This window comes from Columba livia, chromosome 11 (assembly GCF_036013475.1).
Source record: "Columba livia isolate bColLiv1 breed racing homer chromosome 11, bColLiv1.pat.W.v2, whole genome shotgun sequence".
NCBI lineage: Eukaryota > Metazoa > Chordata > Aves > Columbiformes > Columbidae > Columba > Columba livia.
The window spans coordinates 5,159,676-5,278,047 of record NC_088612.1 but is presented as its reverse complement, the minus strand read 5'-3'; the positions used below and the strand labels follow the sequence as shown (position 1 = coordinate 5,278,047).

General features: G+C 52.8%; 2 protein-coding genes, 2 long non-coding RNA genes and 1 other non-coding gene across 10 annotated transcripts; 4 read left to right on the top strand and 1 right to left on the bottom strand.

The window, feature by feature from the left end:
• The first annotated feature begins 1,524 nt into the window (after positions 1-1,524).
• On the top strand, positions 1,525-25,662 carry FANCI (FA complementation group I). 4 transcript variants are annotated; one of them, XM_021289904.2, is made up of 37 exons: positions 1,525-1,711; positions 1,846-1,918; positions 2,871-3,001; positions 3,406-3,562; positions 3,644-3,701; positions 4,281-4,322; positions 4,809-4,932; positions 5,856-5,941; positions 6,108-6,240; positions 6,500-6,592; positions 7,065-7,201; positions 7,996-8,176; positions 8,772-8,859; positions 9,413-9,543; positions 10,204-10,274; positions 11,214-11,328; positions 11,718-11,840; positions 12,924-12,992; positions 14,235-14,336; positions 15,113-15,292; positions 15,386-15,507; positions 15,901-16,065; positions 16,609-16,788; positions 18,093-18,256; positions 18,670-18,746; positions 19,195-19,311; positions 20,069-20,120; positions 20,721-20,848; positions 20,977-21,045; positions 21,170-21,257; positions 21,563-21,744; positions 22,385-22,441; positions 22,522-22,581; positions 23,291-23,377; positions 23,907-24,002; positions 24,536-24,661; positions 25,483-25,662. In XM_021289904.2, the coding sequence occupies exons 1-37, from the start codon at positions 1,628-1,630 to the stop codon at positions 25,546-25,548; spliced, it is 4,014 nt and encodes a 1,337-aa protein (XP_021145579.2). In that variant the 5' UTR covers positions 1,525-1,627; the 3' UTR covers positions 25,549-25,662. The 4 variants fall into 4 exon arrangements, 2 of the variants coding, with proteins under 2 accessions (XP_021145579.2, XP_005504165.2); XR_010475345.1 differs by having other exon boundaries at positions 1,541-1,711; positions 23,198-23,377; XR_010475344.1 differs by having other exon boundaries at positions 1,541-1,711; positions 21,560-21,744; positions 23,198-23,377.
• Positions 25,160-36,102, bottom strand: POLG (DNA polymerase gamma, catalytic subunit). Of its 3 annotated transcripts, none has more exons than XM_065076551.1 (23): positions 35,971-36,102; positions 34,722-35,372; positions 34,217-34,412; positions 33,641-33,808; positions 33,225-33,371; positions 32,943-33,022; positions 32,274-32,456; positions 32,013-32,170; positions 31,686-31,809; positions 31,391-31,615; positions 31,130-31,250; positions 30,872-30,943; positions 30,636-30,758; positions 30,259-30,419; positions 30,086-30,139; positions 29,873-29,990; positions 29,320-29,455; positions 28,999-29,245; positions 28,800-28,922; positions 28,343-28,514; positions 27,649-27,857; positions 26,472-26,632; positions 25,160-25,942 (listed from the first exon to the last, which is right to left on the bottom strand). In XM_065076551.1, the coding sequence occupies exons 2-23, from the start codon at positions 35,312-35,314 to the stop codon at positions 25,881-25,883; spliced, it is 3,633 nt and encodes a 1,210-aa protein (XP_064932623.1). In that variant the 5' UTR covers positions 35,315-35,372; positions 35,971-36,102; the 3' UTR covers positions 25,160-25,880. The 3 variants fall into 3 exon arrangements, with proteins under 3 accessions (XP_064932623.1, XP_064932622.1, XP_064932624.1); XM_065076550.1 differs by lacking the exon at positions 35,971-36,102 and adding an exon at positions 35,812-35,959; XM_065076552.1 differs by lacking the exon at positions 35,971-36,102 and adding an exon at positions 35,644-35,693.
• Positions 36,103-36,147: 45 nt separating this feature from the next.
• On the top strand, positions 36,148-36,220 carry TRNAR-UCG (transfer RNA arginine (anticodon UCG)). The gene has a single exon. It is a non-coding gene; the product is annotated as a tRNA-Arg (tRNA).
• A 10,415-nt stretch (positions 36,221-46,635) lies between these two features.
• LOC110359906 (uncharacterized) lies at positions 46,636-81,035 on the top strand. The gene is made up of 3 exons (XR_010475346.1): positions 46,636-46,844; positions 56,590-56,659; positions 80,811-81,035. It is a non-coding gene; the product is annotated as an uncharacterized LOC110359906 (long non-coding RNA).
• Positions 81,036-82,707: 1,672 nt separating this feature from the next.
• LOC110359917 (uncharacterized) lies at positions 82,708-106,212 on the top strand. The gene is made up of 2 exons (XR_002415450.2): positions 82,708-83,422; positions 104,702-106,212. It is a non-coding gene; the product is annotated as an uncharacterized LOC110359917 (long non-coding RNA).
• The last annotated feature ends 12,160 nt before the right edge of the window (positions 106,213-118,372 follow it).

The following is a 118,372-nucleotide window of genomic DNA, read 5'->3' as shown; positions in this document are numbered from 1 at the left end:
CATGCTGAAGCCACATGGGGCAAGGGAACCCTTGCAGCCTTAAGTCTTTTTGGGTGCAGGGTTGTGGGAGCTGGATGAGGACGTGGTGAGGACAGATGTGCCTGTGCACAGCACTTTCCCCAAGACCAGGAGAAGAGCTCTGCTGGGCTGTTACCACAATGGGGATTTTGGGGAGATGGTGGGGGCAGGCTAAGCACCAGAGCACGACTGAAGGGGCTTACACAAGGCATGTTTTGTAATGCCACAGGGATTTAAGGATTTGGTTTCCACGGGGCTGCCCTGCAAACAGAGCTGAGACCCTGCTGCGACAGAGGGAGGAGGAGGAAGGCACGAGCCTCCAGGTGAAGGGCACACGGGTACAGGGAGGGAAAGCCCGGACCTGTGCCAAGACCCTGAGCAATGATGCTGTGAGCACAGCCACCATGTGCTGCTCTCCATGGGAGATCCTGACCTCCCCATCCCCTTCCCACGCCAGCCCTGGTGCAAGGCTCAGCTGCCTCCTAGAGCTCGTTGGACATTTGTCTGCAGCCCAGTGAGCAAGATGCTGCATGACAGGGGGACATCATCAGTGTGTTGGCTCCCAAACAGGCCCAACAGCCCTGCACGGGATGGCAGAGGGGACCTGCACTCCCCTGGTCACCTAGACATCCCGGCCATCATGCTCATTGCAGATTAAATAGTTTTGCAGAGTAATGCACAACCCCTGGCATCACTGAGCGGGTGTATTGTCCTGGGAAAAGGGGTCTTGGGAAGGGTGGCAGCCCCAAGGGGGACCCACCCCAAGGTGTTGTGGCCAGATCCCTTTGGGTCTCAGACGGGTCTCGTCATCCCCCTTCCCACGGTCCCTGACCCCAGGCAAACCTATTCCCCCTCTCTTGGCAGCATCAGCTCCTGCTCCCCGTGAGCAGAGTGTTTGCGAAAGCTCCCGCACCATGCTGGCACCGGATCCTCCAGCTAAATCCCACTGCTATAAGGCGGGCTAAACCTCGTGCACCCAAGGCCACCCCTTGTGCCCTCCGGAATTAAGGGGTTTAGTCCAAGGGATCCGTGCCCCACGTGGGTGATGCTCATGGGGACCAGACGCTGCTGCTATGGGGTGGCCCTGAATGGGCACTTTGTGCAGAGCATCCCCGTCACCTCCCCAGCTGCCCGCCCCACGTGCCTGCACCTCACACCACCCTGCACCCCACGTGCCTGCACCCCATGCTGCCTGCATCCCACAGCACCCTGCACCCAACGCTGCCCTGTGCTCCAAGCTGCCCTGCACCCCACACCACCCTGCACCCCACGTGTCTGCACCCCGCACTGCCTGCACCCACACCACTCTGCGTGCCGTGTGCCTGCATCCCAGGCTGCCCTGCATCCCACGTATCTGCACTGCACGCTGTCCTACATGCTGCACCCCACACTGTCCTGCACCCCACACGCTTCGATCCCAGGTGTCCGCGCATTGCGGGACTCGAACCGTTATCTCTGGGCGGCCGGGAGAGGCGGCAGCGGCCGGTTGCGGGGAAGTGAGGGCTTGGGGGCGGGCGCTGTTGCCCGGGTGACGGGCGGGCGCTTCCGGGCGGGAATTTCGGGGTGACGGAGCTGAGGGCAGCCGCGTTCCGGGCGGCTCTGCGGCACCATGGCCCAGCGCATCCTGGAGCTGGCGGCCGAGGAGGCCCCGGAGCGACTCCAGGAGGCCCTGCAGAGCCTGGGGGAGAGCGAGGTGAGCGGGAGCCCCGCGGGCTGGGCCCTGTGTGCGGAGGAGCGGGGGGTGTGCGCTGCCGGGCCCTGTCAGCCGGGCGGAGGCGACTTCTCCTTGGGCGAGGTGCAGCTCACAGCATCCCGTTCTCTTTGCAGCTGGGCGACATGGTGACAAGGCAGGCCCTGAAGGGGAGGGAGACGGCAGCTTTGCTAAGAGGCATCTTCAAAGGTGGGTGATGTCTGAGCTGCGCTTTGTGGGGCGGGTGGGGAGGAGACTGTGGCCCCGGCCGTGCTGGTGGCCCATGGGCTACAGGCTGTCAGGTGAAGTGAGTGGTCAGCAGCACAAAGCCGTGTCGTTTTTATAAGAACCAGCCAGTCAGAGCTGCCACAGGGAAATGGGACACCCAAAAAGAGTTAGGGGGAAATAGCAAACCAGATTAATGTATTTGTAATGAACCTGTTGTAAGTGGTCTTTACTTTCAGGAGCCCTTAGGTACCTTGGAGCAGCACTGAGCTGGCCAGTCGAAACATAATTACCAAGCTGATTCTTCTCAACATTTTGATACTTCCTGATCTGGGGCAGCAGGTTGAGTGAACCACAGGGTGTGATAACAGCGCTGAGTGCTCCAGCTGTTTTACCCAGGAGACTCTGGTTTCCTGTGCTCTGCTTTTTACCCTGTTTCCCAAAAAATATGATAGGGTCTTATATTAATTTTTGCTCCAAAAGATGCATTAGGACTTATTTTCAGAGGGTGTCTACAACAATCTACATTTATTCTTGAACAAAAAATGAACATTTATTCAAATATAGTCATATCATCACATGCTGTCACATCTGTCGTGCTGTATTCTATTGCCAATTAATTTTACTTCTTCGCATGTATAGCTGCCTGGACACTATTTAAACAGACTTTTTATGAACTGTAACTAGGGCTAATTTTTGGAGTAGGGCTTACATTTTGAGCTTCCTTAAAAATCCTGAAAAATTATGCTAGGGCTGATTTTTGGGGTAGGTCTTATTTTTTGGGAAACACAGTATCTGTTTTGTCAGATAAATAAAATGGGCACTTGCAGTCAGGTGACAGTTTAGCCCTGCTGATTTCCTGTTTAGCAACATGTTGTTACTTAAATAACTTCTTATTTTTCCCCATTCTTTGTTTTCTTTATTTCCTCATTAAAAGGCTCCCCTTGTGCCCAGAGAAGTGGTGTTCTCAGGAGGCTTCAGGTGTACAAGCACTGCATCCTGCTAGTGGAGTCAGGGGACCTGAATTTGGGCAAGGTGTCTGAGATCATAGGACTGCTGATGCTGGAGGTAGGAGCTCCTTTGGGCTGGCTTTCCTGGGGTCTGCTGGGTATAATTTCATATGTAGATTGAGATACTTCACTAGGGCACTGAGGAAAATGGGTTGTGTCCTGTCTATGGATCTGCGTTGGACTAGGTTGGCCGGTGTTGGAATTTCTGTGTGTGTAAATGTGGTTATCATTGCATATTTAGTCTTAGATTCAGAACTCAACATCTATAATTATATCAGCTTGATTATATCAGTTCTATAAAAGACCATATGAAACAGAGGTCTTGGGGCTGAATTCTTCTGTTAGGGGAATATATCGCTGTAAGAAATATTGTCCTTTGCTGGGTTTTGGTGACGGTTTGGACGTATGTGTGGAATTCTCCCATGCACTGCCCAGGCTCTTGCATGCTGCATCTTCTCCCAGGCTCGCCAGCTGCCAGGCCACGCATTGGCTGAACTTGCCACCCTGTTCGTTGATGTTGTTAAAGGCAGCAGCCTGTCTAATGGGAAATCCTTGGAGTTGTTTTCCACTGTTCTCACTGCACTGGCCAGTCTGAAGGAGAACCTGGCTTATGGAAAAGGTAACCCCTTTCAGTTCCTTCTCTCCAGCCTGTCCCTCGTTCCTCTGGAATCAGCTCCTAAAAGCCTTTTGCTTTTTTCAGGTGAACTGAATGGGGAAGAGTTTAAGAAACAACTGATAAACACCCTCTGCTCAAGCAAGTACGTACATCTCTGCCAGCTCCACCACGCTTTAGTCTGTTTAAAAATCAGTCAGTGCCTAGTTCTGTTTGGGCCTTTTTCAGAATTCCCTGTGACACCCTACAGATACAGTGGGAGGGAAATCTACAGTTGCTGAGTGTGTCTGTAGCCCCGACAGTTATGTGGCAAAACTGTTTCATGTTTTGCTTTGAGAAAGACCATGATAAGCTGGATGACACCGTCTTTCCTGTGCTGTCATCTTTGATTCTGTGCCCTCTGTGACAGCACATTCTCTGGCTGGGAGGGCGAGGGGACCGTGTGTTCCTAGATCTTGTAATAGTGTTCTGTGAACTGGTCTCAGGAAGCGCTTGTTTTTATTCCTTTCTTGGTTATTTGTTATTGTGGGGACAGGGGCAGTTTGGAGCCTACGTCTGAGTGGGTAGGGTGGTGGTGGTGACTTCTGGTGGAAAATTGGCTTCTAATTTTAATATCAGAATGTAACAGGGAAATGGTGACACTGAGTAATTGTATATGAGGAGGGAAGAGATAAGCAACAATTCTGCTTGCTTTCAATTTTCCAGTATGTTCTTGTTTTACCAGGTGGGATCCTCAGAGTGTAATACATCTTGCCAACATGTTCAGGTAATTCATTTTCTCTTTAACTTCAACATTTTCTTGTGCTGCAGTTATGACCACATCCTATTTCACATATAGTTTGAGGCAAGTATGATTAGTAGGTGTGAACATACCAGGCGAAGCCCCATGGATGTTTGAGTCCATGAACATCCACGTCAGATCTGTCTGGATGCAAACTACAGCTGGGCAAGCACGCCTCAGAGACTGGGCATGACATTGTGGGTTTTATTCCATGTGTGTGAGCCTTGGCAAATTAACAATACATTAATGAACAAGCATAATGTGAGGGAGATCTAAGCACTGAAGGTTGAAGAGTATCCTGGGACAGTGGTAGGGTATGGAGGGATCTGTCACAATTGCTGCTGGTGAGGGTTTGGGGAGCACTTGCTGCCTGTCTGTTCATTAGGATTCTGTTTAGTTGTAGTCTGGGTTTGCTGTGGGATTCTGAAGGAAATTAGTGAAAATGATTAGGCTATATCTTTGATTCGACAGGGATATTCCACTATCGGGAGAGGAGCTGCAGTTTGTGGTGGAAAAGGTCCTTAGGATGTTCTCCAAATTAGACCTGCAGGAAATTCCCCCTCTGGTCTATCAGCTGCTGCTGCTTTCTGCAAAGGTAAAAGCTCCTGGGAGCTGGCCTCCCCCTAAGCATGTGCCATGAGAAAAAATGTACGTACAGACTGAGCTATAGGCTGGATTTTGGAGAGAATTCTGATTGTTCCCAAACTGTGCTGTGGGGAGCAGAACACAGGAGGATATCAGTAGTTTGTTGGTTTTTTTTTCCTCTAACTCCCTCTAGCCTGAAGAACTGAATGCTCAGAGGAAGATACAATCTTGATCTTCCTTGTGGGAAAAGAAGGAAACCTTTGGGAAATAAAGGATGAGCACAGACCTAGCAGACAGCAGAGAGGATTGGTTTTTTTGGTGTTCTTAAGTGTGGTTTTGTTCACTCTCTGTGGTCTGCACACTGTAATAATAGCTCATGCAGTGTGACCGTCTTCTGGCTTGTAGCCTGACTTATACTGGAAATGTCTCAACTCTTGTGCTTCTCCTTCAAACAGAGGTTGCCAGTGACACCGCTACCCTTTGACGGGGCGATCTGGCTCTTTTGGTTGCTGCATTCATGACCAAGTCAATGCCAAAATCATTCAGTCAAGACAAATTACATGTGTGTTATAGGAGGTCGTTTGGGTGCACTGCCCAAAATGGAAAGTTAGGTTTAAGGTTAGGAGTTTGAACACCTCCCTAATTAATTATAACATACAGGATTCTTTCTAATTAATAATAACTTTTAAAAAAGAATAGATGGGAGCTTCAGCTTCTTCCAGCTCTTCAATAAGCGCAGTTAAAGGAAACATGTAAACTAAACCAGCATCACTTCATCTGGAAATGAACCACACAGGAGCCCTCCCACACCTCAGTGATTTATGAAGGGAAATGAAGAACACCATGACATTTATAATTGGTGTGGGAGTAGAGTGCAGTTCTCTGGGATACTGCAGTCCCTGCAGTGCCTTAATGTAATGTCCTCCCTTGTAGGGCAGTAAGAAGACTGTTTTAGAAGGAATAATCAGTTTTTTCAATGAGTTGGATAAGAGACAGAAGGAAGAACAGAGGGTTCCACAGTAAGTTATTTCTCTGTTGTTGCCTTTCATTACCAGCTGGGTATTTGTAGTCACCCTGGTCCTGCCCAGGGCTCCTTCAATTTAAACTGTGAAACCAAGTTTCTTAGTACATAAGAAATTATTTATGGTATTAGATGCCTTGTTTTTCCTCTGATAAATCTTACAGATCAGTGGACCTTAAGGTAGCCACAATGCCCCTAGACCAGCTCCGCCATGTGGAAGGTACCGTTATTCTCCATATCGTTTCTGTTATCAACCTGGATCAGGACCTAGGCAAGGAACTAATCAGACTTCTAAAGGTATGGCAAAGATGGGACAGGCACAGCTGTTGAAGGTGTTGAAGCAGAGTTTTGAAAATCAACTCAAGTGGTTACTTTTAGAAGGGATTTAATAATTTTTACAATCACAGTCACGTTCGATTTAGCAAGTGCTATGATATGTTTGAAGAGACATGTCCCTTTCTGCACCACAACAGCAGTGTGATATGGGCCTGACAGCTTTGTGGGACTCTGCAGTTGAAGACAAAGTGCTCTCTGACTGTTGCTTGCTCTCTCCTAGGCTGAGCAACAAAAGGACCCTGGCAGAGCCCTGTGTCCCTTCAGTGTGGCTCTTTTGCTGTCGGTTGCAGTAAAACACAGACTGCAAGAGCAGGTATGTGGCTGATAAGATTGTAAAGAACTTCCTTGTAAAGGAAATGAAGCATGGATACGTCACAGTCCCATCAGAATTAGGCTGAAAATGGTTTCAGGATGCTCCTGGGGAGGCAGTTAGATCATTAGTATGCTGTATTTTACTGAACACTATAAAAGACACCAGAGCAATGTCAGAATTTTCCAGAGTTGTGGTACCTGTGGATTGGTACTGTAGGATAAGAAGAAAAGCAATGTCTTAGTTTTTAAATGTTTTGGCTCTGTGATGGCCACCTGAAATGCCTCTGGCAGCAAATTACTCTCCTTGAGGCACTTAATGAGGTTGGTGTGTTTGTCCTGAGAAAGAAGTGAGTTAAGATTTTTGGCAGGCTGGATTGAAACTTGTGCTCTGGCTTTTACTGGAACATACCCAAAACTATAAAGGTCCCATTTGAAATATCATTTCCTCACACTCAATGATTTTCGTGTTCCAGATATTTGATTTATTGAAAACATCAATCACAAGAAGCTGCAAGGACCTGCAGTTCCTTCAGGCCTCCAAGTTCCTGCAAGATTTGTTTCCTCAACAGTATGATGTAACTGCTGTAATTCTGGAAGTGGTAAAAAATAGGTGAGTTGTTGCCACATGCTGCAGAACTCACAACGGGATTTGTGAGGGGGAGACTTTTAGCCTCACTAGAATGCTCTGGGGTGCTAAATACTGTTGTATAGGTGCTGGCAGGGAACAGTATCAAAATCCAAAGGTTTTATCACGGTTTTATACTTACGAATTAGAAACCAAAGCACAGCTATATAAATCTGCCCCCTTCACCCCAAATCTCAGCATCTGGTGGTACAGAGGACTAAACTGACCAGGGCCCTCTCTGTTTCTTACTGGTAAAGCAGCTGACGGTGTGAGTCATGCTGCCAACTGTAGTTTGTGTTCTGATCAAGGGATGAGTGACAGGTTCACTGTTTTCTTCCCCCACATGGTTAGTCCTTTAATCATCCCGTGGGACAGGTCTGTTATCTGTCACCTGTTGTCCTTTAATCTGAGGAGAGGCATTCATTCCTCTTCTGTCCTCTCTCTGACTTGAAGATCTCAGGGTCAGCAGGATTTTTGTCTACCCTGACTGTGGAGTACTGTCACATTTAGATCAGACCTCAGTGCACATCGTTCCCCATAGTGAGGAAACCTTTAGACTGCAGAACAAGGACTGCAAGATTTGTTGTGCTGAGCACCTGTCCCTCAGCCTAAAGACAGTCTTGGGGGGCTGTGAGGGGTGTCATCTTCCCTGGAGTGACCAAACATCGCTGCTTTGGACCCTGGAATGACTGTGCAAGATTTTGCTTTAGACTGCTCTAATCTAAACCTTTTCTGTGACTAAGTTGTTTCTTTCTGGGACCGTTTAATGTTTTCCTCAGTGCATTTGGCTGGGACCACGTTACTCAGGGCCTGGTGGATCTTGGCTTCAGCCTAATGGAATCATATGAACCAAAAAAGCCCTTTGGAGGAAAAACTGCTGATACCAGTTCTGGCCTTTCAAAAATGCCAGCCCAGCAGGCTTGCAGACTGGGAGCGAGTATCCTGCTGGAAACATTTAAGGTAGTATATGTTTTGGAGAAGGCTGGGGTTTTTTTTGGGTGGGGAGGACTCTGTTCTTATTCTCTCTTGGTAAATGGTGTCAAAGCCTTGCCTGCTGTATCCATCATGAGTGTTTTACAAACAATACTAGATTTAGTCTTCTGTTTGCCCCTCTACAGCTAGAAGAGGCTGTCCTAATAAAGACCTAACCCTAATCTGTTCTACCTGCTGTGATACCTGTGTAATCCCTAGTACAATTTCCAAGAAACTGCAGAGGAGGTAGAGAAATTCAGTGGTATGAAAAAAATCTGTCAGAGGTGAGACTGAAACTAGCATCTTCACTGAAGTGATAAATTTGCATCCCACAGAGGATCTGACCCATTATGTTCCAAGTATACTGTGTGTCTCTCTGATGTGCTGGTTCTGGTCGAACTGGAATGAAATCTGAATTGGTCTATGTGAATTTAGCTGAAAAGGGGATTTCTGGCAACCAGTCCCAGCTTACCTGTCAGATCTGCATTTGCTTTGCACTGCACAATGCATGTGCTCTGAGGTACAGGAATATCATAAATTTATGTAGGTTTTGATTTTTATTTATTGTTCTTTCTCATTTCAGGTTCACGACCCCATCAGAAGTGATATTCTTGAGCAGGTCCTGAATAGAGTCCTTACAAAAGCAGCGTCTCCTGTCAGCCACTTCATAGGTAATGTAAAAAGGAAGAAATGTGTCCTGCTCTGTGGACACTCAGAATGTAGTTTCTCAGAACAAGTTCCTGCTGAAGTGACCTGAAGCCAAGAAAAATCAGTTGTTCCTTCCCCTCTTACTGAGGTGCCAGCTGCATCAGATTACCTTGTATTCATTGCAGGTGAAAACAGGTTTGCAGGCAGTTGCCATGGAACAGCTGACGCACAGAGAGTTGGGATCCATCAGTCAGTACCTTGTTACGCGTTCCTGGCCTTGCCTTCCTCCTTGTCCTTGGGCAGGTGCTTAGGAGTTTCTGGGGCTGCGGAGATGCTGCTGCAGCCTCTTCTCTTACACCTCAGTGCCCTCTGGTGGGGTGAGGCCCTGCAGCCGGGTTGTGTTTTACACTTTGTGACTACAGCAGAGCTCAGATTTTTGCTGCTGAGCCTATCAAGACCTCTCCATGTAATGGAAGAGCTTTGATTATTCTGTAATTGTTATCTATAAAGACATCTTTTGCTATGACTTTTCTGGCCACTTGGCAGCAGCTGCTCTTTTGTCATTTTATTTTTCAGACTTGCTGTCCAATATTGTTGTGTCTGCTCCTCTTGTGCTTCAGACTTCATCCTCCAAAGTCACAGAGACCTTTGACAATTTATCCTTTCTGCCCATTGACACAGTGCAAGGGCTCCTCCGGGCAGTACAGGTAAAGCTTTGCATTTCTCCGTGAATATCCTTGCTAGTTTAGTTCCAGTGACAGCTCTAGGCCACAATTATATGCATGATCTAATAACCCTTCTCGTAAAATAAACCTTCGTACTCTGCTGTAGGTTGTTCGGTGTAGCATGGAACTGTTGTTCAAGCATGGATTTGCATGTGCCCTCTAGCAAAAAGCACATGGTGCGGTCTGGCATGGTATTGAAACTGCTCTGTGCTGACCTTTCATCTGGAAGATGCCCAGATTCTGTGCAGCATAGAAAATTAAATATACAGTGTTTAGCTGAACAGCTGTAGCTGTCATGTTGATTTTTCTCCTTCCAAGCTCCATGTCAATATTTCTTTTTTCTTGGACTGAGATATTGCCCTGGCCTTAAACTTTTACATGCTTTGTCCAATCTGAGCATAACAGTTCTTTCCCCAAATGCTTGCACTGTGTCCGCAGTAACATGCTAAGGTATCTCACTGCTACAGCTCTCTGGGTTTAATTTTATATTGTTTTGAAATGGTTTGGTTCTCCTACTGTACTGATGACAGTATTGGAAATGCAGGGCCAGATGGGCCTGAGGAAGATGAGCTCATGTGCCCCAAGGGCTTGGCATGTCTTAGTGCTTTTCTATCCAAAGTATTAATATATTTTCCTTTCCAGCCTCTGCTCAAAGTCAGCATGTCAGCGAGGGACTCCCTGATACTTGTTCTCCAAAAAGCTATATTTTCCAGGTAAGCTTGGAAAGGGATTCTTTGAAAAGATTTCTAGAAGTCATTTATGTTATTGTAGCAGAAGTATTTTTTGTTGGTTTTGGCTAAGTGTTTTCTTACTATGTTCTTCCTGTAACCAGGCGATGACATCTCCTACCTCTTTAGCACAGGGCTGTAATATAGTCACAGCTCTACCCACTGAGATATGAATCCCAACCCCAAGATTAATGGGCGCTGGAAATTCAGAAGGCAGTTGGGAACTTCAAACAAGTAGGCAAAATTAAAACCAATTTCAACATGTGCCTACACAGCTGAGTACATCCAGATGCTAGGGAGAGTCTGGAAGGAACCACTGATCGGAATGTTGAGCTGCCACCTTCCCTCTGATGCTTTACAAGGAGACAGAGAAGCAGGCCTGTTGTCTTGGTAATGCTTTGAGCAAACCATCCTGCTGCCTTCATAATGCAATCATAGACTGGATTTTGTTGGGCAGTGGCTGCCTGGTTATGAACACAGAATTAATAAGTCAGGATTATTATTCAAGGCAAGAGACTTGACTTTGGGAAAGACTTGGGGGTTCAGTGAGCAAAGCAAAACACCAGCTTTTTGTGAGGAATATACCAACTCTGAGAAGAGCTCTGTGAGATGCTCCCATTCCAGTTTTCAGGGGACATTTAATGCTTGCATCTCAGCCTGGGACTCTCCCTCAGTGCGAGCATTGTGAGGGCAGAAAGGAATTTAATGTTGTGAGAGTGCAGACCAAAGGAGTTCCCAGCAAACCACCGAGCTCCTCACTGCCTGGGACTGTGCTGCCCTCTCAGGGAATAAAGCCCTGCTGGGCCCAGTCACCCTGTGTTTGTCACCCTTTTTCACTACCAGGTTTGTAGTGTATAATATTTCCTTCTGGGCACCTTGCTTCCATTTTTTCTTATGCTTCTCTTTTCTCCCCCTGACTCACAGGCAGCTTGATGCTCGTAAAGCTGCAGTTGCTGGCTTCTTGCTTCTGTTAAGAAATTTTAAGATTCTGGGCAGCTTGTCCTCTTCCCAGTGCAGCCAGGCCATTGGTGCCACTCAGGTAAGTGCTGTTCTGCAGTCCCTGGTGTGGATATATGAGACAGTCTCATGTCTAATATGCGCTGTTTGAAATCAATCAAGAGTGGAGTGTTTCCCCAAAACAGAAATACATCTTCAGTAAGGATTAGTCCTGGAAGGAAAGCTTTGGGAAATGCAATTGGCAAAGAGAAGCTGGAGTAGGGATGTTACTTTCTAGAGTTGTTCTTTCTTACATCACCAGTGTTCTGGGGACCATTTACGCTGTTCCATGGTGATGATGATGAAGAACCTGGCAGCACACTAAGGACTATTTCAGTGATTGTTTAGGGGCCAGGTACCTTATCACCTTGCTTATGTGTTGTGATATTTGAGAACTGTAACCAGTATAATGTGACTAATATTCCCTCTCAGGTCCAGGCAGATGTTCATGCCTGCTATAATTCTGCAGCTAATGAGGCCTTCTGCCTGGAAATCCTGGGCAGCCTGAGGCGATGTTTGAGCCAGCAAGCGGATGTTCGACTCATGTTATATGAGGTAAACATGAATTCTTCAATCTGCTTTTAAACAGCTACTAGTCTGGTTCTACTGTAGCCCCAGGTAAATAATGATCACATTATCATGGAAAACAACCTATCGTCTCAGTTATATTCTACATGGGACACATGTACCAAGGACTACTTGAGTTTTTTCAGTCCTTCTGCTTCCTTTTATTTTGGACCATTATAAGCCCAAAGATATATTGATGTATCTTCCTCATCTCATGCATTGCTTAAGAACAAAAATGCATCAAAATTTCTCTTCGTGTGGTGCAACCTGGGAGACTGGAAGCATGTTTGATGCCCAGTGAGGAGGAGTATTGTTACAGGCACTGGATTTAAGCAGAGTTGCTGGGAGTTAAGGATGGGCTCCAAAGAAAACTCTGACTGGACAGTATGGGGAAGCATCTTAAAGGCTGCATCAGGGATCCATCTTTTCCTTTTGCAAGTTTCTATAAAGTCTTGTCTGTCCCTTAGATTTCTTGTGACAAATGGCCTAATATAAAGAGCCATTTTGGGGTACCTGTCTTAGCTCCCAGGGTAACCATGGGGTACCACCATGAGAAAACCAAAAGTTCAGGTCAGAGAGATTTGCTTCCTTCTTGACTTGGTTGGACTGACCTTTGGTGAGCTGCAAGTGTTCGTCACTGTAGCTGTAAGACTTGTGCTTTCTTTAACCATCCACTGAGTTTTCTCAGTATGAAAGATCTTTTTTTTTCCCCTCCTACAGTTTCCCCACTGTCTTGTTTTGCCTTTGAAGCAGGATTTCACAGTTTGAAGTTGGATCTAGTGCTAGTGTTAGATAGCAGCGAAAGTCACTCTGGGCTTGATGCCACCGCTGCTAGGGAGATACAGCTTGTCAGAGGGCCCTTGTGAGGAAATTCATACTCTTTCTGATTAATACCTTCTTTGTGTGGTGCCTTTGCTTTGCCAGGTATGGGGTTTTACACTGAGCACATTGTTACTTCCTTATGGTTCCTTGCAGTGCCAAAGGGTCGTTGCTGTTGTATGACGCCAACTTGTTATGCACGTGGTTAATTTTTGTTGTGTAAGCCAGCTTGTCCTTCCTTCCTGTCTTCAGGGTTTTTATGATGTCCTTCGCAGGAACTCCCAGCTGGCCAGCTCTATAATGGAAATGCTCTTGTCCCAGGTAAGTACTGCTCTGTGGCGTGGCTGCAGAGACCCTAAGAATTCTGCACTGCAACCAGTATAGCAGGCAATCCAGTTTAAATATTGGCAAAATAGTTCTCCCTTACACTGGAAACATGTTTAAGTGCTGTAGCACCTCTATAATGAGGTGTTCAAATCCTTGCCATATTGAGAGAGCGGACTGGGTAAACGTCTGGAGACTGCTTCATATCCTGTCACAGGGTGGAAGAGAAGGGAGCTCTTGGGGCCCTTTCCAGCCCTTCAGTTCTGAGATGCTGTGAGAAGCGTGATGCCCAGAGAAGTGCTTTGTGCACTCCCTGTTCCTCAGCAGTGTGCAGCAGTTACCCTCCCATGCTTCCCCAACGATGTGTGCTGACACAGTAATTATTATTGCTGTCCTCCCATTGGGACAATACCCAAGTCCATGTGGGATCGAGGAGGATTAACTCATCCCCCAACAGTGTTGCTCATGGCAACAAGACAATCACATTTCCTCAATCCATTGGACAGGCTGTGCTTTCTTTGAGACAAGTAATTTTCTTCCCTTTAATCATCCGTAGAGTTCATGCTGACTAATTCCAGCTTTCTCATGACAGTATAGGGTCTGAGAAGGGAAAATGAACAGAGCAAAGGCAGCTTTTGGGAAGGAGCAGAGGGCACTTAATGGGGACTCGGTGTAAATGTATAAAATTGCATTGCATCATTGTATGTATAACCTTCCCTATTTGGTTGTGATCCCATATCAGTACTCAGAGTTTATCTCCTTCCAGTGGTGTGCCAAACAGCCAGGATTTGGCACAAGCATAGTCTCATGGATTTGTTTTAGTGCCAAGTGCAGCCTCCATAACTGTCTGTGCCCTTAGGCCAAGAAGCTGGATGCCATAACAGGGTCAAGTGTTAAGGACAGATGACAGGCAACAGGAGCAGTTACCTCTGTGGTGAGCAGCACTGCAGATGAAGCACAAGTGATGCCGTGTGTTGAGGCAACACAACAGCAAGTGGTCAGATAAACTTGTTTTAGGGCAGTGATGTGCCCTCGCTGAGAGGTACATAGGCAACTCAAGAGATGATTTTAATTACTAATAGAGCAGATGGCATGGATCAGGTACATGTACCATTATTATAGGTTCAGTTTTCCCTCTGTAGAATGGAGTACAAAGATTATCATATTCTGTATTGAAACAACCTAAGAGGCTTAGTTACCAAGTAACTGGTTATTTTTATTTCTTGTTTTCTGTGACAGATAAAGCAATATTACTTGCCCCAGCCAGACCTCCTGCCTCCATTGAAACTTGAAGGATGTATTATGGCTCAAGGAGATCAAATCTTTCTGCAAGAACCATTGGTAAGAGCTATCCTGGCTGGCCACAGCTGCAAGCTCATCTGTTTCATAGCATTTCGGTTGTGCTGCTACGTTTTGTCTCTTCAGCCTCTTCTAGCCTGCAGCAAGTATTTTAATAACAGCAGAGCTGGGCATCCCACCCCTGCCTCAGGCTGTCTATTAGAGCTCCCTTAGCAAAGTGGTTTGGCGAACCTGTGTGAAAAACGCTCTAGAACAGCGTAGTTCTGTTACCCTCTGTTGAGCTCACTGTTTTTTCTTTTTCCTCCTTCAACTTAATTCCACATAAACCAGTTGTGCAGTGTGCATGTAGCAGGGGGAGGAATCCACCCTTTGATTTTGCTCCTTTTTTATTGTTGGAAATGAGACCTCAACGATTCATTGGATTTCCAAGGGAACAAACCAAAATTCATCATTTTGTTTTGCCCTAAGGAAGCTTCTGTGCTACTCTGCAGTAGCATAGCAGAAAGGGAGCAAACACTTCAGCTGGAGTGAGAGCCCTTTTGGAAATCCCCTGTCCATCTCCTTCAGCGGTTGAGGGAGCAGCAGGAGTTAAGCCTTGTATGGGCAAGCTCAGGCAGAAACACTGAAGTTAGAACTGAGTAGCTGTGTGTAGGACTACAGAGCTCCTCGTTCTGGGAAGGAGGAATGTTCTTGAGACTCACATGAACCTCTGAAGGCAGCTGTGGCTCTTTGCATCCATAATTGTCTGGCCTGTGTCCACTTCTGCCAGTGAGCTCCCGCTAGAAGGCTGACTGTGACTGTGTGGCTGCTTCCTTCAGGCCCATCTGCTCTGCTGTATCCAGCACTGTCTTGCCTGGTATAAGAGCACTGTGCGTCTGTGCCAACGAGCTGAAGATGACGATGAGGAGGAGGATGTGGGATTTGAGCAAAACTTTGAAGACATGCTAGAATCTGTCACACGGCGAATGATCAAGAGTGAGCTGGAAGACTTTGAACTGGTAAATCAGGTTTTCAGTGTGATGCAATGGAAGAATAACTGAGTTCTTGTCAGGTTTTGAAAAGGTTTTTCACTTGTTTTCTTTACCTCTTAGGATAAGTCAGCAGATTTTTCTCTGTCTTCTGGTGTTGGTGTAAAGAATAACATCTATGCCATCCAGGTGATGGGAATTTGTGAGGTCCTGATTGAGTACAATTTCAACATAGGGAATTTCAGGTAAAACATCAAGTCTTACCTTGTGCTATGCTGTGCCTAGCTCTTTGGAGTACAGGACACAAACTCATTGCAAGCACAGGGTAATAGTGCCAACACAGAGTCAGAATGTTGTTTTCTGAGTGTGCACCCCTTGTGGCACAGGCATTCAAAGACCCTTGGGAGTGTTTTCCTTTTGAATGTCATGTGTTGTGGGAGATGGGATGTGACATTTTGTAGAAGAGCAAGTCAAGGAGAAATGGATGAGTTATGCACTGCTAGGGAAGCAGGGAGATGTCTTGTGTCATGGTTTTATCATTTAGAAAGTGTCATTTTGTAATTTGGCAACTGAAGCTTCAAATGGGAAACTCTAAGGCTGGATTTTCTCCATTAATGCTTTCTACTACTTTATTGCAGTAAGAACAAGTTTGAGGATGTCCTAGGCTTGTTTACATGTTACAACAAACTCTCTGAAATCCTGAAGGAGAAAGCTGGAAAGAACAAATCTACCTTGGGCAACAAAACTGCACGGAGCTTCCTGTCCATGGGTTTTGTATCTACTCTGCTCACAGCTCTGTTCAGGTGAGAAACTCTCATTATCTGGAGAAGGTTTAAGGCCTATTCGCAAGCTGCTTTTGTGGTGCCTGTGTGCTGGCTGTCTTGTGCACCACGTACGCAGTGAAGGCATTTTCATTTCCATGCAAAGCATGTGTGGTAACAGCATTTGTCTGGATCATTGTAGTCCAGGCAGGAACTGTAGCTGTGCAGCCTCTGGTATTGACAAACCAGCTTTCCTGGACCTTGCTTATGACTTGTAAGACCTTGGAGAATATCTGTTCTTCCAGTCCATGACCATTCTCAGACAACAAACTCCAGTGTTAGAGCTCCAGTCCTCTATGAATCAGAGACAGATGTCAATCTGATCATGTCTGTTAGTATTCAGCGAGGCTGGTAGAGCTCTATCCTCTGAGTGTTCACTACAAGCTACCAAAACAAAGGGTCTTTCCACCATGAATTCAGCTAGTGATTTTTATTCATAAATGCATATTCAGGTTTAGAATCTAGGCCATCCCCACGCTTTTTCAGTGCATCCTCAGTTCTCTGACAGTGCTCTTGATTCTTCAGGGACAATGCCCAAAGCCACGAGGAGAGCCTGGCAGTTCTGCGCTCCAGCACAGAGTTCCTGCGCTATGCTGTCAGTGTAGCTCTGCAGAAAGTGCAGCAGCTGGAGGAGACAGGACAAACTGATGGACCAGATGGACAAAATCCTGAGAAGATGTTTCAGAACCTCTGCAAAATCACACGGTGAGTCACTGTGGCACATGAAGCCATCAGCCTTAAAAAACAGCAATGCATTTTGGGGATTTTTGATTCTTAGGTAGGGTTTTGGAAGAAGAATGCAGTCTATAACTGTTTCAAACTGTTATTTTTACTGGGTTGAGATCATTGCCTTTCTTTGCTCCTGAGAAATCAAGTGGAGGCACTGCAGTTTCTGTGCCAGAGTGAGTGATACAGCTCTAATAACAGTACTTGGCCTGGAAGAACCAAACGCCATTAAACTCTCATTTTCAGCCTCTTTCTGATTTTTGGTTCATCACTCATTGTCACAGAGGAGGTAGGATGGTTACAGGCTGGATTCTTGAGGCCTCTGGGATTCAATGAAGTTAAAATTCACTTTTAGCTCCAGTATAAAACAGATGTAAGAGGGACACAAACTTTAGAAAACATTCGTTTAGGACTTTTGTAAGTCCTTTGGAAAACCCAAGAATGTTAAGCATCTAAATGTCTTTAGGATCTAGGTCATATCTGCATGTGGTCTTTTCAGATCCCAGTCAGCAGAGAGCACAAAATGCAAATTACCGCTGCCATGAATAATGCCCGTTTTGTGTCTTGCCCCAAATAATAGAGACTGTTTTTGTTGCAGTCATTAGGACTACATGTGAGCTACACGTTTTGTGTGATTGGACGTTGAAATAGAATAAGATCATCTGTGCAGGCAACAGAACTAATGAGAAGAAAGGAGAGGGAACAAAAAAGGGAAGAAGTGGGCTTAGGGGAGAAGGAAAAAGATGTTTGCCTACAAACAGAAAAGCCTTCTTTGGGCCAAACAATTTTGCTTTCTTCAAAGCTTCTCACTTCACTTTGCCTGCCTTTACCTTTCTTATTTTATTTATATAGAGCCCTATGGAGATATCTGATATTTCACAGATTCAAACTGCCAAGAGACAAGCTCTTTTTGTCACTGACAGATCTGACACCAGTGGTCAGTGTTTGGGCAATCTGAGACAGAAGGAAAGCCAGGTGGAAGAAATGAGTGTATAAAGATGGACTTGAAATGTGATTGGAAGGTCCCTTGGCATCTGGAAAGAATTAAATTATTTAGCTGTGCAGGAAGAATGCAGTAGCTATTTTGCTGACACTGAAACAAAATCATCTTAAAAATGGATCTCTTCTCCCTCCACTTTTCTATAGGAAAAAGACCTTCCAATTTAGTTATATTAGAAACATAACGCTTAGAGTAGAATCTGTGATTAGCGCTGTTGTATTTCTTGCACTGTACAGCCAGCGTTACTGGAGTGTGTGGTGTTAACTCGTCTCCCATCCCCTAGGGTTCTGCTTTGGAGGTACACATCAGTTCCCACTGTTGTTGAAGAGTCGGGGAAGAAGAAGGGCAAAAGCATTTCGCTCCTGTGCTTGGAAGGTTTGCTGCGGATCTTCAACACGGTGCAGCAGCTCTATGCTGCCAGGATCCCCCAGTTTCTACAAGCCCTGGGTAGGCACACGGGACAATTCCGTGCTGGTTTCCAGCCGTCGTGTTCCAGCACATGTGTGGGCAGTCAATAAGCCAGTGCTCTTTGCCCATAACTAAGGAGAGGGGTCTGCTCCTCGTCCCTCGGTAACAAGGTGGGATTAGTAGTGTTGATTTGCACACCAGAGACAAGTTCCAAAGATATCTTTACCTGCTTTTATAGAACTTCTGGTCTGTCAGCAGAGGATAGTTGGGGTCTGATATAGCATTTGCCTATTCGAAGTTTGCCTTTAACACATTTTTGTTCTCACCATAGTTTTTCAGTCTGTATTCCTTCGCTAGCTGTGAGCAGTCTCAGTCTTTCCCACTTTTGGAAAGAAATCCTGTACTGTGCTCTTGGCATTTAGCTTTTTTCTGCACCTCTCTGTCTCTGCCAGATATTACTGATGGTGACGCAGAAGAAACGGATATTAATGTCACAGAGAAAGCTGCCTTCCAGATCCGACAGTTTCAGGTAAGTACCACTGTGTGCTGCAAGTGTTCCAAAGCGCTGGTAATTCTGGCAGACAAACACTGCCAGCTCTCTGTTACTTGACCACGGGATTGAGTATGCGATAGCAACTGTGACCCTGGCATTTTAGAAAAGTTTCTGATCCCTAAGGAAAGCTTTTTCAGGGTGCTGTGCAGAGATGGATTGAAGTGCACTTTATTTACAGAACTATAGGGTCCTTCAGTGCAGCATAAACTTAGCTGAGTATTGTAAAAGTCACACTGAATCACATGTGGGCCGCTATGTAAGCACTCATAACAAAAACCAGCACTTACTCTTTAGAAGAGTCCTCTTTTTATATTATTTGTCATTCTCCTTGCTGCTGATTCCTTTATCTGCTGCAGCTTCTTGTTATTTGCTTCTTCAAATGACCTTACAACAAGCATGCACGCTCTTTCCTTCCCATGATCAGAGGTCTCTGGTGAACCAGTTCAGCAGTGCTGAAGATGACTTCAACTCCAAGGAAACACAGTCACTCATCACAGTTCTCTCCACTTTGTCCAAACATCTCGATCCAGCCTCTCAGCAGGTACTTCACAACCTTCACGGACTGGCAGGGATGGGTGTTGTAGCCATGGGTGAGGGAAGAAGATTATCTGATTGGGTTGACATCTGAGGGCTCTGACACGTGTGCATGTTCTGCCTTCTCCTGCAGACCCCACTGTGTCAAAGTGACAGTTGTTACCTTGTCAAGCATTCTCCTGTCACACGCCTGCAAGGATAGTTGAGAACAAGTTGTCTTCCCACCCTACTCCTGCACATTCTGATCCTGCCTTTGGGCACCCAGAGTCTGAACGACTTGTTCTCCTGAGCAGGGACTCCTAACAGGGCCTAGATGTGGTGTGGCTTCTACATGGAACAGAGCCAAAGGCGGCCAGCAGACTTGTGACCAGTCCAGACTGGCCAAGTGCCCAATTCCTTCCATTTAAGGAGACATTTTCTAAAGTGGACTAGAGGTGCCCCATTTTTACAAGCTAGAGACTGCACTCAAGGTCTGCCAGAAGTCTGGAGTCATCATTTACTTTAAATTAAATGGAGCTTTTACTGTGTCCAAGGGAATGCATAGCCATTCCCCTGTCCTGGATCTCAGCTTTTCATTTTTCAGTAGGCTAAGTGTCCCTTATGGAACTTCACAGAGCGTGGCTGGGTGCCTTTCTGCCAGAACGGGACTCTGCTGGTCTCCCTTTTCTGTTTTTTGGGGGGGGTTGTTTTTGTTGTGTGTTTCTTTTATTATTATACTTTGAATTCTGTTTCAAAGCCATAACATCTTTTCTTCTGTTATGCAGTTCCTTCAATTCCTGACTTGGACAGTGAAAATTTGCAAAGAAAATGCTCTTGGTAAGTAAGCTTTGGGGAACATGTTTAGATGTGATGTGACAGGTCTGATATTAGACCCATAGATGCTCCGCTGTTGTCTGTCCTGGTTTTACCTCTTTGTTACAGGTACAGTCAGGTCCCATTCTGTGACAGATTTCCATCACGTTGTGGTTATTAACACAAGCATGAGGGAAGAAACTCCATCTCTATAAACATTAGCATCGCTGAAGAAAGAGAAGCCACACTTACTTGACTTTTCTCCCTAATTATTTAGCACTTACGTTGCTCAAATCTGGATTTATATTCTAGAAAGATATTACTCTTGCCAGAGTTTTTATTGCACTTCCTCAGTGCTTCTGGTCATCATTTTTCTGTGAGCTGAGGGCTCCAGTGTGCCATGCCTCCCTTTGGAGTATATGTGATGCTCGATGTCGTCAACTCTGCTTTTGTAACTGCAGTATTTTGATAGGATTTTCATCTACTGCCAATCATTTCTGGGAATGCAGACTATTCAATCCATACTGAATATGAGACTTTTCCTCACTGGATGTCTAACATTCCTAAGTAGCCAGGGGAGCTCCGCACCTGCTAATGCATTGTTTTCTTTTCCCTTCCCCACAGAGGATGTCTCTTGCTGCAAAGGTTTGCTGTCTCTGCTCTTCAGTCTCCATGTTCTGTACAAGAGCCCTGTCGGTCTGCTGCGTGAGCTCGCACAAGACATCCATGCTTGCCTGGGAGACATAGATCAGGTATGATGCAGAAGCAGCCTAACTCTTCACCACTTAATGGTGTCAGGGCAAAACTGAGCACATCTCTGGTGCAATTATGTGACAGCAGCTAAAGTTTTACAAGAATTTGCTTTCTCTTCTCCGACCAGGATATGGAGGTGGAGAGTCGATCCCATTTTGCCATAGTGAATGCCAAGACTGCAGCCCCTACTGTCTGTGTGAGTCAAAACAGCGTGTACGGAACAACCTGTAGTGTCCAGGGCTACTCTGCTGCAGTGGCTTGTAGATTCCTGTTGTGCCAAACTCCTCCAAACTCCTGTTTTGTTGGTGTTTCTGTCTTAGCTGCTGGTTCTGGCTCAGGCGGATAAGGTCCTTGAAGAAGTGGATTGGCTTATCAAGAAACTCACCAGTCTGGGATCAGACGCATCAGGTAATAAAAGTGGTCCACTTCTTACTGTTACACCTTTGTCAAAAACAGATGAAGACAGAGAACAAAAAGACATTTTGTGATTTTGAGGTAGCAGCATCTGAGGGCAGGTTAAACTCTCTATTGAGGTGGTTCCACATGAACAATGTAGGATAGTGTTGTCACACAATCCCTCCAGTTATTATTTTCCCTGTGCCACACTGGTGCTTTGTGCACCAGATGCAAAGGTGGTCTTGTGTCCCTCCCACCTGCCTAATTGGATTCATTAGAGACCCATTCACCAGGTATTCATCTCTTTCTTCTAGAAGACTCTTCTCAGGCATCAAACCAAAGCCAGGCTCTGGAGAAAGGTGTAATTCTGCAGCTGGGAACTCTGCTGACAGTTTATCATGAGCTGGTACAGACAGCACTCCCTGCGGGGAGCTGTGTGGACACGCTGCTGCGAAGCCTCAGCAAGACATACGCAATTCTCACCTCCCTCGTCAAACATGTGAGTGCTGCTCTGCTGACAGTGGGATGTCAAAACTTTTTCTCTATCTGCTACAGCAATCTCACAGTGACCCCTGGCAGCAGCTATGCTCAAGACTGGGCCGTTGATCTCTTGCAAGAGTCAAGTCCTTATTCTGTTGGCTTTTGTGCCCTCAATTTTGAGACCTTTCTGCAGCAGTGATAGTCTTATCAGTGGAGATAAAGGAAAGCTTCTCTCCAGCCGAATTTGGCTGTGTGTAGCTTGGAGTGGCTCTTCCCGGTGTATCATCTGGGTTCCTCTGTACGCAGCCGTGTGCCACAAGGAACAGCACCAGTGATGTTCTCACAGCAGTCAGCCATCCTGCCGTTGCCACTCATTCCCATCTAAGACTTGAAGCATCAGTTCTGAGGGTGCTGGACCCTGAAAACAGGCCCATGGAGCTAACTTGAGTCAAGGCAGTGAATACCCCAGAGCTTTCTCGCAGCTCTGGAATGCAGACACGGAATTTGGGATATAGCAAACCACTGGGGAGGATGGTTCTTGAAAATCCTGCCCTCCCCATTGTGCTGCTGGATGAGCTGCTTTGAACCGTGCCCGGAAGTACAGGTTCCAGGATGGGAACACCACACCTAGAATAAATTCTCTTATGTTTTCCTTGCAGTATATCCAAGCTTGCCGCAGCACATCGAATACAATTCCAGGAAGGCTAGAAAAGCTGGTGAGTGTGAGCAAATTGCTGGAGGAAATGGCTCATGGCCTTGAGTTGCAAGTAACACCAACCTCTCTGCTTCTTTGCAGGTGAAGCTCTCGGGTTCCCATTTGACTCCACAGTGTTACTCATTCATTACGTATGTACAGGTAAGGCCTAAATTAACTGTGGCAAAATCCTAATCTATCTGATGCCAAGTGGTGTATCAGCTATAGCACATGGGCACCTTTGGGGATTATCAATCTTCTTGACGTGACTTGAGTTTCTTATAGTTCAAGCTTTACTATGTCAAATAATAGTATAAGACATTTCAGCAGCACTGGGACTGAGCACGCTGATTTCTGCTTGAGCAGGGGAGGAAGAGTGCTTGGGGAGCTGGGTTTTAGTTGAGATTTTTTTCCTTCTGTTTACGTGGGGGTTTTTTTATGAGATTAATACTGCTGTTAACTGCAGTGGCAAATAAAGGTTAACAACGCCACAGGCATCCCAGTGTAAAGTAATGTGGGTGCCAAAGACTGCAGGGCTGAGGATGGGATTCAGCTGTTTAGAGAGGAACTGGGTGCTTGATTGAGAACCACAGGAACTGCAGAAGAGAGATGGCATATTGGGGAAAGCGTAGTGGTGTGCAGAACTACCACTCCTGGGGACTTCTCACACATACATATTTCTGAATGTATAAATTATGAAATGAATTTTTCTTTCCTTCTTTTTTTGAGATTACCCTCAATTTCATCCTTCTTGTATCGCTGCTTTCCTGTCATCTAGCTTGTAATGCTGTCAGCTGGCCAGAGCCTTACTTGGCTGGCCTTTCTTCCCTGCTGACCCTCTAATGCCACATGTTTTGGCATCCTCCTTCAGAACATCCACAGTGAGAGCTTAAGCTTTGCAGAAGAGAAGAAAAAGAAGAAGAAAGAGGGTGAAGCTGCTGCGGTCTCCACAGCCATGGTAAGATTGACTCACACCCTATTGGAACAGGGGCTGTATTTGAACTTGGGATCATATCTTAAGGCTTGTGTTACCTGATGGCTTCTTGTAGGTTACCAATGACAAATTGTCATTTGGGCCTTTAAGTAAAAATCAACTTTATTCTACCTTAACTTCAGTGAAAAGTCTAAAAAAAACCCAACAAAATAAACAAATGAAAAATCCAACCAAAAGCCACCTTCACTTAATGCAGCCTAAAAGCTCGCAGACATGAAACAAAGGTTAAGTCTGTCTTGTCTGGTATTTTGTCAAGGCTTGGTGGGGCAGGACTGGCATGGAACAAGGTTACTTGAAGAAACTTTGCTAAACTGGAGCGATTGTGGTTTTTCACGTCATGCTACAGCATCATGTTTTTTTGGGGGAACTAAGCTGCTGATACAGGGTCTACTTAGTGCCGTAGCTGGGATGCTTGTTAGTGATGACATTTCAAGGGAATTTTCAGGCTGTTCACTTCCAAATCTGATCTTTTGCCCTCCTTTCTGCATTTCAGGCTAAGGTGCTTCGGGAGACTAAGCCAATCCCAAATCTGATTTTTGCAATAGAGCAATATGAGAAGTTCCTTATCCATCTCTCCAAGAAATCAAAGGTAATGCACAGCAAAGCTCATCTGTGACCTGAATTCAGCAGACCAGTGGCAGGGTGAAGGGCTATTGCTGCTCCAGTTTTTAAAATCTCCATTGCTGCTCAAATTAGGAAAGTGTAAGGACATCACCACTCTCCCAGCCTTTGCCCGAGCTCCTGGTCCAACACGACAGGATTGCTGGCACACTGATACGCGTGGGACCAGCACTGAGGGGGTTCTGGTTGAGCAGAAACTTAACCACCTAATGCCAGCTTTCCTCACCCCACTTCCCCAGGCTGTTTCATAAACAGAAGTGTACCACAGCGAGGTCTTGACTACACAAGAGTGAGAATAACTTGGCTTTTAGGAAAACAGAAGTGGGCCACTGCTTTGCATGGGGTGGGTGCTTTTTCACATAACCTTTTTCTCCAGTCCTGCATAATTACTGTGATTGACTCAGTCTCAGTGCTGTGCAAGGGATTAGGCAGAGTAGAAAACTAAACTAAGATGCTAATGGTATATGTCCTCTCCTCCTGGTGTCACCTTGGCTGCTGCAGGTGAACTTGATGCAATACATGAAGCTAAGCACCTCCCGGGACTTCCGCATCAACGTGTCCATGCTAGACAGCACCTTGCAGGAGCACAACACAGAGGATGCTGAAAACGAGCCAGACAATGACCAGGTCAGAACTCATTTAGCTGCTTTTACCAACAGGTTCCCCCTCTTTTGAGGCCAACTGTATTTGTGAGCTGTGCAGGTATATGTGAAATTAGGACAGTTTGTCTTCCTTAGGTTAGCTCTCACTTTAAGCTGATAGGAAGGAGTGAACAGTTACTTAGGCTAACATCCCCTACACTCCACTCCCCTGCCTTAAGTGACCTTTATTTCCATCTGTACCTCTGGTCTTAGGAAGTGAGACTGCTCTTAAGGCCAGGTTGTTGGCCTTAGCAAGTAGAGAGGTCTATCTACGTTACCTCTGAGGTAACTGGCTGCCCGGGATCAGATCATACAATGTGGTTTGGCATCCTGGTTAACTTTTGTAAATAAACAGCTGGCAGGACAAACTCTCCAAGGAATCATTCTCTCTGAACCTATCTCCTCTATTAGACAGTGCTGGTGAATGTAGCACAATCTGTGCTGGATTCAAACAAACAGACAAAACAAAACTACACAACAACAATTTACTTTGCTGATTGTCCAGGTTTTTATTGGTGCTTCTGTCCATATTTTCCTGAGTGTTTCAACAAACCAAAACCCAGCACAAACAGCCCCTCTTCTGTGCCACTGTTAATCTGTGGGCTAAGTTACAGCGTGAATTGGGGAGGGACCACAGGGAAAGTCTCAGTGGGTGAGAGGAGTCCCATAGTCACGTCATTTTTTTAGGGAAAAAGAGCTAAATCCTGTTCTGCTCATCTGGTTTCTTGCTTTAGATAAACATTCCTTAAACTAGCCACACAAAAGCAATCACAGTCTGTACTGCTACTCTCTCCATCCCTTCTCCAGAGCTGCACAGCAGAGCAGACAGATGAGAACCAGGAACCCAAGAAGAAGAAACGGCGAAAAAAATAAAGCTGCTGCTCCCTCCTCCCAGTGCCTGTTCTGTGGCGGCCTCACCTTGACTTTGGAGATGGTTTGTTGTTTCTCTTGCCAAATAAACACTTATGACTTCTTCCTTTGTGCCCATGGGTGTGCAAGCAGTGATTCTGGCCTTTGTATCAGGTTTTACAGCTAGCTGCTGCCCTCAGACACACTACGGTTAAGACCTTCTTCCCCAGAAACACCCTTTCTTACAGAAGAAAGGAAAGAGGAGCAGGATCAGTCCCTGCCAAAAGATCTCCTGAAAGGACAGCCAGGCTCTGGCACACAATCTGGACAGTTGTCATTCTGGCACTCTAGCGTCATCATTTCTTCTCCAGTGAACCTTTGGTTATTTCAATTAGCTGATAGATATCCAGTGCTTCTCCTGGAAGACAAGAGGACAATCAGTTCCCTGCAGTACACTCACAGTGACGGTCATGATTTGCTTTAATTCAGAGCATGTAGCACAAAAAGTCCTGGGCAGTTCTGTGAACAGAAATGTACCAGGCTAAAGGGGAGCAGGGAAGGAGAGAATGCTCCGAAGGCTGGAAAAATTTGGGGCTTGAGGGCAAAATATACGAGGTTCCTTCTCCTTTCAGCAAAGGAAAACATCAATCTTCAGCTGTGTTAAAAGTGCACAGGAGGGCTCCTCTTGAGGGGCACAAAGCAAATGTGTGCAGGGGATAACGGAGCCAAGCCCAGCTCATGACTGTCAGAAATGTTTGGAAGCAGCAGCACAAACTACTCAGGGACTGAGAAAGGAAAGAGGGGCTGGCACTAGGGTGATGGTTGCCCTGCAGGGTGACCGGTAGGTCAGGAAACAAGGGACTGGGGAACAGCTGCTTAGGCCCAGTGCTCCGCCTAAGCTGGGGCGGCTCATGCAGAGGGGTTTGGCTCATGCAGCCACAGCTCACCTTGTGGGATGCCGTATTTCTTCTCCATCCCGGTTGGATTGGAGGGCGTTGTGCAGTTCATGGTCACCTCTTTCCTTAAGCACTGGTCAACATCCACCGCGCTGAAGAAAGCCACGGACTGGGGCAGATCCTGCAGGCCCAGTTTATAGGCAAACATGCACCTGGGAGAAGACGAGACTAGGTCAGGCAGTGCTAAACATCACCTGTAGCCTTGTCACACCTGGCTCCCATCAGCCACAGGGTCACAAACCACTGGGCAGCCATCGCTATAACGGGTCACTTTGCACCCATGTCACTCAGCAGCTAAACACAAGGTGCTGGGTAACAGGAGGGTCACGTATTGCTGAAATGGGTGTGGGAGGAACAGAGTAACCATATGTGGAGCCTCCTCAGAAGAAAGAAAGGACCTGGCCCATCACTGCTGGCTAATCCTCCCCTGCAGCAGATGCTGTATTTTCCCAGCAGGAAGCTCCTGTGCTTGCAGGAGCTCGCACAAAGGCACGAACGTCGGGGCTCCTGCACCTGCCGCACCGGCATAGAGAGGCTGTTTGCTGTATCCCAAAAAACAGCTCAGCTTCAGCCGGCTCCTGTGTCACCAAACACCTCACAGTGCCAGGAAGGAGATTTGACACAGCTGGCAGTGCCAAAGCTGAAGCAAAGGGCACCTTTTGAGCTCCAGAGCTTTCTAGGCTGAGCTTAACCTCACACAGGGTGAGGAGGCAGCAGGAACACCCCATGCTGTACAAATGGCAGTTTGCAACAGAGACAAGCAGCTGTGCCCCTTGCTGTCCCCTGACGGCAGTGGGGTGACAAGGGATGGGGACAGGTTCAGACTCCTGGCTGCTCCATCAAGACCAAGAGTTGCTGCCACACAATGTGTTTGCATCCCTGTAGGGTGGAACAATTGGCCCCATCTCTGCAAGAGCCAAAGGCTGACACTATCCCCCTCTTGCCAGCAGATTATCCCTGGAAATCAAAGCTGAGCTCCATTTATAGCCACCTGACTCATACAACCTCCAGTGTTGACAGCTTCCCCTGAGCAGAAGAAAACTGCTCTGCACCAGCTTGCTGCAGGCAAATCCAACCCCTTCACTGTCACCCCCGTCCCTTGGGCTGGCCCTGTCCCACCCAGAGGTGCTGGGGCTCGTCCCCAGGAGACACATCTGTCACATCTCACCGTGTGAGGAGGTTGGTGATCTGCAGGGCCAGGGCTGCCCGGTAGCGATCCTGGTGCTGGACCAGGTAGCGCACCTCATCGTGGATGCTGATGCAGAAGCGCCCCTTGATGTCAAATTCCTCGAAAAGCCACTTCATGGCCACCAGCATGAGGTGCAGGTAGTCGACGGCTGAGCTCTGTACCACCCAGTTCACTCTGCTGGTCAGAAACTGGTGGAGGAACACACAGATAGATGCTCTGGGAGTATCAGGTTCCAGTGTCTGGTCCTGATACAGGACAGGTCCTAAGAGAAGCCTGTTAAATCCAGTGTTGTTGGGCTTTCATGATAGCATGCAGATAAACCATACAATAGTTTGGGTTGGAAGGGACCTTCAAAATTCATCCAGTCCAACCCACTGCCACAGGCAGGGACATCTTCACCCAGATCAGGTTGCTCAGAGCCCTGTCCAGCCTGGCCTGGGATGTCTCCAGGGATGGTTCATCCCCCACCTCTCTGGGCAACCTGGGCCAGTGTTTCACCACCCTCAGCGTAAAAAATTTCTTCCTCACATCTAAATAAATAAATTAATTCATTAATAAAGAAGCTCCAACAACCTACTGGGTCTCCAACAACTGAGGAGGGCTGAACTTGGGGCTGTTGTTTTGGAGAAGACAAGCAAAGCCAAGAGCTCAGCAGCACAGAGCTGCACCTTACCTCGCCCTTGGCCACAGCAGGCTCCAGGGCCCTGCTGATGTGACAGCCCAGCACCGGGGTCTGTGGGGATGGGGATAAGGCGATGCTCTCCAGCTTGTTGAACATCTCGGACTCAGTGCCTCCAGCCCACACTCGGTGCTCCACCACATCCCACTTCTTCTTCCTCCGGGACCTGGTGAGGCAGAAGGAAAGTTTGCTGGAAGTGTGGGAGGAGGCTCCAGGTCCCATTGGAGAGCCTCAAACGTTCCCTCCCATTTTGTGAGTGTCTCCTGCTGCTAATTGCTCACTGGGAGGCACTGGGAGCCTCTAGATTAAACCTCCTCAGCCCTGGCGGAGCAGAGAGGGAGTATCAGGACTATCCAGCCTCATCTCCTGTCTGCCTGACAGCACTGGGCTGCAGCTCCCCCCATCTCGCACCTCGATGGCACCAGAGCCACGTGGGGTCAGAACATCTCACCTTTTCGTGGCTTCTCTCTGGAGCCGCTGGACATCCTGGAGTGACACGGATCCATCCTCTGCCCTGTCCACAGCCAGGTCCAGCTCCCTCACCAGCCACTCCCCTTCCTCAGAGAGAAGAAATCTGGAGAGAAGAGTGACCTGTGCCCAGGTCCCATGGGACGCCGCTGCTCTCCCTGTCCCCACTCAGCAGCACCCACCTCCGCACACCCTTGGTGACCGCGTACATCTGCTGAGCCTTCTCGCGTGCCTGCTGCTGGGTCAGCCGATGGTTGAACTGCATCAGCAGCCGCTCGGCAAAGGGCTGCCCGGCCCCATAGATGCGCCCGTAGTTGAAGATTTTGGCGTGTTCCCGGCTGATGCCCACCGTGGCGGCCGTCTTGCTGTGCAGGTCTGTGGCGTTGCTCTTCTTCCCCTGCAGAGTCATCCAGCCGAAAGCCGTGCAGCCTGTGGGGAGGGGAACAGGAGTTCGACTTCAAACGGGAACGGGTTTGAGGGGGAAACCCCACTACCCCGCTCACCATGCATGCCGGCAAAGTGTGCCTCGCCGAGGACAGCGGCGATCCAGAGCTCCTGGGAATCCACGTCTGCTCCCACCAGGGAGTAGCCGGGTGGCACCTGGACCATGGCTTTCAGCTCGCTGCCCACCCGGTCAGCCTGTGGAACACAATGCTCAGCTCAACGCCAGCCCTGCACCTCCCCAGCGGCACAGAAGCGACCGCTCCCCATCCCCTAAATTCCGTTCTGAAAGTCAGAGCTAGGTTTAACACACACGTGGGGCATCACTCATTTGGATACTCTCTCCACATTCTTCCAGCATGGAAGAAGGGGAGCTTGGGGAATGAAAGAAACAAGCATTTCAGTGTTTTCTTCTTTCACCAAATTTTGAAGCTCAGAAGCCTCTGCTGACCTCTCTCCCAAAGTCAAAACACATCATCAAAAGGGCTCCAGCACCAGCCCTGCCTGTGATTCTGTGATTCACACCCCAGCACCCAACCCAGGCTGCTCCCACCAGTCCAAAACACACAGAGGGTGCCCCAAGACACCACCACAAGGACTCAAACACAGGTGTACCCGGGCGTTGCTGGCCGTCAGCCAGGTGGGCTCCACTGCCCGGCGGGTGATGGTGCCTGCGGTCACCACCTGTGGCAGGATGGCTCCGTAATCGTCCTCCTCGTTATAGTCGGGGTGCCTGGGACAGAGGAGAGGCTGAGCAGCATCCTGCAAGAGCCCTCCCAGAGCAACAGAGGGGACCGTGGCCCCAGCTGGGGCTGTTCCTCCCCATACCTGGTCACCGTGCGAGGCAGCTCCCCTTTCTTCAGCCACACCACCATCTGTGAACTGGGGGGACACACAGCAGGTGAGATGCGGAGCCCCCCCACGTCCACACAACCTCCTCTAGGTGCGACGCAGCCTCTGCCCACAGGGACGTCACGATTCAGCTGAAGGCAAACACTCACCTGATCCGCTTGTGAGCGTTCCTCCAAAACGAGATCATTTTGTTAATCTCAAGGGCTCTGGTCCCGTGGGTACGGCCCACGGCAGCTCGCAGGGTGCCGTCCTCCATCTGGGGCAAGAAATCCTTGGCAAAAGGGCTTCCCACGTTGTTATCGTTCCCGTCCTTTAAGAGCAAAACAGATGTCAGGGCTCAACGTATCAGTAAAGCTCTACCCACCCTCCTGCCCCAGCTAGAGAGATGCATTTCCACCACCCTGTCCCATGGGGCAAGATCATGGGGTCCCAGGAGCTGTGCAGCATGGGGGTGACGGGCAAGGGGACACAGGACCACTGCAGAGCCCCAGAAGCACCCAGATGATGCTGTCCATCACTAACTTGCCTTGTGAGGCAGCTTGAAGAACCAGCACCCAGGGATGTTGACATCGTTGTAGGGCCCGTTGCCGTGGTGGTGGGATGGCCGGCTGCTCACCTCCGCCAGCTCGCACAGCTCATCCGCGTCCTCCTGCGACCAGTGATACGAGGCGATGCTGGGAACCCCCCCAAGCATGGCGGGAGGGGGAAATCGAGGAAAGAGGGATTGAACTGATAGCCCATCCCACAGTAAACCCGTTTCACCTGCACCAGGCTTTGGTTTGCTCTGCCCATTTTCTCCTCCACATCCACCTCCAGCCGGCTCAGCTCCTCCACCTGCAGCACAGAGGGACCACAGGGGGAGCCAGGTCAAACAACAGTTCTCCAGTGATTTAACACTTATTAAAGGAAATTTCTTATTTCCACGTTCTAGAGACATGGGACTGTTTTTTGCATGTGCATGGAAAGCAGTACAGCCCCACATCTCTCTCCCACCAAGGGACCCTCCACCCCTTCCTTCACCTTCTGCCACATGGTGCTGCCGTCCATCACCAGCATCTCATCCTCCACAGCAGCCTCTGGCCCCGGGAGCTGCTCTTTGCCTTTCTCCAGGCAGTGCTGCCTGTACAGGTACTCGATCACCCTGGCAGGGGACAGGACAGGGCTCACGCACCCACAACAGGGACCGAGGCTCCGGGGCAGTGCCTGAGCAGGGTCCTAGGGAACTCCTGAACCCCCAAAAACGGGCAGCCCCCAGCTCAGCACCCTGCTATATCCCCTCACCTGTGTGGGCAGACAGGGCCCTTCTCCTCCAAGGGGGCTGCTGGCAAATTGTCCTGCCGCCCTGGCACCAGGTAGCCCCAGCCGTGCTTCTCCGAATAATGGAGGGGGAAGCCGTCCCAAGCCAGGCGCATCAGCTTGGGGGTCACCCTCATCTGCAGGCTGATAAGGCTGGGTCCCGGTACCCACCCGGCATCCTCCAGGCGTGGGCACAGCTTGCGGTACCAGCTGGGGAGCAGCAGAGATGGGTCAGAGAGTGCAGGGCAACCCCTGGGGACACCCGGGGTTCCCAACTCACCCCGGGTGGCCTGGAAGGTGCTGGAGTCTCTTGGGTTGCAGCACAACCGTCTCCTTGAGACGCTCCAGGTGGACCTGGCTTGCAGGGGCTTCCAGCTCCTCATCCTCACCAGGGGGACCAGGGTCTGATAGGGTAAGGAGGACTAGCTGGAAAGAGCCCTCCGTGCCACCATGCCAGGGACAGGGACCTTGAGCCAGCCACCCACCACACACCCCAGAATGGGGACACAGGCCAGCCTGCTGCTGTCAAACTGTGTCCCTTCATCTGGGTGCTCACAGGAAGGCATCCCTCAAGCATCCCTCGTCCCTGAAGACCACCCGTGCTCACCCTCTTGCCACTCTTGCGTGGTCCCATCTGCACCCGCTGCTGCCACGGGGGCTTTGCTGTTTCTGTTCTGATCCTTCCTCTTTTTGCCCGGATTCTTCTTCTGCTTAAACTCCTGCGTGTCCCACTCAAGATCCCAGAGCCAGGGGTCATCTTTGTACCTGCCCAACAGACCGTTGTCACACCACAGCTTTGCTCCTGTCCCCAGCAGCCACCTGCAGCCTGCCAGGGACCACCAGAGCTGCACCCCCAGCCCACGGGTACCTGTCCTCGTGCAGCAGCTGGCAGGCATCATTGGCCAGGTTCATCAAGGACTTCTTCATCTCCTTCTGCAGCTCCTCATAGATGCTCTGAGCATCATCCAGGTACCTTTTCCAGTTCCCATTGACTGGCAGGTAGGACACCCCCATCTCCAGCATACCTGCAAACGTCACAGGGTGGGGGCACCTAGAACCCAAAGCAAGAAGGAATTAGACGCTTACTGGAGGAGATTTGCCTTCGAAGCACCAGACTACAACTGACATGAATGTGTCTTCACTTAGAGCTCCCCAGCCCCATCCAGCCCTTGATGCTCTTCCCCTAAGCCCATAACAATCCCTGTCTCTTCTGCCTGCCCTGCACATAAACCGCTGCCCAAAAAACAACCCTGTGCAAAAACCCCAAAGCTATATAATTCTGATCTTCCTCACCAAGTCTGCTCGCCTCCTCCAGCCACACTGTGCCGCTGCTTATTCTTTCTCACCTACACAGTGGGGGTCTGAAGTCCCTCCTTAAAAGGGGTCAGGGCCCTCCAACCTCACACCGCAACCCCAAGGAAAAGAGGAGCTGCATCCCATCCCCAGAGTGACTGCAATCCGGGCAAATTCCACAGACCACTGCCAGCCAAAGCCACAGCCCCTCAGCCAACACCAACCAGAGCTCGGTGGCTCCCACCTCTCCATGAAGAGCGGCAGCTGCTCCTGAAACACCTCATGGGTGGCCTGGACATCATGGGCGCAGTAAGACATCAGGTCCTGGGGACAAAGACAGGTGAGAGAAGGCAAAGCAGCAACCCCTCTGCTGGCACGGGACTGTGGGAGGACGTCACAGCCCCACACACACCCAAAGTCCTTGCAAGAAAGGGCAGCAAAATGGAAACTACCCCAACAGCTGCTGCCGCCCCATTGCGATCTCCAGCTCCTGCCGCCCATCAGGATGCTGGGATGGCGCCCGCACCTGGAAGTGACTCCTGATGTCAGCCATCGTCCCCTTCACAAAGAGCTCCCGCGCCTCCTTCTCCAGCGGCTCCCCACCAACGTACAGAGCGTGCACGTCTGCCAGGTTGTTGATGCTGCTGACATGCACCCAGTCCCACGACGTGATCTGTGAACAAAACAGAGGTGTCACACGGTGCAGGACAAGGCCACGGCCAACATCAGGAGAGGTAAAGGATGCTGCTGTTCCGTTTGCAACCACGGCAAATTCATCCGGAAGGCACAGGGAGAGCTTCATTCAGCAGAGCTGCTCCTACAGCTCCTACTCCGCCGGTACAGGAGCAGACGGTCCCAGTACAGACGCAAACAGTCCTATTACAGAATCAAACTGTCCCCTGTCACCCATGCTACCGCCAGCGGTTCAGCTCCTTTACTCACAGCTGGTCCCTCCGCTTTGCTCCGCGTTTTCTTCATGTGCTCCTTGACCTGCTGCAGCCCCTTCCTCTTGCCGTGCCTGGCTGCCATCCAAAGGCTGCGCTGGAAGCCCGTCAGCCCTGAGATGGCCATGTGCATGCTCATGGTGTCCAGGAAACGCACCTGGGAGCCCTGGGATGCACCGAGAGGGAGAAAATAACTGGTGTGGGACATGCTGGAGGAGAAACGTGCTGCCAAACGTCCTGCAGCTGCCAGCAAGTGCATCCTGATTATGGAGCTGCAAGTCCTCTGCTCAGGTTACTTTTCTCAAGGCAAAGTTTTGCCTTGCAGCACCCCTCTTGTGAGAGCTGAGAACATCCCCAGCACAGGCTGTAGGGTGCTCAAAGGCTCCTGTCACATCCCCAGATGCAGCCCTGCAGCCTCCACCCACTTCAGGGGTACAAGAATGAGGCAAGCACAACCCTGGGGAATCCATACAAAACAGCACCTGCTAAACTAACCCAGAAAAGCCAGGGCAAACAAATATCAGAGTAACGAACCACAGCTGCCAATGTGAAGCAGCAGCAGCACCGCAGTTACCTGGATGAGGTACTGCTCCTTGATGAACGCCCGGTCGAAAGCCACATTGTGTCCTACCACCACTCTCTCCGGCCAGTCCTGCTTGCCGGCACAGCTGGCGCCCGCTGGGCTCTCCAGGGGAATGAGGTCGGCCAGGGTGAGGTGGCTGGACCAGGAGTAGCGCTGCTCCAGCAGCCGCTTGCTGCACCACGAGTACCTGCGGAGGACAGGCAGCACCTCACAGCCCTGGAAAATGAAGTAGGGGCTCCCAGGACCAAAAGCACCCGCTGTGATGTGGGGTGCTGAGCAGGAAGGAGGTGGCTGACCCCAGGGAGTGCTGCACTCACTAACCAGGACACATATCCCAAAGCCATGCTTTGGGGCTTTGCTGCATTTTCCCTCCAAGCTGGTGTTGGTTTGCTGAAAGAGGCTCTACTCAGGAGCATCCCCATCCTTCCCAAAGCCACGTGTGCCCCCCCGCCACAACAGGCGTGACCCCAGAATCGCAGCCGGCACCGCATCTCACCAGGCATGTGGTGACACCGCCACAGCCAGCGTCGGGCAGTGGCCATCGGCCACGCACACCTCCACGTCCAACACCACCGCCCGCTCCTCGGGGAAGTCGACAGCTTCTGCTTGCCCGTCAGGGCCGTAGCGGGTCCAGCCCTGCTGCCATGCCCACTGCGCGGGCACGGGGGGCAGCTCGCACTGCAGCAGCTCGTTGGCCGCCTCCAAGTAGGGCAAGCTCTGCTTCTGCGCCAGGATGCGAAAATGCTCGTCGATGTTGTCCCCGTACATGCGAGGCAGCTGCAGGTCCACGTCGGGCAGCGTGGAGGTCTCCTTGCCCCACAGGTCGTGGCGCTGCAGGTGCTCCACGCTCCTCTGGATATCAGCTGCCGAGTAGCGCACCTGGGCACCCCGGAAGATCTGTTCGTGGAGGGTCCTGGACAGCATCTGGATGTTGAGGGGGTTCATGCGCCGCTGGCCCTGGGCAGGCTCCTGGCTCAGGTTCTCTGGCAGCGGGAAGCTGGCGGAGGAGCTGGAGGTGCATCGCTGGGGCTCAGCACCGCGGGCTGCAGTGCAGCTCCTCACTGGTCTCCTCCAGAGCAAGCGCCTCATCTCCCCCCACTCCGGGGATGCACCTGCGGCACAGGCTGCTTCCTCCGGGCGGCCGGAGCTGTAGGGAGAGAGCAACAACAAGGGATGCGCTCGGTACCGCTCGCTCAGCCCCGTCCCAGGACAGCCCCGACCGCCGCGTACAGCCGGAGCTGCCCGAGGAACCTCAGGGCCGGGAAGGCTGCCCGGCCGTGCTGCAACCCCCCAAGCCGTGCAACCCCCTTCCCCGCAGCTCTGCAACCCCTCCCCGCGGGAATGCACCCCCCCCGCAGCCGTGCACACACACACACCCCTTCCCTCCTCATGCATGCAACCCCTGCGGCCGCGCAGACCCTCCCGCAGCCGTGCGGACGCTCCTTGCAGGAACGGACCCCTCCCCGGGAGCGCACTCCCCCGCAGCCGCGCACGCCCCCCTCCCCGTACGCGAGCAGCCCCTGCCGCCGTGCGCACTCCCCCGCAGCCGTGCAGAGCCCCGAGCGGCGGCACACACCCCGCCGTACCCATGCACACCCTCTCCGGAGCCGTGCAAACTCCCTCGCCGGCGTGCACAGCCTCCATAAGTACGCACCCCGCGGCCGTGCACACCTCCCGCAGTCGTGCACCCCCCTATAGAACCGTGCACCCCCCTATACATCCCTGCACCGCAGAACCCCGCTCACCCGCCAGCACCCGCCGGGCCCGGGCCGGAGGGCGGATCCAAACCGAGGCACCCGGAGGAGCTTCCGGCCGTGCTGACGTCCCGTCCCGTGTCGTCCTCCTCCACAGCTCCCCCCCGATATGGTACAGTCCACCGGCAGCGAACTCAGTACAGGGCGCGGGAACACAGCAGCAGAGGTGGCCGCGTGGCCTAATGGATAAGGCGTCTGACTTCGGATCAGAAGATTGCAGGTTCGAGTCCTGCCGCGGTCGACCACGGAGCGCTGCGTAGCGCTACGCTTTTGATTTGCTTGCTTCGTTCCTGCGGTGGCCTCGGGGCGCCGAGCGGCGGCAGCCCGGGACTGCCGTTTCCAAGCTACCGGGCTGCTGTCGCCGGGCTCGCCCCACGCGTGGGCCACTTTTTGCTCGTCTGTTTAACCGGAGAGAAGGAAGGAGAGAGAGGCCGGCTGCGCGCGCGGAGCCTGAGACCGCCCGCGTTTGTGACGCGAGTGGGGTAGGGCCGTCCTGGAGCACGGCCCGTGGGGACCAGCCACGCAGCATGGCGGGGTCCAGCACGGTGTCACCCCGGTCCTGCGGGTGCTCAGGCTCCATCCCGATCCCCAGCTCTCCTCCTGGCTCCCAGGGGAGGCCAGACCCCGGGCGGGCAGGTCCAGCAGCCACCGCCCTGCTCCCCATCCCCGTCACCCTTCAGCCCCGCAGCCATTCCTGTTTCGTGTCAGGTGTTGATGTGGTTTCTTATAGCCCATCAGCAGAGTTCAACAAGAGCCGGGGCACCCACCCACACCCCAAAACCTTGTGCCTTAAAACTCCGGTCCTCAAGGGTTGTTTGGAACGAGCAGTGGGGTCCTGGGTCAGGGTGGGTGGTGTGTGGCCGCAGAGGTGAAAGTTGGGCATGGGGTGTGCGTGGGGACACCAGCAGCCCCCACTGCTGGGGTATGTGACAATGATGGGGAGGCTGGAGAGCCCAGGGCGGTTGTAGGGTGCAGGGAAGAAGCCATAGGGTGCAGGGAAGGGGCCGTAGGGTGCTGGGGAAGGGAATCGAGAGGGGTCAGGGTCAGGGCAGGTGGGTGCAGGCTCCCTGGCCCCCTCAGGGGCTCTGCTGGCCGGGAAGGTGGCTCATGACAGAGGCAAACCTGACCTTGACGTTGTAGGGTGCCGGGCCGTGCCAAACCGAGCCGTGCCGTGCCGTACCGAGACGCCAGGTGGCGCTGCGGCCCCACAGCTACCGGCCGTACCGGGCCGGTTCCCCCGGGACCGGGGCTGTCGGGGTGCAGGTACCGCTCAGAGCCCATCCCGCTCCGGGAACACCAGGTGGGGGACGTCGGGCACTGTGATCCCTTCGTCTCGTCGCTCCCGGACTCTGCGGAGCTCCAAACCTGGAGTGCGCCCCCCCGCCCAACCCTGCACACCCGAGGAAAGGGAGACGAGGGGCTGAAGGCCGCAGGATTGGGAGTGCAGGACTGGAGGCTTTGGGGTCAGTTATGCCCCCTCCCGTCCAAAAAGACTACACCAGCACGGGGGACGAAAGCGCCATCCCTCCCCTCTCCCCGATGCTGTTTTCTGCGTCTTTGAATGCATTTCACAGCTCTCCTGGTGCCCCAAAAATACCTGCTGCCCCCGCGCCAGCCTAGGAATCGATGCGGGGCGGAGACCTCCACCCTGTTTCTCCCAGCAGCGGAGGGCACTCTGTGCCTTCTCCTGGCAGGGGAGATGCCCGTGCTCAGCCGCGGGCTGGAGGTTTCCCGGTCCTTCCGCGGGCACAGGGGGGAGTTGGGGGTGTGCGGGGTGTGGAGGCAGCAAGGAGGGATTCTCCGGGGCTGCCGATGCTCTGGGTGAGAGGGGAGAGCCGTGAGCTACGCTGGGACGACGCAGGAAAGGATTTGGGCACCCCCTGCTACGGGTTGGCTCTGGGGAAGGAGCCGGTAGCGGGGGACTTGTTCTCCTCTTCGATGCATTACATTAACACCAGTCTCCTCTTATTCGAGGTCCTCGATTTGCTTATTTTTATCGTGCTCTCGAAAACGTAAATGAAAAAACATCCAAACCTCCCCCACCAAAACAAATCCCTCCCGCCTCAAGCGGAAAAAAAAAAAAAATCCAAACAATTCTCCCCGAAATTATCCTCCCTGCCTATTTCTGAAGCCGTCCCGGGCAGCAGTGCTATGGGGGGGGTCGATGACGAGCACCGGTGCCTTGCCCGCAGGGAGGACATCACCGGGGCTGCCTGCACCTCACCCGAGTGCGGGCAGGGCGGGTCGGCAGGGCGCGGCATCGCTGGAAGAAAAATCAACGCCATAAAAAACCCAAAACGAAATAAACCCCAAAATCCGCTGTTTCAGGAGGACTGGTTGCAATACATTACTCTGGATGGAGTGTGTAGGCTTTTGTTTGGTTTCGTTTTGTTTTTTTTTTTTTTTTTTTCCCTAGGCTCTTTGTCTGTCTGTCGGGTTAGCATCCCCATCCCGGTGCGCCCCGTCGGGGTAGAGTACCCTGGAAGATGCGACTTTCCCCCGCTTGGAGACCCCGCTCCCCCCGGGGTCTCGATACTGTCAGTCGGATAATGGGGCCGTGGGACTTTGTTTAACCCCGTTGCCCCCGGGGCCAGGGGTCAAGGGCTTCCTCTTCCCCCGGGGCACGGCAGAGAGGCTGCCGGTCACACCGGGAGGGCCGAGGCGGAGAGGACGGCGGCCGCCACATCCCCGCTCCCCGCCGCGGCCCTCTCGGTGCGACCAGCGTAGGACCCCGCAAACCCCTATCGCCCCCCCAGTATCAAGCGGCTGAGGAAGGCTCCGGGTGTGTGTTTTGGAGGATCAAGGGGCGGCCAAACATTTGCCCCAGGCCAAAGGGTGAGATACAAAGCAGCGGCCACTGCTTTCTACAATCTCCCGACTCTGCCCTCCCCTCCCAGCTGGAAGAAGAAGTCTGTTTTAACGGGGTGCCGCTCTTAACGGGGTTTTAACCCCCCGCTGCAGGCAGAGGTATCTCAGCCACCCCCCCGGGAGCCAAGAAACGGGAAAAACGGGCAATTTTTATAGGTGACGTGCGGGCTTACGTGGGAATTCGTGCCCAGCACTTCTCTTTCATCTTTTTTATCCTGAAATAACACTTCCCTGCAGGTGGTACACCCCTTTTCCAGCTTGCACCCTCTTTTCCAGACTGAGGGGGCGGGAGCCGGGAGTAGGGAATAAAAAGGGAAAATAAAAGCAGCCCCCCACACCCCTCTCTTTTCCTGCTCGGGAGACGAGCCCCGAAGCTCCGAAAGTGAGAGATGGAGAAGGCGAGGGGAGGCAGGCGGGAGACAGCTCCGAGGTGGAGGGGTCGGGGGTGGGATGAAGGTTGGAGGGAAGAGTCTCATTTTCGGGATTAAAGGAGAACCAGCGAGAGAGGGAGGCTGGCGGCACCGCGGGCACCCCAGGTGAGTCCTCTCCTGCCCGCAGCGGTGGTACCGGAGCCGGGGCGCTGCTGACACGGGTGGCGGCGGTGCTGGGGGGAGTGGAATGCTTTGAGGGTGCAAAGAGGCCCTAATCTGGGGGATACCCAGGCCCGGGGCTGCCCCATCGCCACTCCCGGGCCGGGCTCCTGCGGGGCCGTGGCTGCTTTAGCGGCTGCGGCTCCCGGGCAAATCGGTGTCGGTTATCCCGGCCCGGGGGCTGCGGAAAGCCCCTGCCCCGCGCCCTGCCCGCTCCCTCGGGGCTGGGCCGGGGTCCCCCCGGGCGGAGCAGCACACGGAGCCCGCTCCCAGCCCCCGGGACTCCTCCCGTGTGTGTCTCAATTCGCTCAGGCTTGACTTGGCAATAAGCTCTCTCAATAGGGTGACAATAGAGCCCCGGTGGGACCCGAACAAAGAATTTGAAAGTGGTTAAATTGCAGGACACGTCCATCGCCTGGGTGCTTGAATAAAATAAAAAAAAAAAAAAAAAAAAAAAAAAATCGGAGAAAAGAAAAAAGGAGAGAGACTTTTCTTTGCGCTGGTGAGAAAATGCTCAGGGTAAAAGTTGGTTTGGCGTCTTCATTTCAGCGACAATGGAGCAGAGCTAATTCAATAGGAAACGCGGGGATTTTTTAATGAAAAGACCGCCAGGGTTACACCGAAGTTAAGCTCTTGTGAATTAATTATTAGGGCAAATAAACTGGGGGGGGAGAAGCGCTCGGGAGGGAGTGTTGCAATTTCTTAATATTCTCCTTTTCGTGTTTAACGACAATGCCATTAGGTTTTCGACTCTGGGTGAGCAAAAGGATTTCTTACACTCCTGGAGAAGAGGAGAAGACACGCCTTTTCTTTTCTTTTTTTTTCTTTTTTTTTTTTTTTAAATGATGTTACTTAATTGCTTTTAAAATAAAATACTACGGAATTTGGCAACGAGCTCCGGTTTCTGCTGCTGGTGGCACTTGGGGTTATATTTCCTTTCGTGTCAACTCGCAAATGCAAAAAGGAAAATAACGGGGGAATTTAAAAACATGAATGTAAAGGCGAGGCGGCGTGTTCGGCTGTTGCAGATTTCTCGGGCTCGATCGGTTTATTTTTTTCTACATAGAAAACCTGTCTGGAGATCCCTGTGTATTCATCGGGGCGGCGAGAGACTCCCCAGAGCCGCTCCGGGGCATCGGTGGAGTGAATCGGAGATAAAAAATAGGAGCCAGGTTACACGCAGGAGGGAAGAGAAGGAGAGGTCGGAAGCGAAGTAAAGGTGTGCCAAGAGGGGATTGGGGGTGGCCGAGGAGGGGGGCTGGGGTGGCTTTTTTGCCTTACCGCAAAGGCTGCAGGCGAAGCAATATGTGTGTAATTCTGTAAAGAAGATAAGGCAGACGGAAATGGAGAGGGAACGGAGGAGGGAAGCGCAGGCGGTACCTGCCGTGCCCGCGCCCCGCTTTCCAGCTCGCTGCTGTCGCCGGGAGCTGCGCTGCGGCTGTCGGGGCGCAGAGTGCTCCGGGGCTCGGCCTGGACATCGGGGCGGGGATGACCCAGCCCAGCCCGGCTCCAGGAGGGACCCCCACCTCCAGAGCCCGGGCAGCAGCCCGGGGGCAGCCGGTGCCCCGCTCTGCCCGACGGCTGCAGGCGGGCCGGGCCGGGCCGGGTCGTGCCGGGAGCTGCGGGGACGTTCAGCATTTGGACAGCGGTGCGGGGCCGTGCCGGGCAGTGCCGGGCCGTGCCGGGGCGGGGGAGCTGGGGGCGGCGGCCGGGGGGCTGCGGGCAGCTGTCCGGGGCAGCGGAGGGCTGGCGACGGCTACAGCCCTTTCCCTGCTCCCCGTGCGGGGGGTCTTCCTCGAGGGAAACGGGACACTGCCGAGGGGGTTCCCGCACTGCAGTGGGGGGGCTTGGACTCGGCACTTCCCCTGGACAGCTGCTCCCGGGGCCGGGAGAGAGAGCGGGGTGCCCGGCGATGCGGCGAAGCACCCAGCTGAGCGGCGACAGCCCCGCGGGAGCGGGTGGCAGAGGGTCTCACTGCGGGGAGGGGGGAGGAGGTAGGGGGGACCTGGCTCCTCTCCCACGCGCAGCCCCATCCTCGGGGGGTAATTAAGGGATGAGGCAGAGGGGCTGCGCTTTCTGCTCGGCGGAGCCTGGCAGCCACCAACCCCCGCCGCCACCGCCGCCTTCCTCCCGTCCTCCTCCTCTCCCCCTCCTTTCCCCCGCCTCCTCCCCTCCCCCTCTCCCTCCTCCTCCTCCTCTCCGCCATGGTTGGAGTGAATAGGAGGCTGCCGGGCTGACGTCAGTGCGGGCAGAGCCTGCCGGCGGCGGCAGCTCCTGGCCAGCAAGCAGAGCCGGCACCGGCAGCAGCCGGGAAGACGCAAGGAACCCGGGCAGAGCCGCCCCCGCCGGCCCGCGCCCGGGGCTGGGGCCCGCGGAGGCCGCTGTTCGTCCGGGGACAGCCCTGCCCGCCCCTCTGCCCGCCCGGGTTTGGTGGCCCCCGCCGTCTGCTTCTCCCGGGGACCAACGTCTTGCCCTCGGCACGGCAGCAAGAGTGAGTGTCGCGGCCGGGCACCGCCGCCTCGGCGGGGCGGCCCCGGGAGGCGGGAGGGCGCGGGGGTACTTTTCCCCTGGGGGTGAACAGGCCCGCTGCCAGAGGCGGAGGGCGGAGGCAGGGAGGGGGGAGACGAAGTTGGGTCGGTCCCCGGGGGAAAGTTGGACACCTCTAGGTGCCGGCACCACACGGAACCGGGGCCGGGACCGCCCCGCGCCGCTCCCCGGCCCCAGCCCACCCATCGCGGGGGACGAGCGGGAGACACGAGGGACCTTTTCTTGCCGGGGACGCGTTTGCTCCGGCAGCCTCTCCCCGGCTGCCCGGAACGCAACAGCTCGGCTGCGGGACTTGGGGCGGGCTGAGGCCCGACGGAACGGGGGAGAGCCGGGGCCGAGCGCTGCCCCCAAACCTCCCCGATCGCCGGACGGAGAGGCGCACCGGACAAAACGCCTAGATAAGGCCGAGCATCCCGTGGTACCCAGGCTTTAGGCCGCGGGAGAAATCATGGGCTCCCGGGGAAGTTCTTCCTCCCGGTGCAGCGGGGGATGCTGCGGGGCCACGTTTCGCAGGGATGGGGGCACCAGGGTGCCCTGCTCCACCGCTCGGATATACCACCTAGGAGCATCAGCAGAGCCACTGCTGCCCCTGCCCTGATCCTCCACCGGCTTCTGGTGCTGGAGGATTTATTTTATTTTTCATTTGCTGTATCTTTTTTCTTTGACCTCCCACCTTTTTATTTTTGTTTTTTCCCCCCCCTTTTTTTTTAGTATTTGATTTAATCCTTTTTTTTTCCTATTTTTTCTCTCCCTTTCTTTTTTTTGCTTTCTTTGATTTTTTTTTTTGCGATCGCTTTCTGCCATTTTTTTCTCCCATCCATTCTTCCCTTTTGCTGCCTCCCTTCCTGAAAATGCTTATTTCCTCGGGATTCGGTGTTTTGTTTTGTTTTTCCCGTATCTCCCTGGAAGTGAAAAGCGTTTTAGGCCTCAGCCTTAAGGAAACCGAATCATAGCAGTGCAGGTCACCTCAGAGCCTGCATTTGGCCGGATCCCCTCGACGTTCCTCCAGCCCCGATCCCCGGCCGGGTAGAGCCTCGCTCCACCGAGCAAGGAGGGTCCGGGACCGTCCCCGCCTGGGTCCCGGCCCCCGACGGCCGGAGAGAAAAAAGAGCAGCCGGGGTCTGAGGGACGCTGCTCTGCCTTTTCAGCGCCGGGGCTTGCTCAGAGACGGCTTTTAATTGGTAAACAAAGCAACTCGTTTCCTTCACGCCCGTCGGGAGCTGCCGCTTGTATACGAAGCCGGCGAAGCCCCGATTTTGGGATGAAAAAAAAAAGGAAAGAAAGAAAGAAAAAACCCACAATTAATAGAAGATGCAGCTCGAGGCGGCGAGGCGCGGGGGGTTACTCCAGGTTGGCTAAAAATAACTTCTCCTAATTAAAGAAAGGTGACGTCAGACGTGCAGGACGTAGAAGAGGGGAAGGCAGCGGACTCATTACAAGGCGATCACGTTAAATAACTCAGGGGCGGCCCGGTGACCGGGCGGGCGCTGGGCAGCGGGGCTCTTCCGAGATACGGCCGGCGGGACCGCCCGTCCTGCCCGGCGCCGGGGTCACCCGAGGAAGGAGCGGGCAGCGGGGGCCGTGCCGCCCGCAGGTAGGCGCGAAAGGTCCGCGGGTGTGGCGGGGCCGCCGGGCGGTGCAGCACCATGGCCAGAGCCGCGCCGGAACCACCGCCCCACCCCGTCCCGTCGAGCCACCCGCAGCCGCGGGGTGTTTTCTCACGTGGGTTCATGCAGGGGAAGGACGGTCCCACGGTCCCCAGGGCTCCCGTGGGCTGCCCAGGTGAGGCAGGACGCGGGCGGCCTCTGGGCGCTGCCCACTGCGGCTGCCGGAGCTCGGGAGCCCGGGCAGCCCCCGCCGATCCCTCCCAGGCTGCTCGCTGGTGCTTTGCGCTGTGCCAAGGAGACATTTTGTAAGTATCCTGCTATAACTGCACAAAAAAAAAAAAAAAAAAAAAACCCAAACAAACCCAAAACAACCCCACCCCAAAAAAAGACAAAAAACACAGCTCGACGCCAAAAGGCCCCCAAACCAAACGAGAACAACAAAAATAATCAAACGCCTAAAAGACCCCAAAATACCCCAAGCGCAAAGTGCAATTTTCTGCCAGGTGCTTGGGCTTTGCTATCTCGGAGCAGATCGAGGCGGGGACTCCGCAAAGCATTGTCGAAAAGTAACAGAGGGAAAAAACGTATTATGTATATCCTTGTCAATAAAATCACCTCCTTTGCCCAGCGAAGAGAGGGGACCTCGTTCCCAGCTCCAAGCAGCCCGGCGGGATGCGGTATCTCACCCGCAACATCCTCGTCCGAGGGACACGGGGGCCCGGGGCCTCGGCCCGGCGGGCGGGCAGAGCCGCCAGAACGGCTCCGGGAGCGAGGGAGGCTGCCGGCGGCACCCCACACTGCTCCCCGCCGCTGGGGCCCCGCAGTGAGTAAAGGAGCCTCCTCTCGTGGGTGGTAAACTGGGGCCGGGCCGTGGCCCAGGTGAGCCGCCCGTGTCCCTGTGTCCGTCCGGCGACGCCGTTCCCGCACCCCCGGGCTGACCCTCGAAGGCATCGGGGCGGGCGGGCTTCTTTGCCGGTCCCAGCCGGGGAGCATACGGGCGGTGGTCACCCTAACAGCAACAGCGATAAATCGGGAGAAAGTCTACGGCCGGAAAATTAAGGAGATCCGATTCGTGGCAATTTATTTCCCCTCCTCTCTTCGGGGCAGGTTAAAATAAACCCCGGCCAAAGCCCTCCTGAGCGGCTACGGGACGCGGGGAAGGCACCGAGGGGCTGTGGACGGAGCAAAGATTTCCCCCTACCCTCCACAGACCCCTCGGTGCGGCCGGAGTACCCCTGGGCCCGTTTCTCGTTGGGCATGAGGCAAAAGGGAACCGGCGGTTACCGGGCGCCGGGCAGGGCGGTCGTGCTCGCCTGGGCGCCGGGAGCAGCGCCGGCTCCCAGCGGAGCTGGCAGCGCTGATCCTTTAGCTTTTAGCATAATTGAGCTGGTAGCTTTTTTAAAAAAATATTTTATTTATTTTTAAAAATTTATTTTAAAGGGGATGGTGGGGAGGGGAGAGACGAGGAGAGGAAGAAATAAATAACCCGAGCCGAGCTCGCCGAGAGCCGGAGCCAGGGGGACTGCAGGCTGCGCTCAGCCGCGGCTGCTCCCGCCGCGATCGCTTCGTTTCGTGGATTCCTCGTTTTGCAGCAGGTCACATTTTACCCTCGGCTCGGATTTAAAGGAAGGCGATGTTCGGAGCCGGCGAGGGATTACAATTTAAAAAATATTTTTTATTTTATTTTTCAAAATCAGAGTAGGTCAGATAAGCAGCCCGGATAATAATATTTACCTCCTGGTATTTTATTATTATTATTGTTGTTGTTATTATTTGTAAGTGCCTGATTCGTCCCTATAAGCATATCACGGGAAACAGCAGAATCTAGAGGGAAATAATTAACACGGGGGGGGGAAAGGGAGCAGAGAAGATCGGTGCGGGATCGCGGGTGCGTCCCCAAACCCCGGGTGCGTCTCGGGACGGGCGGGCCCCGCACCTGGCTGCGGAGAAAGGGACACTTCTAGCTGTCCCCAGGGGCAGAGGTCGGACGGGGCAGAGGTTGCTGGGGGAGGATAAGGTGTGAGAGGGGTGCGCTGGATGGGGGGGCATAGCGTGGGTGTGAATCGGGAAAATGCAGAAGGAAAGGGCTCGAGAAAAGAGAAGGAAAATGGACAGAAAGGGAAAAGGAGGGGAAAAAAGGAAAGGCCAGGGAAAGGGAGAGGGGAAAGGGAAAGGGAAAGGGAGAGAGGGGAGTGCAGAGAACAGGGAAGTTAGTTACAGGTGAGTCGTCCCGGGCCGCGCCGTGCCGGGGTGCAAACCCGCCTCTCCCTCCTCGCTGCCGACCCAGCGAAGCTGCCGCGGGGGCACGGCGGGGCGGGAGGAGGCGGAGGGGGCGCAGAGCGACCCGCGGCGCAGCCCCGCCGGCACAAGCTCGGCTGGCGGAGAGAGGCCGGTGTCGGGGCGCCGCGGGGGAGGCGGTCCCGCCCTGTGCCGAGCCGGTCCCGCCCTGTGCCGTGCAGGTCCGTGTCTGTCCCGATCCGCCCCGTCCAGCCGCGGGGGCGCGGCTCGACCGGCCGCTCTCTGCCGGTGGGACCGGGGCTGGAAAGCGCGGGAAAGGGGGCGCTGATTTAAATGCGGGGTCGGGGATTGGCTGTGCGCGGCGTGACGTCACTTCCCAAAGGGGGCGATTACCATGCGAGGGGAGTAGAAGTTGGGCAGCGGGGCGGGAGTGCGAGCGCCGCTCGCCTGGGCCGGTACCGCGGCAGGCTGGGCACGGCACGGCTCGGCGCAGCCCCTCACAGCCCTGCTCGGCTCGCTACAGCGCGGCTCGGCAAGGCCCAGCTCGGTACGGCTCGATTCGGCTTTTCACAGCCCGCCCCGAGCCACCGCGGCAGCCCCGCAGCTGGCGGTGCCGCCTGCCTGCCGTGCGCCCGCGGCTCAGCCCCGGCTCGCCCTCTCCGCCTCCTATTTATCTTTTTTCTCTGTTTTCTCTGTTTTCTTTTTTTTTTTCTTTTTTTTTTTTAATTTATTTTTTTATTATTATTTATGTGTGTGTGGTTCCCGGTGGCAGCTCCCGACTGCCCTGCCCCGGCCGTGCCCACACCCTGGAGCGGACGGACGGACGGATGGCCGGCATCCCCGACGGAGGGATGTTTCTGTCTTTGGTTATCTAGCTGTATGAGTGTTGTGGAGCCATCATAAAGCTAGATAACCGAAAGTAGAAATGACTTCCAGACCTGCTCGCCCGGGGGAAGCGGCCGCACCAGGACCGGCGGTACAGAGACGAGCCGACCGGCCGCCCTCGGGGCTCCAGGTAAGGGCTGCGGCTCCGCGCCCTCCCTGTCGGGCCGCTCCGGACAGCGGCAGCTCGGGGCTCCGCGACAGCAGGCGGGAGGGCCGGGGATAAGGAGGCGAGCCCTGCGGGAATGCTTTCATTGCCAAAGAAATTCGGGGTTTAATACTCGGTTAAACGCATCTCGAAATTCACTCCTAGGCTGTGGAGTGTTGCAGCTCTGGGAGGATGGAAGGAGCCGGCACTCTTTCCAAATAAATCCTCCCCCATCCCAGCCTGCGGGTCAGACCTCGAAAAAAAAAAACAAAACAACAAAACGGCTTTTGGACGTTTTCCCTTTTCTCCTCTCTCCCTTACCCTCTCTTTATTTTTTCGGCTTTGGGTTTGATCCTGGCCTCTCTTTGGAAGGTCAAGTTGGTGATAATGTGATCACTTTTCTTGTGCGGCGGCTGTTGCTTTTGTCCGTAGCTGGAGGGGGGTCTCCGGGGAAGGGGATGCCCAAGGAAGGGGTCCTGCTGCTGCTGGGAGCACCCCTCCGGCGTGCAGCCGCCTGGCCCTGGGGTTTCTTTGGGAGCCGAGGGCTTGGCGAGCACAAAGCCTCCCTCACCTCCGCGGCAAGCCTCAGAAGTTGAAACATAATATGTATTACAATGTCTGGCAAATAATTAAAAAAAAAAAAAAAAAAAAAAGAAAAGAAAAGAAGCAATTGGCAAATCTGCATTCCGTTCCCATGGCGACACAAAGCACCGCGCTCTCCACCGAGCCTCCCCAGCACGTTTTCCCAGTTTTCCCAGCTGGCGTGGGGCGAGCGTCCCTGGCCGGGGTCCCCCGGACCTCCCGGTCACCCTGGGCAGGGCCATCGCCCCCAGCCCCTTGTCCGGTGCTGGCAGTTTGCATCCCACAGGGATGGTTCGCGTGCTGCTGTGAACCCACGCCGGCTGTGACAGCTCCGGGGAGGCTGCCGAGAAAAAGCTTCCCGTGTCTGGGGTCGCGAGTGGGCTGTTTGCTGGCTCTGTGCCCCCCGGGAGATGCTGCGGGAGATGGGGTGGGAAAGATGCTGCTGCGCTCCCACGGCTCGGAGAGGTGGAGTGTGGGTACCTTGCTCCATTATTGCGGCTAGGCATCCCTTGCCGAGGGCAGAGGGGAGCACCGTGGGGCCGAGCCGCCCGTGTCCATCGGCATGCAGGGCTGGCAAGAGGTGGGAGCCCCGCACGCCTCGGAGGCAGGTTTTCCACCTTCCCTAGCACGGGGTAATGGCGTCAGATGCCACGTAGGCCCGCAAAGCTAAATATGCCTGTGCACCCTTCCAGGGCCAGCAAAGCACCGCCATAACCACAGTAAGGAAAAAGGATCTCAGCCTGAAATTGGCTATACCGGGAGAAAGAAAAGTTCTGAGGAGCTGTTGTTATTATGTATTCTAATGAGAAGTCATTGGAGAAATTAAAAAGGGCAGAGAAAGACGAAGACGCCAGCACTAATTCCGCAGGAAGCCTCCCAGGGAAAAGGCTGTGTGAGTGTGAACGCTGAAAAGCATGAAGGCCTGGAATTAGACTATCATTTAGAAAGCGTTACTAATCCGAAGTTACAGCAGTAATTCCATGATTTGCTGGGTCCCACACGCAGCGCCAGAATTAAAGATACGGATTTTCTAGAAATGTAACTCAACTGTGGCACCGAGTCTCGGCAAGATCCGAATGAATCATTCATTCCAAAGGCAGCGAAAGACGTGTCGTTAAGAACCAACCTCCTCTCCAGCCCATCTGGAATATGTATGCTTGATGCAACCCCAGAAATTGTGGAAGGGATCGGAGGTGTGGAGGAGGGAATGTAGTCCTTTCCCTCCTTTATTATGTTGGCTATTTTTAAGAAATAATTTTCCAATTATTTCCACAATATTGTGAGTGGCACTCAGTTCTTCTCCTATTTATTTTCCCCCCGCCTTCTGTACGCTAGCATCGAGTCAGGTACAAACGGTTTCAGTGGAGATGCTTTAAAACTAGACTGAACAAAGCAGGAGGGAACTGAGCAAGGTGCTTGATGAATGCATTTATTCCGGAGTAATGATTTGATGGGGGGATGGAGGAAAGAAACATTCAAATTCCTAATGAATATAATTCAGTAGGAATCATTCGACCAGTGTGTTAGAGAAAAATGTGTTTGGTGGGAGTGTTTCTGCACTGACAGAACCCAGGAGGTATTTCTGTCCCTGGCTTTTGTAACTGCAAAAGGTGAAAATATAAAAAGAGAACCTGAGGGGAAAAAAAATTATATATATATATATATACATATGTATATACACACACACATATAATAAATATCTTTGTGTGTGTGTGTGTATAAATGCATATATATATATATGTATATATATATATAATTTTGTGAAATAAAATGGAAGCGTGGAAATCTGTGTCTACATGTGAACTCTTACAAAGGATCGATGCAAGCTTTTTCACCTTGCTATTTGATCAGCTAGTCAGAAACCACCCTTGACTCTCAGATTTTTTTTCTCCCCAAGATCACCTTTTCTGAGATGATTTTTCAGGTAATTTTTCAGGGTATGGCCTGGGTTCACTTATCCCGGAGCAGCTTCCCCAAAGGGAATTGAGACAGGGGCTGAGCAATTTGGCCTTTAGTTTCCAGGAGATAGGAACCATGGTTGAATTTTTGCTGGCGCTTATATTCTTCATTTTCTTCCCGTTGTCAGTCTGAACCTGTGGGTATTTGGAGGAGGTGTGGAGGCAGCCCCCTCCGTTAACAAGGGAGGTGGCAGTGAGGGATGGGGGACGGTGGTATGAGCATCCCCAGCCTGTGTGTGGGTAGGGGGCGAGGAGGCGGATAAAACCCCCTGATAAATTGTTGCTTGTGAAATACCCACTGCATTTAGAGATACCCTGGCAGTCCTCCATCAGATCTTTGCTTTTTGTATTTTTTTATATATTTTTTAAACACCACAGTGGAAGGAGGGTCCCCAAGGGTCCATCTTTGGGCCAGAGATGGATTTTTGGTACACACAGGTCCCTTTGTGTCTTAACCCTCTGCCCTGTTTGTGTAGCTGTTGGCTTCCTCTGGATCTTTTCCCCTGCACAGCCCAAACCCAGAAGGGAAGGTGCCTTTTTTGGCTGTGCAGGGTGAAGAGCCCAAGTCCTGGTGTTCTTGGTCCTTGCTGGTGGGTTTCTTTTCTGGGTGGGACTCTCCCGACAGTGATGGCTTGAAGCACAGGCCAGACGTGGGTGAGGTTTCTTGAGCTGGGCCGCGATGTCTTTGTTCTTCAGGCAGAGCTGGGGATGGGCAGAGGGAGCCAGAAACGGAAGAATCGGCATGTGCAGTTGGGGGATAAATGGAAAATATCATTCGTGGGTTTCACCATAGGGAAATCATGCCCTGGGACATCGCATGCTCCAACTCATTATTTCCCATCTTTTCCTAAAACTTGGCTGCCGGGCAGCGGGTTTGGCTCGCGGCATGGGGTGAAAGCGTTTTGTACCAGATACCCGGGGAAGCCAAACCTGCGTGGGCTTGGGCGTAGGTAGAGAAGGGGCTGTTCAGTCCCTGCATTTGAAGGAGCTGCCTCAGGAGCCAGGCCATGCGAGCCCTCCCGCTCGGTTATGGGTGAAATCCCATCAATGGGCATTTTTGCGGAATTGCCTGGCAATGGCAGTTTCGACACTTAAGGCCACGATCGGCCATTTCTTTTGTCTCTCTTGGCTCCCATCCCCTTCCTGCACCCTTGATGCAGGCAGATGGTGCCTCCCTTTACCTGCTGCTCTGCCCTGGCTTTGTCCCTGCCTCCAGAGAAGGGGCAGAGCTCAGGGGCTTGGAGTGTCCATCCCGCCTGTGGCTGCAGGTGGGGGTTGCTTGTGCATTGTGCCAGAAACATGATATTTGGTGTGTTGGTGGAGGGAAGGTGCTAATGTGGCATCTGTGCAGGCAGTGGGAGTTTCTCCCAGCTGCGAGCACTGTGGTGCTGATGCCTGGCATGGCGATGCACACCCTTCATGGTGTGGGTGCTGCTGGCGCTGCCGCATTGTGGCCCCTCAGTCTCCCTGAGCCTCCAGAAGTCCTCAGGGACCATGAGCATAAGATGGCTGTGTGGCCGCCCAGCGCTGGCTTCCCCGCCATGTGATGCTGGGAGTGGCCCTTTCCAGGTTGGGAATTTCAGTGTTTCACTGGTCACCTGGGGAAGGCGTTTGCCAAGAGGTCAGCTGCAAAAACATCGTCTCGGGCTGCTCATCCTCCATCCCTCTGAGCACACGTTTTCAGGACCAGAGCTTGTGCTGGTACGAGGCTGAGCCATCACGCTGCCTGCAGCTGGGCTCCCGACATCCTCCAAGAGTCAGAATGGGGCTCTGGCTTTCACGTTTTCAGGTGCCATCTAATATTTATTCAGGGGCTCAGGTTTGGTTAGGAGCGTTTGCCTTGAAAGCTTAGGAGTGGGGGTACAAAAAAGAAAATGGGGGAGAGCAAAAGAACACAATCTCCGGCAGTTAGCTGTCTCTTGGAAACTCCGCTTGCTGTTCCTATAGAGGCTTTCTCTTTTCCTTCACCCTGGTCTGGCCTTAAGTACCACTTTAAGTGGGCTTTGCTCATTCACATCCAGGCTCCTTAGAGCAATTGAGCCCGCAGGGGTTTGAAAAGAAGGGACAGTCCTTCAATGGCAGGACCTTGGGCCAGGCTAATTGGTTTTGGTTCAAGGGGATACTGGATTTGTGAAAAGCCCAAAGACATCTTTCCCACGCCAAATCCTGGCTTTTCAGAGGGGGAAGTGAGGGGTGCTGGGTGGGGATGGGAGCTGAAAGAAAGATGGTTTTAGTCGAGGAACCTTCGTAACAACCTGGACGCCCACTGGTCTTGGCAGGGATGGGTGCAGCGGGGGCTGTGCCCAGAGTGGCGCGGCGACAGGGGGACAGGGTCCCTTCTCCTTGGGGCAGGTGGATGGCAGTGGCTGGCTCCCAGTGGCACGCTGGCAGTGGTGGCCTGGTTTCATTAAAACCAGGCTTTTTCTGTGCATGCCAGACTCCCGTGGAGATGCTGGGAGCTAAGGAGGGATGGGACCTGGGTCCAGAAACCAAATAGCTTCTGTGTGTTCACGTGTGCGGCCATGGGGGGAATTTTCTGAGGTCTCTTGCATCTCATTTTGATTTGGGAATTTATTTATTTTTAAACATTGACTCTCTCTGGCACAGTTCCAGCAGTCCCACGACCTTTACTCTCCCTAATCCATAAAAATCACTTAATTATTCGGCTGAAAATCAAGGCTTGGAAACAAAGCCAGCTTATGGGACCATCATTTCTTGATATATTTCCTGAGAGGACATATTTCTGGGCACCTTCAGAGCAGTGCGCGCAGCTTGTTGGATATGAGATATCAAGGCATTATTTATTGAGGAAGTCTTCACACTCCCTCATCTGTTATAATTAACTGATGACATTTTTTCTTAGGTTCAAAATATGGTGAAAAAGTATAATTAGCACGAAGCTGAGGCACTGCATTAAAATGTCTCCTATAGTTAATGTAGGATAGTCGTGCTATTTATTATAGGAGGAGCTGGCTCTGACCTCTGTGTTGCCTAACACTTTTTATTGTAAAGATTCTTGAACTTTTTTTTCTTTTTGGGCACCTCTGACACTCCTATTGTTTGCTGTGGGCCCTTGAAATTCGTCCGGGGGAAGCTCTTCGGCTTGAGAAATGCCTATTATTTGTCCCTTAAATTCCTTTCAGGTTTAGCTGAATTATGAATTGTTCAGGATCACAATTTCCCTTCGGTTGCCTCTTGGAGCGGGGTGGGGGGGGGAATAAAATTTATTGTTTCCCTGGCATAATAATAACAGACCACGAGCAGGGTGAAACCTTGGACTCCCACCACTGTATTGCAGAGCTCTGGACCAGCTGGAAAAGGCAGGAGGACAGTTACGGCCAATTCCATGACCCCCTACCACCTCTGCCTCATATTCTTCCAGCATGGCCCCATCTCCTGGGAGAAAACTCCTCCGGGTCTTGGCACCGTGAGGAAAAATTGTCAGGGGGTGTATGCGCGTTGGCCTGGGCACTGCCAGCCCCAGCGGTCCCCTTCCCCGCCGGCCCCGGGAGAGCAGCCTTCTGCCGCTGCCAGATAACATTAGTCCTGTATTTCATAGTGGCAGAAATCCGTGCCGAGGCTCGGGGCTGGAAACCGCTCTGCCCGCGCAGGACGAAGGCAGGGATGGGTGCGGGGTGGAAGGAGGGGAATTTGTTACACTTGCCTACAATTGTTTTTTCTTTTTGCTTATATAAACAATCTATTATTTATTAGCTATAAATAATGCATTTTTTCTGTATGTTTAGAATGCACGTGATTTCTGTATATTAAAAATGTACATGGTTGAAGGCACCAAAGCGAGTGCTGGCAAGTCGGAGGGTACCCGGTTTCAGTTTGACCATAAGACGTTAATTCAGCCTCTCTCTGCCCTTACGAGGCTGTAACGACACGGTCACAGCCTATTTTTATCTCACTCTTTCCCTGGACAGGGTGGCTGCACAGCGAGATGGAATTAAGGTTGCACGGACAGCCATAAATTGGACACTTCCTAACTTTGAAGTGCTTGACCACGCAATCTAAACGAGGGCTCTTCAGGGCAGTATTTCTGCATGTGGCATTAAGTGCGTTGGTCAGGGACAGCAAATACAGGGGTAGACAAGCTGTAGAGCAGAAAAGACCTATCGGACTATTGAAAGCACTCGTTTGAATAGATGGGAGAGTCAACAGAGCCTACACTTGATCTGAGCTAAATGGCCAAGAAGATGTCTCCAAGCTGAGAGGGGGAAGCCTTTGTTCTTTCAGCCCCAGCCTTGATGTTTTCTTTGCCTTTGGTTTTGCCTCATTCACTCCAAGGGAGGTTTGGGCTCCTGCTCTCGAGGAACCTTCAGCTTACATCATGAATTTGTGTGCTTGTGAAAGCGAGGGTGTCCCTAGGAATGCGCACACACACACACACATATTGCTGTCATTGTCCCAGCAGATCTGTGCTGCCAGGTCACAGATACCTGCTGCTTGGCATCCTTGCCTTGCCTTAGACACTCCTGCTTCCAGTGTCACCAGCGGGAGCTGTTGCATGTGTTGGAGGGAGAGACCTTTGTGTATTACATAGGAGATCTAATCTCTTTTTTTTAACTGCTGGAAAAATTACTTTGGGGTGATTATATGCAACGCAGATTTATCTTTGCTTTCTTTGCTTGATGTTTTTTTCTTTGTTTACTGCGGGGTTTCTCCATTATGCCTTGCAATAAGACATTCGGCTGTTTCTGCTTTCTAGCAGAGTGGACTCTGGTTGAGCAAATTTGGGGAAGCAAGCAGTCTTTTGTTTTACTTTCCTGGCTATAATGCAGTCATGGATGCTTGCATGTACCTTGTGCTGATACTAAAGCATTTTCTTCCAGCCAACAGTGTATTTGCCCTGGATTATAATTATTTTCCCTTGTGTTTTTGCTTTGTGGACTCCTGGAACCTGATACTTGCTTGGGGCTCTTACTGCTCAGCACAGGTGTCTAAGTGTCCTATGTTTGGGTTTCCATCATGTGGGGATGGGCTTGTGTTTCACCAGCATCTTTTTCATAACTTTCCCCCTCTCTCCTGCATCTCAGTTCAGCAAAGGGCCTGTCTATCTGGATGCAGGCAATAAACGTCTGTTCTCACCCTGACTTCTGTTAATGAGATAGAGACAGGTAAGCATCACACATACCAACTTCCCTGCTCTCAGCAACATCAAGGAAACGATGACAAGCTATTAATGGAAAGTGATGGTCTGGGCGCTAATTAGTGCTTCCTTTTCAACTTTTACCTACATGTCTGCCGAGATGCCCATCCCAGCTTCTCCCCTCTCCTTGCATCCCTTTGTTTCCAGCGTGTTCCTTGTTCTCCGCGCACATCCCATGTTGAAGAGGCGTCTCTCTCTTTTTCTTTTTTTTTTTAATTTTCTCCTACCAATCACTTTCTGCATCTCCTCATTCCCTTTTTGTGCCCTTTTCCCCTGGGTAATTGCCACCTGCACCCTCATTCTCCTGTGGTTGCCCCCACCAAAGAATAAGCACAATATTGTAGCGGGATCCGAAAGATTGTGGATGGAGCACATGAAGTCAGTCAGGAGTTTCTCATCTTCATCACTGGGTAGCAATATTCACTTGTGGCACCAGTGCATGGGGTCAGATTTCCCCAGGGATGTGGGGTCAAAGATCTGTCCCCTCTTCCCGCAGGTAACGCTGTAGAGAGGCTCCCAGCAGCTCACAGGTCTTGGTCATGGAGCAGTTAGTATTTAAAGCAGATCCTCTGGTGATGCCCAGAGACCAAGTAGGACGGGTCTCTGTGGTGTGAACCTGCAGGAGATGACATGTCCTGCCTCTGAGAGCTTGCGGTCTAAACCCTAAATTATTTTGCTCTCCACCAGACCCTATTAATGGATGTTTTTCCTGATCCACCCCAATTTCTGCTGCTGCAGCAACATGATGCCCAGCTTGGTGCCCGGTCTGTCCCATTTCTTCTACTTCTGGCCCCTGGTCTCTGCCTCTTCCCCAAGGACCCTAATTGTCCCCTCCTCACTTTTTTTGCACAGGCTGTGGGTTTCTTGCTGCCAGGCTTGTGTCCCAAGGAGCTTCCTAATCTGCCCCTGTCATTCCCAGTCACAGGCTCCACACACACACCGTAGCTTTATGGGAAATGCTTGCAGGGCAGTGGGAAAGAGGCAGCCATGGTTTGCACATTAGCTAATTAATTTTCATGACTGAACGATGCTGCCTGGTCTCTTGTTTATACTCCTCGCCGCTCCCCTTCTCCCCCCTCCTCGCTGACACACACACAAGACGACACATCTCGTACGAACGTCAGCATCCTTCCACAGCCTTGAGACGCGAGCGGTTATTCTGTTGGCTTGTCAAACGCGGGTTTCCCTGCTTCATGGTACACAGGGGCCCCCTGTTTCACATTTGCTGATTCTTATTAGACCCAGCGCGCCAGGGCCTTGTCTCTCCCCGCAAAGCAACACGCCGCATCCCATCCATAAATCCAAGCCTGGAACAAAGCCTCCTCTACCCTGCCCCATATTTCTACCCAGCCTGCCCGCTTTCCCCGCGCTCTCTCTCTCCCCCTCTCCTGTGCTGAAGGTTTCCTAGTGCCAGGGAGATATGATAATTCTTGTGAAGAGAGCATGAAATGCCTCTGCTCTTTGTGTCTGTTTAATTCAATGAGAATCCCAGCCCCAGATGTCATGAATGGTGGGCTTTGTGCTGGCCCTTCCTAAGCCCTAACCGCCAGCCCTGCTCTCTGTCTTTCTTGTTTCCCACCATTGGATACTGATTAACAAACTAAATTATTTTTCCTCCCTAATGATGTTTTCCCACTTTGCCCACCAGGCTGGAAGAAGCCACGGGGAGGAAAGAGTTTGTGCAAAGGATGAGATAGCCAGGGAGAAAATTAAAGAGACAGTGTTGCTCTCCCGGCTCTGGCAACTCAGGTCCGCTCGGCTTTATTTCCTTATTAGAGAACAGGGTCGTGTCTGGCTGTATTTTACGTGGCTGGGTGTATTTCAGTAGAGGGGACGGGCTTGAAAGCATCCGCACAAGGTATGCTCTGAAGCGTGCCAAGGTCCGTAACTCACTTTCAATTGTGTGTGTGAGTTTGCACAGTCCCAAATCTAAAGTCTTTTCCAGCCGTGAGTGACATTTGGTAATTACGTGACATCCGTCCATGCATATGGGAACCTCATTCTAATTGAGACAAATTCTCTTTTCCTTAATTAGACATGACTGGGAGTTCACGGAGTGGGATGCCTTGGGAAGGGCTGGGACGTCTTCACCTGAGCAAGGAGAGGTGAGTCCCTGGGAGTCTTGCTGAAGGATCGAGTCCAACTCGTGCATGGGAGACCAGCTCTTTTACCTGATCCCTCCCTCCTGTGGCCAAATTTCCCAGCCAGGCTTTTGAAACGGGGCCAGTCGTTAGCTGCTGCTAGCGAAGGCAAGCAGCGATAATCCAGGGAGCCTGGATGGAGCTGGAGGCAGGTAGCCAAGGCAGGACGGTGCAAAGCCACCTGCTTCCCGGAGCCCAGCAGTGTCTCATTGCTGGGCACCAATGAAGCTGTGGCCAGCAAAACCCTCCTGGAGCAGGGACAGAGGATGGGTGTCAACCTTGCAAGTAGAAAAGGCGGTAGGGAGAGAGAGAGCCTTTCAACAACAGCCTCAGGATCAGAGTCGTGCAGCTGGGAGCCATTGAGAGTGGGGTTGTTTTGGTGTTTTGGGATTTTTTTTTTGGTTTTAGTGGGGGCTCCTCTCAGCTGGGGCACAGGCAGGGGCAGGTCTGATGGAGAGGGCACAGCAGAGAGCAGGGTGTGTATGGGGAGGCTCGACAGCGGAGCAGTGCCCAGACCTGTACTCATCACGCATTGTGAGCACTCCGATCAGGGGGGCACAGAGCCCTGCATGTCCCTGGGCAGGGGGGGCTTGTGCAGGCTTGGCTTGTGCAGGCTCAGCCTGTGGAGCAGCTGCTCCCCTTGGAGCCACATCAGTGCTGCAGTACCCAGCCATGGTTCCTGTTTTCCTCAGTTTAGACTAGAAGAGGGAATAAACTGAGAAAAGGGTGTTGCTCGTCTGCACCCACAAAGCCTCTGTGAGCACATCCACTGCATCCAACAAAGTACCGCCTTGCGTACGGCCTTTGCTTCTCGCTGCAGTCACATCTGACCCTTATTACTTCTGCAAGGTAGAACAAGGCAGGAAAAATGGCTGTGCAGTGAGTTTCTTCATGCGCCAGGATTTATTAAGAACAATAGGGGAAATCAATCCATCTATGTAGAATACATCGCAGGCTGCAATGGGATAAAGCATTTATTCCGCTCTTGAAGGGTAGAGCTATAACTCACAGGAGGCAAAACCCTTAGTGCTCTGGAGTCCCTTCCCTTCATGTGTGCAAAGAAATGCTTTAGCCCATGGCAACCTACCAGCTATTGAATTTGTGTGGAGAATCTGCTGTCTTTCCCCTCCGCCGGCCCCTTTTTGGAAGGCGAGTCACTCATTAAAACACACCTCTGGAAAAATGAAGGGGCTGTCTGTTCGAAGGCATCCCTGCATCTCAGTTTTACGTGAAACAGAAAGAGAATAGAAATGTCTCAGTGATGTAAAAGCAACCCCCCACCAATTTTGAACAGGCAGATTGTGCTTAAACCGATGCAGGGTTTGTTGCAACTTTCTGCTGATGCCCAAGGACCAGGCGTTGCAATTAGAGCAGAGAGGGACGGGTTGGGGTGTCATGACAAGGCACGATGCTGTGCAGGAAGATCTGTGTTCTGTGGCTGAACATCTCCAACGCTGACTCGATATGTGTGTGTGCGTGTGTATATAAGTACTACCCTGTGCCTGGCTCTCTGCTTGCAGTAGAAGGCATGCAGGGCAAAGACTGGAGCAGTAGTTAGCAGGGGCAAAAGGTGACTGGGATTTGTTATAATCTTTCTGGGTGTGAGACTGTGTGAAAGCTGGGGGGGGCACTAATAGTGAAATGGCATTTTCACTAAGCCTATTTTCACTGGGTCTAATCTGTGTTGTGGGAAGAGGATCTCTTCGATAAGGCAGACCTGGTGAGGCTGGGGAGCTGTTTGGAGGGGGTCTGGAGAGCCAAGGAGCATGGGCAAGGGGAAGCGTAGCAATTGAGCAGACACGTCAGACGGCCTTCCTCAGCAGAGAAGACTTGGTAGGTAGCGTGCTGTTGGGCAGATGGGGTTAATTCTTACACCCAAATCAAAAGGCGACTGAGGGGGGGAATGTTTTATTAATGAAAGCAGCCCTTTGTGAGTATTCCTCCTGAGGCACGTTCCCTCCACCCGCTGCCTTCCCCCCTGGCTGCTGTCTGGCCCCACGTCTTGCTCGGTACCTGCTCAGCTGCCACTCACCCACTGATAGATTTCATCAAGAAACGTCTCTGTATGTCTGAGTCCCGGACCTGGGTGAGCGGGATGGGCGGAGGAAGAGGAGGAGGAGGGACGGGTGCTTGGCTGTGCTGGAGAGAGGGGCACACCTTAGGCAGGCAGAGCTCGAGCTGTCACAAGCAGCATCAATTGCTGCGGCGGTGCTGTGGGCTTCACCTCTTGCTGGCACCAAAGAGTCAGAGAAACTGTGGTTTGCAGAGCACAAGGTAAAATGCAAGTTGAAAGCGGGCTCCTCAGTGGGCTGGGGATGAAGGGGGCAGCTGGAGACTGGGTTGGGGAGGCTGGGAGTGCCTCACCCACCATGCAGCCCCCTTCCCATCCTACTGCCTCGCTGCCTGCCAAGGAACAGGCTCCCGAGAGGAGGAGCAGATTTCTGTGCACCAGAAAGCAGCCTCTCCCAATCTTTCTTACCTGCTGCCTTCCCGTGCCCGTGTGCTCGGGGAGCCCTGGGCAGCTCATTGTGCCAAAGGACGGGGCCATGGGAGTGGCAAGGGCTGCGCGTGGAGATTGTTTCTGTCGCTTTGTTAACAATAAAACAAAAGCTGGTTTATGACAATTGATTTAGAAGGAGGAGGAAGCGGCGCTCAATTCCCAGAGCGCCTTTTAGTGAGGCTCTGCGCGCGCATGTCGTACGCGTGTCAGAACAGAGCACCCAAGGAAGGCCGGGTCGGGAAACTTCGCGTGGAAGCGGGGAAAAGACCCCGGTGCATGGCTGCTTCCCTCAGGGAACCCCCGCAGGGCTAATGTTTGATCTGAAGCTTGGTTGTACTCCTCTGAAACCTTAGGATGTCAGGAGCTCTAAGGGAGCCTGGGACAGAAGAGGATGCTATTTGCATTTTCCTATGAATGCATCTGTTTGTATAAATATGGTGTCTCTGTGCATACACACACTTCCCTATGCATGCATTTGTTTGAAGAGCAACACGCTGTCCCCACGGTGTTCTCCACTCAGGGCCAGAACTGGTTAGTCTGGAATTCAGAATCTTTCAGGAGGAGCCGTAACTCTGCTCCCTGCTTCAAATCTAGTGATGGCTACGGACATAGGAGTCCCGAGATGTTTCACCGCGCGATAACGGGGTTTCATTGTGGAGGATAAAGGCTCCCCCTTTCAAATTTGCACAGACATCAAAAGAGTCTGGAAGGTTCAAACAGATCACAACGTAATCAAAATGCCAAGCCACCGTCTGCTTCTGCCTTTGGGTTGACAAGCAGGATTAGCACCCAAGGGAAGCAGGGTGTAATAGTGTTTCACGGGCACTGCGAACAGCCCTGAAGTGTGCAGAGTACAGAAAGGTTAGCCGAAGGGCAGGTCTGGCTACAGACGTGCAGTCGGGGGGCGGATTTTAAAGCAAGGAATTTTACGTGTACAACCTCAGTGGATATTTACTTTAGCAGAAGGCAGGACTCTCCTGTATACCGGTTATGTCATGCTGGAAGCAGTTTAAGCTAAACTGGAGAAAGCCAGATTAAGAGTGGAGATGTGCACTGGCGTGGTGAGGAGCAGTAGCAGTTGACCTATAGTGCTGTCATTATAATGGTGTGGTTTTCTGTGTAGACAACCCCAGAGCAGAGCAGCTAGCCTGCCATCCCTTATGTTTCACTGTCTAACTGAGATGTATAACACAGCCCTGTCTGCGTATGATTACAATCACCCTCGTCCTCTGGTTCTCCACAGAGTACTGGAGCAGATGCCGAATATTCTATGTGCATCGTCTGCCTATTGCATCATGTGAAATAGCCCTGTCGTGGCTAAAGACACCTGAAATGCTTCCCAAATATTGCTTTAATGACAGCAATTGCTGTAGCAACCCTATCGACAGCCCAGGACCAGAGATGGGGGTTCCTCAGTTGGTGTTTGGTACTGCTCATTTGAAGAACTAAACGATGCTGATGTTTCCACTGTAAAGTTCCTGTGCAGTGGGAAATACAGATGTAGCTTTGTCCATGTTGTCTGGATAACTCTGCCTTTTCCTTTTCTAACTGATCTTGTTTAAATTTGTGTTAAACTAAGATTTAAGAAGCTTGCATCTTCTTTACTGCTGTCTCTGCAGTTTTGCTTTGGGATTTATTTTGTTTCAGTCAGGGGAAAGGCAGAATTTGCCCATAGTTCGCTCTCTGACAGCCGGGCAGGTGACATTTTCCCTCATAGCTCTCGAACTGCCAACCTATATTGCTTCAGTCTGTGTCTTTCAGGGTCAGACCCCAGTCAGGATGCCAGCCTAGTGCCTGGCAGCTTACGGGACTCACTGGGGCACATTCAGGCAGCTATACCCCAAAAGTGGCCACCTGTGTGTGGCTAACCCTGTCTTTGCTCCTGCACCGCTCTCATCTGAGGGGGAAGCCATGGCGAGGGCGCAGCCGCCTCCATGGCCATGAGCAGGCCCCGGGCAATGTGCGCTGCCTCATGAAAGAGAAGCATATTGTGATTTTTCCAGTCAGGAAGGCTGGGGTAAAAACTGTGGGAACACTGCATGCCCAGCACCTTGGCACCGTGAGCAGGGCTCGCGCTAAGATGGCCGCTCGCCAGGCGTCGGGAGCACACTCCGGCCCACCATGGTGACTCCCAGAGCTCCCCTTGCCCCGCGGATCTGTGTGATGGCTGCTGCTGCTCCCAGCCGCCGGGTGCCAGCCGCCTCAAGAGCTTGCCAGGGCAGACCAGCCCTGGGCTTGAGGCAGCATGGGCCCCGGCGGCCATTTTGCAGGAGGCGAGTGCCGCCTGTAAGATGGCCGCATGGGCATGAGGTGGGGTGCAGCGCTGCCTCGTCCTCGCCATGCTGCCTCCCTCACGCCGTCCCCTCCTTATCTTGCTAATTACCGATGAAGGCAGAACAATAACGGGAGCTGGCATGTCCCAGTTCTTTCTCTGCCACCTCCTTCCTCGGGCGGAAAATCTGTGCGCACACCTCCCCCCCCGCCCGCCAGCCCCTCTGTGATATTAATTGAATTAACATACTTCCTAATTTGCCCTGTGTTTTCCCCGCACCGGCTCCCAGCCGCCTCGTCATGGCTTCTCCAACAGGTGGGGAAGGAACGAGCGCATTCGTCCCCTCTGCTCGTTTGGTTGTATGCGAAAAATCCTTAATGACATCTAAAAGGGATGGCGGGACAATAGCCCACGCAGGGTTTGGCAGGAGATGCGCGATATTTACCCCACCAGCCCATCCTCGCTGCTGCTTTGCCGGTGGATTGCAACGGCCACCGTCCCCATGTTCCTCCATTTATTTATTTTGCCAGTGGCGGGGGGGACGCGTTGGCACGCGGCTGCTTTGTGCGCCTTGCTTCACCTATGAAAAGGACACATTAAGGTGTTTCCATAAACCCCTGGATGACAAAGAAAGCGCTTTTTTCTTCGGCTCGTAGGCAACAATGACAGAAGCCTTTAAAACCATGATTTCCCGCGCCCCCCCCGCAACGATTGCAGAAGGCTTCCCCTAAAAGGAACTTAAATACATATCATTAAATCTAAAGCGCTGAGCTCCGCTCCTGCTAACTATGCCATGCTTTTTGTTTCTGATGGTATTTGTCCGTTGCAGAGAGCAAGTCGGGGATATGGAGCCTCCCCCGCCCTCCTCCCTTTGTTTAAGTGACAAAATGTTTCTATGTTCTTATTTAGAAAATAAACCTTTGTGGGTTTTTCAGCTTCTTTTTTTTTTTCATTTATTGTGGTGTGAAATCCAAACTCCCCTTCATCCTAGTTCTTGGGAATCCATGTTCCTCATGATCAATTTTCCCTCTTTTATCTAAAAACACAACGTTATTTTATAGCATTGCTCTGAAAATGCAGCAGTAATATTTTGAATTTGAGTATTTGGAGCTTCAGGATATTGCAATATTTTTTTTTATAAGCGATGAATGAAAAGCAATGATTTAAGTGTGTAATGCACAATACAGATGCCATGCATTGTAAATACATTTCAGGGGCATAAAATCCAACACAGAGAGCCGGTGTTCCACGAAAGCTGGGAGTCCAAAAATAACTGTAAAAATGAATTGTCTGTCGGGACAAATGTCTCAGATCCCAGTGAATATTCGCAGGGTTACAGTATACAACTGGGTTACTTATTGGCATAAATATCTCATTTTAAAATGCCGATGATAAACTGAAAAAGAGGTGAAGGAGATATTTGACTGATTACTGGATGCCATGGTTTCCCCACATTTAATTTCATACTTACATGCTATTTACTTATCCCATGTTTATGGGTATGTGCTTTAGCTTCGTATAAATCTCTCCTGTCTGTCTGTCTCGCTGCATTCTTTTCTCTTCTGCCATCCCATCTGCTTCTCATGGTCCTTCTCCTGAAACCACATCACAGGATCTGATGGGGATAATGGGAATCTGCCTCTGGTCTCTATCATAAACATGCCAACGTGGGCTATTGTGTCGGGAGCCGGCGGTCACCAGATGGTGCTTGGTTGCCCAGGGTCTGTGTCGCTGGCTTTGGTCTCTCAGTAAACCAACAGCTCCTTTAGCATTGTGTTTTCCCCCAAGATCTACCTGTGCTGGCTGAGGAAGATGCGAGGACCTTGGGTTCTGTACCCCAAGGGATGAAATGCTTTTGGGTGCTTTGCAGCCTCAGCCGTGCAGCAATGAGCTGCCCTTGCAAAGCTGAGGTTTGTTAATCCCTGTGCTCAGCCGCGCTCACCCCGTCCGTGTTCCTGGGTAGGAAAATCAGTGTGTTAGTTTGTGCAGGACTGGATGCTGCGTTCATGTGAAAGGCGATCCATGCCAGCTTCAGCAGACATCTCCTTGCTGCCTTTGTGTACTGGGCTTGGGAAGACAGGGCAGAGATATCTCTGTGTCTGTGGGTGCAGATGAAATCAAGGTATCTCCTCTTGCCTGAGCTCCCAAACAGCTCTTGAGCGTCTCCAAAAAGGACTTGTCTGTGCAGGTAGTGCTGTGAGACTGAGGTATGGGGCTTTCCCCATCAAAAAATATCCTCCAGCTAGGAGAGACCCAGGGGCGAATCCTACTCTTTATTCAGTGCCTGTAATGTGCTCAGGAGGTCCTGGACATTGTTGCACATGTGAGCTGCAGAGTGGGGATTAATGCAAAAATAAAGAAAATAAAAACACTGAGAGCAATGGCTCTTCCTGAACGCAGACAGATGGAGAGACCCTGGCATAATTACATTTAGTGAAGGGCTGCCATGAATGAAACCAATTAAAGGAGAAGCAACGCTTGTATGAGAGAGTGAGAGAGGAAGACAACCACCTCTCTGGGTCTTCTCGGGCATCCACCTTCTGTGGTGGGTGAGTCATGGACCGTCCCCAAGCCACGGGTGAGCTTGTGTCTGCACCTGCCTCCTGGCTTAGGGGGACTTTGTTTATCTGCCAGGGTGAAAAAAGAAGGAAACGGGAAACATAGGGCACTGGCGGGGCCAGCACGGAGCTGGCTTGCAGCCAGCCCCAGCCTCACCGTCTCCATTGTCTCATGGCTTTAATGCGTGCCTAGAAATCCAGTATTTAGGATTCAGGTTACCATTGTAAAGCAGAAAGGTCGTGCTCAGCGCCGCTTGGCGTAGATTCCTCCGGCAGCTCTTTTGCCTGCGTGCCCCACGTTGGGACAGTGTTGGCAGAAGGTCTGGGGCTGGGAGGCTGCAAGGAGCACGGCTTTGCTCTGGCATGGCATCCATCTCACGAACAGCAGCGCTGGCTTAGGATTTAGGGAGAGCAGCGGGAGGTGTCCAGAGAGCCATGGAGAGAAGAAGGTGTCAGGCCAGGTTTGCGTAAACTGAGCTGCCACGGCTGAGCACGCCTTGCTGACAGGCTTGGCAGAAAATCTTGCAAGGCAGGAGCAATGTGTCTTTTCTTCTGGCTCTCACGCAGACAAATTCGATGGGAGCTTCACAAGTAGCTGCGGCTGGTGACCAAGGCTGCGAGAGGCTTTTGGGGCTGTTCCTCCTGATTTAATACATAGTCCCAGAAATGGCCATTTTCCAGCTTTCTTCCCCTCTTCTACTATCCTGCTCTCAAGGGCTGGTGCCTTTTGGGTAGAAGAGCAGCTGGGAAGGCTGGGCCAAAAGGATTCACAGGGGTTTGAGTACAAAGCTTGGGATTTGGAGTGTCTGTTGCAAACCCACAGCAACTGTAATCAAGGGGTGTTTGAAAGTCTCAATCCTCACTTAAAAGTAATAAAATTATGCTAACAAGAAATGGATGTAGGGACGTCATCATTGCAGGGAAAACTCTGGAAACAAGACCTCACAGGGCTTAGGCATTTCCAGTCTGAAAAAAATCCCTCCAAATACTTGATTTTTGGAGCCAGGCTTAGCAATTTTGGAGATTCAAACTCCAAAACGAATGAAGGAGACTCTGACAACTCAAAGTATCATGGGTTACACTGGGTTGGATTTTGGTTGGCTTGGGTCTCGTTTAAGCCAGTGGACGTACTGATGATTCTTAGGAGTGGTCCCAGCCACTGTCATGTGGCCCTGGGCACAGAGAAACTTGGAAGAGAAGTTCTGTGGTGTGTGCTTTGGCCTCTGGAAGGTAATAATTGATGATGTTGGTCCCTGGCACCCGATTTGGTAAGAGACCAAGTGCCGGTGGACATGTACAGGTTTGTCTCACTCTGGGGACAGCTTTCGAAACAGCATTTGACTTCCCCGCTGCCAGGACTAAGGAAAACAATTACTTTTAAAATTTATTGGGTCTTTAACTGAAAGGTCGTGTACTGTTTGCAGCACTGTTGGACGCTTTGCCTAGGAGCCAGAGGAGGAGATGCTGACTCTGTGCTGTCTCATGGGACCAGGCAGCTTCTCCACGGGCTGCTACAGACATGTCCCAAGTTGCCACTCACACCAGTGTCTCAGAGGAGTGAGCTTCTTCAGTCCATTTGTGATACATTTCATAGGCATCGCTGTGGTCACTTGCCTGAATGTGCTGTAGCCAGTGTAAGTTTTAATATATCTTATGCAGAAGTGTACTGGAGCTCTCCAAAATTAAGGGCAAACTGCATGTATGAGTCTGGACTTGTATAAACATTTAAAGTAGTTGTGGTCCTGCACCATCTCCGGGCTGGGCTTCCTGATGGCGTGGCACTGAGGAGCAGAGTAGGAATACAGGGGGCTCTCGAGTGGTTGCTAGGCTGGGACCCATCAGACTCGTTTTGCTCGTGATCAGGTTGACGGGTGGTGTAGCAGAGCAAGCTGAGAGCTTGGGGAGGAAGCAAGTGGTTCAGGTAGATAAGTGCTGGCTGGGGAGCCCGTTAGGGGACTGTTTCCTTGCAAAGGGAAGATCTTTCCTGCAGCTTGCTGCAGTTCTGGAGGCTGTGGCTGACTTCTGCCTCCTTCCATCCCCAGATGCCGGAGGTTAGAGGAGTCCCTGCTATTGCTGCAAGAGCTCGAGGGTGCAGTAGGAAGTGGCTGGTCTCCAGTACTCAAGGGACAGCGGGTGACATGGCTGAATGCTGGGAAACAAAGGCTCAGCTTTCTGCACTGTCCTTATCTTTCTTCCTTCCTAGCCCCTAGAAGAAGCCGCCCTGCTGATACCACGGGTTGTTTCCGTAGATGCCTCTGTGGGTGCGTGGGTGTGGAGGGCACTGTCTTGCTGTGGGCACTTGAATGAGGATGGTCCTGATGTGCCTTATTCCAGCTTTGGGCCGTGCATGCTGGGAAAGACATGGCCGGAGGAACGGGGGTACATCCCCTCTGCTTGGGCAATTCCCAGCAGCCAGGAGCTCCATGGGCTCTGCCAAGGAGAAATTCAGAATTTTTAGGTGTGTGTACTCTGCTCAGAGCCACTCAGTGTTGCACTGGCAGGCAGAGGGATACCGAGGTGTTCAAATTGCACGCTGTGCTCCTGAGGGACTCACTTTATGGCTATGCAGAATTAGTCTGTGTTTTCTAGGCCATCTTTGGAAACAGCTGAAAATTTGCTTTTCTATAGCCTAAAAACTGAGCTCTCTGGCTCCTTAAGTGACAGGCAGGGACTAGAGATCTCCCGTGACCTGAGAGCCCACCCAACCTATGAACAGCTTAGTGAGGGTGGAAATGGATTTTGCTGTTCATTTTGAACATAATCAAGTTTGCTGCTGTTGTTCCCCCACTTTGGGCACAAATGCCACACTGGTGTCACCATCCCCGAGCATCCCAGCTCTCCTCTGCTGCCTGAAGTTGCTGAGGCAGCAACATATCGTTTGGCAAGCCTGTCTGCTTTGGGAAGGACTGGGTGGTGGCCATCAGGATTGGCACCTTTTTAGCATTGTCCCTTTGTGGCTGTGCTCAGAAAGGGTGGGTGGACACGAGGCCACCGAGCCCAGGGAGAAGGGACGTCTCCAGTGACGACCACTCATTTTGCCATGCGGCTCTGAGGAGTGGGAGGCTGTGTGACAGCCCGACGGACACTCTCTGCAGGTCCTGCTGCCCGAGGAGCTGGCGGTGACACATTTCTGACACGAACTGAGAGGAGATGCCAGTGTGAGATCCTGGTCATGTCATCTGGGATCAGGTACCAAACCCGGCTGTGGCTGCAAGCAGTGAAGGAAGCAGCTGCCCGGAGCGCTGGTGAACATGATCCAGAGCTAATCCCGGGGTGTCTGCTCCCCGTGCATGCCTGCGGCGAGGTGCTGTCCTCAAGGTCTCCCAGCCTCGCTGTAACTGCTCCCAGGGCTCTGTGTCTCTCTGGAAACACTGCCGGAGCAATACTGTGGATGCCGGAGGGGTGCCGGCTGAGGATGTGATGGGTTTGCACTGGGTTTGCAGTCAGAAAATGGGTGCCAGCTTCACAGGGTGCAGGCACAAACATCTCAGGGGGATTTGCTTCCCTGCAGAGCCTATTGCTCTCCCAGGAAGATGGAAAAATTCTGGTCCTAAAGGGATGAACACTGTCTGCACTAACGGCAGATTCCCAGGAACCGCAGGGAAAAAAAGACACCCACTGATTTTTTTTCTTTTTAATTTTTTTATTTCTCCCTGTTTCTGTCTGCCTATCAGCCTGTCAGCCAGCTAGATGCTAATCCGCAGCAGCAGCACAAATAAAGCTAGACTAGAGGGATGCTAATTTATGCCTGGATTTCATGCTTTGTTTTATTTCTCCACTTTATTGGACAGAGTAGGCTTTGTGAGTGACGTAAAATGTCGCGTGTGCTCTCCCCATGGCAGGTTCCTGCACATGCAGCGGGAGAAGTTCATTTCTCCGTAGCCCCTGCAGCCCTTGTACAAGCCCTTCTCTGCCTCCCCTGGGCCATTTCGGGGGGGTCGTTCCTGATAAAGCCCCATCTGACAAGGCCTTGCTCTAAGTTTTGTTGTGCTGCAAAAACCCAGGGATGTATTTCCAGTCTCATCGTGCCTTCTATGATGGTGCCAGCATTTCTGCATCTAAACTGTCATTTCTTTACGCTCTTGCTGGGTAACCAGACTACAGCCTCTGCAATTTGCATGAATAAATGTCATGTAAAATCATCCGTTCGTGGGTAGTGACCAGCCAAAAAGTTATGTAGTGAGGCAATCTGTTCTGAGTGATCTGCAGAGCTGTTTAATGAGATGTTGAGATTTACATCCCTCAATCCCTGGGGGAAAAAGCATGTGTAGATTTAAGGTCACAGCTCAGAAGTGACCTTACCTATGTGGTGCAAGTAGGTGAGGAGTTTTATCACTTGTTGCTTGTGAAATCCAGAGAGCTAAACTGTTCTGGAGAGCAGAAGAGCCTTTGAAATGCACTTAGAATAAGGTAAAATTTAAATAGTCAAATAAGTGTTAATAACAGAGGGTCTTACGTAGTTTCTTGCATGGGTCTTGCGTGGGGTACACACTGGGACCTTTTGGATATTAGAAAGGAAGGATCAGCTCCCAGAGGCAGTGAATGGATGTGTTGAAGGACTGCTGATGTCTTCAGCTGCTATTAGAGGTAAAGGGAAAGAGACGCCCAAATACCTTTGAGTCTCTGTGTGTATGAGACTGGTACTGACTGTCCCCTGCAGCCAAAGCTTTGTGAGCAGAGCAGCAAATCACTGGTGAAGGAAAGAGCAGCTGAGACGGAGCTGGAGGGGGCTGTGAAATGGCTGTGTTGGCTGGGAGCTACAAATCCCCCTGCTTTTTCACCCAACTTTTTCGCAACTCTTCCTGCCCTCCACAGAACAAGCCAGGGAGGAGAGCCCAGAGTTGGGTCTTGTACTGAGGTCTGCCCTCTGCTTCACCGAGTTAAATCCTAAGTGAGGATTTAATTGTGTTCCATAAAAGCTGCCCAAATTTACAGCATGGAAATGAGAGCAGACTCATGAGTGTCCTTGTTTCTCTTTACTGTCAAATAGCTTTCCTCAGCCTTGAGCTCTGGCAAGCTGATCTCTGTAGAGTTTTATTTCATTTAGTGTCTGCCTTGCCCTATTAAAACCACAGCTCTGTCCCTGAGTCCCTGTGTGCCACCGTATGTCGAGTGTTTATCCCTCTGTATTGGGCAGAGGAATGTGGCAACAAAACTGCTCACAACCACTTGTTTGGATAAAAAGCACAGATTTGCTTACTTGGCAGTAGCTTCCCTCTTTTAAGTAGAAATGTTTGCACAAGTGACTTTTCGTTTTGTTGCAGTGCTTGTGGGAAGGAAATGCTTCGCCATCACACGTGTTCTTGGGTTTCTGTGTGATGTTTTGCTCTGCCTTCTTTATAGTGATGTCCAGAAATCTCTCAGATTTCCTCTTATGGCAACCAAAGGTCCAGGTGGTGGATCTGGCTGCAGGAGCAATGTCAGGGGAGCTGGGCTGCCTCTGTCACACTTGAGGCAGAGCTCTTTTGGGTTTCCATCACAGCTTTTCTCTTCTCTGACTAAGCTGATGGGCAGGAATAGTTTCTGACTCCTAAGGTGCATCTGTTTGTGTAGGAGGATGTGGGATTGTGGCATTTGTGTTGGCAGCTTTTGCTGGGTTCCTCAACGAGGCTTTTTTGGGGCTGAGATCTGCTCAGATTGGGGGAACCTCTGGGCAGCATTGCATCCCGCGTTGCTCAGGTCTTCATGTGCAAACACATGCACAGAGCTATCTGGCTTTGTGCAGGTCTGGGAGCCAGCCTCTTTGAGGTCTCTTTGTTTTGTCTCCCTCTGGGTATCTTGTGCAGATGCATTTGCATATATGGAAAACGCTGTCATCATCTTCTCCCCCTCCCCAGCTCCTCTTCCCTTTGCTCTGCCGACTCGTGGGCATTTCCAGCTGAACGGCGTCTGCCGAGCCCAGCCAAGCGCAGTGGGGCTGGGGGCTGACACTCCCTATCTGCACCTTCACCATTTTCTTCCCCCAGTGTTGGTGGGGGGTGGTAAGGGCATCAGGAGCGATTTTTTTTTCTATATTTTTCTCCTGATATTTAATGTCTAGCAATAGGCAGACAGCCAGGTCCTGAAGGGCATCTGTTCTGTTCCCTGAGCCCCCAGCCTCGACACCCCACTGCCCCCTCCATTTCTTCTTGTGCTGTAGCGTATCTGGCAGCAGCACCAAAGAGAGTGGTGCAAACCTCACCACGAGTCTCCTCCACCAGACCAGGTTTAAACACCTCTTGTCCCTGCCTGGAAAGCCTTGAAGTGGTTGTACCTTGTCCCTGGCTCCTCCATGAGGATGTCCTTCCCTGGACATTTTAAGTCACTAACCCTCTCCATGGTTCCATCTTCCCAAATCCGCACCTGCCCCCCATGCTGCTGAAGACTCAAATGCCCTGAAGCTTCATCCCTCCAGTCTGCCATCTCTCTGTGCATCCCTGTGTAGCCCTGCTCCTGCTCCGCTGTCCCACTGTCCTGCTGTCCCGCTGTCCCGCTGCCTGCCTCGTGCTGGAGACAAGCTGGGCCCTTGGAGCGGCCGGGGACAGAAGAAGGGGGTGGAGGAGAAACGGGGCAGCTGCAGGGCTTGTGTTAGTAAACACTTCCTTGGGTTCACATTTTAATTCCTTACCCGCCTTCCACATCTTCTCCCCCATCCTTTCCCTTTTCTATATGCTCACACAATGAGACCATTGTCAAAGGGTGATTTGAATGAGGGGTCTCCGGGCATGTTCCCAGCATTGTCAAACAGAGTGGGAAAAAAACCCACAACTCCAGCCTAGCCAGGAGGACCAGACCAGACTGAGACAGATGCCTAAATTAGTGACAAAGCCTTTTGAATGTCCCCCCTAGACAAGGGTTGCCTTGTGCATGCGTGCGTGTGTGTGTGCATGCTCGTGGGTGTGTATTTGTGGCTGGGTGGCAGCTTGCATGTCTCCCCATGTTAATTAGTTTTGCATGCATGTCTGATAAGGTGCCAATGAATATATTTGTACTCCTTCCATTGGCGAAAGCTGTCTCAGTGGCGGGGGAGATGTGGGGTGGCGGGGGGGTGCTCCGTGCAGCCGGGGGTAATTGAGCTGTGCGGAGCTGGGAGAAAAGGAGTGAGGGTTTCTGCGACTTATGGTACATCAGCAGAGCTGGGCTTTCGTTGGTTTTCATTGCAAACTGAAGAGTTTAAAAGAGAACTGAAGCTTTTTTTGGTTCACTGGGTCTTTCTCTTCATCTTTGCTGATTGTCTGGCTGAGGGTCTGTAGGCTCTTTCTTCTCCCCTGCCCTGTGTCTGGCTCTCAAGTCCCTTAAAAGGTGTTTATTTCCAATGGATTTGTATCCATCTTTGTATATACACATACACATGTGATCAGTCACACAAAGCCCCAGCAACAAAACCTCCGCCTGCTTCTCCAGAAAGGGAGTCAGATCCGCTGCCAGTTACAAAATGTGGGAGGGAAGTGAAGCATGTGGGTGCCAGGGGTGGAGCAGTGGAACAGGCAAATGGAAACACCAAACGGGAGTCGGGGAGATGGAGATAGCGTGCACTATAAAGGATTTATCAACATTTGCTCAGGATAGAGTTATTAATTACCAATGCAGAGAAAAGTCTTTCTACATCCCCAGCGTATGGACCAGTACATAATGTGATTCCCAGAGTGCTGTTATTATCCATTCATCCATCCATCCATCTATCCATCCATCCATCCATCCATCCATCCCTCTGCATTCTCTAGGTTCATAGGAAAACATGTAGGGATGTAAACACCAGTTCACAACTAATTAATTTCTAATCTAAATTAATTTTGCATCCTTTCCCTTAAATCCGCAAGACTTAAGAACCCACAAACATTTCTTGAGCAGACTGAGAAATTCTCAAATGGGCCAAGATGTCTTTTCTCGCCATGTTCCTGTCTGTTTCTGAGCAGCTGCCAGGTGCCAGAAGAGCGGGCGCAAGGCTGCTCTGAAGTGGGGGTCATTATGGGCAGTTTTGCTGCAGCACAGCTTGTCTGCTGTGGAGTTTGGTTGGACCCAGCTTCATGATGACTGCCTTCTGCTTTGCCTTCTCTTCTATTATGAGGTCCTGGTGGTGGTGGTGAAGGGATGGAGAGCAGGAGCAGACACCATGGTGTGGGTACAGTCCTGCAAGGACCCTGGGTGGGAGATGGCTTGGTCAGAGCAGCAGAGTGTGGGGTTGTCTGTGGGTGGGCTGGCTGGAGTGGAAAGGGAAGGTCCTGAAGAACAAGGCGAGGTGGCCATCAGGTGCACCTCCCTATCAACCTGCACGGGGCATCTGTGAGGCTAATGGCCCCCCAAAATCCTTACTGCCCCTCCAGCAGTAGGTTCAGCGGACAACTCGTGAGTAACGTGCAGGAAAGAATGGACTCCTGTGAAATGCAGGTCATCCAGTTGGAGAACAAAGGCAATTTCATGTGACTTATCAGCAGTGTCTAATTGCACAGGGTGAATAATGAGCAGCCGGGGAGGCAGCGCTGCGGTCCCTCCTGGCAGGCTGCAGCCGGTGGCCGAGCCCCATGTCTGGAAACCCCAGGTTGGTGCCAGCAGATCGTGGGTGTCCTCAGAGAGGTCCAGCCCCAGCGCTTGGCATCTGTGCCCATTTTGGAGCTGTTTCAGCACCTCCATTGCAAAATAATTGTGTTAATCCCACATGGACATAAGAGGGGAACCTGTCGTTGGAGAAAGTCACTCTGCAGTTGCTCAGACCTTTTATTTGCTCACAGGGTGAATGAATCGTCCATGCCTGACCCAGATCCGAGGTGGCCTTTAATCACAAAGAACCAGGGACCTGCATCCTGCAAAGGGCTGGCACTTCCCTCCCTTACTGGTGCCTCATCCCTGAGCAGGGGCCTTGCTGGGGACCCTTTCCCACTGATCTCCCACCCCTCTGCCCTCCTCTCCTCTGCGCATCCCTGCCTCTCCTTAATTCTGCTCCCAAGCCCCAGGCAGGGCCATGGAAACGGCTTTGTCAGAGTTCCTCACCAGGTTGATCTGCAGAAGGGTTGTTTGTGTCTTTTTTTCTCCCCATTGGGATGACTATTCCCACACAAGCAAAGCCTCTTAATGAATCTGTAGCAGCAAAGTAGGTAACGTGCTGGCTCTGCCAAGGCTGCTTGGCACAGCTGGAGTCACGTAATCGGGCTGGGCTGCCAGCCGGGGACAGAGCGGGAAGAGTTAACCTGAGGACAGTGCTGGGACAACTAATCCCCAGCAGGAAGAGTAGCAGAGACTGCCCTGTCCTTCATCATCCTCCCCCCCATTTACACACTCTTCCTCCCTCTCCTCCACACACAATTTCTCTCTCCCACGTCCTCCCTTTACTTATTTTTTCTTCTGCCTTTCTCATCCTCCTCTTCTCCATTGCTTTCTCACTCCTCCCCCTGGTTTCCCTCCTGCCCCCGCTCTCTCCAGCGTTGTCCCTTCTCACATGCTCCGTCATGTCTCCAGAGCTGGTTTTCAAGTGGGACTGAGGGATGGTGTATTTTGGGCTGCGGTGGAGGTCACAGCTATATGGGGATTGTTTAAAAGAGATTTGCCCACATCCCAGCCCATGTGACCAGCCTCAGCTGCAGGTCTCTCTTTCTTAATCTGGAGATAAGCGTGATTATCCGAGGAAGGGCTGTTCGGAGCTTTGTAACTGTGACAGGGGAGCTTTCAAGTCGCACTTTGCTGGCAGAGCAGCGTTTAAAGCCGGGGAATCAGATTCCAAGCGTGGCTTTGCATCTCTTTTCTGCTGGGAGCATGGTGCAGGGCTGGTGGTGGGGATGGGAGCTTTATTAAGACTTTGCTTATGATGCGGAAAAGGAGTTAGGGGAGGGAAATGAGGGGGAGAGGGAGGTGAAAAAATCCCAATTTGCCATTTCCCCATCGGTGGTGGCAGAGGAGAGATGCACTGATTCAAGGGGACAGGCCAGACTGAGCCCTGGTGTAGAGAAATAAGGACCAACAAACCTGGAGTCCAGCTTGTTTTTAGCCTGGGGTCGTGACTCCTTGTTCTGTGCTCCCCCAGCTCGCTCCATTGAGCCCGTCACACAAGAGGTCTCCAGGGCCCTGTTTGGAAATGAAATGCTCTTCTAGCAGCTCCTGTGGCGCAGCTTCTCCGTGTGGGGTGGCAGAGCTGCCCGATAAGCCTGTTGTGCCCCAGTGCTCGAGGCAGCCGGCTGGCTGTCCCCATACAGAGAAAGGTTTACTAGAGCTGCTCCTTCACGGACAGGAATGCAGGGACATATAGCAATTGTATAGTCTAATATCCTATTGGCGTCTTGTATTGCTGGAGGCTAAATATTTAACATCTCAGACAAAGGGCATGGTCCCTGAAGGTTTCTTTCGCTGGGACAGGCATCAAAATAGGGTTTAGTGGAAATGTTCAGCTCTGGAGCAGGGGCTGCTTTGCTTCTATTTGTAGACTAGAAACTCAGAGCAGAGACTCATAACAGTGCTTCTTTTGATGGAGATGGGTCAAGGAGAAAGAAACCTGGATGCACGCCGGGGTGGGAATCTGGGGCGAGGTTGAATCAGGACGAAGTGCCAACTCTTTGGACCGTCACTTGGGCAGGACTCACTGTTCTTGTTGTATCCTCTTTGGAAACGGTTCAGCTTCCAGCGCGGCTGCTGAGGCCAGCCTGATCCAGAGGACACTGAATCCTTTGCGCTCGCCTCCACCCCATGCCACCCATTTTATAGCAGGGGGGAATTTGCAGTGAGAACACCAAGCAGCCCCTTTGCCTGGGTTTGGTTGTGGAGGGGTGGTTGCTCAACTGTGTCAGGATATCAAGGGATAGAGGAGATTCCTCTTCCTCCTCTCCTATGAAGGCACATCTCATTTTTGCATCATTCTGCTACAGTTGCTTGCAAGCCTTAAAGCAGCCCAGGACATGTACCTGTACCTGAAGGTACATGAATTGAAATGTGTGTCTGCAGGGCAGGTAACTCAGTTTATCTCCACCGGTTGAGAAGAGACAGTTGCAAATGCATCATCTTGAGAGCAAGCTCTGAAACATCTCCCACGTTGCCTGCCTTTCCCCAGAACCCCACACAGCTGCTCTGTGGGTGGAAGCTCTGTTTTCCTTGTGCCCCCGTGAACTTTATTTTTTGCTGTTTCTCTTTGTGTGCTGCTTAGATGAATCCTCTTCAGTGCCTACAGCTTATTCCAGGGCTTTACTGAGGATCTGGCCAACACATGTAGCCTTACTCCAGGGCACGGCTCTTGAAGAAACTATGAAATGGTCACAGCATCTTTTTCATTTAAGGACTGTAAGACCAAACAGCCCAAATCCCAGCCTGCAGCCGTGTTACACAGATAACACCCATGCCCTGGGGGAGAACAAGATCGCCCCTCCAGATCCCACATCCTCAGAGCCGGCAGCGGGAACGTGGGCAGGAACATGTAGGTGTTGGCATGTACAGGCAGGAACACGTGTACGCCGGGGCGAGCGTGCCCATCTCTGCAGGCACAGTCCCACGCCTGCCTGTGTACCAGCCCATCTCTGGGCACTCACCCTGTGTGACTCTGCCCCATACCTCCCCAAAATGTGGGTTTGAGGGTGTAGGGTGACCATGAGGGTTGACGGTAAATTTACCAATGTTAAATAGGTGGAAGAATGGTAGAAGGGATTAATGGAGCAATCTGTTTGGGATAGAGTGAGGGAATGTTTCCTGATGCAACACACAGGAGAAGGAGCTAAAAAAGGGAGTGTTGTAGTAGAGAGGGATGTGAGATCAAAGGCTGCTCTGGGCCAAGAGGGAAAGCAGGTGACAGCCAGGAGCAGTTTGTGTTCCTGGGTGTTGGGTTGTGCTGAGGACACTGAAGGAAAGGCACTGGCTGCTCTCAATGAAAGCCATCGAGAGGAGAGATGGGAACAGGATGGAGGGGACCAAGCAGGGAGCTGTCACAGTGCCAGGGCAGGCAGTTTCCCAAGGATGAGCTGAGCCCAGAGGCCAGGACGTGACTAAGGTTTCCAGGAGAGCAGGAAGGAGCTCCACAGTTGGGTTGGTAAGGGGCAAGTCATTTTTCCAAATGCACTGTGTTAGGCCAGATGCTGGAGTTTGAGCACAAGCTGGGCAATAACACACTGGAAATTTAATTTTCCCTCCTGTGCCTGCACAGCATCCCCAGCATCCCTGTGCCACACCGGGGCTGCAGCCTGCCCTGTGGCACTGGGACCGTCTGGGGGCCACAGGGAAAAGAAGAGCTCTGTCAGCTGCATTCGGATTCTCCTTAACTCACTCAAGTGTCCACCATCACCACGTGGGCGGCTGAGATCCAGAGGTGAATCAGGCCCTTGCTACTGTTGCTGTTGTTCAGGACCATTTCTTACAAGACTCCCGGCATCTCAGTACATGAGTTCGGTTTTTGTGATTGATTAAAAGCAAAAATCTTGACCAAAAAACCCCAGAACGTTTGCTTGCAACCTCATTGCCATAGTAACGGAGGTCCTGAGGACACCTCTGAAGTAGGTCACCGTGGGCCTTGTTTTGCTGCATCTCCAAGCATGGCACGGCTCTGGTTGGAGGGTGCACCCTCTGTGGTCCAGCTGGGCATCACCCTGGCACAGCTCAGAGCAGCTTGGGGATGGCCAGACTGGAGACCTGCCCTACGGTGACAGCACCCAAGGGTTCCAAGGGCTGTCCTGCGCCCTGTCATGGGGAAACTTCTGTCCCTCCTGTTGCCCCCGTGCCAGCTTGCTGGTGTCCCCCACATCAGGGCTCCCATCCCAGCCCACCCTGTCCCCATCCCCCACCACCTCACTGCCTCCCTCCTCCCTTTCCCCCGCGCCTCTTCTCCTGCTTTGCATAATTTTCCATTTTCAGTGTCCCCTTTTCTTTTTCTCCTCTCCATATGGTGCGTCCCCCTCTCTGCCTGGCGCAGGAGCCGTCCTTAACAAGCTCGGCAAAGCCCTCTCTCTCAGGGACTGCACATGAAAGATGCTCTGTAAAAACAGAGGCTGGGATGGAGCCCCCCTCTTTCTCCCCCTTGATTTATATGGGGCTGGGATGTGGGAACATTTCTGGGTCACACTTTGGAGCCGCCGGGTGCTTGTGACTGTTTTCTCCAGCCATTCAGTGCAGACCCCTAAGGCCAGCTTGTCCCTTGCCTTTGATCTGCAATGCAGAAAGAGAGGCTGGGGCAAGTTCGTGTCCAGCCTGAGCCCTCATTTTGGCTGGCAGAGAGGGATGCCCTGTCCCCACTGCACCGGTGGCCTTTTCCATACAGCTATTTTGGCTCCCTCCTACATCCCTGGCACCACCAGGACCTTCAGCCTCACCAGGTCCAAGGTGCTGGGTCCTGGTGAAGCAGCAGGTCATGGATGTGAGATACCCAGCAACTCAGCACGTCTGACCCTCTCCTGCTCCACCACCCATCCTTGCCAGCCAGCACCCAGCCAGCCGAGTCGGGGACCAAGCAAAGGGTGGCCGAGGCTGGTGACGCCTGCCCAGCATTTGATGGGTTAAGCCAGTCTCCAGCTAATTTCTCCCAGCCGCTCCCCTCCTCCTCCTCCACCTCCTCACACTTCTGTATGCAGCAGGCAGGGCCTCAGCGCAGGTTCCTGCACTGAGCTGTTGCCAGGGGAGTAGTTAGGCGAGTCTGAGCTATGCGGGGAAAAGGCCCGGGCTGTCAAAGTGTCTGAGATGAACCATAGCCCGGTCCCCCTGCAGCTGGGCCCAAGCATGCATCAGCCCTTGTTTGGAGCCTGGGAATGGCAAAGCCCAGGGAGGTTCAAGGGCAAACTTGCTATTCATTAGTCAGGGGTCCTTGACGTTCCCACTCTCTGTCTCCCTTCTTCTTCTTCTTCTCTTTTCTGTCCTTCTTTTGACAGATTCCTGGGTGCTTTTGGGGAAAACTCCCCTCCTCCTCCTCGCCCCGGCAAAAGCCCTCCACATAAACTTCCCCAGCAGACAAGGCGGGAGGACAATAACGGCAGGGCCGCGATGCAAACGAGAGCCGGCGGAGCAGCTTCATCCCTCGGGTGTCCTTTCTCCCTGGTCCTCCCCGTGCTGCTGTGGGAGAGCCAGCCGACGCATTCATTTTGCTCAGCTTGCCCATCGCTGATGTTTTATTATCTTGATGCTTGCAGGAAATTGTAACTTGAGATAAGAAAAATGTCAGCCGCCTTCTCCTCTCTCCCATAGCCCAAAGCGCCGAGAAGTTCCTCCGTAGGAAATGTAAATGCTTGCCCAGGTGCACAGGACGAGCACGAGACGGTGGGAACCTTAAGATGCCATGTGAGCATCTCCACCCGGAGATAAAACTCGCAGCGTAGGCATAACATGGAGCCTTCCCCCTGCCCTGCCAAACAGAATATTTCATAGTTCTTAGAAGATGAAGCTCCCTTGTAATTATCCAAAGCAAACAGCACGTGTTATTAACTAAAAATGATTTTTTTCTCACCCCCTCCCCGGGCCCCTAGAGCAGAATGGAGGTGTAATTGTGCTAAGGAGTTAGCAGGGGAGAGCACAGCTTTTGGTCACATTCAAGTTGGAGGGCTTGAGCCAGGGAGGTGGTATGAAAGGCTGGTATTTGCATAAGCAGCGTGCATCCCTACAAAAAAAGAAAGATATAAGGGGCTTGCAAAATTCAATCAAGGCTGGGAGTGAAGAAAAAAAAAAGGGGATGGGGGGGAGGGAAGGAAGGGAGGGGGGAAAAAAAATGGACAGTGAAAAAGGTTTTTCTAAGTAACACCCTGGCGAGATTAAATTGTCCAGAAAGTTTCTCCATGTGAGCTGGTGAAGCGGAGGCTGGGCTGAGGGCAGGGGAGGAGCGGGGTCCCTCCTTCCCAGCCTCAATAGGGGACAGGAATCTGATTAGGCAGTGTGTCCTGCATCCATTTGCCATCATTTGAGGGTTTTTTTTCCCCTTCTTGCTGCCCAGAATAGTTGTGGCGGGGCAGTCTGACAGTGTATAAACCTCAGCACTGGCTTTGAAAGGGCACAGAGAGGCACAGGAGCAAGTGCTGGGAAAGAATCGGAGCTGTAATTGCAATTGTTTATGCATAGTTTTTAAAAAAGAGAGGGATAATGAATCCACTTGCTACGTTGGAGGATGCTTTCCCTGCGCAGGGTGTTGGGCTGGGATCGGGACCTGGCGCAGCCCTATTTTTGCAGGCACCCGCAACACTAGACTGAACTCTGCCTACGGAGAAAGTGCGTGCTGGAGGCTTGGGCTTTCCTGAAGCTTATGTCAAGTCATCTGGGTCAATTCAGGCTCCCGTGCCCCCAGTAACCAAGTGCTGGAAGGTGCAAACCCACCAGGCAGGCAGGGCATCGTTTCCAGGGAGGACCGATGTCTCGTACCAACGAGCATCCTCTCTGTCTGCACCATAGATGAGTTTCTCTGTAGGTCACAAAAAGCTCACCTTGCCCAGGGCAGGGGTCTCTACCCTACAAGGGTCTTCCCTGGCAAAACAAGAGTTCAGCCTCCTCCTCTCCTGGGCTTGGGAAACCAGCCACCACCATTCAGATCCCATCTAACCTGACCTCAACATCCTTGGCAGCCTTGGAGGGACATTGGGGGTGACTTCTAATGGAGGATAAAGCAGTGCTGAGCCTTGGCTTCTTACAGCCTGGGTTTTCATACACATACACCAGTGTGGGGTCTGTCCTCTTGGCACGCTAATTCTCTAGAGACGTGTTGTGGTCCTTCCCAAAACCCATGCAGACGGGGTGAGTTTGGCTTCTGCCTCTCTTAAGTTTTAGGCTTGCTTCAAAGTTGCAAAAGGTAAGGGATTTTCCTCGGATTCCCATCAAGTGCTTCATGAATATTGCAATAAAGGGGTTACAGAAGATCTATTTTTAAGAGAGAGAAAAAATACCCATGAAAATTTCAGCCTGGACCCCAGAGTGTAGAGTATTTGCACAGTTCAAAGAGTTACAGTGGTTCATCCAGTTGCAGCCCAGGAACGTCGTGGTGCGACCTACAGCAGATCACATGCCGGCTGCTCCCAGGGCGGCTCATTAGAGAGCCACACAGAAGATTTATCTCTTAAAATGGGCTTGCAAATATTTTATAAAATTTGCAATATTTTATAAAATTACAATTTGGTGCAATAAAAAGAATAAATTAGCCAGCTGATGGTTCCTTTTGCTGTCTGGATCCTAGTGTATTCAAGAATTAGTTATATTAGTCTTTACTCCTTCCAGCATAACAGTTTATAAGCAGAGCAAAGGGATGATGGCAAAGGGATGGGACTGGGTTTGGAGGCTGTGCTGGGGGATCTGCACTCACTGTGGGAAAAGTGCAAAGGAAATTTTAAAAAAATCAGGGAAAAGGAAGGAGAACCTGCTGCAAGGTGCAGGATGTGTGGGGCAAACCCCAGGAGGTGCGGGGAAAGCCGAGAATGGGACTTTCACTGAACGTCACATCTTCAGCTGCATCTCGGTGGCTTGGTATCACTTTCTCCAGCCAGCCAAGGGTGCCGAGGGCAGGGAAAGTTAACAGGAAGATTAAAACATCAGAGGGCTGTGCCTTTAGTGGCTCTGACATGCAGAGTAATCCCATGCCCCAAAGCCTAGGAAGGAAGGACAAGCAGCAAGCCCTCCCTTGGCTGGCGGTGTGTGGGGCAGCCAGAGGTAGGGAATTGGGGCAGATGCAGGGGAAGCTCAGTGTTTTGTAGACTGGGACTTTGGCATGGGGAAGGGGGAAAGGTGTCTGGGAGCTGTGGGAAACGTGGTGAGAAGGGAAAGAAGTCTGGAGCTTTGCTCCATCAGTGAGCCAAGTTGGTCTGTTCTCAGCTGAGTCCTGCTGGACCGTTTCCCTGCTGGAGATTGTAACTGCTCCATTTTTTTGTTTTGTTTTCTTCCTAGATCCCAAGGAGTGGAGAAGGGACTTTTCAAGTCTGGGAGTTCCTTCTTGCAGTTGACTACCACCTGTCTGGACTTGCCGTCTGACATCTCCACATTTCTCCAGGAGGGTCCCGACCTGCTTCTCCGATCGTCCCAGGAATGAGGCGACTTTGGCTCATGGACACAGAGGGTTTCTGCGCCATGCTGGTTCAGCCATGGGGAGGGAGTCAGGGCAGCACAGGGAGCCAGGGGATCATCCCGCATCACTCCTGTACATTGTCTTCAGTGCCCTGAATACCCCAGAGCAGGACCACAGTGCTTAGGCAGAAAGACTTGAGCAAGCAACCGTCTCACTTGGCAAAATACTGGATGCACGAAGGTTGGAGGGAGCTTTTAGCGCTGGGCTTTGCTCATGGAGCAGAGCTCAGCCCTCGCCATTCTTCATCCCTGAGTGCGCAGAGGTGCAAGAGCACAGCCGTCCCAATGGTGCTGTGCTCTCCCAGAGGACTATGAGTCTGCCCAAGCCAGGCAGCGCTGCTGCTGTTTTATTGCACCCTCCCTGTTCCTGTAAGAGAAGCATACTGGCTGTAATTCTCTCCCATTAAAATCCACCCCCCACCCCATGCACTGTTGAAAATAAACTCTCCCTTTTGCAAAAGTGAGCTGTGTGATTTGGTGCACTCTCGGGATGGAGGAGGTAACGGGCACAAAATAAACTCAGGCAAATCAACAGGGAAGCAGGAGCAGCTGAAAGCCAAGCAACCGGGCTGCGCCATGCCTCACATCAGGCACATTTCCCTCAAAGCCCAAGCGAATCCCTTGCCCCTAAATGATCTTTATTTGGTCTGAACCCCGTCTGGGAAGTAACTGCTAAACCCAATGCAAACAGACCCCCGTGAAAGAATATAATGAATATGTCTCTCAAATGATTTGGAGCCCTTCTGCCTGCAGAGCAGGGTTCCCCATTGTGCCCGGCTCCCGGCGTGCTCGGGGCAGGCTGCGCGAGGTAGCCGCTTTCCCAGCTGAAATCCAAAAAAAAGCAAACAATGGGTCAAGGCCGGTATTGTGCGAGCCCAGGCAGGCAGAAGGAGCGCAGCTCGGCATGGCCAAGTTCAAGGCTGGGCAGGGGGCCGGGCGTGCAGGGATGCTAATGGGGGCTTGCGGGGGCTGCGGAGGCACGGAGCAGGGGGGCTAGGGGCTCTGCGTGCCGTTATCCTGTGCGGCTGCCAGCACCTGAAAAACACCTTATGGAGAGGCAATGGGACTTGACTGCCCGGTGCAGCAAGGGGTGCTGGGGGCACTGGTGGGACTGGGAGAGGTTGGGGTTGCTGGGGAAACTGAGACTGCTTGGTGGGCTGGTATTGCTGTGGGGGATCAGTGTTACTTGCATGGGGACTGATGTTACTGGGAACAGAGTGGTGCTATCGAGGTGTTACAGGCAAACAGGTGTTGCTAATGGATATTACTGGGGGACCTGGTGCTATGTGGGGGACGCAGAGAGAGATGATGGCACAGTGCAGGGCCCTGCTTGTGCAATGTGCATTCTACTTGGTGAGGATCTCTGGATTTGGGAGCCCCGCAGAGGACACAGCCTCTCTGGGTGTTACACACAGCTCTGCCCGGTGCTCCAGGCCCAAGCAGGGACCCCCCCAACATCCCCTCATCTCCCCGCCGATCCCCCCGGAGCGGCACATCTCCCCCCTCCCTGGATGAAGTGTGCGGAGACAGGCGGAGCGGCCCGTGGAAAAACACCATGGAGGGCCCTCACAAAGGGGGTTTTATTCAAATTTGTTTAGAGTTTAGCGGATTTGCATGAAAAATGTGTGAGAAAAGCCGGCTCCAATGACCTCATCCCCAGCTGCCATTAATGTTCAATTAAGTGCTGAATAGCAGCAAAGGGGGAACCGGCCGGGACGTGCAGAGAATCCAGGCTCGGGCGCAGACTGTGAGAACCGGGCGGCCCCCCCGGCCGTCTGGCCCCGGCCAGCCCCGACGGGGTCCCCCCGCCGCCGCCCCCCTCCTCATCGGGAGGTGCGCTGAATCCGTCGGGTCTCAGTCCGTCTGGGTTATCCCCAGGATCACTCGCATCCTCAAGAAAAGCGGACACCCTCCCCGCCTAGCCAAGGTGGGTGTTTGGGGGGGTAATGCCCCCTCTCTCTGCCACTGAGACTGTTGTCACCCCCCCTTGCTCCCCGGCTCGCCCGACCCGGAGCCGCTCTTCGCCTGGCAGACGGTGTCGAAGCCCAAGTTCAAGTCCACGCCGAGGGGCTCTGCCCCGGGATTCCCAGCTCCTTTCTATCCCCGCCTTTTGTTCGCCTCTGACAATTGCTCTTTATTTCTTACACACCCCCAGCCTCCCCACCCCGCACCCCCCCTCCCTCTCTGCCCGCACTTGGCACCGTTTAGCTGCCTGCCTGCAAACTTAACAACCCCGGTTCTTGGTATAAGCATTCAAATTACCCTTCTTTCTACATATAAACACGGCCCGGGGTGTGCGGCTCTCCCTGGCCGCGGGGTCCCTCCGGCGCAGCCCAGTTCCCCCGCACCGGCGCAGGCCGGAGGAAGTTTCTGCTGCGGGACAAGGCCGGATCCAGCACTCTCCCTCTCCGGGGCTCCCCCGGGCCAACTCTCAGGTAAGGGAAGAGTTCCCCCATTTGCTTTCGGGGGGCTGCCTCTGCTGCCGAGCGTGATGGCACGGCAGGTTTTAGGGGGTGACGGGGAAGGTCTCTCTGCAGGGGGTCCCGCATCCTCCCGCCAGACCCGCTCTGCCCCGGGCACGCTGGTGCGGAGCCCCGAGCCGGCCTCCCCCGGGGGTGCGGACCCCCCCCAGCAGGCGTGCGGGGGGAACTCTGCCTTGGCGGGAACAGTCGGAAAGCCAGGGGAGGGGGGCCTTCCCAAACTTGCCTCTGCCCCGGCCTGCCTCTCTCCGCCCCTCTTTGGAGGGGAACACCCACCCGGGAGCCGGCCGGGGAGGACCCGGCGGGCCGGCACCCCTAAGGCTCCCGGGGACCGACACCGCAGGGCCCGCTGTTCGCCGGGACAGGGAGGGGGGGCACGGGGCTTCAGGGGCAAATCCCCCACCGGGGGAAGCAACAACAGCATCCCTGCTGAGGGCACACGCCCCTCTCCATAGGTGCGATACATGGGGTTGGGGAAGCCATAGGATGCTCAGGAGGGCTGGCTGACTCGCCAATAAATCCCCTCGCAGCACCCGCGGCTGGGCAGTGCTGGGATAAACTGGCCGGGTCACGGCGGGTCTGGTGGGCTGTGTCTGCGCGGAGGCCTCGGGCACAGACTGGAACATTTGGGGTTTCGGCTAATTTTATTTTTTTCTGAGTGAATTTCGGGTGAAGGAAAGGGAATAAACCTTCCTCCCACAATCTCGCGGTTAAACTAGAGATAAGGGACGGAGGCAGAAAAAGCACCTTGACTGGCGAAGGGGAGTAAGATTTGGGAGAAGGGAAAAAAAAACCAAGAGGATAAGAGGCTGAGAAGGGGTGAGATGCGGGGGCAGCAGCCGTCCGGTCCTTCGGGGATGCTGCGACCCGGAGACACCGCGGGGACCGTGCCCCGGGTACCGCGCTGCCACCCTGCACCGCGTCCTGCGGCAGCCGGTAGTGTAGCACGGCGTCATAAATTACAGCGTAACGTATCATATACGTGTTTTATATATAGTATGGAGTGTATGTATCACTGTATTGCATTATTGCCGTGCGCCGTCCCCCGGGGTTTCCACCGTGTCCCTGTCGAGGGTGTGGTGGGGTCGCCGCATCCCCGCTCAGATTGCGGGGACCCCTGACCCCCGCCCCAATACAGAGCCCTGGGCTCTAACGGGCATGTTTAAAAATAGCGGTGTGGGTGCACCTCGGGGCAGTGGGAGAGGCAGCTTTATATCATTGTTATTATTATTATTATTATATTTTGGGGAGTGGCTATTTTAAAACCCCACACCGGTACCACTGCCTCCAGTGTCCCTCCTATCCATGGGCCCACACGTGCGAGTGTGCACACGGTTGCTTCTCCTCACTGGTGACGGTGGACACCCTCCACCCCGCTCAACAGAAGAACCAAGGGCCGAGCCCCTCCGGGACACCCACCCGGGGCTCTGCGTCACCGGGAGCCACGTGTGGTGCTGGAGGACCCACGGTGGTCACGAATTGCCGGGGTCTCAGAGGCCAGGTCGGCGTCGGACCCCTAGGAAGCAGGGAGGAGACTTTTCTCCCGGTCGTTGGGAGATCAGAAATACCTCCGCTTGTGGAAAAAGCGAGGATTCGAGGATTTGGGTCTGGGCGTGGGGAAGGCAGGATGGATTGGGGGAGAAGGAGGGATGGAGGATGGAAAAGGAGGGATGGAGGAGAGAAGAGTTGGAGCTGGGATGGAGGGATGGAAGAGGAGAAGGAAGGATGGAAGGACGGATGGAGGAAAGGGCGGGTGGCGGGTGGAGAAGAAGGGATGGAGGATGGAAAAGGACAGATAGAGGTGGGATAAATAGGGATGGAGGTTGGTAAAGGAAGGATGGAGTGGGAGAAGGAGGAATACAGGGTGGAAATGGAGGGATGGTGGGGGAGAAGGAGGGAGGGGGGGAAGGGTGCTTAGCCCCCGATTGGCTGCTAAACACAAAATCCGGCTCTGTGTTTGAAGGGAGGGGGCGCGGGCGGGCCAGGGGCTGCTGGGGGGGCAGAGGTGGGCGGTCGGGCAGGGCCCCCCCCGGCAGCCATTTTGTGGCAGTGCCTGCCGTCGTGCCAGGGCTGGGCGGTGGGGACAGAGGTGCGATCTGCCCTTCCCGGCCCGGCGGGCGGTGAGGGGCGCGGGGTGGGGAGAGGCCTCCATGCCACGGTGGGAAACGTATTACCTCGCCCGCCACGCTTGCCCATTGACAGAGATAAACATGCAAATGAGTCGCTTTGCATGTCATTAGCATACAGGCAGATTGAGGGGGGAGGGGCCGCCTGTGTGCGCACTGCAGCGTGCTTTAATGCAACACCCAAACAGCCATTGCTGGTGTCTCCCGCAAGCAGCACCTGCGGCTCCCCAGGCCCCCCGCGGGCAGCGGGACCCTCGTCACCTCCCCTGCACCCCCTCGGCCCGCGGAGCCGCCACCGGGGCTGCCCCGCCAGGTACCCGGCTCGTCCAGCCCGGCCCGGGGCTGAAGGGCACGGGGACAGGCAGGAATAAATAAAGCCAAACCTCGGGCAGCGTTCTTTTGGGTCTATTTCTGTGTTTTCACCTATTTCTGTGTTCTTTCACCTTGTGCAGGGGAAGAGAGCGGGTGGGGGGTCCTTACCGTTGCGCCGCCACCGCCTCTTGCAGCCCCGCTCCGCCGCCGGCTTCAGTTGCGTGGGGTGGGGGCAGTGGGGAGAGAAAGCTGGTGAATTTGGGGAGACGAGGTGCAGGGGGGAAGCACGGCCTGGCTTGGGGGATCTCCGAAGGTCTCGGAGCCGGGGAGCGGCGGGGGTGCATTTGCAGACGACGAGTGTGTATCTGATGCCCGCGTACGTGTGGAGACACGGGGGCGTCCACGACCTCTGCATGTACCGACTCCTGAGTGTCCACACACGCGTGTCGCATCCCCCTCGCCTCCTACGCGTGTACCCACTCGGGCGGGTGTGCAACTCGGCGGGTATCAGACCTGGAGGTGTGTATATGAGATCTCTGTGTGTCCCTGCACACGCGTGTGTGTACCCGACTCGGGTGTGTCCGCACAAACCGGCTGTACCCGTTCCCCGGGCACCCGTCGGGTTCACCCCTGAACACCGCACCCACGGCCGGGGGGTGCGGAGAAGGCCGCCCCCCCCCGCCCGCTGCCGAGTCGGGGGTACCCCCCCGGCCAGGCTTCCCTTCCCCGCCGGCCGCCGTGCGGTGAGGGGGGGAACCACAGGGGTCCTGCCGTCACCCCCCGGGTTTTCGTTGAAGGGGGAGCAGCTCTGCCGTCCCTGCGAGAAAGGCAGGCGAAACAGCCTGCCACGGGCCTCGGGGCGAGGAAAAAGCATCCGGGGGGAGAATCCACCCTCCGCGGGTGGGGGGGGCACTTCCCGGGTACTTCCTCCCACCCAAAATCCCCGCACGGCTTTGATGAGACGTGGGGAGCGGGGGAAGCGCCCGAGCAGCCCCGGGTGCCGGTTTGGGTGAGGGCCCCGGCGGACCCCGCAGCTGCCGCTCTGCAGCCGGGGGAGACCTGCTGGGGAGTGAACCCCATTTAAAGGGCAGTCAGCAGCGAAATCACCCCCTTTTCGTGCCTCCCCCGAACCAAAGCACAACCCTTCGTACTACAGCTCACAAAGCAGCGGGTCCCCGTTCTCGCAAAGAAACCCGCTGTTTATTCCTGTAAATAAACCCGCTTTTTATTCCTGTAAATAAACCCGAATTTTATTCATGCAAAGAAACCCACTTTTTTATTCTTGCAAAGAAATACGAGATTTTTTTTTTCCTTGCTAACAAACCCGATTTTATTCTAGCAAAGAAACCTGTTTTTCTCCGCCTCGGCGGTTTATTTCTGGTCGGGAAGGACAGGGCGGGGAGAAGGCGCCGTGGCCGGACCGGGCGTTATTTTGGGGAGGGGAAAACCCAAACTGCGTCGGGCGTTGAGAAAAAAAATCGCACTGGCTCGTCTCTGTGTCCCACAGCAGGGGAGAGAAAAGCACCGCCGAATTTGTTTTCCAAAACAATTTTTTAAATCTCGTGTATAGCTTTCCCCTGTGTTTCCTAGGGATAGCGAAAATTCACGGAGCAGTCCCGTAATGAATTATTTCTGCTGAAAATTCTTCCCAAATCCAGTTAATAGATTACTATTACAAATGATGCTGCTTCTTTTTTCAGCGACTCAATTTACAATTGAATATTCGAAACACCGTGGTTTTTGTTTTGCTTTGTTTTTTTAAATGTGTGTGGATTTTTTTTTTTTTAAATGTACTTGAAATATCTATTTTTTTAAGCTTAGGCAGCGCTGCATAACAGCCCAGTGGATAAAATCCGGAGGTTCTGCCTTTGAAAACGACAAAAGTATTAGGTGGAGGGTCCGGGAGAAACACCGTGGCACAGACAACGCCGATGAATCTGTCCGGCGTGGACCACTTGCGGGAATCATCCTTTTAATTTCAGTCTCGAGTGAGAAAATTTAGAGAGTAGAAAAAAGCGATTTATGAAGACCATGAGACCTGCGGCCACTGAGGCGGCCCCGGCTCGCACCAGCCACCGGACCTGCCCTCCATCCCCCTGTGTCCGACTACTGCGGGCGGCCGGTGGGATCTGAGCGGCAGGGACATCCCAAGGCTGAAGCGCAAAGTTTTCAGCGCTTGGCAGAATTATTGCAAGGGCGATGTGGGGCGCAGGATCCGTCCCGGCTCTGTGGAGCTGGTTCCGGTCTCTGGGTGCGGGGCTGGTACCGCCTTGTGCCGCCGGCCCCAGGCACAACCGTCACCGGGAGCACCTCTGGTTCTGGCTTTGGGGCCAGTCGCAAGCGAGGAGGTGGGGGAAGCGGCGGTTAACGAAAGAGGGCTGTTTTTCTGGCAGCAAGGCCGGCTTTTTTTTCGCTGGGACCGGGCAAGGCGACCCCGGAGCTTTGCCACCCAGTTTCGCCGTCATCACGGTCCGCAGGACCAGGAGCAACCCCGCATGCTGGCGAGGGCGGCGAAGGCTGGCCGAGCCGCTCGGTATTCATTAAAACAGCTCTTCAGCTGCATTTTCGTCCCCCGTACACGATTTCCTCTCACAGGCGGGTGCGTTTGCTTTGGGATGGGCTCCGACCCGCTGCAAAACCGTGGTCCGTGCCCACAGCACGGCCCCACTGCTCAGCGACCCCTGCGGGGTTTGATCTCAGCCCGGTAGCCGATGGAAAAGGGGGAGAGGGACCAGGATCGGTCTCTCCTGGGGAGGAAACCCCCCTTCGGCGCGGCGGGACATGGCCAGGGGACGCGCGGGGACCCGGCGGAACCGCGCCCCGACGGCGGCCCCGCCCCTGTCCAGGGTCCTGAAACCTCCTGCGGCCACTGCGCCCGCCGAGCCGCCGACGGGGCGGACCCTGGGTGGGAGGTGGCGGGAGCCAGCGGGGTGCAGGAGGGACCCATCAGGTGAGGGGTGGGACCTCTCGGGTGCGGAGTAGAAGTCACCGGGGTGCGGGGCTGGAGACAGGCCTCCCGCCGGGGAGCCGGTGGCTCGGATGGCAGAGAGAAGGGGCGGCAGCTGTAGGGCTGGCGAGCGGCCTCGACGGTGCATTTCCATGCGCTATTCTTCCCCGATTTACTGCTTGTCATCGGCAGCTCAATGGGGGTCCCCCCTCTCCGGGACCATCGCTGCCTCCCCCCATTACCCCGGCCCCGGGGCTGCACAGAGCCGACCCCTCCTCTTTCCCCCGGCACACCGCGCTGCCCGGCGGCTCGCTCCCCTGCGCGGCTCCAGAGAAGTTCAAGAAGTTGGCTGGCCCGGCTCCCTGCGCGCAGAGCCAGCCAAAACACCAGCGCCTGCCCCGGAATATTTCACTGTCGAACAGAGGGAAGGGAGGGGGGGAGACAGCTTAACCCCCCCACACCCCAACCCCTCGGGCTCTAATCTCCCATGCATCGTTACAACTGTCCGCAATGAGGCGGGGGAGGCCGGGCTGCAATTAGCTATAGAGCTGCTCGCCTTGCAAACAGAGGGGCTCGGATTATTGCAAATTCATTTCTATTTTCCAGGCCAGCGCTTGTATTCTCTGTTAGCATAAGAATAGAGCCAGGCCCTGTGAACTCCTCCGACCTACTGACCCTTCTCCCCAGAAATGAATAGCAGCACTTTCCGTCCCCCTCCTCACCAGCCTCTCCAGCAGACTCGAGCCACTGCCTAAATTCCTAATCAGGGTAATTTAATATATCTTAAGCCCCTGGCTGCTTTATTTTCGCTCCTTTTTTTTAGTTTGTTTTAGGCATTCACTGGCTCTCACCCCGTCATTAGAGATCCTTATTTGACGGATATAAGAAGCTGTTATGAGACTACAAGTCTCTTTTTATCTTCTAAATAAGCTGTGCTTCCCCGTAATTAGAATGGTGTTCCCAGCCTTTGAGGCCTTTCAGGGCCGCCTAACAAAAAACTTGCAGGAGATGAATAATCCCGAAGTACAAACTCCACGGCCCAAGCAAAGAGCCGGGACAGAAAAGCCGCGCCGGGCTGAGGTTCGGGGCGGGGCGGGGAGGGGGGACGGGTAGCGGCGGCGGCACTCACGCGTGGGCCACCGTGGCCCCTCCCGCGCCTGTGCAGGGGCGGCTTTGCCCGCATCCCCCCCGGCTACCGAAGTGTTCGGCTTTCAGTGTGGTTGGGGCAAGCCCTCGCCTCTTGTTTGGGGCTCTGCCCCTCGCACCTTTAGCCCTCCACTCCCCTGCGAGGGTCTCGCGTGATCACGGGGGCAGCATGACCCAACCGCAACCCTGGCGCTGTCCCAGCCCTGTCCCCCCCCACGCCGGGGGATGCGGCCCCACGGTGCCCGACGGAGCGGGGGGGGGGTCCCCTCCCGCCCCACGTGCTCCTCGAGCCGTCGAGGGGATCCCGCCGGGGCCGCGCCGCTCATCCCTCATTGGTCAGTGCGGTATGACGACATGCGACCAGGCCTTGCGGATTGGTTGGCAGGAAAGTCGGGATTGATGGCGTCACGGCTGCTCGACGGGGCTCCCCCCCTCACCCCCCGCCGCCTCCCAACGCTGCTCTGCCCGCCAGGGCGGGGGGACACCACGGTGATGGGCGCGGGAGGCCGCCGTCCCCCCTTCCCTGCCCGATGCGTGTCCCTGCGGAGCGGCAGCCCCTGGTATTTCGGGAGAACATCGTGTGTATATCCATAGATATATAAAATAGATGTGGAAATGCGGGGAAAGTGGCTTTGGGATAATTAGCCTTCTTGATGTGGTTGGAGAGTTATCTAATCCAGAGAAGCCTAAAGGCATCATTACGGAGACAATATTTCAGGAAATCCAATTCATTGGAGCAAAAATATGACATTCATTTTGCTGGTTATGTTATTACAAATATCCTTCAAAGCCGACATTTCACGGCCCCGACCCCCCCAAAAAAAAAAAAATAAAAAGAAATAAAATAAAATGACCAGACTAAAAGCCCCAAAGCTACAGACTAGAAAAAGGAGGATGAAACCGGCGGCACAGGGATCACCCCTCGCCTCCAGGACCTGGGCGCAATGGACTGGATGGAAGTGGTGTCCTTGATGCTAGAGAGAGCGCCGGGCGGGAACAGAGGGCTGGGAGGGGCGGTCAGACAGAAACAGCGGCGATCGCCTGACCCTAAACGCCGGGCACCAACGCTGCGGCTGCCCGGGGGCTGGAGGAGGCTGCCCCCGGCTCGGGTTGCGCGGGGCTGCGCGCTATTTTCAGCCCTTCCGCGGAGGGATTGCAGTGCGGGCGGCAGTGGGCGGCGAGCAGGACGGCTCTGCCTCGCCGGCAGAGTGTCGGAGCCGAGTGGTTCCCGTCCGGTGCAGCACAAACCCACGGTCCGCCGGGCAGGAGTTTCCCGCTGCCTGCGCTGCCCGGCGCTCCGCTTCCCGGGTATGACAAGTACAAGCACCACTGGTGCTACTGAGGGAGCACCTGCCCCGGAGATGCTTTGCCGGGGTTTCCCTGCCAGGATCGGGCCCTTCCCAAGTCTTTTATTCGGGGTTGGGCGGGGGAAGCGGAGCTGGAGCCGGTGGCTGGGTAGGTGTGAGTCAGTCTCCTCGGCGCCCAGGTTCGCCGGAGCAGCATTTCCCAAAACTCCTTCAACGAAATCCGCCCCCGGGAGAGCCTCCCGCTTCCCTCCTGTGCCACACCTCGCCGGGCAGCCCCCCAACTTCACGCCAGGGCAGGGACACGGGTGGGCCTTCCTCGCCGTGCAGAGCACCGTGTATTTTTTTGCAAAGCGACGGGAAAAACGGAGAGGGAAGACAATGTTTCCCAGCCACGGACGGCAAAGTCTGCGGGAAAGCCGGGGGCCCCAGCCAGCCTCGGCCTCCCGGGCCTCGGCGTGGCTCCGGCCGGGACCGGGGCTCGTCCCGGCGGGGCGGCGGCGGGTGTCGCTCCCAAACCGCGCCCAGCCCGGCTCCTCCAGCTGCCGCCACGTCCCCGCTCCAGCTCGCAGCCTGGTTGTTTTGTTTAATTAAACTCAATGTCAGTGTTAATTTTCCGCCTGGCCGGGCAGCCCTGCCTTTGCCGGAGCCGGCGTGTTGGTTACAGATGTCAACGCGCCCCGTCGGGGCTGCGCCAAGCCCCTGGAGACGCACCATTCCGGCCACGCGTGGCCGCGGGCTGCGGGGCCGGGAAGGACAGGGACTGGGCTTCCCCGGTAAAGCCCACGCCTCCCATCCAAGACTCGCTGCGTGGGCGAACAGGGTGGGCAAGCACCGTTGTGATGCGTGGTGTGGAAAGTGCTGTCCCTGACTGTCTCGCATGGATTTCCCCGGGAACACGGGGTGATTGGTAAGATCCCTTTCGGCAGGTTTATGGGGAAACCTGGAAGTGCATTTTGGGAGGAAGGAGTGGGTCTCGCCCTGGTGCTGTAGAAAAGAGGTTCCCTCCCGAGGTATATCCCTGGCTCTGGGGATCAGAGATGCTCTGGAGATGAGCAGAGGACATTGGATCACCCCGAACCCATGGCAGCTCCAGGGTGGAGCCACCCACTCCACAGAGGTGTCCCAGTCCAGGACGGGGTTCAGGGCAGTGTCCAGGAGGGATGTGCCCTCCTGCCTGCCCTTACTCAGTATCTGGCTGGCTCCCAGCCCTTCCAGCAGCCAGGCACCTCTCTCCTCTTGATTTCCCAATTACTTTTCCAACCCCTCCAAACTTTCAGTCCCTGCAGCCCCCCAGGTGACTGTCCAAGCAGCTCCCTGTGCTGGGTGTTCAGCTGCTGCACCCAATGCCCTTTGCCTCTTCAAGCAGTGAGTAGTAAGTGACCATTTACCTTCTCCCTACTATTCATGCTCTCACAGTCCTCCCTCTTCTGTTCCTTGGTCCTCTCTTTCTGCAGGCTGGAGTCCTACTCAGATGGCAGCTATTGCACACCTCCAACCTGGCTCCTTGTCCTTTCCTGCTGCCTCCCCAGCCCTGTGAGATCCCCATGTGGAAGCAGGGACCTGCATGGCACAGAGTGAGCAGATCCCTGCCCTCTCCTCTGGTCTATCCCAAGGCATTCTGACTCGCTGTGCACCTCTTACCCATTGCCAGTGACTGAGCTTATCTTTCCAAAGTCATATCCATGGCTCAAAGTGCTCATCCTCCTTGGATGTAGCTGTTTCATGGCCATGTAGGCAATATATTTGTTTGCTCTGTGCTCGACACTGAATTTCTTCCTCATTTTAAGGCCAAGTTTGTCAGCACAGTGAGACCCTTCCAAACCCCTCTATACAGTGCCAGGTTTAATTGTGTTGGAGCAGCAGTTGATACAGTCTCATTGCTGCTTCCTCCTTCCTCCCCAACACTTCCCGCCTGCCGCAGGGGCTCCAGCAATGACCCCTCTGTGCTGGGAACCTCCTGGGTTTGTTACGCCACTTTGTCTCCTAACTCTTCACTGGTTATTCATTCCCCAGCTGCTTTTCAAACTTCACTTCTCAGCAACAGTCTCAGCCTTATTTACCAAACAATCAGGTTTATTGCTGTTTCTCCCAATTCTTTGTTACCATTTCTATCTGTTTTCCCCATTAAACTCGGGACGTTGTGATTTTCCGGACCCCCTGTAGAGCCCTTTTGGGGAAGTTGGCTATCCTCCATTCCTATTTACAAAGACCGACTCACGCAGGAGGCTAAACTCCAGCTACTGAAATAGCCATTTCATATTTAGGTTCTTCTAAAAGCCTTGCCTAAATCCTGTCTTTTCTCACTACTTGTTTTCGTGCACTCGACTGAGCTGTTTTGCAAGCTCTCCTACTGTTATCTGGGCCTCAGTCATCCAGCCCCCAGGAAAGAAAACTTATTTTGGGGGAATATCTTTAAGATCATGTTGGCAGTCTGCAGTGCAGGGGGATTCATCCCATTTTCTTCTTCCTCCATTTTCTTCTGCTGCAGATGCCGAGCCCCTAGACATCCACCTTTGGGGCTTTTTATTTGTTTGCTGTCAGCAAATCATTTTTGAAAAATCCCTTTGTCCTGCTTCATTGTTTTAGATCAATGTTGGAGAGTTCACCTCAGAGTGGAGCTGAAGATGGGGTTTGAGGGCTGGGCTCTGACACAGGTGACCAGTATAAACCAGCCACCATATGCCTTCCCCATCCCAATGCAGGGGGGATTTACTCTTACCACCTGTCCCTAAAAAGATCCTTGGTCTGGCTGCTGTCAGGGTCCAAACACCACCACCCCAGCCCCTTCTCCAAGGCAAGCATCACATCCCAGGAGACAGAGGATGGGGAATGGTGGACCAAGGACAGGAGAGCCTGGGGGGGCTGCAGAGCCATCCCCTTGGCACGCATCCAGCCCCCGCCTTACTGGAGGTGCAGGTGTGAAGGCGATAGAATAGGAAAATGGGCCCTGCCTTATTGAAGCCGCTTGTAAACAAAGCCACTTGAGTGGAGAGGATTCAGAGAGCCCAACAGCCGCAGGAAACTATAATTACGTTTAAATATTGTTAGCATCATTATCTTTTATCCGCCATCAGATTAAAACAATTATGGCATTTTCAGGAATCGTCCTGGCATTCTCTTGACCGGCGTTATCTGTCAGGCAGGAAATGTGATTTTTGCTTGGAGAGGCGCCAGCCGCAGCGTGGCCGGTCCCGTGGCCCCTGTGATGCTCCGGTCCTGGGAGAAGCCAGCAGCTGAGGTGAATTCCCATTTTATGGAGAAATCCTCATTCAACCCATTCCCTGTGGTCAGGCATCAGTCGCTCCTTCATCCCTATTCCTAAATTGCTTTGAGTTTCTACCCATTGGCTTCAGGGTTAGCTGGCCTGGTGGTGGCAGGGGGAGGCAAAGGGGGGGACGCTGGTCCGTGCCATCACCTCTGCCGGTGGCTGTGGCAGCACGCCGGAGCGGGTGGCCTTGGCAAACACGGCTCCGTGCCTGAAAGCCGCGGTGAGCAATTTACCCGAGGAACTCATTTCAGGAGATCTAGTCGAAGTTAATTAAAGATGGCTGGCTGGGGTCATCGCCTTGGCAACAATTAAGGGCAGGAAAGACGCCTCATTAGTAATAGTTTTTAACAAAAAACATAATTTTTCATATCAAGACAATCCCTGGCACATGAGGTGGAGGGGAGCAAGGAAAGGGATTCTGGCTTTCTCTCTTTCCCCACCCTGGCTGTGGGTTAGGACTGGGAGATGTGAAAATGGAATGGAAAGGAAAATCCCCTTTGTGGATCCAAAGGCTAGTGAGGGTCCCGTGGCCAGTGCCTGGGCAGCTGTGCTGGACCGATGAGGAAGGGGCCACACACATGACAGGGGATATTCCTGGGGGGCAGAGGGTGGGATCTGGCTTCTCGGGAAGGGGAGAAGAAGCCAAGAACTGGCCATTGCCACTGTGCAGGGGCTGCCTGCATATCATGTCCCAGGGGGCATTGTGCCAGGCTGCCACCCCCAACCACCAGCAATAGGGTTATTCCTCCAGCTGTGCCTTTGTTTTTTCATTTCCCCCCTTGTACTCCAGAATCTTAATGGCACTGCCTACTAATGCCAGGCTGGGCAGAGCAGCTTTATTTTCTACTTAATTAACTGTCATCCTGTGATTGATCAATTAATGATGGAGCCATCATGGTAATGCTCTGGGAGCCGTTGTGCTGGGGCCAGGCTGAGTCACAGACTCACCTTTCCACTCCTACCTGCTCTGGCACCCTGGAATGCTCCCCCCAGTGCCAGGGCTGCTCCAGATCCTCTTCTGACAGCAAAGGACAATGTGACAGATGGAAAATCCCTTGCTCCCAGCAAATTTGGCCATTTACAGGGAAGCTGCAGGAGGGACCAGGGACTTAGAGTGATGCTCCTGCCCTGACATCTCTGGCTGGGGTTGCAGAGAGGGCCACTTCCCTGCCGGACGCAGTGTTTGCTGCTGTGTTGAGCTCTAGTCCAAGTATTTATTCTGTTTCCCCCCTTGCAGTGACCTTTTGGCTTGGGAGAAAGGAGGAGACTGATGTTGCCCATTGACGTGATGCTCTCACTGCTGAACTGAAGAGGCCAGGGTTCAGCAGAGCCAGCAGCTCTGACAGAGCGGTTCTGCTCGTGGCCTCCTCCTCCAAAGTTGCACACAAGGCTCAAACAGGAGGGATAAATATAAACTCCATTCAGATATCCATAGAAACAGAGCTGGAGATGGAAGACCCCATGCAGTTAAAACCTTCCTTCTCCTTCCCACATGTTGCTATTCCCAATATTATTCCAGGCCATTTCATAAAATCAGTAGAGCTGGGCAGAGACCAATAGAAATAACCAGCAAGGTGTTACTGGGAAAATCACAGAATGAGGGAAACGCTCTTTCTGCTGAATAATTTATCTGTTAGCATTAAAAAAAACCAATCAGGATTGTGTTTAAAAAGGGGTGAGGCTGCACTTGGCGTGGCAGGGTGTGCCGGCACACACGTGCATGGGGCTGGAAGGGATGCAAAGCAACTCCGGCACGGAAGCGGTGGAAGTCCTGTCACTTAATTACTGTTTCCTTTCCATGCCATGAAAAGTGCTGAGATGCAGATTTGATGTGCTGAAAAGCGTCTGGCATCTTGTCACGCACCAGCCCATCTCCAGTATTCAACAGCTGGTGAATACACCCCCAGACATATACCTGCCCTAAAACATTGCCGCCTGTTTATCTATAGATCGGTCCAAACGATAACATGTTTGTTCAGACAACTTTGCCAGCTGGTAGAAAAGAAACCAAATTGGTACCAAAAGGAACCAACCACTTCTTAGGGCTGCTTGTGTGTCTCTTTCTCCCCATCAGCTCCAGATTGAGTTGTTTGTCTCATTGCATCCCTACACACACATCCACACCCACAAACAGATACATATATAATCCTGTGCGTGCAGCCAGGATAAAGCCTTATATAGTATTATAACCATTATGCTATTTTCTGAATTAAAGCTTAAACCTGTTCATTGAAGATGACACATGCAACGCGTTCAAGCCCAAGAATAAGTCTGGAATCAACTCTGGAAAATGTCAATAATCACCAGCATTTTCTTACATCCCAAACCCAATCTGACATAATTTCTGCTGTCGATAGCACATGTTTACAGAGAAAAGATGTCCCAGGAGGCCCACATCTGGAGCTCTATCTCCCCTTAGGGGTGAGGTTTCTGTACCTCCCTGGGCTGGGGGAAAGATTATTTCTCCCATCCTCATGGCAAGGAAACTGTTTGCTGAATTAAACCCTCTGGGTGTTTTTTGGGTGGAGACTGATGCCTTTTCTCCATCTGCTCAGTGCCTGAAGGTGCACGGTCATGTTGGGTGTGATGTGACCAGTGATGCTCGGGCAGCCCCTGGGCTTGTGCTGACTGCTGAGCTCTCACATGTTGTAGCCATGCGGAGCCTAAAAATAAGCTGGGGCTTGGCTGGCAAGGAGGTTTTTGCAGTGTGCCAAGGTGGGATGCAAAGGGAGGAGTGTGTAGCAAATCTTCCCTGTAGTCATGCTAAAGAGAGCAGAGAGCTGGAGAAATTGTGCATATATTTGGAAAAGTAATGGCTGAGCATCCTCAGCATCTCCTTGGCTCCTCTCCTGCCAGCTACAGTCATACTGGGCAGGAGCTCAGTGGGTCCAGGGGGTTTTGTAGGGCTGACTATGGGGTGGAGGAGGAGGAGAGTCCACAGGGGAGGCGGTCTGGCCGCTTGCCCCAACAAAGGAGCCAGGGCTGGCGGTGCCCAGCATGCCCTGACCCCGTGTGAGGCAGCTGGGACAGCACAGCCACATTGTGACCAGCTCATAAAGATGCTCTGAGACAGAGCTTGAGCCATTTAAAACCAATTAATAAGCTGTAAACTGCCCCGGCCCTTGCTGTTCATTAAGCAACCACAAAGAAACTTTATTTTAGAGTTGCAAGTCTTTTTTTTTTTTTTTTTTTTTCCTGTTTTCAGAGAGAAACTTTTAAAATATGTAATTGGCTCTGGGAACCGGGACCCAAAGGGGTTGCAAAAGCAAGGGAAGCAATTGCCTTAATCAGTCCAAGATCCCTGATTTATTTATGTATTTATTTTGATTTCAAAGCAGTGCCGCTCATCATATCAGGGCCTTTAGAAACACAATTATTCTCTCGACAGAAGACCTAACCTAGGCTGCGATTATTTGCCTTTCTGAAAGGCGGCGGTTCCCTGTCAGCTGTCCTCCCCACAAACACGCTCCCACTCCTGCATCTCTCTGATCGATTTTAGCATCCGAGAAACATCTCCCTCAGCCTTCCCATAGCCACAGCCTGCACACCCAGCCCTTCTGCCGAGCTTCCCAGCTTCAAAGAGCTGGACAAGAGCTCGCTGAATAATGTTTCTTTAGTCCTGTTCTTTGGCTGCTTTTCAAGCGGTGGTCGAGAAATGTGCTCGTGTCCTCATGGCTTGCAAAAGGCACCCAAGGACACAGGTGGAACGAGTTGGGTAGAGTCGGCCCTGGGTGGGTTTTGCACCATGGAGGCTTGCTTGTATTTTAGCACTGATAAATGTTTGATTCCTGGGTTCATCTAGGCTGGGGTTGAAGGGGGATCGGGGTGGGATTCGGAGGTAATGCTCTGCCGGCCTGCAGAAGCTGAGGGTGTTCCAGCGGTGGAAGGGAACAAGTGGAAAGGCAGGAAAAGAGGGAGCTGCTCTTTGAAAAGAAACCTCCTCACAGCTGTGGAGGGATGCCCGGGGTCAGGGCGATACCTCGTCTGAGCACAAGTCCTGCCTTCCCACCCTGCAGACATCCATCCCCAGGGTGTGTGGGCAGGCTGGGACTTGCAAGACCAAGGGGGCAGCGAATCTGAAGGGCTGGGATGGATCCTGCTGGTGTTTCCCCCACCAGCTGCAGATTTTGCTGCTGTAAGAGGACAAAACCCTTTTGCAGCACCAGCTCTGCAAGCACCCCTATCAAAGGAGGCTCAGCCACCCTGTCCCTAGGAGGTCCCCGTGTCTGGTAGCGGTGCCACATTGTGTCCCCAACCCCACCATGCAGCTCCTCTGCAGCGGAACGAGCCACCCATGGGTTTGCAAGAAATCCTCGCGTGTTGTGTCCCCCCCATCCCCGCAATGCATATTTTGTGAAGGTTTAATTGGCTGCAATTATTAACTAGCACGGACACTGGAAACCTGCCAGTCAGGAAAATAATGAACCGTTTTAATACAAATTCAGCCCGTAAACAAATGCGGCTGCTGGGAGAGGCTGCACCGGTGTTAAGTGGGGAGACCCTGGGCAGCTCCATCGTCCTCTCAGCACTGGGTGAAGGTCCGTGTCCTAAAAGTCACCCCATGTCCCCATGTGAAAGGCCTTTCCCCAAAGCTCTCCCATGGTACCATAATGCCACCACCAAACAGTAGCACCAATAACAGAGCAGGGGCCAAACCTGTGGAGATGTGAGATGCAGATTTGGGCTTTGGGGTAGGTTTGGGGGGGGATGCATGGCTGGGAGGGCTGGCAGCGGGGCTGTGCATGGGGGAGCAGGTGTGGGGGGTGCCCAGGGCTGAGCCGTGCCAGAGCATCCTTGCTCCCCGCCTTGCCCTGCATCCCTTCCTGCTCCCATAAGCCCACCCTGGTACCTCCGCCTGGGCTTGCTCGGTCATGGGTACCCATCACAAACCCATCCTCCCTTGGCAGAGACGTCTGTCTGCCAACGGGCAAAGTATCTCCCACCCCAGGCTGCCTCCAAAAAGGGGTTTAAGGGCATCAGACAAACACTCTCCTTTGCCCGCTGCAGGCAGGAGGGAGAAATTGTGCAGCCCCCGCGCATCCCCCGGGCACCAGCATCCCCTGCCCCCCCCAGCACCCTGGGCGAAAAAGGCAGAGCCCTCCCAGCAAAGGATGTTTGTGGGACCCAGACTTGAGATCTTCCACCCAGGGAAATATTTCTGCCGAGGTGTGGAGGGACTGCTTTTGGTTTATTCTAAAAACAGCTACAGTTTTCAATGTTATTTTTAATCTTGTCTCCTTTTTTTCCTTTTTAAATAGTAAAAAGGGCTGATGGTTCCTTTAAGTTTTAGTAATTTGTGGAAATTAAAAAATAAATTAAAAAAAAAAAAAAAGAAACAAAACAATTTGCAACGTGACCCAGATTTTAATGGCACTCTGAAATGGATGTCTCTGGGCTTTGTGGTTTGGGGTTTGTCTTTTTTTTTGGATGAACTCGCTCCCTCAATGGTGAGAAATCTCTCAAATCAGGATCATGAAAGTGTTCTGAATTGTTTTCCTGATTTTTTAAATGGTGCTGACAAATTAATTGTTCTGTATCTGGATGGAGATTAAAATCCTCTTCGTCTTACACGTAGCTTACAGGAGCATATTTTACCATTAGAAAATAAACTGAAATTTTACAAACCAGAGTGATTTAAAATATATAAATTAGTAAAAAGGTGGAACCAGCTCTTTCCTCAGCGTCTTGTGTGTAAAAAGGCATTTTTACATCTTGTCTGGTTTAAGACTGTTGCTGCTTGCCATCAGAAGCGGTTCCTTCCCTTGAATTAAGCACCAAGGTAGTAAAGATACGGTATTTATAAACCAAAAAATAAAGCACTCACAGTTTATTAAACAGCTACAAGGTGACAATAAATAATTTTAACGTCAATCAAAATTGGATTATTGTCAGTGAAATTTTGATTGAAAAGATAAAAGCCTGAAAGGAAGAATTGAAATCCAACCCTGGAGACGATTCCAGTATCTCTGTTCCTCGTGGCAAATATTTTGGATGAGAGTTTAAACCAGCTCATTCTTAATTTTAGGGGAAAAATGTTGAGTGGGGTAGGCTTTTAAGAAATATGGTAAGAAAATACATTTGTGCTTGGTATTGGTGAGAAGAGGTTTGTTTGGTGAAAGCGAGAGAAAAAAATATTACTTTATTATTTTATTTTATTTTATTTTATTTTATTTTATTTTATTTTATTTTATTTTATTTTATTTTATTTTATTTTATTTTATTTTATTTTATATATTTTTTTAAATTTTAATTTTATTTTACTTTTAATTTTTTTTTCTAAGTGCTTGGTTTCAATTTTCTCTTCAGCGTTAGGCAGCAGTGGGAGACGGATGCTTCTCCCCACCCGGCCAATATTCATCTTCCTTCCTCTTATCTTAGGAAACTCCAAACTAAGCCCCCTTGGAATGCATTGGCCAAAGCCGCTGGTGCTTTGGGACAGGCACTGATCGGTGCAGCCCAAATTCAAATGTCCGGGGAGCCCCGGCTGCTGCGGGGCTGCTCCACTCCCGCACCAGCCACGGCTCCAGCTCCACCCCCCGCCACACCGGGGCATGGAGGACCAGGGGTCCCTCCGAAAACCCTGGCTGAAATGTTCCCCTTCAGTCCCCAAGACATTCAGGGGGGGTGGCGTGTGCATCCGAGGACAAAACAGCCATTTTTGGGGATGGTAAACAAAAAAATAATTCCCCTGGCAGGGAGCTGGGTGTGTTGGAGAGCAGAAGCCAAAGACATGGTTCTGGAAGAAACATTCTCATCGCCTGTTTTTTAACCCCAAAATAAGGATGGTGAGGCTGGTGGGGTGTCATGGGGTGCAGACAGGGCTGCTGGCCTCTGCTTGATTCCCCTAGGGGCTGAGGTCCCCTGGGTGGGGGGGTCCCCTTCTCAACAGCATCACCCCACTTTCCCTCCTGCACCCCAGGCAGTGGGTCTGCCTTGGTGCCAAGTTCAAATGGTGACCGATTTAGGGCTGTAACTGGCAATTATTGAACCAGAGTGGCCGAGGCAGAAACCCTCTGTGTGTCTCCAGGACGCTGGATTTTATCCTGCATCCTAGTAAAGCCCAATTCCTCCTTGAGAGAGGGATCCCGATTATTTTTTATAAGGATTTAGGAGCATCACATAACTAAATATACTGTTTTTTTTTTTAATGTATGTGCATATCAAATTAACACCCAATATTGGCTTAAAACCCACGGCTCCAGAACATGAATTTATGGAGGTGTGGGCTGACAGTGAGGTGTCTAAGTTTGTCCCCAAAGCAGCAGGATGGACAGGGAGGAACTAGCAGGGAATGAGAGATTTTAATCAGCATGTGTGTGACAATACTGGGGTGAAGAAGGGGACCTGATACTGGCATCCTTGATTTGTTATAAATCACACCCATAAAAACAGAGGGGAAAAAAAATAATCTGCAGAATTGTGGTGTTTTTTAGTGCCAGCTCAATCCCCAAGCTGGAACAAAGCTTTGCCAGCCCAGAAATAAATGATGCTGCAGCGAACGGCTCTTATCCCTTCCCCACTGCCTCTGACCAGGCAGCTTTAGGGTTTTAACGATGCTGACACGATGGGAAGCAGCGTCTGGGCCTGATGCTGATTTTTACTGGCAAAGGTAGCCCCACTGGGTGGGGTGGAGGTCCCAGGGGACTCACAGCAGGGAGAGGAGACTCGTCCCCATGTCCCCAGATCCCCGCTCGGCTGTGGCTTTGCTGATGCCCCGCAGCCGCCGGGCTCCTCTCTCTGCTCAATTGCACAGTGCGCAAATGGAATCGCTCTCCTCGCTGTGTTTGTGGCCACGGGAGTGGAAGAATTACATTGGGCTGAAAATAGTATTTACTTTTACTGATTGAAAAATAGATGTTGGAAAAAAAATAATAAAAAAAATAAAAAAGCAGGAATCGAAACTATAATTACAACAAACCGTATGTAAACTCCCAGGTAAACACTGATTATACTGTGTCATTTCAGCCAGACTTTATTAGCGAATCTTCCTTCTCTCTCTGCTTGCGGTGGATGCAGCATGCAGAATCCCACCGCCTGCCATTTGCCAAGCACTTTTCACCCCCAAAAATCTCATGTTTACGGCCTGATCCTGCACAGCTCGTGTTGCTTTGGCTTCCTAGGCTGAACCATGCCGTCACCCTCACGTGGGTGCAGAATGAGGCTGCTGGGATGGTGCTGTGGGCGCAGGGCTGAGCCGCCCCGGAGCACCTCCTCACCTTTGGGGAGAGGCTGGGACGGGGTTGGAGGGTGCCAGGAGAATGAGAAACTCGGGATGTGGGACCCAACCTGCTCACTCCTACAGCAGTGTCTCCCTGAGATGGGATGGGACGGGGTGGGACGGGACAGGACGGGATGGGATTGGGTGGGATGGGATGGGGTGCTCAGCTGCAGCATTGTCTTTCCTGCAGGCAGTTCACAGGCCTGGCTGTGGGAGGATGGGGCTGGCTGGATTCATCCTTGGGGAAAGGCTGGATCGAGTGAGCAGCTATGGATGTCATCTCTAAGGCTACAGCTGCAGCCTTACCAGGCCCCTTGTGTGCCCCCCAGCAACGGAGCCAGTCACTCTTTGTGGGGACCTGCGTCCTCAACACCCCAAATACAGGAGAGGAGCAGGGTTAGCAGGTTGTTCCTGGATCCCCGGGTTATGCAGCATCCCCCTCACTGGCTGGCATGACACATGGTCCCGCAGAGCCTTCGGGGTCTCTCCTCCCTGCCAGGTCCAGCAGAGACAGAGCAATGCCGTTGCACTCGTGACACGTTGGTCCCCACTGTCCCCCGTGTCACTCTCAGGACATCCCAGAGAGGAACACAGCATACCCTCCTCTGCCATGTGGTGCAAGGACCGCCTGGAAGCACCACCCTCTTCAGAAGAACATTTGGGGTGTTCTTTCTGCAGTTTTCTTGCGGGGGGCGAGGGGGAAGATGGGAGAGGAACAAGAAAACCACAGCTAACGTGGGAAACGCCAGGTATCGCTTATACAACAGGGCTGCAGGGCCCGGCCGACCTTACAGCTTTGCCATAGTGGCACCCTGTGGCAAAATGCATTACTACAGCTGGCAGGGGCTTCGGAGGGGGACACAAGGCCTGGGGGAACCCTTGTCCTGGGGCCTCGCAGCCCCATGGGGGCACACAAGCCCCAGGCAGGCAGGGAGAGGATGCCAAGGGCTGAACAATGAGTGGTTCCCATCGCCATGACATCCCGGTCCCCTGTGGTGGGCACCACCCATCCCTGTGGATGCCCCGGGGGTCTGTCGGGATGCCCAGCCAGCCCAGACACCCCTCTGGGTCAGTGCTGGGATGCCGACAAGCTCACCAGCAGGTCTACGCTTGCTTAGTGCTCGCCGGTGGCACCCGTGTGGCAGGGCAGCGTGGGGCTACGTGGCAGCGTGGCTGGTGGGGGTGTGTGTGTCTGTATGTGTTGTGTTGGTTTTTCTCCTCCCGGAGCAGACCCGGAGTGACAGAGCGAGCTCTTTGTCTGCTCGCGCGCCTGCCTGTCACGGCTCCCGGCGTTTCCCAGCCACCTTGCATGGCGCGCAGCCACTTTGGCAGGAGCTGTCTCGGAATTTTAATGCAGCTGATTAACACGCCACGATGCAATCACAGAGCTGGCTGTACCCCTTCCCCAGCCTTTCCTTTTTGGGGAAAAAATAACCAAATGCAACCAGGCACCCCCACTCACGGTGCATCACCCTGTCCCAAACTGACCTGGGGAACGGGACCCACCCAGAGGCACAAGGTGATCACAAAGGGAGAAATCCCAATGCTGGTCCTGTCTCAGCCCAGAGAGCTGTGGGGTGTAATGTGGACACCTCTGTCGTCCAGTCCAGGGGTGGCAGAGCTGGTTTTGAGGCTGGCACAGGGCTGTGCCAAGGGATGTGGCACCGGGTGAAACAGCAAGGAGTTGTGGGAACGGTCACCTCTCCCTTTGGGAACACAGCTGAGTGATGGAAAACTCCAGGCAGAAGAGAAAATGGTGAAGGGAAGAGAGTGGAGAAGCAGGAGAAAGCTGCCAGCCAAGCAAAGGGAGGAGATGGGTGAGCAGATAGCCCTGCAGCCCAGGAGAGGATGAGCGGGAGTTATTGACATAGAGGACACGGTGCTAAAAATTAAATCTGTCCCTTCCTCAGGCAGTGTTGACAGAAGAGGATGGGTAGGAGATATCAACGGCAGGCACACGTGTCCCAGGAGAGGGTGAGACACCAGCAGAGATGGAGCAAGAAACGAGCCTGTGTGAGGGTGCTGTGCCCAGGATGGCTGCAGGGAAAGGAGAGAGGCGGCAGCTGCGGTGACAAGGACAACAGCCTGGGCATCCCTGTGCGGTTCATGTGCCAGTGACCGGGAGCATGGCGGCATGGCATGTCTCCTTACCACACAGATGTGCAAGGGAGGATGCTCGCAGGGGTAGAATCAAACAAAGGGGGAGAGGCTGGGAGATGCTGCTCAGGACCCATCATGCTTCTGGGGTGTGACAATGGGTAGAGGGGGACACTTGAAGGGAACCAGATACCCAGGGAACACAATTGCTCCAGTAAAGGCCTGAACGTTGAACATATGAACCAAAGGCAGTTTGGGCTCAGATGGTAGAGAAAACCCATTTCTGGAGCACCTCCTCTAGCGGGAGACGCCTTCAGAGACGTCATGGAGATTTGAACTGTCTGAGGATTTGGGACAGCTTAGGCTGACGTTTCTAACTTGATTGCAACTGAGACAGCTCTTCCAGGGATGGTTGTGATGTTTATTAATGGTAGTGAAGGAAGGCACCAGCAGATTTCTAGAGCCCCACAAGTGTAAGGATGGGGAACAGGCCCTTTTCTGGATGTTGACCATGGACCATGACCATACAACTTCACCCTGGGGCTTACCAGATGTCAGCCATGTCCCCAAAAATAAATGATGAAGAAAGGGAGAACAAACCCCAATGCAAACAAGGCAGCACAAGCCCACCCTCTCACTTCAGGCTGCTCTCACTAGAGGCTCAATCAACCCCTCTTTGGGGACTGCGAGGCAAATGCAGATCAAATGCCACTTGGCTGAGGTCTCTCATTTTGCCTTCAGACCAGGGACCCCCTGGTTTCCACAGCTGCTGGGTGCAGACCCTGGTCCTACCATTTCACCCTTTTGTACTGATTGAGAACTTCCTTTGGGAAGGTGGTTTCATTCCCATATGCACCTTCCCTGGTTTTCTTTGGGGTTGTGTCCTCCCTCCAGCCCCTCGAGCATCCGTCTCCTCATACCTGCAGACAATATCTGGTCCCCAAGCACTTCCACCTCCCCCCTCCTCAAAAGCTTCCCTCAGCTGTCTTTAAGTCGTAGCTGAAATCTGCGGTATGTAGGAGGAGAAATTCAGTCTGACAGCAGTTTAAAACACCGCACTACTTGGCAGATTTAAATGCTATTTTAAATATAAGCTATGACACAATGGACAAAAATAGCATTGAAAATACCCTGTCATGTTCCATATTGCGAGGAATAGAGAAGCAGACCAGGATAGAAAGGAGCAGAGAGAGGGGCCAGATGGAGAGGAGAGGTTATTTTATTTGTTTTAAAGAAACTGGATAAATGTATTTCGTATGTGACTGGGTAAATGCGGTTTATGGAGCATGGAGAAAAAAAAATAAATAAACCTTCTCATGAAAAATCTACACATTTTATTCCATGTGGGATCTGCCAAAGCAGGTTTGCTGGTTAATAATTGGTGAGAGGATATGTTTGTTTCCAGGTTGTTTTGGTGATGCTCAACACCAGCAGCCACCAGCTATTGGAGACAACTCTGGAGCCTTTTTCTCCTTTTTATTTATCTGTGATTTAACAGGAATTTGCTCTCCTCGAGAAAAAGAAAAAACCACCTTAAAATACAGTTCATTTGAGGCCCCTAGAGCAGTGACACTGCGGTGTGCTGGGCCAGGAGCAGGCGCTGCAGGAACTGATGTATCACAGCTCTGGGCTGGGGGTGTCCCTGCAGGGTCAGCCTGTGGGACAGGGGAGGGATGGAGGGATGAAGGGCTGAAAGGGTGGAGGGATGATGGGATGAAGGGGTGGAGGGATGAATGGGTGGAGGGTGGAGGGATGAATGGGTGGAGGGTGGAGAGATGAAGGGATGGAGTCATGGAGGGATGCAGGTTGAGCCACCACCTATTTCTCAAGGTGGATAGGTGTGTGGCTGGAAGATCCCTGTAGCTTTCCTGACCCCACAGCATGGTTGCCTGCCTGGTATGGGTACAAAGCACCCAGAGCATCTGAGTCCCCAGATTGCGGGGTTGCAGAAAGAAGTTTCTTCTTCACCTCCTTCCCAAATAAAAGCGCTGCTCCAAGCTGCTCTCTCCTCATCTTCCTTGACACCCCTCCACATGTGCAGGGCAGGAAGAACATCTAGCCCTTCTTTGGGTTTGTATCAGAGGAGCAGTTTTTGGCTCCTTCCAACCCTCCCAGTAAAACCAGCAGCAAGTCTGATGAGAGAGGGCTGACCTGAAGACAGCCAGAGAGATTTGAGGACAGGTCAGAGTGCGAGTGAGCCTCAGGCTGCAGCACCACATGCTGCCCTGGAAAGTCCCAGAGATGATGTTCCCTGCCACACTGTTCCTGCCTGGGAACAGGCATAGGGACTGGCACCCACGTCAGAGTGGGGACAGGCACCATTTGAACTTCATAAAATGGGCTGGAGTGTGGGGTTCACTTCCAGTGCAGGATCTGAGCAGCTCTGACTGCCTGACTACAATAGCAATCGCTCCTGCTTATGCTGGGGTAAGGATCCCATCGCTTTGCTGTGATACAGCCCAAATAGCATCAGCACTGTCGGAGCTGGCACTGGGCACTGGGTGCTCCATTTACTACGTGATTTTCATGCCCCATTCAGAAAAGCGGAATTACCCCTCTGTAAAAGCGTCCTTTTTGTGTTTGTTTTCTATTTTAGATGAAAATAAAAGAGTTTCTTTATCTTTTGATCTGTGTCACTTTCTTACTGACACTTTCAGGATGCTCACAAGCATTTGAGGATGGAGGGTCCCCAGGACTTCCCAGGGAACCACAGCCATGCAGGTACAAGCCGTAGCAGCGAAGCCAAGCAAGGACGGGGTGCGACCCCAGCCTCTCTCAGCCTTTCCCCTGGCTGCCTTGCCCTCCAAAACATCACCCCCTGTTGCAGTACGAACCTCGGGGTGTAGAGTTGCTGATGCTTGGGTACATAGCAGGCACAGCCGTGGCTGTACGCGGGGCTACTGCCCACCTGCAGCAGGTATTGCAGGGACGGAGATGCTTGTCAGAGCGGTGGCATTGCAGTCCTGCCTCCTCTTACCGCCCTGCCCAGCTGCGACGGCAGCTCAGCTCCCTCCCTTGCTCTTTGTTAACCACTGAATTCATCTGACAACTCAAAGAGAGAGAGAGAGGGGAGAGACCCTGCGGCCCGCCGTGGCCGGCGCGGTTCCCCGGCTCCCCCTCTGCCCTCATTTGCAATGCTTGAGTGGGGATTTCTCTATTTACTAAGCTAACAATGTGGGTTCCCAGGGCCTGGGCTGATGATGACATCCCGGCGCTGGTGGGTGGTGGGGCCGGGGGGGGCGGCAAGGGCTTGGTGAGGGGGGGGAATTGCATAATGCCGAGGCAGGCGTGGGAAACCACAGCATCTGTGAGAAAAGTCTCTGCCAGCCGCTTTGAGCATGGCTCAAAGGGCTCCTGGGGAAACCACGGGGCAGAGGGAGCCCCGGGGACCTGGTTGCAAGGGGAGATGCTCAAACCCACCTCCCACCACCCCAGACCCGCTGCCATGTCCCCACAGAGAGGCCAATGGCCCTGCTGCTACTGTCTCTGTCCACGGAAGGGTTAACATGGGCCGCCACGGGTCTGCTCATTACAGGGTTAAGGGGGAGATGGCACTTGCAAATCCCTCAATTACCCGGGCCAGAAGGCTGCTCAGGAAGAGCTTTATTAACGTTGCCGTCTTCATTAACCGCTTCTCCACAGCTGCCTAATTACGGCCGCCATTAGGCTTGCTGGGTCTCCCCACCACTGCCCTGACCCCCAGGCCCTCTGATTAACCTTAATTACACCCCCATCCCCAGGAACCGGGTGCTCACCTGAGCAGGGCTGTGGCTGGGGGGCTCCAGGGCTGCCTATTTACGGGCATCCCCGGCCGCGTGGGGAGGGGGCTGGAGGCAGCCGGTGGGCAGCCGCCCGCGGCACACCAGATGTTCGCTGCTGAAAAGCAGAGGGGCTGCCCTCGCACTGAGCTAAGCGGCGGCAATGAGATCGGTAGCAGGGCATTGAGGGAGGCGGTGAAAGGGTTTCCCACCTGAGCCGATGGGGCTCAACCGGGAGGAGAGCGGGGCTTGCTGGCAAGGGAAGGCGAGGGATGAGGGATGGGAGACGCTGTGGGTGCTGCTGTTCCTCCCCTAGTGCCCAGCCCTGCCAGGACACTCAGGACGCTTCTGGGTGTCCCCCCCAGCCTTGTTCCTCCCCTTGGGTTAGGCTGTGCGGTGTTGCCCAGGCTGGATGCGGCAATGCAGGGACATCCATCCTTGGGTATGGCAGATGCCCACACTCGATATTTCAGGCAAGGCCATGGGCACTACAAAAGGTGGCAGAGACCTTCCTGTCCTCCAGCTCTGCCATCTCCAGAGTGTCACCACTGCTGCAGGACAGCCTGATGTACCACACTGGCCTCCTTCCACAAAGAAGATGCTGCTGCTTTTCTTCTCTTCCTCACCAAAGAGGGTGAAGCACGGCTTGGCGGGTGCAGGGAAAATGGAGCCGCTTTCTCCTTCTCCCGTGCCACGAGATGCCCCCACTACCTTCTTCCCCCTCCTCAACACACACCTCCCTTTTGGGAGAGGAAAAAAAAAAAAAAAAGAAGAGATAATAAAGTTCTTATTTCCACCACATTTGCCATTTCCTGGTCTAAGTAAAGAGTGTCATAAGAGTGACAAGCTAAAAGCCACTGATTACTGTGGATTCATGGCATTTATTCTCTTCGTGAAAAGAGCAAACATCAGAAATAATGTGGTCCGGCCTGCCTTGGAGCCTAACCCTGCAATTAATCAGCATTCATGTGCAGAAGGTGCACAAGCATCTGATATGCAGAGAGGGAGTAATTAAAGGCAGATGCAATCTCTGCTTCCCGCAGGCCTGGGGAGGGCAACCGCACCCCCCTTCGCTGTGGTGCAGCCCCCCAAAGTCACCATCTTCCCCTTCCCTCCAGAGCAGCTGGTCATGTTCACCCCGTTTGCCTTTGCTGGATGCATCACGGATGGACTCCGCTCCTGTTGCTGGAGCGAGCGGGGTGACAGGGACCCCCTATCCTTCGGGTGTTTGGCGAAGCGAGCAGGAGGGCTTGGGGATGTGGAATTTAGACAAGCTTCCGATGCCTTGAACTCTGACACGGAGAGGTGACACGGCGAGGTCCCCGGAGAGGGGGATTGCTGTGGGCTGGGGCTTGCCCGGGACTATCACTGGCCTCCTCCCGCCGGGGTCTGCCCCGCTGCTCCTGCTGATCCTGTCGAGACCTTTAATCCGTGGGGGATCAGCAAATTAATCCACTAAAGCATGAAGGGCCTGAGCTGTGTTTAATCGCTCCCTTTTGTGTCAGGGGACGGCTAAATGACCATACAAGAGAAAAACCCACAGAGGGGTCAGAGGGGAGGCGGTGGGCGATTAACCCCCGTCACCTCCCTCCAGGCTGCGGCGCGGGGCGAGACGGGGCCAAACCCGCAGCCGCTGGGGCATCGTGGGCATCATTTGAGCCAGTGTCCCCTTGTGTCCCGATGCCCTGTGTCCCCAGTCAGGGGTGGCATTGTGGCCCATGACGCTCTGCACCCCCAGCATGGCCAGAGCTGCCCCAGCCATGGGCAAGACGAGTTGTGTGTCTCAACCCAGCTCCCAGCAGACAAGCTGTTATCACGGCAATTACTCCCCGATATGCCCTTTGGGAGCTATTTCGGCCGAGGGGTCAGCGGTGCTGACAGCGGCCGAATCCTCCCCTTGCCCCCGGGGAGGAGGAGCCGTGCCGGGGGAGGCTGAGCAGAAGCCGTCTGCCTGCTCCAGCACAGATTGTGCCAACGCGTGGATGAGCGTGGCGAGCACTCGCAGCCAGCACCCTTCAAAAATATCACTCAGGGAACAAATGACACCACCTCCCCCTCTGCCATCCTCGCACACCAACGCCCTTGCCACGCCAGCCTGGGTGCTGTGGCCCCCTGGTCCTCCCTTTCCCATTTTCTTCAAAAGGAGAATAACCTGCAATATATATATACATATATATATATATATATATTTTTTTTTTTCCTTTCTGGAAACTAATGGACTCCTTAAATAGCAAAAATTGCACCCTGTAATTAAGATCTTGCTTTTTAAATGATTAATCATTCTAACCCCTTCCAGCGGCATCCCACTTACTGCTGCTCTCATATTGAAATGCAGATCTGAGAGGGAGGGAGCCGAGCAGGTCTGCGGAGAGGAGCAATTAAATCTTCCAGCTGTCGCTGGTCCACCCCATCCTCCGTTTTTTGTTGTTTTTTTATTTTTTTGTTTCGGGAAGCCCTGGGCGTTGTCTGCCAGGCTGGCTCCATGCGCTGATCCACATCCCCCCTTTTGAAACCCCTCATCTCTGTCCTCCTCCCCACCTCCATCCCTTCTTTTTCTGCTGTCTCTTGGCTTCTGGGCTCAGCGAGACTTCCTCACCACAAGATCTGACTTTCTTTTCCTTGGAAGTGCTCTCAGCTCCCCAAAAGGCTGCCTGTCCCCCTCTTTGCAGGTGAAAGAATATAACACAGGGTTAATGTTAACATCAGCCAGGGGCTGCATAGAACCAGTGATCCAAGTCCATAAAAGCCAGCCTGTTTGGGGACCGGTGCTTTGTGTCTCTGCCCGCGCCGGTGTTCGCAGCCCTCTGAGGTCTCACCTTCCCGTCCTCCTCTTGGCTTTCCCCTGAACCACATCTCATTGTCAAAAATCAAATCCTGCAAAAGACACCCATGAACACGTGCCACCCCCCTGCAAGGGGTTCCCCACAGCCTCGGCACGTCACCTCCCTCCCTCACACTTCCCCGGGACCAACTATGGGTTTCTCAGGATGCTGCAGCAGGAATAACGCTCAGCTGTGTAGAAGCCATAACCAAGAGAAGCTCCTCTGGCCTAAATGCTTCCTGTAAATCCTCTCCAGGTTGGAGGGGATCCTTCAGGTGTTTTCTAGAAGCATGCAGTTGTTTTTTCAGTCCATTGCAATGAAGCTATGAGTGGATGGAAATCAGCCAGCGGAAAATGCACCTGGTTTCAGTCCCCAGCAGTGTCAGACTGATGACTTGGGAAGGGCAGGTTCCCTCCTGATCACCATCTGATAGGGAAGGGCCTGGGATGTGTGTCTCTGTTTCAATTCTCTGCAATAAATCACCCTTTTTGTCACCGCCTCAAATCAGTCCCATGGCAGGTCTGCAAGGTGGCCAGGAACCCAGGCCCCATCTGCATGGGCCAAGGAGAACCCTGGTACCCCAGGTTTATTGAATTCAGCACAGAGTTTCTCCAAGAAACCAGAGAAAGGCGTCACTGGAGTTTCTACATCTGAGTGTCTTGTATCTCTCTGTCAGTCTGATTTTTCTGATATGGAAATAGAGAGGAGACAAGAAAATGTGTAACCATGTGAGGTGGGGGAAAGGGAATGACAAAGGAGAGAAAAAGAGAGGGTAGGATGGCGAGAGGATGCTCCCCATAGAGTGGAAATGAGAGGAGAAAATGCTTTCTAGAGGTGGTGGGAACGGGAAGCAGGCTCCTGTCTTTTATCTCTAAAATGCTCCTGGACTGCACTTGTTTTCTCAAATGTTTCCAAAAAAACACAAAGATTCCCAGAAGATCCGGGGAAGGGAGAGAGATTTGAGCTCCTCTGGACCATCCATCCTGCAGTCACTGTGCAGTGCATGGTGCAGTGCTGAGCACCGGGGCAGAGTATGGGAAGGATGCTACACAGGTCAGGGGAGCCAGGAGAGAGTCTCCTCCGTATTACAAGCAAGACACTGTTAGCCCTCACCATCAGCACTGTTTCCACTCTGACTTTCAGGCTTATTCCTATATTCTGAGTTGTAATGTCTAGCTATGATGTGGCTGGAGGAGAGGACATGGTTCTCCTTCAGCAGGTACTGATCTCAGCCAGCCAGAGCATCCCAGGACACAAGACAATATTGCTGATGAGGCCAAGAGGAGCTCCAGCCCTCCACTTTCCTTCTCTCAACATGGATATATCCAAGAGGGAAGAAGGTCAGTAGGTACTTTGTCCCTGCTGAAGAGTGCTCTGGTGTTCATGGTCACCAGGATGGCTTTTTGATAGCATGGAAAACATTGACCTGGGACTTCGTTGCCCCCACAGCTGGAGCTCAGAGACCTTTTTCCCATGACAAAATGGAGACAATATCAACAGCTACGTAACAAACATCAGGGGACATGAGCTGCCCTCACAAAGGGGTGACTTCTTGCAGTCCCCAGGCTCCTCTGACACCGTCTCTTATACAGTCTGGATTCTCCAAAACAACCAGTGATCCTCTGGGATTTTAAGGTGTTAAATGCCTGTTTTGATGGTGTTTTGACCTCATCTTGCTGGGAAAACCTCAGCAACCAGCCATAGAAAGGCCATGCTCCTGGCATATACATCCAGGAGCACCACAAGGGTTAACTGGTGGGAAGTGGAGGCGGGTACAGAGCAGTCCTGATGGGACTAGATTCCCAGAGCACCGGGAGGAAAGTCAGCAAACCCCACCAAGCTCTCTATTTATGGATCCCCGCTCCTCTGCATGGCCCCTTTCTTCCTCCTCTTCGCTTCCCTCTTTCTACACCCTGCCCCGAGTTGCAAGACACAGGACCCCGTCCCGTCCCTGAGCCCCTTCCACACCGTCATTTGCATTTTCACCAGCCTTGATTAATGCCAGAGCTTGTTTATAGAGTTACAATCTCCAAATTAGGTTGCTGAAGGCATCCCGGGCCAGCCCTGGAAAAATCTCGGTGGCTGAAAGGAGCCATAACTAAGCCTTGAGCAGACGTCTTTATTCAGCTGTAATTGACGTTTAACAGACGTCTGTAACTTCGTCTGGACTTATAAAAAAAACACGAAAAAAAGTTCTCCCCTCTCTTTATATTCCCCCCTTTTATCCAGCAGTCAAAAGTGTAGGAGCCCACCACACCGGCCCCACTCGGTCAGTGTGCAGCAGGGGCCGTGACAATAGTGGGGCTGAGACAAAGCCGCAGCCCACGCTGCACACACTGGCGCCTTGTATGTCTATTTACCTCCTAGAGTGGTTTATGCTAATTTATTGGCGAGCAGCGACCACTTCTGCATACTGATGTGCTGCCACTTCTTTCTGAGCGGGGGCCCTCGTCTGCAGAGAGGCCCATGGGGGGACCCCCTTCCCCACCGGCGGTACCCCAGGAAAGGATGCTGCCATGCTCGAGGTTCCCCATGTGCCCCCCAACCCATCCAAGCTGCTGGTTTGATTGCACAACAGCTCTTTATTTCAGTCCCTTTTGGACACGGGGTGCTGATACTGTCCATTTGCACTGGGATGTTCCAGGTGCTGGAACCAAACTAAACACATAGCCATAGGAGGAGCTAAGGGTGCAGAAATGCTATAGATAGCTGTGGAGACAGCCAGATTTTCATATAAATATATCTCTGCTGTGTTCTGCTGACATGTGTGGGTATGGGAGGGTGCTCGCAAGTCAGGAAGACACTAGAAATCAGGATAAAATTATTTTCTTCTTTCCTGAGTGCTTACATTGTGTACTATTCTTTGCTGCACAATGGTTTATTTCAGCACGGGGACATGAATTCTCAGATCAGGTTTTACTGACTAGTCCTCGAAGGCAAATTTTCCTTTCTTTCTTGAGAAGACATGGTGCCGCCCAGCCCCTGGCTGTGGAAGGGCCCCTGTGCTCTCCTGTGGGTGATCAGACCATCAGGAGGGCAGTCAGGCCTCTTTCTGCAGACCACGTCCTTCCCAGAGGAGGGTTTTATAGAGCATTTTCAATGTAGACACTACCCAGAGTTAAAGGGTAAATTGGTTTTAGTGGTTCAGGATTCCCTGGGGAAAAGTGAAGTTGAACGGGGAGCTGGTGCTCTCTCCCACAAAGCACCTTCCAGCGTCTGTCAAGCACAAGTCAAAGCGAAGCCAAGGTTTGGAGGTGAAGCCAAGGTTTGGAGGCAAAACCAGTAGAAACAACCGAGGCAAAAGGAATAAAGTCTGGAGCAATTCGTTTTGACACTGACTTGCTGTTTGTAGCACATGAAGCTGCTAGAAACCTGGTCAGCGCCATAATGACGTGAAGGTTGGGGACAGTCAAACATGGATCTTCATGACCATTGTGTGAGCATTGGGTCATGGTATCGCAAATGTTAAAGTGAATAAGCAGGGCAGTTTGTCCAAGAGGAACAGAGGCTATTTGCAGATTTAAACAAGAATTGGGACAGGAAGCTTTAAGATGCCTGTCACAAGTCCTTTGGCCTCCCCAGGAGAGGATGAAGGTTGTGCTCTCCCATTGCTCCTCTGCACAGGCCATTCCTTGCTGCAGAGCCAGGCAGGAGATCTGTCCGTGCAGCAAAGGATATGTCTCATGGCTAGTAGAGTCACTCAAAACAAGTGAGAAATCTGACCTGAACTACTAGAGGAGTGGTAAGGTCCCAAAGCCGGGAGCTTGTCACTGATGGGGTGGCCAACAGCTGGGAAAAAAGGGTGACAGAGAGTTAGTTGGATGAGTGGGACTGCGAGGCACAGCTCAGAGGTCAGCAGGTCTCTCCTGTGCTTTGCTGGCTCAAGTCTAGAGAGACTTGAACATGCCCTTGAGAAGCTGCTGGCTGGGAAGGATTTATTTGGGGTGGGTGCTCACTGACAAGTGTGGCAAGAAACCTGTGCAGCCACTGCTATCCATGGTGAGCACAAACTGATAGAACACCTGCACTGTCACACCACCTTCCCCAGAACGCCAAATGCAGTCTTTCTGGGAAGACTGGAAAAAGCCATCATGCCTCTGATGTGACTTCAGACTACCTTGGGGCACTGGAAATGCCCTGTTGCTGTCCATGGAGCTGAAGGTGGCCATGGCATTGGCACTGGCACTGCTCCTTTGGCTACCAATGGACTCCCCAAACTGTAGAAGAGCTCAGCTCACTGGAGAAGCCAGTTTTTCAGCTGCTTTGTGCTGCTAAAGCTACAGGAAAGAGCTGTATCGCAGCCACGGATCTGGCCTTTTGTGTTTCTAACCTGAAGGCTCAGGGTTTCTTTCCTTTTCATGCTGCCCAAAGCAGTTACTTTTGCAGCCCATCTAGCATATTTCCCTGGGGCTTTTTGCAGCAACTGGGTGCAGGGCATGGCCGTGGGGAGGATGTAACTTGCAGTGCCATGCTGGAGTGATGCCCCATTCCTGTGGAAAGGGAAACAGCCTCGCCTCAGGACTCTTGCACAGTCCTCCTGCATGTCAGTGCAATGAGCCCCGGTGACCCCTGCCTGTCTTGAGATTAAGGGCTCACAGGAGTCTGAGGTCGAGAAAGTCTTCCCAGGCTGAGGTAGGGACAAGGGGTTTCTCCAGGCTTCCTACAGCTGTGCAGAGGGTGGATTTCTTGCACTGGGCTGAGCACAAAGCCGCTGTGCATCCGTAATACCAAGGGGTGTCTTTGCTTGAGGCTGCAAGGGAGGTTCGGCAGTGGCTCTAGAGAGTCCCTGGAGGTTTCTTTGCACAAAGGAGAGCCTCTAGCCTCCCTGCACAGTGTCCTGCCTGCAAGGGAAGGCAGGCAGGGCACTGGGAAGGTGCCAGCCCAGGGTCTGGCAACATGCAGCCCTGCCTGCACCGCTGCCTTGCAAGAGAGGAGGGAGATGTGAGTACCATGTCTTAGGCGAGGGCACCTCATGCTGGCAGCTCCAGAAATAGCCTGGAAAGCCTTTGTTTTAGCGATGTCCCTTCTTTCTTGCAGGGTGGTTGGCCCCGGCTGGGACTGGGTGTGGGGAGAGGTTGTGAGGTTGCAGGGACCAGGAAGCTGGCCCAAGCCTGGAGATAACCATCCCTTTTCCTCTGCCACATGTTGCCTTGCAAGGTCAAGCACAGACCCATCCCTGCATGAAGTCAAGCCAGGATTTTTTTTAAGCTACCGGCACCAAGCATCCTCCAAGGCCAAGGTCTTGCTGCACCCCAACTCAGTGGTACACGAGGGCTGTGGGTATGCAGGGGGGTGGGTTGCTCTTCTGCAGCTTGGCTAGGGACACCCTTGTGCAAGGCAGCAATCCCCAAGCATTTGTAGCTGAGCCCCCAACTCCAACCCACCCTCAAATTGCTTCTGCACCTTCCCTTTCCTCCCAGGATAAGCCACCTCAGCAGGGCCATCCCGGGTCTCACTGGCGAGCTGTTATCTGCCAGTCAAAGGTGGGTGAGAAAAGAAACACACCCCCCCCAAAACCAAGATGTCTGGTGTGAATCTCCTGATCCTGCTAACCCGAGGGCTCTGCTGAAACCGGCTGCGTGCAAGCATCAGCCCCGGGTCTCACTTAGCAACAGGGCACGGAGCAGCCAGCGGCTGGCGGGAGTAAAAAGGGTCTTTTCTTGTCAGTGAAAGATTCATCGTTGGGCTGAAAGTGGCCCCTCCCCTCTTTCAAATACTTGTCAGCAGGGAGAATACAGCTTAGATACTGGGCTGATCAGATCATGGCTAATCTGTTATTCCTGGCCGCGAAAACTGCCGGAAGACTTTCAAACAACTTCACTGGGAGCGTGTGCGGCGGGAGGGAGCGGGCAGGAGACATCGAGCTACTGGCAGCCCTGTGTCAGCATCCCCATGGCACCCCCTGCTAGTGGTGTGCATGGCATGGGCAGGACTGGTCTCCCACCCCCTGCCAGCGTGGCCTGGTGGCATCCTCTGTGCCATGGGCAGGGTTGATGGAGGGGAAGGGGCTGGCACTGAGCAATGGTGAATGGACGAGATGGGCTGACCGAAGTGTCACCTGTGGTGAGAGCCCGGCCCTCCCAGTTGCATGTTTTTTTTCTCCCAAACCAGGTGGTTTTGAGAGGTTTGTCACTGTGGAAGGGCATTTGCCACCCACATCTGGGAGCCTTGGCACTGTGCCAATGACAAGGTGGCCAGCTCGGGGAAAGGTGCTTTTTTCCTGGTTAATCCATCCCTCTGGGCTGAGATGTGTGCAAAGGAAAAAACAGATCAGACAATTCCACTTGACTCAGTGGTTTGCAGGAATTTCACATGGTGGCCCAGATCCTGCTCCTGTACAAGGCGGTATATTAAAGAGATGCCCATTTGCAGGAGAGGTAGAAGCACACTCACAAATATCTCCTACGTGTCCTGCTATGCCCAGCACTTGAGCCAGTGTGGGCGGCCAGCCCAGGGGACAGTGGCAATACGTCCTTATGGCCAGGAGCTCACTTCTTTCTGTAAAACCAGGGTAGATGGAGCTGCTTTACCCATTGCCACTGCACAGACCTGATTCCCAGGCCTGGCACATGCTGCTCTGCTTCTCCCCAAATGCTCTGCATGCCCATGCATCTTCTCCAGGCACCTTACCCTGCTCCCTAGCTCTCTTGCCGCTGCCTTGCCCTGCTGCATGTCGCTGCCAGCCTGGATTTAGCTCTAAATCTGCCTCTTCTAGGCTCAACATTAACCGTGATTATGGTGCAGGACCTGCTGTGGAGATGGACCCTCGATGGGACAGCTCTGCCTGTGATGGAAGGGAAAACTACCCCAAAGTGGCTCAAGTTGATGAAAGCCCATGACAGGGGGACAGATGCCCAGCAAACCTGTGGACTGGCCTGCACCCTGGCAGGCTTCTCTTACTCAG

Excerpts from the sequence above, each read along its gene's own strand:
- FANCI (XM_005504108.4), top strand. The coding sequence starts at position 1,628 with ATGGCCCAGCGCATCCTGGAGCTGGCGGCCGAGGAGGCCCCGGAGCGA. Across the intron at positions 19,312-20,068 it reads TCGATCCAGCCTCTCAGCAG|TTCCTTCAATTCCTGACTTG; the intron begins GTACTTCACAAC and ends TCTGTTATGCAG. Across the intron at positions 21,745-22,384 it reads TCACCTCCCTCGTCAAACAT|TATATCCAAGCTTGCCGCAG; the intron begins GTGAGTGCTGCT and ends TTTTCCTTGCAG.
- POLG (XM_065076550.1), bottom strand. The coding sequence starts at position 35,945 with ATGTATAGGGGGGTGCACGGTTCTATAGGGGGGTGCACGACTGCGGGA. Across the intron at positions 31,251-31,390 it reads GGCCCTGTCTGCCCACACAG|GGTGATCGAGTACCTGTACA; the intron begins GTGAGGGGATAT and ends GTCCCCTGCCAG. Across the intron at positions 29,246-29,319 it reads ACACTTTGCCGGCATGCATG|GCTGCACGGCTTTCGGCTGG; the intron begins GTGAGCGGGGTA and ends CCCTCCCCACAG.